The 144,179-nt window shown below is 32.2% G+C and overlaps 4 protein-coding genes and 1 long non-coding RNA gene across 5 annotated transcripts in view; 3 read left to right on the top strand and 2 right to left on the bottom strand.

Moving 5' to 3' along the window:
• The window catches only part of LOC143081586 (uncharacterized), a 22,848-nt gene extending 8,155 nt beyond the window's left edge, over nt 1-14,693 (bottom strand). Inside the window, exon 1 of the long non-coding RNA XR_012979974.1 lies at nt 14,389-14,693. This is a non-coding gene — a long non-coding RNA (uncharacterized LOC143081586). The remainder of the gene's footprint in view (nt 1-14,388) is intronic.
• Nucleotides 14,694-31,181: 16,488 nt separating this feature from the next.
• Nucleotides 31,182-47,548, top strand: LOC143082619 (3-oxoacyl-[acyl-carrier-protein] synthase, mitochondrial-like). The gene is made up of 4 exons (XM_076258399.1): nt 31,182-31,534; nt 35,960-36,160; nt 40,287-40,444; nt 46,737-47,548. The coding sequence occupies exons 1-4, from the start codon at nt 31,327-31,329 to the stop codon at nt 47,529-47,531; spliced, it is 1,362 nt and encodes a 453-aa protein (XP_076114514.1). The 5' UTR covers nt 31,182-31,326; the 3' UTR covers nt 47,532-47,548.
• An 8,817-nt stretch (nt 47,549-56,365) lies between these two features.
• LOC143082620 (metaxin-2-like) lies at nt 56,366-57,267 on the top strand. Its single transcript, XM_076258400.1, has one exon. It carries the CDS (start codon nt 56,415-56,417, stop codon nt 57,198-57,200), a length of 786 nt encoding a protein of 261 aa, XP_076114515.1. The 5' UTR covers nt 56,366-56,414; the 3' UTR covers nt 57,201-57,267.
• Nucleotides 57,268-82,825: 25,558 nt separating this feature from the next.
• Nucleotides 82,826-95,723, bottom strand: LOC143082621 (vesicle transport protein GOT1B-like). Its single transcript, XM_076258401.1, has 5 exons — nt 95,600-95,723; nt 87,119-87,210; nt 86,578-86,756; nt 84,337-84,418; nt 82,826-83,353 (listed from the first exon to the last, which is right to left on the bottom strand). The coding sequence occupies exons 1-5, from the start codon at nt 95,622-95,624 to the stop codon at nt 83,315-83,317; spliced, it is 417 nt and encodes a 138-aa protein (XP_076114516.1). The 5' UTR covers nt 95,625-95,723; the 3' UTR covers nt 82,826-83,314.
• Nucleotides 95,724-98,211: 2,488 nt separating this feature from the next.
• Nucleotides 98,212-139,017, top strand: LOC143084164 (uncharacterized). Its single transcript, XM_076260571.1, has 27 exons — nt 98,212-98,330; nt 103,837-103,947; nt 104,266-104,436; nt 104,893-105,009; nt 105,986-106,063; nt 106,513-106,629; nt 106,911-107,017; nt 108,137-108,218; nt 109,202-109,285; nt 109,914-109,996; nt 111,193-111,253; nt 114,446-114,538; nt 116,998-117,168; nt 117,929-118,045; nt 119,408-119,485; nt 120,297-120,413; nt 120,909-121,015; nt 121,415-121,496; nt 122,606-122,689; nt 123,287-123,369; nt 123,990-124,020; nt 132,647-132,736; nt 133,013-133,119; nt 133,451-133,532; nt 136,185-136,268; nt 137,036-137,118; nt 138,912-139,017. Exons 2-27 carry the CDS (start codon nt 103,855-103,857, stop codon nt 138,952-138,954), a joined length of 2,445 nt encoding a protein of 814 aa, XP_076116686.1. The 5' UTR covers nt 98,212-98,330; nt 103,837-103,854; the 3' UTR covers nt 138,955-139,017.
• The last annotated feature ends 5,162 nt before the right edge of the window (nt 139,018-144,179 follow it).

A 144,179-nucleotide genomic window follows, 5' to 3' on the forward strand; every position in this document is an offset into this window, starting at 1 on the left:
CCAAAATGCAGAGATTCACTGACCAGAGTCTGCTATAAACACATAATATGGAAATGCATTATTTTTGTTTGCCAATCTTGCAAAAGTAATACGGAATTGTTGCCGTTCTTTATGCCATCATTAGGTAAAACTAAGGATTTTCTTATTCCAGGCATAGATTACCTTAGCCGTATTTGGCACAACTTTTTGGAATTTTTGATCCTCAATGCTCTTCAACTTTGTACTTGTTTGGCTTTATAAATATTTTGATATGAGCGTCACTGACGAGTCTTATGTAGACGTAACGCGCGTCTGGCGTACTTAATTATAATCCTGGTACCTTTGATAACTAATTAATGACGACTTTCCGCTGTGGTTACACAGCTATTCTATTTCTTCAATAACATGCAAAATACTCATATTTTTGATACAAATCTTTTTTTTTTGGTAACTCAATTTTATATCTGAAGCGTTCGCACAGCTTTTATACTCTGGATATTAATGTGTGACGCCTAATGTGAACCTATGATGCCAAACTATTGAGATGCCGCATAGAATAAAGTCAAGTGGGATTTTCTAAAGAGAGTTTGAATAAAAACAAATTGGTTATACAACTTGAAATATAGCTTATAATCAATTCCAATAGCATAATTCGTGTTAACATCAAGCGATATACAATTCTCACTTATTCTGAAACCTATATACTTAATTTATGACATAAAATCACTACATGCACTAAATCTAGTTTTATATCAACGTATGTCTAGACGTTTAGCTAATCAAATTGAAAAAATCTAAATGAAGTATATATATATTGATGATTAATGAGACAATATAAATATATAGATAGAATAACCCTTTGACATCGACGTTTTTAGATTAAAGGAAGAAGGAAACCGACTATTTAGTGCGGGTCTGCTATCATTAGCCCAACCAAAGGCTAAAAACAAAAGTATGACTACTTCAACCCTACCATACAACACGCATGTATCTACCAAGAACTTTAGTATTGTCTTCATTTTAAAGTGTTTACCTATCATTCCAGGTGCGTTTATGTTTTTGGGTTGTATATTTCTACGTTTTAGGTTTTTATGTGCATATTTCATGTTTTGTGTTGGGGGTCTTTTTAAGTGATCTTTTCAAATAAATAACTTTTTATCATTATTGTGTTATGAATCAAAGTCGGCCTTCAGACTTACCGTGAAACATCGCATGCTAATGCAATCTAAGTCTTTACATCAATATGATCACATTTAACTTCTATTTCCTTGGGCCTCGGTGGCGGAGTGGTCTAGGTAGTAGAATTACTATATCACTAGCTAGCCTGTGAACAATCTTAATGGACAAGGATTGTCAGCTGTCTTACCGAAGGTCACAGGTTTTCTCCGGGCACACAAGCTTCATGTGCCAATAAAAACTGACCGCCACGAAAAACCACAATAGTGTCCATCTACATCTACATTGTACGTTGAACTGTCAAATTTGACAAATACTCAACGTTTCTGGTGAGAGCAAGAAAACAGGGTAATTTTGTAAGACAAACCAAAAATATACAATCAAGTATAAAGTAATACATTAACATAAAATAATAATAAGAGGGGGGGGGGGGCGAACCAATCTCGACTTCTGTGATGGTACCGGGGAAATAATCCTCGCAGGCACAGCTATAGTCAATCATTTGACTTACTTGGCAAATCAGGGACTGCACAAACTAGATAGAAAGAGTGATAAGCTCCTTCTTGGAGGATACCAAGGAGGGCGCCTCAGCTATAGTTGCTGGTAATGAGTTCCAAACGGTCACTGTTCTTGGGGGAAAAAGTTTTATAACATTAGTCTTGGTTGAATATTGCCGAAACTTTTTGGTATGTGATGATCTTGTTCTTGATAACATTGGTGTTAAGTAAGTGTCGTGTGGTATATTCACAAGATCATTAACCACTATGTAGAGTAATGTTAGCTGTATGTTTACCCAGTCAAGTTCTTCTAAGATGCTGTCCACACTACTGGTGTTCCTATAGCGACTGGTGGCATAACGAGTTGCACGACGCTGGACCATTTCAGCCTTTTTGACTTGCTCTTTTTGGTATGGGTTTCATGCTGTTGCACAGTAGTCTAAATTGGATCTGACCATTACAACATATGCATTTGTCTTGGTTTCGCTGTTAGATGTTCTAATGTTGCGTTTTAGGAATCCTAGCATGCTAGATGTTTGCTTGTTTGGTAACTCTATTGATGTGTTGTTCCAGGACAGGTCAGATTCAATGTCAACTCAAAGGTTTTTGTTACTTATGATCTTTCTAGCATTTGTCTCTTAAGTTATTATGAGTGTATAATTGGTGAACGTGATCTGGTGGTAGATTGTACACTGCACTTATGTAGTAAAAAGTCCATACTCCAGGTTTTGTCCCATTCTGCAAGTTTGTAGAGATCTTCTTGAAGGGATATAAGTATCAGCAGGAGAAGTTATTGTTCTGTATGATATACAGTCATGGGCAAATTGTCGTGTGTTGGATGTTAAATCAAACTGTTTTCATTAAACCGTTGACCATCATGAAGATATTGAAAAAGTGAAGCTGCAAATATCAATGGAAAAGTCATGTACCTGAACATTACCTTTACTAGAACCGAATTCACACTCTTTTAAAGCTTGATTCGGCAGTATTTCAGATGCGCAGTTCAAAAAACAAAATATGTAATTCAAATGTGTTACTTTTACTTTTATTATTTTTAAGGGAACGAACTGTTCGCCACTCCTTGCCAACTTCTTCTAATTTTCATATGACTCGGGGCTCTTTCAGACACTTGTAATAACCAGAAGGTCAAAGAATCCAGATCAATTAATTTCAAAATCATACAAAGACACTATTTATTATTAACGGACCCTGGCACACCCTTCGATCAACCCGAGTAATATATTTCTATGTTGTAACTGGAGAAATAAAATGCTAACAGATTTGACATTAAATTAAATAAATACATCTTAACTTATTTAGTTGAAAGTTTATAACACAAAGTGTATGCTATTTATTTAAATGGATAATGAATTCAGGGAACTTTTTAGAAATTTCAATTACAATTTTATGATTTAACGTTTTATGAATAGGTTGATCAAGGTATTTTTTTTTGTGGTCGTTTAAACGTGGGGTGACAAACACTACATAGTAACATATCTTTAGTTTGATTTTCGAAATCATACAAAGAAATAAAAAAGAAGATGTGGTATGATTGCAAATGAGACAACTATCCACAAAAGACCAAAATGACACAGACATTAACAACTATAGGTCACAGTACGGCCTTCAAAAATGAGCAAAGCCCATATCGCATAGTGAGCTATAAAAGTCCCCGATAAGACAATGTAAAAACATTCAAACGAGAAAACTAACGGCCTTATTTATGTAAAAAAAAAATGAACGAAAAACAAATATGTAACACATAAACAAACGACAACCACTGAATTACAGGCTCCTGACTTGGGATAGGCACATAAATAAATAATGTGGCGGGGTTAAACATGTTGGCGGGATCCCAACCCTCCCCCTAACCTGGGACAGTGTTATAACAGTACAACATAAGAACGAACTATAAAAATCAGTTGAAAAAGGCTTAACTCATCAGATGGACAAAAATACAAGTGGACGTGGCCCGGTCCTTATACATCCCGACACAAAAAGACACAAAGAACAGATCTGAGAGTACTCGTAGTTATTTGACAGCTAGTTCAAAGCCACTAACAACTAATAAAAAAATCATGCATCTAAGATCAATCCGTACACATCCAACATCCAATGGATTTAGTAAAAGACGTCATAAACAGCCAGAGAAAAGCACGACCTTGTGCAATGCCAAGTTACAGGTATCGACAGATTGTAGATTCATGAATATGTATAAGCATATAACATACTAGTAATATTTAGTTAGCTTTTAATTCACTGATAACAAAATCAATATTTATACCAAGACACTGTTTATTATGAACGGGCCCTGGCACACCCTTCGATCAACCTAAGTAATATATTTCTATGTTGTAACGGGAGCAAAAAAATGCTAACAGGATTTGACATTAAATTAAATAAAAGCATCTTAACTTATTTAGTTGAAAGTTTATAACACCAAGTGTATGCTATTTATCTAAATGGATAATGAATTCCGGGAACTTTTCAGAAACTTCAATTACAATTTTATGATTTAACGTTTTATGAATAGGTTGATCAAGGTATTTGTTTTGTGGTCGTTTAAAAATATGTTTCTATTTGTGACGTGGGGTGACAAACAATGCATAGTAACATATCTTTAGTTTGATTTTCGATGAGAATACAGGACCACTGACCAATTATTCGACCTCTATTAGATAAATGATTTATGACCTTGATCTATGATCTTTGTTAAGGTCATTTGCACCCGATGCCATTGCACTTAAACACATTGGTTCAGTACCATCGGCTGTGGGGTTATTGTTAACAATGATTTTTATATATGGGGTAATGCCCCTTAATGAAAGCTCAAATTCATGCCGTCTTACAAAGTTGTACCTTGATCACTCATTTATGTTGCGTTATTCATAACGTATGTAACTTTAGATATGTGGCTTCATAGACTATCCCATATTATGGTTTAGAAAAAGTATTCACTATCAGAAGTTTAAACGTTGATTCTAAATTTATGAATTAAATGAGCTTTACCCGCCATACATGTATCTTATCATGTAAAGATCTCAAAGAGAGAAAAAGAATTGGAATATTGCAAAGTGCTCCCGACCAATGAAATTGTAGAATTTGGTGTCTCTCAATTGTGAAGGATGAATGTAAATCATGTTCTAAGTAAGGGATTATCCTATTGTGCAGACATACTTTCAAATCAAAATGAAGAGTTTTTATAAATGAGTTACCATTGCCCTGAAGCACATTTACATTAAAAGTTGTATTGTGAAAAAAAAAATCAAAAATCAAAATAAGTCGAAGTTTACTACTGCAGGTAAATTTGTGCCAATAATGTTAAAAAAATAAATAACCTAAATTATTTTCCCTAAAAAATAAACAATAGAAAATAATCATTTGCAATATTCAGATTAAAAAAAACAGAAGAAAGTTTCCAACTTTAAAGGCACTTTATTACAACATTTCCCAGATTAAATAGAATAGTTTTAAAAAGCCAGACTGAAGTATTGGCTGAGGAATAAGATTTGTTGTACAAATGTTGTAATTGAAACTTATTTATTGATTGCAACTAATTAAAAAAGATAGTTCCTGGCTCACATATTATAAATTTACATTCATACTCACAGTCAAGAATCATATAATTTGTACTGCTGTGTCACCTTACATCTTGTCTATAACATAATTTTTAACATTTCCCAAATTAAAAGAAAGTCCTTACATCACTAAAACTAGCCCATACATCAATGCATCAATTATAAACATTAAATGTATACCAACAATGAAACAAGTTCTTGAATACAACCAATCAAGATATCATTTGCGCCTTGAGCACTTTACAATAATCTAAGTTTGTAAGAGGATGATAATCCCTTACTTTATGATAAGTGCTCGCTATCGCTCGTACTTAACCATGAAGAAAGGGATTATCATTATCTTACATATACAAAGAACTCATGTAGTACATTTTCAAAAGACAATAAGCAATACATGCATACATATTTATAGATAGGTGTTATAAGAAGAGATCAATGTATACTCCCGTGAGATTTATAAGAAAGAATTTTTTTTATATGTAGAATTACATATCTTATCTGTTTGACTAAAAATATGATCAATTATCAATTTACTTTCTTCATCGGTTGGACTACAACGTTGTATTCCCTTTTTATCTAAATTTCGTTATTGATTTGAGCGCGACTGATGCTTCTTACGTGGACAAAACGCGCGTTTTTGTTCCAGATTATAAGAGTTGCAAAATGACCAGTGGCGGATCCAGAACGTTTCCTAAGAGGGGCCCGCTGACTGACCTAAAAGGGGGGGGGGCCGCTCCAGTCATGCTTCAATGATTCCCTATATAATCAACCAAATTTTTCCTACGAAAGGGGGCGGGCCCCCCAGCCCCCCCCCCCCCCTGGATCCGCCTATGATGACGTGGGTGTAAGTATGCTTAATTTAAGATCAAATACAAGAAAAAAACTCACATACATATATGTGTTATTATTTTCTGAAGAAAAATAAACAAAATACCCTTTCGATCATCAGTTGAAGTTTAAAATTTAGTGTTTATGAAATGCTTAATCATTTTAAACACTAAAGATTCCAATCCGGAGACATAATTAGCATCAGTCGTTTTAGACAGACCTTTATATATTTATAGTTCCAATGATCTTAAATTATCTTTGATTTGACCTTCCGATATTTTATTTAAACGCGACTGTAGAGTCTTACGTAGACAAAACGCGCGTATTTTGTTTCAAATTACAGGAGTCGCAAAATGACGTGGGTGTAATCTGCTTAATTGCAGATCAAATGCAAGAAAACAAAAGCACAGACATATACGTGTTCTTATTTTTTAAAGAAAAAATAATTACAGTTAATCAGAGATGGTTATAAACATCTTATATGTTATTACAAATAAATGACAGATATTACAACAAGAGCCTAGGAATATTGTCAACAAATGTATTGCAATGAACAATTGACCTTTCCCCCAAGAAACTGATAAATATATGTTTATATGTATTTTAAATGAGTAAATGCGGCCTTCGTTTATTGTTTTCAAGACAATTTTGACATAGACTAATCAAGTTCACACGTAAGTACGTAGGTACTGAAAATACTCGTATCATTTGATACACAAAGCCGTGTTATACCATAGCAGGTAACCTTATTAACACTAAAAATAGAATAATGTATAGTTGTACTCTCTGCATGTTTATGAAGACTCGTCAATGATTGCAAATGCTTGAAAACTCAATATAAATACCAGGATTAAAATTGGCAAATGAGATGCGAGTTTTGTCTACAAAAGACTCATCAGTGACGATCGTTGCCCAATTAATGATACATTTTTCATCTTAAAAATCTTAAGACACTGACAAAATTCTAAGTGTGATATACCCCCTTTGCATTACAGAAATACCATACTAATTAAAATTCAACCTTTAGGATGTTTTTTTATCTTTTATTTTTATATTCAGTAGTGTGTAGTACAATCAATATGCACACGCCTACGAAAAGCACAGAGCACCATGTCCATAAATAAAACTGAATATCAATAATAAAAAAGGACATAACTAAGGAAACACAAACTCCATCACAAACCAGATGTTTAAATGACTGTGGATATTAATTCGTATAATCATCATATTCCTACAAGGTTCTTTTATAAAGAAAATTCCATTCATCGTTATTTGTGGTAATAATTGCTGTAACTATGAAGGAAACTATAATGTGAATCAAATGACTACGGAAGGGAAACCATATAAAACTAATATACAAAAACATATATATTTATAGAAGACAGATGTGGGAAAGTAGCGAAATTGTTGTTGATTTAATGTACCGTGTGAGTTTGATTATTTTGATAATTTTTATCTTTTTGGTGGTAATTCTTTAGTCAATAATTAAATATATCTTTTATATGTTTCTTTGAAATTCAAATTCTCTTGGCAGATTTTAATTTTCAATCGCTTAGGTATAAATTGGATATTGCGGGAAAACAAATAATACCTATAGAAATACAAAGTCAAGAAAATAACAGGATATAGATGTTTCAGAGATAATGATTTTTTTTCTAACTTCCCCTGCATAAGTACTTAGGGTTTAGACCCATTTTACAATTTTGATTGTATGTTTAACGATATCAAAGCAAAAGTTTTTATGTTTCATAAATTTCAATAATATAATTTGGAAAATGTAATTATCAAGATTGTGCTTAAACGAGTATTTTTTTTCTCTGGAAAAACAAATTTTTATTGATTTAATAAAATAAGAACGATATGAATTTGATGCAACAAATGCGTTAAAACAATGTAGCAATTTTTGAAAGTAACAATCATACATTCAAACGATGTAGTGTCATCTTAATATTGAAACAAGAAGCTTTAAAAAAATAAATATATATTGATATGTAAAATTTATTTTTTACAAAAGCAATACTTTGTATCACCTTGAACGAACATTGTTATTATGTATACCTCATCTATTTCGTTAGTTGTCTTAGGGAGGGATAAATCCTACTTTGTAAAGGATCACTCTGATTCAAACAAAAAATTCTCTGAAACTGATATTATCAAGATGCTTGATTTCTTGATTGACAACATCTTTGTTACGTTCGGAGGAAGTGTTTGTCAACAGACTGTCCAATGGGAACAAACTGTGCCCCTCTATTTGCCGACTTGTTTCTTTATTATTATGAGGCTGACTTCATGCAGGAACTTCTTAGGAAGAAAGATAAGAAGTTAGCAATATCTTTTATCTCTACTTTCCGCTATATAGATGATGTTCTTTCACTAAATAATTCAAAATTTGGTGACTATGTGGAACGCATCTACCCCATCGAGCTAGAGATAAAGGATACTACAGATACAGTTAAGTCGGCCTCATATCTTGACTTACATCTAGAAATTGACAATGAGGGTCGGTTGAAAACAAAACTTTACGACAAAAGAGATGATTTCAGCTTTTCAATTGTGATCTTTCCATTTCTAAGTAGCAACATTCCAGCAGCACCTGCATACGGGGTATATATCTCCCAATTGATACGATATTCCCGTGCTTGCATTTCCTTTCATGATTTTCTTGATAGAGGGTTGCTGCTCACAAGGAAGCTATTAAACCAAGAGTTCCAAATGGTGAAGTTGAAATCATCCCTTCGTAAATTTTACGGACGCCATCACGAGTTGGTTGACCGTTATAGAGTAACCGTTTCACAAATGATATCGGATATGTTCCTTACGTCGAAACTACAATCTCTTGTCTTTCATGAATGTGACCTACCGAATTAGACTATTTACCGGATTTGTTATCACATAAGCAACACGACGGGTGCCACATATGGAGCAGGATCTGCTTACCCTTCCGGAGCACCTACGGTTTTTTGGTGGGGTTCGTGTTGTTTATTCTTTAGTTTTCTATGTTGTGTCATGTGTGCTGTTGTTTGTTTGTCTTTTTAATTTTTAGCCATGGCGTTGTCAGTTTGTTTTCGATTTATGAGTTTGACTGTCCCGTTGGTATCTTTCGTCCCTCTTTTATAATGAACTTATTATTGTTTGATTTTTCTGGTTGACTAAATGAATGTTCAAGTATGATGTTGAGTGTCATTTGATGTCACGTGGGTGCGTCGTAATACGTTATTACGATATTTAGATAATTATAAGACCTTGATGTAAAAGTAAAATAACAAAATAATAGATCTCCAAAGGAAATTTGAAACAGAAATTATATATTTGTTTGTTTTTATAGTGATTAAGATTATAACACAATGTAAGACTGTTGTACTCCTATTTTTGACATTTTTACCTATTATGTCTGTTTGTTTTGTTCGCACATCGTTTTCAGTATGATGTTACCAGGGGCGTAGCTAGGTATTCAGCCAACTGTAGGCACCAATCGGCAGGGGGTCTGGTAGGTCCAGTAGGTCCAGGGCAGAAAACGATTTTCAGCATTTCAGCTGCATAATTTGATGTACAAATATATTAAATTTACTGGTTATTTATACATGATAATTTTAATATACATGATGAAAAGTTCGAAAAATTATGAATAATTCACCATTACATCTGATTAGTGAATTAGATAGCGCAATACAATCGGAAATATGAAAAATTACATCATGCACTGCCCAGCGTAGATCAGCGTCTCTCTTTCATTAAGCAGTACACCCTGTTTGGTGTGTTCATATCTATTCCATTCTGATTGATACGTAGAACTTAATAAAAAGTAAAATTTGTGACGATCCTTCATTGAAGTATAAATGTGCATTTCATCTCATATAAATAAATAAATTTAAACAAAAATTGTCACGCACGTAAAAACTGATATTACTATATAATAAAACTAGCCTTTTGGCTAGACAAAAATCATCAATCTTTATTTATTCTTAAACCTTCACCCTAGCCACATAAACACATACACACAGTTCTGTCCTGTTCATACTATCGTTATAAAATTCAAGAAATTCGTATTTCTCATGTTTTATCCTAGGAATTTGGACAAACAAAAAAACACAAATTTACAATAAATAAGACGGGGAGCTAGGTCCTGTAAAAGGCACCTGTTAAAAACGTCCAGGACGAAGGTCTGGAAAATTGAAAATGCCATGCATTGGAAAATGAGGAATTATTGGATAGGAGCAGAAATTTTGCCTTTCAGTAGACCAACTACGAACTCCCCAATGAGTGGCATTCGCTCTACAACTAGGCATCGGATTTAATGTCCCCATCCTCACCAGACGTGACTGCGTATATATTTATACATCCTGCACAGCCAAACGGACGACCAACATTGGCAAGTCGGGTGAAGGCAAAGTGGAGAGCTAGTCGAAAACTAACAACAAATTAAAGTCAAAACACTCATGTGTCTAAGTCACAGTGATGTTCATTCAAGTTTTTGTTGATAAAAGTGAAATGATCTGAACCAATAAAGTTCTAGATTATAGATTCTATATAAGGTAAAATCATAATAACATTCATTTCTATCCAATATTCCATTCACTAAAAAAGAGAAACTATTGTGCACATGTCATTTGATAATCAAAGAGTTTTGACAACTTCACTGGCGTTCATCATTTTTTTACTGATAAAAAAAAATATTTGTGAAAAATTATGTGTAGGCACGTGCCTATAGTGCCTAACGGCAGCTACGCCCCTGGTTACTGTCGTACAAGTGAGAGGTTAAGATGGCTATAAAACCATGTTTAAACCACCCTTTTCTACATAGGAAAATGCCTTTACCAAATGTATATATGATATTCACATATAATTGCATTTGATCGACAACAATATATGAGCAAAACAAGCAGACATAATACATGTGTGTATATATAAATAGTAACATTTGGGTAAATAAGTCAACGGGTAAATAAGCCAACATTGTACCATCATCGTAATCACTATAAAAACAAATTGCTATTTAAACAAAGTAAAACAAACAATTATGTTCGGAACTTTTAGTTGACCTTAGATAGATTTGGGCTATTAATTTGAGGTCTTTTTGAAGTAATACATAGCAATTCAACTTTTGAGGTTCTTATATATACCTAGCATTCAAATATACCGCCGTGAGAGTTCTTCATGAAGTTAAACCAAGAAAATGAATCAGGAGTAATGAAATTTATAAAAAATAATAAAATAACATAAATTTCAAGAACTCCCAGAAAATTCAAAATGGAGAGTCCTTTAACAAATGCGCAAACACACCAAACGAAATGTCATATGCCTGACTCGTTACAAGCTTAACGTTTGTCTTCATATTTGTAAAGTCATGGAAAATGCTTTGACGACAGAAAATTTCGAAATGTTCATATTGAAGCCTATGTACGAAGTATATCCTTCGTGTACGTCTCAACTAGGCAAACCCTTTTCAATCTGTCACGATGTCAAATTCATATTGCCAAATTAATCAAACACCCAATAGTGAATATTATTAATCCATATATTCCAGTCAATTAATAGGATCCTACTATTAAAGACAAGAATAATAAAAAACTCGTAATTATTTAATGATAATCATATCTTTGAAAGCTTAACCAGTAATTGATGCAATAGATGTGTAGACTCCCAGAGGTTTAAGCATTACAATACAGAATACAAAAATTGATATAAAATTGAGAATGGAAATGGGGAATGTGTCAAAGAGACAACAACCCGATCATAGAAAACCCAACAGCAGAAGGTCACCAACAGGTCTTCAATGTAGCGAGAAATTCCCGCACCCGGAGTCGTCCCTCAGCTGGCCCCTAAACAAATATATACTAGTTTAGGGATAATGAACGCCATACTAATTTCCAAATTGTACACGAGAAGCTAAAATCAAGATAATACAAGACTAACAGAGGCCAGAGGCTCCTGACTTGGGACAAGCGCAAAAATGCGGCGGGGTTAAACATGTTTATGAGATCTCAACCCTCCCCCTATACCTCTAGTCAATGTAGAAAAGTAAACGCATAACAATACTCACATTTAGAATTCAGTTCAAGACAAGTCCGAGTCTGATGTCAGAAGATGTAACCAAAGAAAATAAACAAAATGACAATAATACATAAATAACAACAGACTACTAGCAGTCAACTGACATGTCAGCTCCAGACTTCAATTAAACTGATTGAAAGATTATGATTTCATCATATGAATATCAGGCACAATCCTTCCCGTTAGGAGTTCAATATCATACCATCATAACATATATGAGAAGAACATAACCCGTGTCATGCCAATAACTGGTTTTTGAATAAATGTGTTTAGTTCCGATGCAAAGACCCTATAAGTGAATCAATATTAACGCCAAAATATGCAATCTTTAATGACCTGATAACAGTATCGTAACTATATCCCTTCTTAATAAGTCTATTTAAAGGTTTTGTTAGTTTCTGAGGTGAATAATGTATACTTATTAGATGCTTTTCAAAAATATTATCTCTTGCACGTTTTTCTCAAAACACAATCTAGGAATTATAACCCTAGAATTTCACAAATAAACTTGTTTGGTCATCTCGGAAATTTAGATATCAGTACAGAGACAGTATTATAAAATTAAATAAGGTCTATTTAGTGCATCAAAATGTAAAAATGCATCCCTGAAGACTAGATACAAAACTGGGGGCATCCTTAAACATTATATACTGGACTGAGAGCATCCTTGAAAACTAGAAACTGGACTGAGAGCATCCTTGAAAACTAGAAACTGGACTGCGGCATCCTTGAACACTATAATAATTCGTCTCTTGTAGACAAAACGGGCAGTATGCATACAAAATGATTAGTCTGGTAGCTTTGATTTTGATTTGAGAGTCAATAAAATAACTTGTCCTGGAAATGTAAAAAACGATAATAGAATAATCTTCATGTGTATGCCGTCCGTTTTTAATAACCGTAAACCGTTTCAAAGAACTAGCGCTACCTCAAATATTCGCAGTTGATTGAGCTCATCATATTATAATTGCACGCACTACCTATATGTTATATTCTTAAATAAAACTTCGTTTGCATCCTTATTTGTAACGTTCAAACATTGAATGGAACAGACAATGAAACTCTTTGAAGACCTCCAAGACACTTGACGTTCAATCCTTTCGAGTGTTTATGATTGCCATGCAACTACCTACATAACAGTTATTAAACAACTGAAAATGTTCTCCTTTATATAGAAGATCGCATATGGCATAACTGCGACGACCTAATTGCGGTTTTTGATAAATCAACTAGCATTGCGAAAATTTTTCTTAAAACGAGTAAACGCTCAACTTGATTCGTTGGGGTTTTCACTTCAGCCAGGAACGCTCAAAGTCAAATATTTGAAAATCGGTGATGTATAAGATCAAATCAGTGGGAGAGCGATCTGACTAAAAAGGATTTAATAAAATAGACAAATCAATATATGTCACCTTTTCCTGAGTTAAAAGTTCTATCATCAGATTCGAAAAAGTCATTGTCTGTTGTATGCAGCCATTTTTGAAACACAAAGTATTGCCTAAAACAAATCGGTAAATAAAAACAAAAATGCGAGTCAATCTGTCTATCGGTCGTTTTGAAATATTTTTCGTATTTACTTTACCGATAACATTGCAAAACCTAACATTTAATTTGTCGTATCTGTTTTACCGATCGCATCTTCCTTATCGATAGTTGGTCATTGATAGTTTAGAAAGTAGATGAATCTAACTCAATTGGATGGGAAAACATATAATTGTGAATGATTTACTTAAAACAGAGTTATATACAGTGATGTACGTCAGTGTTTGTTTAAATTAAGGGAACAGTAGAATACCGTTGTTCAAAGGTCAGAAATCAGAAAAAAATACAATACTTCAATGAGAAAAAATGCAAATCAAAATAATTTTAAACAACTCATGTAAAAACTTCTTGAATGAATTTGTAAATGACAATATGTAATATAGCACAACCTAGTGTTATAACATACTTAAAGACCTTTTGAAACATAGTTTAGAATCCATAAATAGGATGTTTACATGTGTAAAATTCACGCCATGAATGCAGGTGTTAGAAATCGAATTCCTAAAATAAGGTTTATCAACACACTTTTTGATAATATTGCAAAGTAAACATTGCCTTTATTTTTTTCCAGATGTAAAATAACTAAAAAAGATAAATAAAAATCTACTTAAATGCATATCTCATGATAATAATTTAACTTAATAAGCTTTATACTATAATATTCTACAGAAACAATGATAAAACTATAAGCAGTGATGAGAAATTCATAATTAGATAGTTAATATTACTTGACTTACCATTTTTGGTATACTTAATGTATATCTTTTATTTCTTTGGACTATTTCCTTCTTTAAGTGACCAAGTGATTGTCCATTCTTAATAATGCGGCAGTGGAAATTACTTTTGATTGTTAGTAGAAGTATTACAATAACAATTACATTAGATCCACATTTAGACAATAAATCTAGTTGCATACTGTTTACGTATCACAGGTTACAGGCACAGGTTTTTTTCTCTATAAAAGTCAAAACGATGTAGCCATTTCATAGTATGTAGTAGGTGTTGAGCAATAACGTATGCAAATGTCAATCAGCTGATTCGGAAGAATATACGGAAAAGGTATAGTATCAATAAGTAAAACAATTCAATGTATAATTGTCACTTTTTGGGGAGGGGTTAAGACTAAAATTTTAGCCTGAAAAACTGCAATTGGTTCAGATTATTACTACGTTTTTTCATACGTATGTTGTCAAATGACAGGTGAATGTCTCACTTCCGTCGCGCAGATAAAGGTAAATACAATCAATGTATACGATAAAAACAACTTATTATAAGATGAGAGGATTTATTAGATTCTAATGAAGTTAATTTAGATTCATACAAATATTAGAGTCAATCAAATGTAGGATTAAAACAACAATTATTGTGTGAATGACAAGCATGGAATATTGGGTGTCTTACGAAATCTTGTTATTCAACGTAGGCCTGATTTCTAGGGAAAGTGTTGTATTTTTCTTCTTACTTTTATTTTTTTTTAATTCTGGCTTATACCTTTCAGGACTTGAAATGGCTTTCATAAGTATTGTCTTGTCTTGATCGTAACTTTCTAGAACTGTTGTTAACATTCGTTTGACATGTTTCAGCTTTTGATTTATCCAGTTGTTCAGCATATTAAAAAATATTCCGTTATGAATTTTCCTTGGATTTATTTTATGGTGGTCATCAGATGTTTTTGTCCTGTTCTTTTGTACAGTTTTTTATTTGATATCTTTGTTGGCCAATTTATCTTACAAATAATCATGTAGAACAATGTTATTTTTTTCAAAGTTCCAAATTTTTATACTTTCATCTTATTCTTTTTATGAAAATAGTAGCAAGAAAAAAAAACATTTCAACTTTGCATTGTGATTCTGTTCAATTTGTATCACCTGAAAAGTAAACACCTCTCATTAACCTAACAAGTAACCAATAAAAATATTGCAATTTCGTAACTTAATAAATTATTGCAGAATAGACAAACAAATTTACGATTTTTTTCGTATCGCTTATAAATTCACCTGACCCACTTCTGTCGTTCGTCATCATCATTCCTTAGCTCTAGTTTATTAAATCTTTCCCCTCTGAAACTACTAGATCCTAGTCAATTTGATCAACACGTGGTCCCTATTATGTAAGCCACATTACCGACGAAACTAAATTAGTAACATTAGAAAACGCAAATGCTGTCTTATCTTTTGAAAACCGGTATAGATAGAGAAAATCTGACACGGACAGTTATGTCAAGAATTTTGAGATCTACCTACTACCGTATGCATGAACATCAAAACTGTGAGACGACTGAAAGAACGAATTTTACCATTTTGTTCTCATGTTTGCCTTTTATCTTGAAAACTTAATTTAGTCTTCTTCTTATTGGAATATTGCATTTTCATGATCGTGATCTTTGCTTTTTTAATGTTTGATTTTTACCTTCTGTCTGATAACAAACATACATAAATAGGAACTTTAAATCGCAAACATGATCAGATAGACAAGATCCACAAACAAGACAACACTACCGAAATTGTCAGTTGAATTACTGTCGTTAGGTGATACACGTTCTTTTTATCAATGTTTGCTTATTTGACATCTATTTTGAAAACTGTAAGAGGAACTACTGTGAGAAACTGTAGAAACAAAACTGATAAAAAAGACAAGATCTTGAAAAAATTCAGTCATATTGTCGAAATATGTATTTGACTATTCACATGATTTACTGCACTTTAATTACAGTTTTTGCGTTTTTGCCTTTTATTTTGAAAACTATAATTGATAAAGAGATCAGCAGGAAAAGATTAACAATTGTTTGTCAACTGTATTAATAAAATTGAGAATGGAAATGGGGAATGTGTCATAGAGACAACAACCCGACAATAGAAAAAAACAACAGCAGAAGGTCACCAACAGGTCTTTAATGTAGCGAGAAATTCCCGCACCCGGAGGCCAATTAATGGCAATGTTTATAATTCGACCTACGGATTTTTTTGCATCCCTATATCACCCTTTTTTAATTGATCAAAATCATGGAAAATCATGGAAAATTGTAAATGAAAAAAAAAAATGTCCCATCGTGTCATACATTTGCCTCATAATTCTGGTATCAGCAATAGGACCATTTCCTGCAATATGACACCTCGATTTAAAGTGGCTTTTGTCCAAACAAGTTCACGTCGGTGACATATAAAAGTTGTAATTATTCAAACTTCTCTTTAACTGGTATAGAATAATGCTATATCAATAAATACAGTTCCCGATCTTCAGACAATAAGTCATTCGTATCTTAAAACTAAGAATGTATCGTTATAGTATATTTTCTAATTTAAACGGAAGCAGTTGATATTACCGGAAGCAACTGATAACAAAAGTCGTATCACACGGCTAAGACAATTCTTCAAATTTAATGAATAAATACATATACAAATAAGTTTTATCATTGGTTACAATAATACCGTTATGTTCTGCAAGTATTATTTCTCAACAAACCAAATTACATTAGTATAGAGATACACACAATTCGGTAAGTTTTGGGCTAGCATTTTTTTCAGTGAGTTCTTTTCGTATAGATGGTGTTTGTCAGTTTCTGTGTTCTTCCTTTCTGGTGTATAATCGTACATGCGAATAGTGTGAGTAGAATGATGTGTCCTATTCGTGTTCATTTGGTTGTGTATTTACAAATAGATACTGCTTTTAAGTTCTTCTTGATTGGTTTTGTCAGCAAGAATTGACAACTAATAGTGTTTGGCGAAAGGTGCTTTATTATAATAATGCAATAATATACAATTATACCAAACATGGTATCAATAAGCAACAATGAACAAGTGTCAATATGAAGCACCTTAACCCAATCTGGGTAAGATTAAATAAAAATTATAAAGAAGAAAAAAATTAATCAAATACATAAAATGTGGCTGGAACATGCTCTTTGCTAAAACAACATGCTAACTAGTATCCGGATGACGCAACAAGGGGAGGCAAATCTAGTACATGGCGTTATCAATTAGGTACAATGAGAGTTGCCTCCCATTGTACGCAATTGACAACTAATAGTGTTTGGCGAAAGGTGCTTTATTATAATAATGCAATAATATACAATTATACCAAACATGGTATCAATAAGCAACAATGAACAAGTGTTAATATGAAGCACCTTAACCCAAACGAAGTCGCCAAACAGGAAAGAAAAAGAAAAAAAAAAAAAAAAAAAAAAAACCATGTGTGTAATCAAGATCCTGTTTAGTCTGACAATTCAAAAGAAGAAGGAAACCCTTCATACAGCTTGACATTGTACATGGTAATAATTTCCTAAATCAAGCAAATGACAAATTTATATGTAAAACTAAAATTAATCAAATACATAAAATGTGGCTGGAACATGCTCTTTGCTAAAACCACATGCTAACCAAGATCCGGATGACGCAACAAGGGGAGGCAAATCTAGTACATGGCGTTATCAATTAGGTACAATGAGAGTTGCCTCCCATTGTACGCTAACTTCTTATATTGTGATGTTTAAGTCGTATTTGCGTTGTGATAGATATGGGTTACGTTAATATAGACACACTTTTAACACAAGGTTACTCATAGTGTGCAAGAATATTTGTTATCCCAAATTTTTATTATTTTCTTTTTAATTTGTCTTCATAATATTTTATTATTTTCTTGTTGTTGTTGTACATGTTTATTTTACTTAATTACATTGTACAGTATCGATTCCAATAACGATCCGACGCCAACGTCAGAATGATTGTTGACTACTATCATAATCTGTACAATGACATACATGATTATAATACATAATACTTCAATAATTACTTTTTTTATCACAGACATCATATTGCTCCGTCTATAGGACAAACTTTTTAAAATTCTAATCTAGTTGGTACGCTAATTAAACTTATGGTTTTGATGTGATAAGAATTCATTGATTTATTCAAATTGGTATCAATATCACATTACTCATTAAGATGTTACTTAAAGTAAGTAAGTAAATTGTTTAAAACATGTAGTGACATGTGTAAATCAGCATAAATATATAAATTTGTACAAAATATATAATTACATATATAATACACCCGGCCCAATAGACCAAAGTATATAAACACTTTTCAAGTGTTTGCAAATTATTTTTATTGTTTTTCATCTAGCTAGACGTGAAATATGTTTGACTGCCAAACCAAACCCAATTTTTCGTCTTTTATGAGTTTTAAAATACTCTTTAATGTGTCGTTTAGCCAGTTGTGCCATAACATTGCTGTCGTAGAGGACAGGTATATTCGGTCCCTATTATGCGCTTTGTAAAGGGTAAAAGAACGTTTAACTTTATCGGTGAGACCTGTGACAGTCATGCAAACATTTACAAGGAAATACTACTTATTTTTTTGTGGTAGGACTTTTTAAGGTCAAATAGAGTTTTAAAAAACAATCTTTTATCATATAATGCGAATCATTTTTCGGTTTCGTATAGAGTAATGTATCTATGATTTTACAAAAAATAAGAGCACTAATATGACCATATTGCGTGTCACAAAGTAAAGTATTTCACTTGTCAACCTAAGAACCGATATGCCGTTGTACTTTCTTCAACTGGGAAGTAAGTTAATTATTTAAGGATAGCTAGTTTATCCGTGTTATCCTGTCCCTTTACTATTTAATTGATGAAACCACAGTATGTGTTTTGTACCAGCAAAACTAAGTACTACCGGACACGGAAAACAAAAGAATCCTCGATGAAATATTGGTCACATTCGTAAAGTTATATAAAGGTCGACCATGAAACGCAATTTGTAAACCTTCCCTTGTTGTTGTTATGATACTAAATTAGGTCGCAGAACATGATCATATCTTGTAAACAAATTGTAAAAAAAAATATCAATAAATTCCGTATTTATTAAACTAAAGTTGCCTTTTAATATTGAAAACATTTCAAACAATTTCCGTTTCTTAATCAGTTATAACTAAAAAAAAACTTCCAAACGAAAATCATTAAAAATGATTAAAAAAGAATATTCCGATTTTGTTTCTTTTTTACATCTAGTATTAAAAATATTGACCTATATTAATATGGATAATTAATCAAGAACAATAAAACAGGGGTTAAAACCAGGATTACAAAAGAGATAAATAAAAACATGTTGGCATTTCAGAAATGTATCAGATGTATAGAATGAAGCACACGGTGGTTTTAACTTTAATACATATATCAAACTTTTTGAAAGCTTAGTCTGGTCAGTTGCAGGTTATAGTGCAGCCATCTGTTGCACTATAGATTTTTTTCTTGCATTACATGTAAGGCTGTCCAGCACAAAGCTATCCGGTTTTTTAGGGGTCTTGGTAAATAAACACCTAGTGATGTCATTAATGGGAATATGGGTTGGAACCATGGAGCAGTGGAGTTGTGGTTTTAGACATTGGGCTAGATGTAATGCAATGTCAACAGATAGAGTGAATTATAAAGTAGTTCGATGGGGGTTTAAAAATGCTACTAATAAACAGAAAGAAAAAAAAATAAAACTCCATAAAAGTGTGTGCACTGTGTGTGTGTGTGTGTGCAATGGTGGGGGGGGGGGTTAGTTTTGCCAAAGGGAATGCTAATTAAAACCTGTTAAGGGCATACGATACAGTTTGATGAAAATTTGCATATAGGCTATTTTTTGCCTGATTAAATCAAATATGTAATAAAAGATATACCTTCATGTGCTACTTTTTGAGTTAAATGAGGTTGAAATTTTGTATATTTGATCAAAATTCGGATTTGTGGCCGTATTTTCTCTTTCGAAAGAAAGCCATAACTTTTTTGTTTTAAAAGATAAACACAAATTGTTTTTTTTGTTAAATAAATTGTAATTTCTGTATTTTATAAGTATCCTAAAAAAATTATGCATTTGTTATTCAGAATAACTCATATTTATCAAATGGTCATGAATTAAGAAAAAAAAACGTAATTTTTTGCTATATATTTATCAAAATTAAAAAAAAAAGCACTATTTACAGTTTTATAAAATTTGGTCCACATAATCGTCCTGCAAAATGAAACAACATGTCGTTTTTAAAAATAGGGGTCCATGCACTCGTTTTCAAATTAAATCAGTTTGAAAGATAAAAGGGGGTACCCAACACTATACCCCCCAAAAAAATCCTGTCGTTTAATTTTTCTTATTTTTTTTTCATTGATAAACTAGGCCAACCAAAACATCTTGTACAATTTTTAAAAGATTTGAACCATGATAGGTTTAAATGATTTGGCAACTCAAATATGGCATCTTTTACATACTAGTATCGTCCAAAATTGGAAGTTTCCGAAATATAGGTATAGGGTTAAATATGTTAACAAACAAGAATGTGTCCAAAGTACACGGATGCCCCACTCACACTCTCCTTTTCCATGTTCCATGGACGTGAAATTGGGTAATAATCTAATTTGGCATTAAAATTAGAAAGATTATACTATAGGGAACATATGTATTAAGTTTCAAGTTGATTGGACTTAAATTTCATCAAAAACTACCTTGACCAAAAACTTTAACCTGAAACTCCCACTTTCATTTTCTATGTTCAGTGGACCGTGAAATTGGGGTCAAAAGTCTAATTTGACTTTAAAATTAGAAAGATCATATCATAAGCAACAAGTGTACTGAGTTTCAACTTGATTGGACTTCAGCTTCATCAAAAACTACCTTGACCAAAAACTTTAACCTGAACGAAAGCACGGACGGACTCGTGAACGAACGGAACCACAGACCAGAAAACATAATGCCCCTCTACTATCGTACGTGGGGCATACAAATAAATTGTCAATAGCATAGCTAATAATGATAGCTGAGGTGAATATTAGGTCACCCATTTCTTTTAAGTATTTTATGCCGGATTTAAAATTTTGCCAGAACTATAATAGGGGGTATCAGAATCAGCCCCGAAAAATGAATGCTGTGCTTCTGGTTTTTGAAGAATATTTTTTTTGAAAAAAAAGTGTCGTTTAATTTTTTCAAAAAACTAAGCATTTTGAGTGCTATACTAGTCGGTTGTTCTCGCAAAATCTTTTTAAAATTTAACCGTTAGATTTTTCGGTATTTAAGTTTAAAATACGCCCCACCCTCAAATTGGTTTATCAAATAAAAGCAAAATCTATTAAAAATGTACATAATGGCCATATTTTTTTTCGTCGTTTGAACTAGGCCTTAGATATTTGGCATGTGGATGTATCAACACGGGGTTACGTGTCTTGCATCATGATGACTTTTTTGTGACCTTCAAATGTAACCTCAAGGTCAGCTTTATGTTGTCTATTTCGTGAAAAACACAACCATGTAGACCATAACTTCTTCGCCTTTTGACCTAGGCCTTACGTCTTTGGCATCTGGATGTATCATCATGAGGTGGTGTGCCTTATTAAAATTTTGACCTTCATGTGACCTTAAACTTTGACCTCGAGGACGATAATTGTGTTTTTTGGTAAGAAACACTTGTACGGGCCATGACTTTTATGTATTTATGAATTCATATTTATTTTAAATCAAAGTGATGGATATCACTCATGGAAAGATTAGAAGAGTAGTTTGAATTATTTCATATTAAGGTATGGTGGGGAAAAATGAACATTTATAAAGCACTATTGCTGAAAATTGCATTTACAGCAGGTCTTTAGAAGGAAACTTGCTTTTCCAGTATGAGGATAAAATGAGCTCAAATTAAATACTATGGGTCCCTTAATTTGCACTATTTTATTTAAACTGCAGTTTATATCTTATCGAATTTATGTTGCCGGTTCTGAAGATGTTTCAAAAAACAAAAAATGCAAAAATTCTTCTAGTAAATATTACCAACTATCCTTGTAAGACATAAATCTGGACCAACAGCTTAAAACTTTAAAGTGTCAACAAAACAAAATTGAGAAATGTTGTTTTGGGGTATTTTGTAAGTTGAAACAGAGGTTATATGGCATTGAAGATTAAAGGTTTTAGAGTGCCTATTGATCAATTTTTAAAGTATTTTTCAACACAGGGCATTGAAAAACTTATCTTATTGAAATGTGGATTCTTTCTTGATTGCAAAAATATATATTCACTTCTAAAATAGACTTAATGATTGATGGAAAATAAACTAATAAACAATGGTTTGTTATAATTAAAAGTTTTAAAATTTTTAAACTGTTTCAAGCCAATTCCTGATAAAAAAAATTTGTACTAATTTAATTGTTGATTAATTACAGGTGATTATTGGAAATTTATCAGTAAATTATAGGCCTTACTTAAATACCTTTCATTTACTCATATTTATATTCATATTTCATTTTTTTTTAAAGATCTTGTTAATCCATTTATCATTTATCTTTCAGATATAATTTACAGAATCACTTTATGTACTGTTGATCAAAAGTAATTGGCAATAAATAAATCTAGCATCCTTATAAATACCAAACATCTAATATACACATTTGTGTATTCAATTATGAGGTCAAATACTTGTGTATTAAGAATTATATGTATATTGAGTGTTCTATATAATTATGTAAGACTGAGGTTGATAGGTAATGTGGTCAATTTGATTGGCAGTTAAGAAGGTGGGGCATTGTAATTTAAGGTCCACCTTGTCTCTGATTGTTTACTGATAATGACTCTTAATAGGTCCGAGTACACAGTTATTTCGTAGTGCATTTCTTTTAGACAATAAATGAAAATTAAAAAAATCCCACCTGCGCTTTCTCAATAATATTTTTACAGTGTGTTGTACTACTTTTGGGACAAATTATATCAAAATTATAGAAAACTTCATCAGCTCTAACTCAAAATATGGACAATCTTATGTTAAGGGGGTCTTGAAATCTTTTGACAGCTTCCGAAGTGCTAATTTTTGACATTTTTCAGCTGGACCTAATCACTACTTTACATTAATATTTATGACCCAAATTTTTTTACAGTGTCATTTCACCCCCCAACTTGCTATACGAGGCATAAAACATGGAGAAATTAATTTGGAAGGGGTGTAACAAAAATTGGCAAGTAACACACTGTCCACACTAAGGACTATATTCGGACAACGAAAATCAAAGGACGATAACTGTGTACTCGGACCAGTTGTCAATCATACTACTAGTTGAATCAATACCCAGTTACCTAATCAAAATGTTTTTTAAAAAGCCTGCACATCAACACACCTTAATGACATACATTTTTGAATGAACTGCTCCAATAATATACCCAGTTTTTTGGACAACGAAAATCAAAGGACGATAACTGTGTACTCGGACCAGTTGTCAATCATACTACTAGTTGAATCAATACCCAGTTACCTAATCAAAATGTTTTTTAAAAAGCCTGCACATCAACACACCTTAATGACATACATTTTTGAATGAACTGCTCCAATAATATACCCAGTTTTTTGGACAACGAAAATCAAAGGACGATAACTGTGTACTCGGACCAGTTGTCAATCATACTACTAGTTGAATCAATACCCAGTTACCTAATCAAAATGTTTTTTAAAAAGCCTGCACATCAACACACCTTAATGACATACATTTTTGAATGAAGTGCTCCAATAATATACCCAGTTTTTTGGACAACGAAAATCAAAGGACGATAACTGTGTACTCGGACCAGTTGTCAATCATACTACTAGTTGAATCAATACCCAGTTACCTTATCAAAATGTTTTTTAAAAAGCCTGCACATCAACACACCTTAATGACATACATTTTTGAATGAACTGCTCCAATAATATACCCAGTTTTTTGGACAACGAAAATCAAAGGACGATAACTGTGTACTCGGACCAGTTGTCAATCATACTACTAGTTGAATCAATACCCAGTTACCTAATCAAAATGTTTTTTAAAAAGCCTGCACATCAACACACCTTAATGACATACATTTTTGAATGAACTGCTCCAATAATATACCCAGTTTTTTGGACAACGAAAATCAAAGGACGATAACTGTGTACTCGGACCAGTTGTCAATCATACTACTAGTTGAATCAATACCCAGTTACCTAATCAAAATGTTTTTTAAAAAGCCTGCACATCAACACACCTTAATGACATACATTTTTGAATGAACTGCTCCAATAATATACCCAGTTTTTTGGACAACGAAAATCAAAGGACGATAACTGTGTACTCGGACCAGTTGTCAATCATACTACTAGTTGAATCAATACCCAGTTACCTAATCAAAATGTTTTTTAAAAAGCCTGCACATCAACACACCTTAATGACATACATTTTTGAATGAACTGCTCCAATAATATACCCAGTTTTTTGGACAACGAAAATCAAAGGACGATAACTGTGTACTCGGACCAGTTGTCAATCATACTACTAGTTGAATCAATACCCAGTTACCTAATCAAAATGTTTTTTTAAAAAGCCTGCACATCAACACACCTTAATGACATACATTTTTGAATGAACTGCTCCAATAATATACCCAGTTTTTTGGACAACAAAAATCAAAGGACGATAACTGTGTACTCGGACCAGTTGTCAATCATACTACTAGTTGAATCAATTCCCAGTTACCTAATCAAAATGTTTTTTAAAAAGCCTGCACATCAACACACCTTAATGACATACATTTTTGAATGAACTGCTCCAATAATATACCCAGTTTTTTGGACAACGAAAATCAAAGGACGATAACTGTGTACTCGGACCAGTTGTCAATCATACTACTAGTTGAATCAATACCCAGTTACCTAATCAAAATGTTTTTTAAAAAGCCTGCACATCAACACACCTTAATGACATACATTTTTGAATGAACTGCTCCAATAATATACCCAGTTTTTTGGACAACAAAAATCAAAGGACGATAACTGTGTACTCGGACCAGTTGTCAATCATACTACTAGTTGAATCAATACCCAGTTACCTAATCAAAATGTTTTTTAAAAAGCCTGCACATCAACACACCTTAATGACATACATTTTTGAATGAACTGCTCCAATAATATACCCAGTTTTTTGGACAACGAAAATCAAAGGACGATAACTGTGTACTCGGACCAGTTGTCAATCATACTACTAGTTGAATCAATACCCAGTTACCTAATCAAAATGTTTTTTAAAAAGCCTGCACATCAACACACCTTAATGACATACATTTTTGAATGAACTGCTCCAATAATATACCCAGTTTTTTGGACAACGAAAATCAAAGGACGATAACTGTGTACTCGGACCAGTTGTCAATCATACTACTAGTTGAATCAATACCCAGTTACCTAATCAAAATGTTTTTTAAAAAGCCTGCACATCAACACACCTTAATGACATACATTTTTGAATGAATTGCTCCAATAATATACCCAGTTTTTTTTTCAGTTTATATGTGTATTATGTGCACATACATGAGAACCATAGTAGCTAACCTGTCCTGTTGTTAGGGAGGCCGGTGCCTAAGTAAAGATTTAGAACAAGTTCTAATATTTCCGGCCAAAAAATCATATTACAACACTAGCTTCAATCAACCATACAACAATATAGAAACATTTTATGACACGTCAACCCATTCCATCCACACGGAATACATAATGGACATGTAATCACATACAACAGTTTGAAAAAAGGAATAGTTTCTATTGAAGCGCAGTGTACATACTTAACTACTCAACAGACAGCAAAGTGAAAACTTCACAGGAATCAAACAATAGGAGGAGTTATGCCAAATAACTATATACCAATAATGGGACGGACAGAAGGAAAGACGGAAGGAGTAAAACAATACCCCCTCCCCCCTAAAAAAAGGATGTAACTGATTTTTGATTTTAGATACGAGCTGTTTAAATTAAAAGCGTGACACGCCGAAAATACATATGATACATAAGGAGAAGCTTTAAAGTTGGCAGTTGCTTTAATTGCATGATTAAGATTTTCACTTTATTGGTCCACAGATTCAAAAATATACAATTCAACATTTAAGAACAAAACTATTGTGCAAATAACCACGTCTCATGAGAGATGAAATAGCTGACTGTGCAAAATCCTTATACTGTGAAATCAAGTTCAATGCTCTTCGACTTTGTACTTTATTTGACTTTTTAAACTTTTTTGGATTCGAGCGTCACTAATGAGTCTTTTGTAGACGAAACGCGCGTCTGGCGTATATACAAAATTTAGTCCTGGTATCTATGATGAGTTTATTTTCGTTAAACATAGAACTTTTTTAGTATTTCTGCAGAGGTTATGAAAATTAGATAGAACTGGTTTTTATAGTTAAAAGCACTGCAGTTACAAGTTTCACATTATTTTTTGGGTATTATTATAGAGAATGATTACTATAATTCAGTAATAATCTTGAAGTGAGACTTGAGAAGAAACATTTTCACTTGTCACTTGCAATAACACCACACTTTCTTTTTTCTAATTGCGCAGCTACTTTAAAAAAATATGCCAGATATTCAAAATTATAAATTATTCATAACCTAAATGAACTGGAACAAATACTTTCTTGGGAATACTGTGGTTTTAAATCGATTTTAATGGTACCAAACCTCGACGTCAAAAAGTATAATCCACCAGACAATGACATCAGCCAAACTCTCTAGGTAATGCATAATGATGAATTTCAAATTAATCTAGTGCAAAAATGATTATATTCTGAGAGCTGAGTAAAAAGGGAAAAGAACACGGATTAAGAAAAAACACAAGAAATATAAGTAACTGTCATTCCTTTTTTAAGAAGTTTGCAAATTTACATCAGAGATGCCAAAAGGAATTATTTACCCGTAGACTTTTACCATAGAAATGTCTAGGATGATTTGGATATTAAAATCTTAATCGGTTTACTGTTAAATCCCTATGGATAAAAAAATATTTGAGCTTTAAATACTGCATTCAGACAGTTCTGATTTAGGACAATGACTTTGGTGAAAGATTTCTCTTAAATAAATATTCGTTCAGATTACTACAATCCGAAGTCTGGCATGAAGTATTTGTCCTTTCCTGTCTCCATAAAAATAATAATTTGGTATTTTATTTACATATTATATTTCAACATTAGTTAAAATGTTGGTCTTCATTTTTGGTCCCGGCAACTAACCAAATTGCAATGTTTCATTGACATTTCACTCAAGTCTTATACAAATTTAATAGAAAATAATTGGATGGTTTCCTAAAATAATTGGATGGTTTCCTAAAAAAATTGGATGGTTTCCTAAAATAATTGGATGGTTTCCTAAAATAATTGCATGTTTGATTATACGGGGCGCTTTATTAAAATAAGATTATGGTTGATTATACGGGGCGCCGAATGGGACTCTTGTGATTTTGTACTCGAAATTCAATTTTGTACGGACAAAAGTGAGTTTTGTTCAACAAAAATGAGTTCAGTTTAACAAAATTTGTAGCATACTACAAATTTAAAATTTTGTCATACAAAATTATCTTTCAGTGGGCAAAAGTTACTTTTGTCATGACAAAATTAATTTTTGTAACACAGACTTTACTTTTGTTACCTAATTTGAAAATTGGGCGATAAAAGTCAATTTTGTATGCAAATTTGTTTAGTTTGGATTCTGTGAACTAATTTACATACAAAATCAACTATTGTGAGACAAAATTGACTTTTGTGAGACAAAATTGACGAGTTTTGTCTCACAAAAGTCAATTTTGTCTCACAAAAGTCAATTTTGTCTCACAAATGTCAATTTTGTCATCACAAATTGTCAATTTTGTCATCACAAAAGTCAATTTTGTCTCACAAATGTCAAAATTTTGTGTCACAAAAGTCAATTTTGTCTCACAAATGTCAATTTTGTGTCACAAAAGTCGATTTTGTATGCAAATTAGTTCACAGAATCCAAACGATTTTTTCGACAATATTCTGGTCTGAAAGCAAAAACATAGACTCATTGTAATTTAAGACTTTACTTTAAGGTTTTATGGACAACATTAAAAGACCGATATGTAGGACAAAGCAAAATTCGTAATTCTCATGATCTTTAATACCGGATCTGTCTGTCTGTTTTAGTCTTGTATTGTGCTTAGTCTTTGGTGATATTTTTATGACTATGGGTCAATCAATTTTTCCCAAATTAAGTTAAGAGGGGGTGGGGGGGGGGGGGGGGGTCAGAGAAAAAACTATGTGAATTAAGTTTTTTATCCTTCATTGAACTTTTGATGTCCTCCCTAAGTCGACACTAGGGACCATATCTTGACCCTGTTTTACGGTATTAATGATTCTTTTATTGTTAAAGACCTTCCAGCAACTTTGACCAAATGAATGATCATTAGTATTTTTTTTTTATGCATTGACTTTGTGTGCGATTAAGTTTCGTGCTCATTTACTCCATATTCCTTATTTTCTGTAAAAGGGTCTGAACATGACTTAATGCAAGTTTAACCCATCAATGGAAATGGTCATATGGCAATACATTATTGCTTTTTTTTCAAATTATTTGATACCACAAAATTGGTGACCTTACTTTAATTTAAACCATGTCAGCTATCTAGTTTTATCAACCAAAAGAAGCAAGTTGTGAATTCTTTGATATCAAATTCAATTCTCCATGCAGAAACGACCATGTTTTTCTGTGTCTTGTATATTCTTAAAATATTTTCTCGCACAATATCTGGACATCGGTGGGCATGCAACATTGCAAAATCACACGTTTACAAATTAAAATCAACACTCAGACCATTGTCATAAAGTAGGACAATAAATGAGCAAAAGACAAACCCGGGACACAGAAGTTCAAACAGCAGACCATCAACTCTGAAAACTAAAAGTAAAAAAGAAACATGGATCACGAAAAACATGCAGGGACGACACCAGAGAGTGAAGAGAACTTGCTTCTTGTTAGACACTTTCCGTGAAAACAATTTGATATTAAGACAATCTTTTGTTTCATTTTTTTTTTTTTTTTGAAATTTCTAACATGAGGCATTTGACTCATTTGCCTCAATGTCGTTACGGCCCTGTAACAAATTTGAATTATTCATAGCTTGAGGCAGTGACAAAGCAAACACAGCTTTGACTTTCGTTAAAGGTCGTACGGTGAGTAACCTTTTGTTGCTTATAGTCCTTTCTTCTCTGGTGGATGGTTGTCGCATTGACAAGTATAAACCTTCTTTATTTTATTTATAATATGAACTTTCTTTCCAATATTGTTTAGACTTAATTTTCTCATAGATAAAACTTATGATTATTTTTGTTTTAATGAGATAATCGTCGCACGTCATGTGTATTATAGTAGTTTCAGTTTTGTTTTTTAAGTTCACTTTTTACAGCTTCAAGTATGACCTACAGAAATGTTTTATTAGTAATGAATTCAAAAATTATTGCTTACTAGTATTAAATATATTATATTTATATGTAAATTCTCATTTCTGTTTAACAAATTAGATCAATGTTATTGTGTATGCAGTTAAACTTGTATGAACATTGGCATATTTGATTCCCAAAGGTATTATATGATACCCGACCCCTCAGTCATGGTCTATTTACTTTGAAAATTTTGCTCGATTAAATTTGTGATTAGGTCATATTAAGGGGAACCATGTTATTTTTTTGTATGTTTTGTATGCAGTCACAGTGTATAAGCATCGGCATTGAATTATTTGAGCTTGCTCCTCACTTTGCTAAGAAAATAATATTCGGTATGCTTTGTAAAAAAATGTTGTACACGTTTAATTTTGGCATGCATATATGGATATTGTATGGTCCACTCCCTCGCCGTTGCTCATAGACTTTGAAACTTTTGCCTAGTTAATGCGTTAAAGTTGTGTTTATCATTTTATCAATGGATTTCAGTTAGGTCCCAATCTATATAAAAATGCAGCATTTATCATGTTTAGTTCTTGTAGTAAATTATAGAGTTACACTGAGACTTCTATTGTGTTATATTGGTTTTAGTATTACGTGAATTTGGTTCCATTGCCGGGTTTTTCGTTTTTTCATAAAATTTACTAATACAACAAAGTCACTGCGGTAAAAAATATAAAACTAAATCTTTCACCCTCTGTTATGGCAGGCCAGAACTCCAATTTAAACTTGGATGGAGAGTTGTCTCAACATCTTCTTGTATTCAAGAAGACATTTCTTAAAAAAATGAATATTGGTCATGGAATAATAATTCACTCAAAATCAATGTTCAAAATATCTGAAGAAATTAGTGTTATTCGATTTTTAAATATGTGAGTTTAAGCATGGATGCAATTTTGGTACTCCAAGAGACAAATATGTATCTCTGGTACTCCTCATTAATACAGAATCTTGGATCGTTTTAAAATTAAATTGGTGTTACCAGAGACATTGTATTATATGTCTCTGGTGTTACTATGTAGGATTTAATGATGTCCCTATGAAATGATGTCCACCGGACTTTTTCATTCCTGACCGGACATATTTTCATAGTTTTTTTTTCATTTGAATAATAATTATTTACTATGAAATATCTCAGTGGAATAATATATATGAAATAATTCTACCAAGGATTTGTATAGTACTATTTTTTTTTTCAATTCAATTCAATTCAAAGTTTTATTGCCATATAAACTATACAGTTTGTGACATATTATATTATAACAGTCGTGTCTTTCCCCGGTCCGAATGTGAACCATCTTTAAACTTCGAAATCGCTATTATCTACCCTACAAAATCATAGAAGAGACTCTCCAAAGATTTATAAAACATAGAAAGAACAATATATGGAAATAAGCCAGGACTTTAAAATGTATACGGCTTGATACAAAAATCATGCCCGTTTCTGTATCAAGAAAAACGTGTTGTCGTGTGTTTTTGAAGTGTAAAGCACCAACCAAATCTGCATATCGTCACAGACACGGAATCCGACGTGTTGTGGTAACAGGTCGTGGAGTTGTATCTTGTCTTGGTGTTGGGGCTGACATTGTATGGCAAAGACTTCTGAAAGGCCACTGTGGCATTACCTCTCTGGATGGGAAAGGTTAGTAAGTGTGTACATGTATCTAGTAGAGTATATATGGGGGTCTCATTTGGGGGTTCTGAACCCGGATCTAGCTTACTGTTTTGTCAGATTCTCGTATCCTGCTTACACTATATACATAAGCAATTCTCATTTTTTTTGTTATTTCCCAGTGTCCCGCTAGACTTCATTTTCATTTTCGAAAATCGACAATTATCCCGTGTCACTCTATTAAAGACCCCAATGAGACCCACTACATGTATCCTTCTGATACCCCTATTTTTAATTGGTAACCTTGCAGTAGGTGATAATCAAGACAAGGAATTCAAACTAGAACACTATCATGCTAGATGACATGTATTTTTAGGTGAAAATATATTTATAAATCAACACATTTGCTTACCTGACCTGTCATGCCTGTGTTAAAATGTAGGCATTTGCATAGAAAAATGTCACAGGTCTGAACATTGATTAACAATAACTATCTAGGAACTCTCTCTAATCTCAGTACTGCATGTACTGGTTGGGACTTGGGGAAAGGACAATTATTATTGCGTTTTTCTGTTAACTATGAACATACATATACATGTATACTATAAATAAAATGTATGAATTTGCTATTTACTATCAATTTCCAGTTTACTATATAGCTATCAGATATCCACAGAGGTCAATGATATATTTTAAAGACAATCTCTATAAATAAACAAAATGTAGCAGTGCAAATACACTTTATTTACAGTGTTTATTTATACATGTTATAGTACAATGTAGTAGTTAACAGAAAAAATAATAGATTTTAGAAAAAAAGGGTGAGGGCTAAAATAATTGTCCTGTCCCCAAGTACCTATGACTGATGCCTTTCCTGAAATTCTCAAGTCACAAAATCTTTTACAAAAATTCATTCTACAACAGTTTACCCACTTTCAACTATGCCCTCAAAATGCCTGCAATTTTGTGGGTGTACTCTATTCAATTATGTGTTCTATTGAGGCTTAAAAATTACTGGAGAAAGTTTCAACATTGTTCAATCAAGTCAATGGTGGAAAACTTGAGATATGAGAATTTGTTGGGACCATGTTATTATCATGATTGTATACAAGAAATCAATTTCAATCTGTTTCTTAATACAGGCATACAACTGTACATGTACATGATGTACATGTATATACACATTTGAACACATATAACACATATTAACTTAATATTTATCTCATAAACAATCACAAAAAGGAAATACAGCATTGTTTAGACACAACTGATGACATTGAAAAAACATACTTCAATGTATTTAGTCTTTATAGCTAAAGATTACCTAAATTTCATATATACTAAAACACCCCCGTGATTTTGCAGGTCCATGACTGAATTAAAGTATATAACTATGCGTAAGCCTTATTTTAGTATTGATATTGTCATCTGACAAAATCATGCCAAATATAAGATACATAGTTTTTATTGCTTTCAAATCTTTCTGTTTGAATCCGTCGACCTGGAACTTATCAATTATTGGTAATATTAATTATTTGGAAATCAAAAGGTCCTGGAATGGAGTATTTTTTAATCAACAGCATTGTCCTATATTAGTTATAAATAAAGTTGAATGCTTTGATTTGCTGTTTTACGTCATGCCCGCTAACAAATTGAAAATTTGACAATGATTGAATTTAGTAGTGTCAACTCTGTGATTAAGACCAGTGTATATAGCAAAATCCTAAATACACCGTTTGGTGGTGCGCCTGTCAGATGCGGAACGTACAGATAAGGTAATAGGTAACAGGTGAAAATACTCCCGGTATTGGATTCGACCTGGAACTTGTTAATTATTGGCAATATTAATTATGTGGAAAACAAAAGGATCTGGAAGTGTGTAATTTTTAATCTACACCATTGTCCTATAGATATAAGCTATATATATAGTTGAATTCTTTGATTTGTCGTTTTAAATTACCCGATGACGGCCGACAAATTGGACCTTGTTATTTTAGTATTATAGATATTTTCAATTGTCAAGATAAATAAAGTAAATGTGAACAATAGGACAATGCACAATATACATAAACATCAACCACACACAAACACAATGCCACCACCATAACTTATGTATACATTGAAAAAGAAGAGTGATTTATCATTACATGTATTATATATTATTGACATCTGAACATATTTTTATTTCAGAGTATGAATGAATTCCATGTAAAGTAGCAGGTTTAATACCTTTTTTTTAATTTCAGAGTATGATGGAATTCCATTTAGAGTAGCAGTTTTAATACTTTTTTTTATTTCAGAGTATGATGGAATTCCATGTAGAGTAGCAGGTTTAATACCTATTTTTATTTCAGAGTATGATGGAATTCCATGTAAAGGAGCAGGTTTAATACCTATTTTTATTTCAGAGTATGATGGAATTCCATGTAGAGGAGCAGGTTTAATTTTTTTTTATTTCAGAGTATGATGGAATTCCATTTAGAGTAGCAGGTTTAATACTTTTTTTTATTTCAGAGTATGATGGTATTCCATGTAGAGGAGCAGGTTTAATACTTTTTTTTATTTCAGAGTATGATGGAATTCCATTTAGAGTAGCAGGTTTAATACTTTTTAGCTCACCTGGCTGAAAGGCCAAGTGAGTTTTTCTCATCACTTGGCGTCCGGCGTCCGTCGTCGTCGTCGTCGTCCTGCGTTAACTTTTACAAAAATCTTCTCCTCTGAAACTACTGGGCCAAATTTAACCAAACTTGGCCACAATCATCATTGGGGTATGTAGTTGAAAAAATGTGTCCGGTGACCCGACCAACCAAACCAAGATGGCCGCCATGGCTAAAAATAGAACATAGGGGTAAAATGCAGTTTTTGGCTTATAACTCAAAAACCAAAGCATTTAGAGCAAATCTGACAGGGGTAATATTGTTCATCAGGTCAAGATCTATCTGCCCTGAAATTTTCAGATGAATCGGACATTTCGTTGTTGGGTTGCTGCCCCTAAAATGGTAATTTTAAGGAAATTTTGCTGTTTTTGGTTATTATCTTGAATATTATTATAGATAGAGATAAACTGTAAACAGCAATAATGTTCAGCAAAGTAAGATCTACAAATAAGTCAATATGACCAAAATGGTCAGTTGACCACTTTAGGAGTTATTGCCCTTTATAGTCAATTTTTAACCATTTTTCGTAAATCTTAGTAATCTTTTAGAAAAATCTTCTCCTCTGAAACTACTGGGCCAAATTTAACCAAACTTGGCCATAATCATCATCGGGGTATCTAGTTTAAAAAATGTGTCTGGTGCCCCGCCCAGCCAACCAAGATGGCCGCCATGGCTAAAAATAGAACATAGGGGTAAAATGCAGTTTTTGGCTTATTACTCAAAAACCAAAGCATTTAGAGCAAATCTGACCAGGTAAAATTGTTCATCAGGTCAACATCTAGCTGCCCTGAAATTTTCAGATGAATCGGACATTCCGTTGTTGGGTTGCTGCCCCTGAAATGGTAATTTTAAGGAAATTTTGCTGTTTTTGGTTATTATCTTGAATATTATTATAGATAGAGATAAACTGTAAACAGCAATAATGTTCAGCAAAGTAAGATCTACAAATAAGTTAACATGACCAAAATGGTCAGTTGACCACTTTAGGAGTTATTGCCCTTTATAGTCAATTTTTAACCATTTTTCGTAAATCTTAGTAATCTTTTAGAAAAATCTTCTCCTCTGAAACTACTGGGCCAAATTTAACCAAACTTAGCCATAATCATCATTGGGGTATTTAGTTTAAAAAATGTGTCCAGTGACTCGGCCAACCAACCAAGATGGCTGCCATGGCTAAAAATAGAACATCGGGGTAAAATACAGTTTTTGGCTTATAACTCGAAAACCAAAGCATTTAGAGCAAATTTGACAAGAGGTGAAATTGTTTATTAGGTGAAGATCTGTCTGCCCTAAAATTTTCAGATGAATCGGATAACCGATTGTTAGGTTGCTGCCCCTGAATTGGTAATTTTAAGGAAGTTTTGCCGTTTTTTTGTTATTATCTTGAATATTATTATAGTTAGAGATAAACTGTAAACAGCAATAATGTACAGCAAAGTAAGACCTAAAAATAAGTCAACTGACCAAAATGGTCAATTGACCCCCTAAGGAGTTATTGCCCTTTATAGTCAATTTTTAACAATTTTCATAAAATTTGTAAATTTTCACTAGCATTTTCACTGAAACTACTGGGCCAAGTTCATTAAAGATAGAATTGTAAGCAGCAAGAATGTTTAGTAAAGTAAGATCTACAAACACATCACCATCACCAAAACACAATTTTGTCATATGTCCTTTGTTTAATATTCACATACACCAAGGTGAGCGACACAGGCTCTTTAGAGCCTCTAGTTTTTAATTTCAGAGTATGATGGAATTCCATGTAGAGGAGCAGGTTTAATACTTTTTTTTATTTCAGAGTATGATGGAATTCCATGTAGAGTAGCAGGTTTAATACCAAGGAGAGATAAGTCAGGCCAGTTGAATATTGATAAGGTCATTGAACCATCCAAACAGAGGACAATGTCTGAAGGCAGTATGTATGTTCTAATAGCCGCTGAAGAGGCTTTAAATGATGCCAGATGGAAACCAGTGACAGAAGACGATAAGATAAGAACTGGTATAAAGCCCAAGTTATCAGCTAGTACACTTAATTTATCTGTAGTTAACTGAAAGTTATGGTGACTTATACATGTATTTATAGTAAAATTAATCCAACAATTACAAATGACTAAAAAAAATAAATATTCGGAGTAAATAAAAAAGGACCAAATAAAAAACACAGGAAACAAGAAGTTTATGATTTAATTCATGAACATGTATATTATCCTATAGCGCATTATTTTTTGCAGGTGTAAAATTGCACGATTTTCATTTAATAAGGTATATGAAATATTTGGCAGTTATTATTTTGGCGGATTCAAAACTTTTATCGATACCTTTGCATGTGCACCTTTTAATTGGCAGAATTTAATATAGCTTTTATGTTCTTTCCTCGAAAATAAGTGAAAATCACCCCATGAAAATATAAACCCGCTGTTAGGTATTACATTGTTCGTTGGTTATAATAAGAAGTTGAATGTCATTTGATTTCTTTGAGTATTAAATTCATTTTCATGGTATAAAATACATGGAACTAAATATATTTTTCTATGCATTCTAATTTTGTTTTGATGAAACTTTATTGGCGACATCATAACAACACTGATGACACTTATTGTAAGACGTCATAGCAGTGATTTAATATGTAGGAATTAATTCATGTGGAAGGGAACTATTGGTTTTTATTTGACTGGGAAATCACCATTTTTTTTTGGCAACCAATTTAATAAGAGACACTACCACTGTATGACATAAAAATATGACAAGACAGATGTACAGGCACTTCACTAATGGAGTATTAATTAAATGTTGCTCTCCTCAAGGTCATGTAATTAGAGAGCTCTTCTCAAAGTCATGTCATTTCCTGGTCTTTTTAGGTAGAAAACCACGCACATCAATATAAAAATGTTGTCAGGTAAAACATATGGCCTTAAACTCAATTGTTTCACTATTAATAATAAAACTAGAGGCTCTAAAGAGCCTGTGTCGCTCACCTTGGTCTATGTGAATATTAAACAATGGACACAGATGGATTCATGACAAAATTGTGTTTTGGTGATGGTGATGTGTTTGTAGATCTTACTTTACTAAACATTCTTGCTGCTTACAATTATCTCTATCTATAACAGTTCTTTCTGTGGAAAATGTTATTGAAAATCTTCAAATTTTAAGAAAATTGTTAAAAATTGACTATGAAGGGCAATAACTCCTTAAGGGGTCAATTGACTATTTTGGTCATAGAGACTTATTTTAAGTTCTTACTTTGCTGTACATTATTGCTGTTTACAGTTTATCTTTATCTATAATAATATTCAAGATAACAAAAAAAACCAGCAAAATTTCCTAAAAAATTACCAATTCAGGGGCAGCAACCTAACAACCTATTATCCGATTCATCTGAAAATTTCAGGGCAGATAGATCTTGACCTGATGAACAATTTTACACACGTCAGATTTGCTCTAAATGCTTTGGTTTTTGAGTTATAAGCCAAAAACTGCATTTTACCCCTATGTTCTGTTTTTAAGCACGGCGGCCATCTTGAATGGTTGGCCGGTCACCGGACACATTTTTTAAACTAGATACCCCAATGATGATTATGGCCAAGTTTGGTTAAATTTGGCCTAGTAGTTTTAGAGAAGAAGATTTTTCTAAAAGATTACGAAGATTTACGAAAAATGGTTAAAAATTGACTATAAAGGGCAATAACTCCTAAAGTGGTCAACTGACCATTTTGGTCATGTTGACTTATTTGTAGATCTTACTTTGCTGAACATTATTGCTGTTTACAGTTTATCTCTATCTATAATAATATTCAAGATAATAACCAAAAACAGCAAAATTTTTCAAAATTATCAATTCAGGGGCAGCAACCCAACAACGGGTTGTTCGATTCATCTGAAAATTTCAGGGCAGATAGATCTTGACCTGATGAACAATTTTATTACAGTCAGATTTGCTCTAAATGCTTTGGTTTTTGAGTTATAAGCCAAAAACTGCATTTTACCCCTATGTTCTATTTTTAGCCATAGCGGCCATCTTGGTTGGATGGCCGGGTCACCGGACACATTTTTAAAACTAAATACCCCAAAAATGATTGTGGCCAAGTTTGGATTAATTTAACCCAGTAGTTTCAGAGGAGAAGATTTTTTGTACAAGATTACTAAGATTTACGAAAAATGGTTAAAAATGGACTAAAAAGGGCAATAACTCCTTAGGGGGTCAATTGACCATTTCAGTCATGTTGACTTATTTGTAAATCTTACTTTTCTGGACATTATCGCTGTTTACAGGTTATCTCTATTTATAATAGTATTCAAGATAATAACCAAAAACAGCAAAATTTCTTCAAAATTATCAATTCAGGGGCAGCAACCCAACAACGGGTTGAAAATTTCAGGGCAGATAGATCTTGACCTGATGAACAATTTTATTACAGTCAGATTTGCTCTAAATGCTTTGGTTTTTGAGTTATAAGCCAAAAACTGCATTTTTCCCCTATGTTCTATTTTTAGCCATTGAGGCAATCTTGGTTGGTTGGACGGGTCAAGCCACACATTGTTTAAACTAGATATCCCAATGATGATTGTGGCCAAGTTTGGATTAATTTGTCCCAGTAGTTTCAGAGGAGAAGATTTTTGTAAAAGATAACTAAGATTTACGAAAAATGGTTAAAAATGGAATAAAAAGGGCAATAACTCCTAAAGGGGTCAACTGACCATTTCAGTCACGTTGACTTATTTGTAAATCTTACTTTGCTGAACATTATTGCTGTTTACAGTTTATCTCTATCTATAATAATATTCAAAATAATAACCAAAAACAGCAAAATTTCCTTAAAATTATCAATTCAGGGGCAGCAACCCAACAACGGGTTGTCCGATTCATCTGAAAATTTCAGGGCAGATAGATCTTGACTTGACCTGATAAACAATTTTACACCATGTCAGATTTGCTCTAAATGCTTTGGTTTTTGAGTTATAAGCCAAAAACTGCATTTTACCCCTATGTTCTATTTTTAGCCATGGCGGCCATCTTGGTTGGTTGGCCGGGTCACGTCACACATTTTTTAAACTAGATACCCCAATGATGATTGTGGCCAAGTTTGGTTTAATTTGGCCCAGTAGTTTCAGAGGAGAAGATTTTTGTAAAAGTTAACGACGACGGACGACGACGACGGACGACGACGGACGCCGGACTCAAAGTGATGGGAAAATCTCACTTGGCCCTTTGGGCCAGGTGAGCTAAAAACACCAAAACACAGTTAAAACAATTCAAAATAGGACATATTTTCTATCAAACTTATGTTTTGGGAAAAGTTAAATTGTTTACATTTGTAAATCGAATCCAAAAGATATATATAACAATAAAGACTTTGTGAAAATGACTTTTACAAAGTGTTTTTTTTTTATCTACAAAATGTATTAATCAGGTCAACTTCCAGTTAAAAGTCATTTATGGTCCAACAAAATAAATTGCTTTAAAATGGGCAATTGCTTTACGCATTGCTTTTCACATTGTATTTATGTTGTTTATTAGTTTTTTGTAAGATTTATTATTTTTTTATACATGACATTATCTACATGATCTAGTAGGAGTGCAGAGACTTGTACATTTTTTTACCTGTCCCACATCAGTCAGAAGTTTCTGTTGCCAGATACTTTTATTTTTTACTCAAATACTTTATGTAATTGCAACACAAACTGTTTTAAACTAATTGTCAGATATTAAAAGAGTTAAATCTCTACTGATTTTGAAGTGACTATGCATGTCAGTTTAGGTGGTAATTACTAAAGATAGACAGATAATTGTGTAGAAGAGTGGACTTCTGATGTGAATTCAAATACTAAATTAGGGATTGCTGAAAAGGGAAGTGAAGATCATTAGTAATTTTGAGGTCCAGGCCTCAAAGGTCAAAGTTACTAAAAATATTCCACAGTTAGTGCAGATACTTTGTTTCCAGATGCTAAATCAAATATTACATGTGTCTGACAATATTACTGTCTCAGAACATAACAGCAATGAATCACACCTTCGTAAATAGAAAAAAACTATGCCATCAGGTGGCACTATAAGTTTCCCTCCTTAATACTGGGGCCATGAGATGTGAATTTACTAACAGTTCCTTAACTTTTTCTAATTTCAGGAGTAGCCATTGGGATGGGATTGGTGGGAATGAAAGAGATTTACCAGACTAAAGAGATGATGAACCAGAAAGGCTACAAAGGAGTTCATCCACATTTTTTACCCAAGATACTTGTCAACATGGCTGCTGGCAATGTCAGTGTCAAATTCGGACTGAAGGTTAGCATAATGAAAAATAAGTAGTGATGTTTTTATAAGACCGCAAAAATTAAAAAAAAAATTTGATCGTATATTGGTATCACATCGGCGTCGTCAGCGTCAGTCCGAAGACGGATATTTCGGGATAATAACTTTTGAATAAGCAAAAAGAAATCAATAAAATGTCAACACAATGTTTATAACCACAAAAGGAAGCTTGGGATTGATTTTGGGGGTTATAGTCCCAAAGGTTTAGGCATTTATCTTGATTCAGGACAAAAAGTTGTGTATTAGTATTTCAATTGTTTTGAAATTGTACCACAATGTTTAATACCATAAGTAGAAGGTTGGGATTTATTTTAAGGAGTTATTGGGCAAACAGTCTAGGAATTGAGGGCCAAAAAGGGGTCAAAAACAAGCATTTTTTTTTGTTTCAAGACAATACCCCGGTAACTTGTGTGTAACTGTATGGATCTCTCTGACATTGTACCACAATTTTCCATTTAACACAGGGAAGACTGGGATTCAGTTTGGTGTTAATTTTTCAGAATATGTAGGAGTAAGGGCCAAAGAAGGGCCAAATTAAGAAGCACTTTTCTAGTTTACAGACAATAACTTGTGTTTAAGTGTATGGATCTCTATAAATTTTATATGAAGGTTCAATACCGCTAACTTATGTTTAAGTGTATGAATCTCTCTGAAATTAAACCACAATTTTCCATACCATGAAGGGATGGTTAGTATTGACTTTGGGGGGTTATGGCTCAAAATGTTTCGGAATTAGGGGCAAAAAAGTGGGAAAACTACGTATTTCTGGTCAATGGACAATTAAGACAATTTAAAAGCAGTGTAAGGGAGGTAATTCTAAAACATTTAACATACAATGTTGGGTATGTTCGGATTTACCTCCCTTACACTACTTGTATATTATGTATAAAGAAATGACAGGTTTTGGACTAATTACAAAATAAAGGGGGGGGGGGTAGTTGTTTTCAATTTTTTAGCTCTACTGGCCCAAAGGGCCAAGTGAGCTTTTCTCATCACTTGGCGTCCGGCGTCGTCGTCCTGCGTCCGTCGTCGTTAACTTTTACAAAAATCTTCTCCTCTGAAACTACTGGGCCAAATTTTACCAAACTTGGCCATAATTATCATTGGGGTATCTAGTTTAAAAAATGTGTCCGGTGACCCGGCCAACCAACCAAGATGGACGCCATGGCTAGAAATAGAACATAGGGGTAAAATCCAGTTTTTGGCTTATAACTCAAAACCAAAGCATTTAGAGCAAATCTGCCAGGGTAAAATTGTTTATCAGGTCAAGATCTATCTGCCCTGAAATTTTCAGATGAATCGGACAACCCGTTGTTGGGTTGCTGCCCCTGAATTGGTAATTTTAAGGAAATTTTGCTGTTTTTGGTTATTATCTTGAATATTATTATAGATAGAGATAAACTGTAAACAGCAATAATGTTCAGCAAAGTAAGATTTACAAATAAGTCTACATGACCGAAATGGTCAGTTGACCCCTTTAGGAGTTATGGCCCTTTATAGTCAATTTTTAACTATTTTCCGTAAATCTTAGTTATCTTTTACAAAAATCTTCTCCTCTGAAACTACTGGGCCAAATTTAACCAAACATGGCCAAAATCATTATTAGGGTATCTAGTTTAAAAATTTTGTCCGGTGACCCGGCTTACCAACCAAGATGGCCGCCATGGCTAAAAATAGAACATAGGGGTAAAATGCAGTTTTTAGCTTATAACTCAAAAACCAAAGCATTTAGAGCAAATCTGACATGGGGGTAAAATTGTTTATCAGGTCAAGATCTATCTGCCCTGAAATTTTCAGATGAATCGGACAACCCGTTGTTGGGTTGCCGCCCCTGAATTGGTAATTTTAAGGAAATTTTGCTGTTTTTGGTTATTATCTTGAATATTATTATAGATGTAGATAAACTGTAAACAGCAATAATGTAATGCTTGGGGTATACAATGTTTTTTTTATACTTTCATCAAAAATTATATTATGAACATGAGACAAACGAGACATTTCAGTATGTCCACTCTTGTTTTTGCTTTTGAAGAAGATATGACAGAATTGAAGAACCATTTATATAAATTGAAAACCCAAAATAATCATTGATGGAAGATTTAAGCAAAAAATTTAAGGTGAGCGATTCAGGCTCTTGAGAGCCTCTTATTGGTTATTATCTTGAATATTATTATAGATAAGAGATAAACTGTAAACAGCAATAATGTTCAGCAAAGTAAGATCTACAAATACGTCAACATGACGGAAATGGTCAGTTGACCCCTTTAGGAGTAATTGCCCTTTATAGTTAATTTTTAACCATTTTTCGTAAATCTTAGTAATCTTTTAGAAAAATCTTCTCCTCTGAAACTACTGGGCCAAATTTAACCAAACTTGGCCATAATCATCATTGGGGTATCTAGTTTAAAAATTTTGTCCGGTGACCCGGCTTACCAACCAAGATGGCCGCCATGGCTAAAAATAGAACATAGGGGTAAAATGCAGTTTTTAGCTTATAACTCAAAAACCAAAGCATTTAGAGCAAATCTGACATGGGGGTAAAATTGTTTATCAGGTCAAGATCTATCTGCCCTGAAATTTTCAGATGAATCGGACAACCCGTTGTTGGGTTGCCGCCCCTGAATTGGTAATTTTAAGGAAATTTTGCTGTTTTTGGTTATTATCTTGAATATTATTATAGATGTAGATAAACTGTAAACAGCAATAATGTAATGCTTGGGGTATACAATGTTTTTTTTATACTTTCATCAAAAATTATATTATGAACATGAGACAAACGAGACATTTCAGTATGTCCACTCTTGTTTTTGCTTTTGAAGAAGATATGACAGAATTGAAGAACCATTTATATAAATTGAAAACCCAAAATAATCATTGATGGAAGATTTAAGCAAAAAATTTAAGGTGAGCGATTCAGGCTCTTGAGAGCCTCTTATTGGTTATTATCTTGAATATTATTATAGATAAGAGATAAACTGTAAACAGCAATAATGTTCAGCAAAGTAAGATCTACAAATACGTCAACATGACGGAAATGGTCAGTTGACCCCTTTAGGAGTAATTGCCCTTTATAGTTAATTTTTAACCATTTTTCGTAAATCTTAGTAATCTTTTAGAAAAATCTTCTCCTCTGAAACTACTGGGCCAAATTTAACCAAACTTGGCCATAATCATCATTGGGGTATCTAGTTAAAAAAATGTGTCCGGTAACTTGGCCAACAAACCAAGATGGCCGCCATGGCTAAAAATAGAACATAGGGGTAAAATTCAGTTTTTGGCTTATAACTCAAAAACCAAAGCATTTAGAGCAAATCTGACAGAAGGAAAATTGTTCATCAGGTCAAGATCTATCTGCCCTGAAATTTTCAGATGAATCGTACAACCCGTTGTTTGGTTGCTGCCCCTGAAATGGTAATTTTAAGGAAATTTTGCTGTTTTTGGTTACTGTGGATTCATTTATTTTCGTGGGTATCAATTTTCGTGGATAGAGAAAAAAAGACGTTTCGTGGTATACGTAAATTCGTGGATCGCTGATTACAACAACAAAAAATAGATACGTAATTCATGGATTTCTTTTTCATTTAGGAGATCATATAACCTCCTTGGTTTGATTAATAATAAAACAAAACAAAAAAGAAGGAATTCATTGAAAAAGCTCGCTTGCTCATTCTAGGTTAAAGTGTTCATTGATAACTTCGATTACAATAATGGACAGAGACAACTGATTATTTGTTTGTTTTACAATTTATAAATTCTTGTCTGAATTCTATAAGGCATTCAAAACATTATGATTGAAAGCTCATTTCCCTAATCACGATATAATAAACAGTGATATAAGTATAAGGTGTGCAAATAAATGTTCCTGTCATAATCAATATTACCTAGGGGCAATATCCCCGTACTTAATCCTATTGATGTTTAATCACTGGTAAACCAAACTATGACACGGTAATTAACAACTTGCAGTTATTTTCCATGAACAGTTTTAATCAATTTTAAAAAGTAAATTATCACTGATATTAGATATATTTATTATAGATTTAATTAAAATACTTGTATCTTCTTTCAATAAAAAAACACGTGTTATGTTACAATGTTTATCGCTAGTCAAGACTATACTGGAACTGCATAACATAACCGGAAATAAACATCCGACTCAATACACATTTCTTGGGATTATTCTTCGTTGAATTCTTAAATTCGTGGTTCGCTGTTACCCACGAAATCCACGAAAATTGATATACCACGAATAAAAATGAATCCACAGTAGTATCTTGAATATTATTATAGATAGAGATAAACTGTAAACAGCAATAATGTTCAGCAAAGTAAGATCTACAAATAAGTCAACATGACGGAAATGGTCAGTTGACCCCTTTAGGAGTAATTGCCCTTTATAGTCAACTTTTAACCATTTTTCGTAAATCTTAGTTATCTTTTACAAAAATCTTCTCCTCTGAAACTACTGGGCTAAGTTCATTATAGATAGTGATAATTGTAAGCAGCAAGAATGTTCAGTAAAGTAAGATAGTAAGATGTACAAACACATCACCATCACCAAAACACAATTTTGTCATGAATCCATCTGCGTCCTTTGTTTAATATTCACATAGACCAAGGTGAGCGACACAGGCTCTTTAGAGCCTGTAGTTTTCTTTCAAATTTCTCAAGTTCCAAATTTTTGAAAAGTTAAAAGAAGAAATCTTTAATTACACAAAATTGCACAATAGATTTGTAAGATTTTGACATTTGTTTTGTGTCAAAAACTCATATTATGTCAAAAATTGGATCACAATCCAAAATTCAGAGCTGTATCAAGCTTGAATGTTGTGTCCATACTTGCCCCAACTGTTCAGGGTTCGAATTCTGCAGTCGTATAAAGCTGCACCCTGCGGAGCACCTGGTTAACATCTGCAGTTAAACAATATTGTGATAAGATACTATATATGATAAATAAGTAAGTTTTCTCATATTCAGTTTGGTTTAAACATATTTATTTGTCACCATACAAAAATACACTTCAATAATAAGATATTTTGACAGATGACATCAGTGAGCACATGAATAATAAGACCCATATATCAGACCACATTAATCATGCAGTATTTGAGACTTCTAAGAAAATGTAGCAGACCCCATGAGTTGTTGTTATGCCCCTGTTGCAAACGAAGGGGGCATTTATGTTTACTCTTGTCTGTCTGTGTGTATGTCCCAAAATAATATATAATAAGTTTCCTTTCTCTAATGCAAGTTTGCCGCAACCAATTAATATTAAACTTATTTCCAATGCTTATTACCATTAAATGCAGATCAAGTTCTAACTTGGGTAGGACAATTTTATGTTCTTTTACAATTTGGAATAATTCCTGAATTTGCTGTTTCCCAACATTAACTGTACTTTGCCTCAACCTTATGTTATGAAATTTAATTCCTATTTCTTATTTCCACTACCGGTAAACACAGATCAAGTTTGAGTTTGGGTGGTGTCTTTTTTGTTGATCTTGAGTTATATTCCTTTATTAGTGTAAAAATTGTTGAATTTGCCATTTCCACTCTCTAACTATCCTTTGCCTCAACCAAATTTTATGAAACTTGTACTCAATGGTAATTACCATGAAATATGGATCAAGTTCAAATTTGGGTGGTGTCATTCTCACAGTTCCCAAGTTATATTACCTTTTAAATGGAAAAAGTGATAAATTTGCTGTTTCCACACTCAAACTTTACTCTGCCTCAATCACATGTTATGAAAATTGATACCCATATTACCAGATCTTTTCCTGGTCTAAAGAAGGTTAAAAAATATCACCTCTTGAAACAACATATCCTGGGAATCTTATTCCATGTATTCTGAATATTAATATCTTTATTACAGATAAAGGATTAATAAAGAATATAGAAAATAACTATTGTTTATTGTCTGTAGTATTTAACTTAAGCAAGTGCTGTTCTTGGTTAAATTAAAAACTTGTTGTTTATTGTCTGTATTACTGTGGATTCATTTATTTTCATGGGTACCAATTTTCGTGGTAAAGGGAAACTCACATGTTTGTGGATATTTAATTTCATGGTTTTGCCAAAGTCTGCATAGAAGCCTCTAGAAAATTTGTTATTTGTTGAAAATTTAATTTCGTGGTTTACCTGTACCCACGAAAAATTGGTATACAACCAATAATAGTGATTCCACAGTATTTAATAAAGATGAGTGCTGTCCTTTGATGTACATGAATATATGTTTGTACATATATATCTCAATACTTTACAGGGACCAAACCATGCAGTATCAACAGCCTGTACCACAGGATTACATTCCATTGGTGATGCCTGTAGATTTATACAGCACGGAGATGCTGATGTGATGATAGCTGGTGGGACTGAAGAAAGCCCAAATCCACTATCTGTTGCAGGGTTCTCCAAGATGAGAGCACTAAGTACAAATTATAATGACAATCCTAAACAGGCATCCAGGCCATTTGATAGAAAACGTGATGGTTTTATTATGTCAGAGGGTGCAGCTGTATTAGTTGTAGAAGAATTATCTCATGCTTTAAATAGAGGAGCAACAATATATGCAGAAGTTTTAGGATACGGATTATCAGGGGACGGGCATCACATAACCGCACCTAGTGAAGATGGCAATGGGGCTTATCGATGTATGAACTCAGCATTAAATGATGCTCAAGTAGAAAGTAGTCAGATTGAATATGTTAATGCACATGCTACCTCAACCCCTTTAGGGGACATGGCTGAGAGTAAGGCAATAGTGAAATGTTTAGGAGGAAACACAAATTTAAGGGTTTCCTCTACAAAAGGTGCCACAGGACATTTACTAGGTGCTGCGGGTAGTATAGAAGCTTTGTTTACTGTGATGTCTTGTTACTCAGGGAAGATTCCAGCTACGTTAAATTTACATGAACCTGATACAGGCGTAGATTTAAATTATATTGCTAATGACTCAGTGGATTGGACATCAAAATCATCTAAACGCATTGCCTTAACTAACTCGTTTGGATTTGGAGGAACAAATGGATGTCTATGTATATCATCTTTTAATCAATAAAATAGAATGCTTTTTGATATACAATGTTATTCAAGTTATACAAGTTTATAAGTAGATTGTGGGGAAATGGAAATTAAACAGTATTTAAGGCAAATGTAATGAGAGGCATATCAAATTCAATTTTGCAGAATTCTAGCTTTGATTTGGAGAATTCTTAGAATCCTGCCTTCTTGATACACTCATGAATTTAATATCAAAATGACAGATGCTACATTAACAATCTTAGTGGGTTACCATTTTATGATGGGGGGGGGGGGTAAAATTAAAGAAAAGGGCAGGACAGGAGTTTTGAGTATACACAAAGGTATCTCTGATTAATCATTTTACAGGAGTTATGTGCCTTTGATAGTTATCTTACAAGGCTTTTAATTTGCTACACCAGAAGGGCATTTCATCTTCATGAGACTTATCAGTGATGCTCTGATCAAAATAGTTAGAAAGCAACAGGAAGAGCATTGAAATATAAATTCTATGGAAAATTGCATTTGTAATTTTAAACACTTTTTTTGAAATTTGTATCAAAGGTATATATGTATAGAACCACTAATTCATGCCCTGTCGGAAAGAACATACAAGAAAGTAGTACATATTTTTAACAAAATAGTTCCTATACATAGCTGTATCTTTGTCAATAGTGGGAATATTTGGGTAGTTTAAGTATCAAATAAAGCTTGGGGACTTGGGATCACTGTAGAACCCTTGTTGAAAGTTTAACTTGAATAATAAAGAAGCATATGAAATTTTAAAAGGAGGGCACATTTGGCCTGTTGTTCAGATCAGAAGTTCCTGTTTTTGTACTATCAAACTTCCAGAAACCAGTACGCTCTAATATGCAATTAAAGGTATGTTGATTTTTTCAGCACAAGTCAAAATAAGTTACAGTTTGGACATGAATTAACTGCCACTTTATTTGAACTTAAAACAAAGAAGCCATTAATGCTTGAAATTGCAGAATTTCACATAGAAAGCAATGGGGCTATGAATTGGTGGTTTTATACCTATAAGACCAAGCAATTGATCTGCACAAATAAACAAATTTAACAAGAGTTTTGTCCCTTGGAATAGAATCTATATGAAAAAAATTAATGACTAAATTGCATGCATCTTTTATTCGAAATGATTATATATAAAAAAAGAAGATGTGGTATGATTGCCAATGAGACAACTCTCCACAAGAGATAGAATGTTCATAGCCAGAAATCAGTTGTACTTTTTAAAATATACAAAGATGCAACAGGAATTTGTGAAATTATGGTCAACCATAACTCAAAAACCAACAACAGTAAACATGTTTTACGGAAAAAAAACGTATATTTGATATACCATATTTTTACTCTTAATATGCATGTTTACTATCAACGAAAAACTGACTATAGCTTCACTCTATAGTCTAGAGTAAAAATATGGTATATCAATATATATATATATATATGGTACAAATAAGTAATATATATTTAAAATTGTAAAATCTAAGAATTGTAATAATAAGGGAAAAGGGGGGGCTCATAACAGGATTCTGTCCTCAAGCACCTATATGAAAAATGATGTAGCAAATGCAGTTGTGGAAAGCCATATATATAGCAATATAAATCCACTAAGATCCATCAGAGATTAACTAGGGTAATCTTAACTACTTGCAGTACTCCTTCGGTGCTCCAGGATTAAGAGGTATCACAAAAAAAAAATGGAAAAGCAGGCCCGTAGCCAGGTATTTTTAAAAAGGGGGTTATTTGGAAACACGAACTCGACTTTGACAGTCACAATTCGAACAGAACTTTGACTTTAACAGTGCTTATTTGTTTTCAAGGGAGGGGGATTTCGGACGACCCCCCTGGCTACGGGTATGAAAAGAATCTGCAATAGTATCAAAACATTAAAGATAATGAATAAAAGAGATGGGTCATTTTGTACATATACCACAGGGAAACTTCGTGCTAAGCATTTTTATGTACTGTTTCATTGCATTTAATAGAAACAGGGGATTTTGTGGCAATTGAAATAAGATTTTTGTAGGAAATCCACAGACTTTAATCGCCAAAGATTTTTGTTATAGAATTTAAAACATTGATTACTCACTTGATTTTCTATGATGTGCTAGCTTTTATTATTTACAAAAAGTGTGAAACAACCTTTAAATTAGAAAAACTAGAGTCACTAAAGTCGAGCACACCCCACAAGAAGGGGCTCCTTCAAGGTGTACTCAGTGATTTGGTTCATATTTATATTTGTTTTAACCAATATCTAAATTTATAAACTTTTTTTTAAGGGAATTATTGCTAGCACTGCATGTAATGATCCTCTATCAAGCACCAAATTGCCCAAATTGAGAGTATGAGAGGAAAGGCTTAAGTAACTTTTCCAAATACTTGATAGAATTAAAAACCAATTGTTCAGAGAACAATTGAAGGTCTTTCCATCAAAACAATGTATTTTGATATGAAAAGTTGTGAAACTAAGTTTAAAATGTCATTTCAATCGTCAAATGATAGCTCCTAGTAAGCTGATTCCAAAAAATATATTGTTTCCATACATTTTTTTTAAATAAGGGAGATAATTTGTTACTTCCGGTTTGAAAAATGTTACTTCCGATTATATTTGAATATTTACTTGACACTGATTCCAAAAATATCTGGTTCTGTATACTTTTATATTAAAAAGTACAAAAAAATAGCTATTTCCGGTTTACAAAAGGTCACTTCCGGTTGTTTTTTACAAGGTTAAATGGTTTGATATCTTTTTCTAAAAGTTGTATATCTTTATCATGTATACATATAGAATAAAAGCAAAGGTCAAAATCTAGAACGTCAAATTAAGCTATGACCTTGAGATCAGTTTCAAGGTCATAAACCAAGGACCTCAAATCAAAAGACCATAGGTCTTTATTATATGTAGTTAATGAGTTATATCACCAAACGCGTATTTTTAAATACAAGAGGGGAGAAAACTCCCTTTTACATTCAACGTACGCTTGCAATCAAAATTTACATCTTACGACATGTCGCAACTAACAATTTAGTAAAAATAATTTGTTGATATCTTATACAGTCTTTGGATATAAGTGAAAATAAGCCAAATTCAAATATTAGAATATGACCTTGACCTTTGACCTTGACCTAATTTTCATTTTTTGGGACCAAGGACCTCAAATCAAAAGATCCTAGGTCTCTATCACTTATGATTTATAAGATAGAAATTCATATCACTTATATCAGATGCATAAGGGGAAATAACTCTCATATGGAGCGGTCATATCGCTTCGGTCAAAATAGGACAAATCATGCGAAGGATATAACGAGCAATTTTGTAAAATAAATTTGTCATAATCTTTTACGGTTGCGAAGGAGATGCGCTAACAAGGAAAACAGTGTTTGGGGAGATAACTCCTACAAAGAAAAGTATTCGTTTACGCAGGGTAAATTTCAAAAGTGCATAAACTGTTCGATATCATATACCAAATATCTAAGCGACATATTGCGAAACAAATGTTTATCGCAAGAACAAAATTAGGCGGAAGAAAAAAAAAAAAAAAATATAAATCAATTGCTTTAAAAAAGCAATTGTAGGGGGTCTTTCCACCTGTAAAATTAATTGAATTGGGGGGTGTTTGTTTGTTTGTTTGTTTGTTTGTTTCTGTATGGGGTCTATATTATTGTTACCGGAGAAGTTTCATGTTTAGTTTGGAAAGTTTTTCTTTTATTTTAGGTACAGCGCGCGCGCCACATCACGTGACACGGGTTTATAATAACGAAAAGATAGTCTTTTAATTTCTTTTTAGGTCGGGACGTTAAACAGACAACATGTGTAGAGATGGAATGTACACAATGTAATTTCTTTTGTCATTGTAGGAAATTGACATTTTGATCACAGGTCACGGGCAGTGCATGTTTTGGATTTAATCGATCCGGTGTAACTTTAAAACACATTTAATGATTATTTTCTGATAATGTACATTTTTCAGCACCTGTTTGTAACACAGATTAGTATTTCAATCTCGGAGCGGACATTTTATTGTAGGTTTTTACTGAGATTTACGGACCTAGCAAGCGATTTTTACAGCATTGCCATTTCTGTTCTCTAGGAAAAGCTTTGAGAGATATCTGCAACAAGTTTTTTTTATAAACCTTTAGTACATGTATGCCCTGCTGACTGCAAATTTTGAGGTCGATTGTACTTGTAGTTTCAGAGTACATGTGGATTTTTTTTTTCAGAAGTGACGTAAGAACAATATTAAATTTCAATTTTTCTTGAATAATTGAGAGTTTGTTCCTTCAATAAACTGTCATGATTAAACAGTCATACAGATTGATTGATTGATTGATTGATTGATTGATTGATTGATTGATAAGTTGGTTAGTTGGTTGGTTGGTTGGTTGATTGGTTGGTTGGTTAAACACGTTGGATAGGGTCAATTGAAACACGGAAAAAGAAACAAAGAAGATCTTGGACCCTATATTAAACACATGAGACGGAAACATGATTGATTGATCATGATCATGATTGATTGATTAGTTGATTGATTGATTAATTGATTAGTTGGTTGGTTGGTTGGTTAAACACGTTGGATAGGGTCAATTGAAACACGGAAAAAGAAACAAAGAAGATCTTGGACCCTATATTAAACACATGAGACGGAAACATGATTGATTGATCATGATCATGATTGATTGATTAGTTGATTGATTGATTAATTGATTAGTTGGTTGGTTGGTTGGTTAAACACGTTGGATAGGGTCAATTGAAACACGGAAAAAGAAACAAAGAAGATCTTGGACCCTATATTAAACACATGAGACGGAAACATGATTGATTGATCATGATCATGATTGATTGATTAGTTGATTGATTGATTAATTGATTAGTTGGTTGGTTGGTTGGTTGGTTAAACACGTTGGATAGGGTCAATTGAAACACGGAAAAAGAAACAAAGAAGATCTTGGACCCTATATTAAACACATGAGACGGAAACATGATTGATTGATCATGATCATGATTGATTGATTGGTTGATTGATTGGTTGATTAATTGATAAGTTGGTTGGTTGGTTGGTTGGTTGGTTGGTTGGTTGGTTGGTTAAACACGTTGGATAGGGTCAATTGAAACACGGAAAAAGAAACAAAGAAGATCTTGGACCCTATATTAAACACATGAGACGGAAACATGATTGATTGATCATGATCATGATTGATTGATTGATTGATTGATTGATTGATTGATTGATTGATTAGTTGGTTGGTTGGTTGGTTGGTTGGTTGGTTAAACACATTGGATAGGGTCAATTGAAACACGGAAAAAGACACAAAGAAGATCTTGGACCCTATATTAAACACATGAGACGGAAACATGATTGGTTGATCATGATCATGATTGATTGATTGATTGGTTGGTTGATTGATTGGTTGATTGGTTGGTTGAACCCTATAAGAAACACATGAGACGGAAACATGATTGATTGATTGATCATGATCATTATTGGTTGATTGATCATGATCATGATTGATTGATTGATTGATTGATTGATTGATTGATTGATTGGTTGGTTGGTTGGTATGTTGGTTGGTTGGTTGGTTGGTTGGTTGGTTGAAATTCAAACACACATAAAACTGTTTAAATAGTGCCAAAACCACATAATTTGATGACCTTGACCTTTGACCTTGTAACCTTCGTCAAGGTCATTGCTCCACAAGGTCATTGCAAAAGACCCTATGGGTCAAGGACCTTTTGTTTAAGAGTTTTGCCTAAAAATGGCCTTTTAAAAACCATCGATGGGAGTTATGTCCCTTACATGATGGTAAAATCAATATAGTCATAATGTAAAAAAAAGTTGCCTCTTGAAGTACCAAGCATTTTTCACTGCTTAATTTTTTTGTATCTATAACCGTTCAAGAGTTATAGGGAAATCAAAGACATATGAAAATCTAAAATATGACCTTGACCTTTGACCTTGACCTAATTTTCTAAGTTAGGAATCAGGGGACTCAAATAAAAAAATTCCAGGGTTATACGGTTAACGGTTTATGAGTTAAAAAAACATACCGACAAATTTATTCCGAAAAGATAGATAACTCCTATAAAATTTCTTCGAATCGCTTCGATCCAAATACGCCAAAAATTACTGAGGATGTAACGAACAATTTTGTAAAATAAATTTGTCATAATCTTTAACGGTTGCGAAGGAGATGCCATAACAAGGAAAACAGTGTTTGGGGAGATAACTCCTACAAAGAAAAGTATTCGTTTACGCAGGGTAAATTTCAAAAGCGCATAAACTGTTCGATATCATATACAAAATTTCTAAGCGACATATTGCGAAACGAATGTTTATCGCAAGAACAAAATTAGGCGGAAGAAAAAAAAAAAAATAATCAGAAGAAAAACAATAGGTCTTTCCACAGAAAAGTGGAAAGACCTAATAATCAGAAGAAAAACAATAGGTCTTTCCACAGAAAAGTGGAAAGACCTAATAAAACATATCATTCAGAAACCGTTTTAGGGAATTGTTCATCAGCTGAGGGGGTCGGTTCAAATTTTTCGCTTCAAAACGTTTTGTTGCCCCCCCCCCCCTATATTTTATTAACCACATAATGACCCCCCTTCAAACGATGTTTCATAAGAGTGACTCCCCCCCCCCCAAAAAAAAAAGAAGTAAATAAATAAATAATCCCTATTAATTAACAGTGGGCAAATAGCTATGATAAATATGTAGACATTGACCATGTTGACACTATCGGTTACATAGTATGGCAGAAAGAGATTTTCCTTGATTGCAGTCATTTTCTTTGATTTTGTACTGATTTTTTTTATAGTACATTCTACATTATAGTTCAATTATTTAATATAAGTAGCTTGGACTTAATAATTTGATAAAAAGGATTTACATTTGTAGTTTGTCTACATGTTAGCAGTCATTAATAAGTGATATTCTCTAAATATTTTCAAATATTTTTATTGGATAATTAGAGCACATGAACTATAAGGTAAATATTATATTGCCTTGGTGTTCATCATGACCTTCTATATTCTTTGTATTGAAGCTGATGGAACTGATTTTGGTTAACATTTTTTTTAGTTTTATTCTGCTTTGAGAAAACCCTGAATACATAAAATATATTGCATCGATTTTTCTTTTCTTCTGAAACATGAATAACTGACACATGCAAAAAGAAAAATGGACAAAATAAGCATGTAAATGAAAAAAAAATAAAGATCTAGCTTGAACCTTCGTGTACAGAATGGAAGAAAAATGTCTCAATTCATTTAATCCCTTTATCAAAATTTAAGTTTTATAAAATGTTTTGTGGATTTTATTTTTCTAATCATACAATTCTAGGCAGTGGCGTAGCCAGGGTTCAAATGATGTGGATGTTTCGCCGAGCGGAGCTATGCGAAAAAAATTTGCTTTTTATGCAGAAAATTATTTTTTATTTAAGCACATGTACTCCCCAAGAATCCGACACTGGTTAGATTTTTGTTTAAATTCAAAATACCACACCAATACATATATTTATATTTTCAACCAAATTTTATTGTTTCCTCGAAACTATCATCATTCAATTCATAAATTAGATAGAAACGGGAATTCATAAGCCTAGGACTTATCACGATCTATTACAAATTGATTTATATATATATATATATATATATATATATAGGTTTATAATTATAATAACATTCAATTTCATTTCAATGTGGAAATGTTTTACAAAATCCCCGAGTCGCGCGGTATTTTTTTGTTTGTGTGAATGCCATGCTGTCCAACAAAATAAAAGGCCCTAATAATTTAAACAATAAATATTCTTTTTCTTAATCGATAACTTTGTAACAATTTAATGTATTAATTATACCTATTTACAAATGATTTTAGAATGTACACACCTGTTTCAGTCCTACATCTATCCCAAGAAATATCATTAAAATGATTTTAACACTTCAGAAAGTTAAAATACACATGTTCCAATGCATGTTCAGAAACTTTTCATGTTTTAGACAGTTTTTAATTTTCACATCCTATGGATAATGAACCATAACAAATGAGTGATCAGATACACTACCCTCGAGAGATTGGACATCATTCTGGTGCTGTACACTATCAAAGATATAAAAATGACAGAAATTATCTACGAGATTGCACACTTTAATACTTCAATATCGTCAACAATCTATATACTTGACAGACATAAAAACTCTCAAAATACTCATTGTGTGACCCCCAGTAGATTAAAAATTTTGATGCCCCCCCTAAAATGCACCACCACCCTCAGCTGATAAATAATGACTGTTCCCTTACAATATTTCGTATACGTATGCTATCCCCCAATTTTTCGTAATTGAATTTTGTAATCTTTTACTGTGCAATCTTATACCCTAGATGTTATCCATGCTTTTATAAAATGTACCAGACACATATATACTAGCAGGGGCGGATGCAGGAATTTTCGAAAGGGGGGGTGCTAACCCAGGGCACCCAGGGCAAAAGGGGGGGGGGTGCAAAACATATGTCCCGATACAAATGCATTAATCGGCAAAAATAAAGGGGGTGCGCACCCCCGGAACCCCCCCCCCCCTGGATCCGCCACTGACTAGTAATACCGAAAATTACCTCTGCAAATCTTAGCTAACATGGCCAAACCGAAGAATCTGTCTAACTCTGTCTCCACATAGTCACTTGTCTTTAAAGATCAAATACCTATATATACTTTAATATTAAGATATTTAGGTGATTTTATTTTCATCGAATCGAGTGTCTGTGCACCGTCTGAACGTCCAAAGTAAAAAAAAGTTATAAGTTCCGATTCCGGAAATTTTACACACCAAACCGATTTCGAAATTCTTACACCACGACAACTTCCTGTATAAAAAAAATCTGAAGAAGTCTTTGAAACTATCATGGCATCATTAGTTGGAGATGTTATGCATTTAAAAATCGGAGCGACGGAAAAGTGGCCTACGGATGTAGCCTTTTTCCAGCCATATCAGGTCGAACAAGTTACTCTGCCCGACTATTCTAATTGTCTAGCAGTGCGAACATTTCTGAGCATGAGTGGCCTGAAGTTTGATCTTCAACTGAAAACAAATGCAGAGGAAATGTCCCCATCAGGAAGGGTTCCATTCTTAAAGATGGGGGCATTTCTGGTTGCAGAATTCGACCCAATAGTGGCAAATGTAAATATGAGAGGGTTGTCCATAAGTGCGCATTTGGATGAGACCGAACGATCAGAAATGACAGCATACATTACTATGGTCCATACAGTACTTTACAATGCAGAACTGTACTTGTCATGGATAGACAAAGATATATTTGCTTCAACTACAAGACCAAGATATGGATCCGTACACCCATGGCCTTTGAGTTGGATTTTACCATGGAAAAGACAAATGGAGGTGAAATCAAGATTGAATGCATGTGGTTGGATTGATAAGACAAAAGAAAATGTTCTTGATGAAATAAAGGCATGTCTTCAGGCTCTGTCTGATCGCTTAGCTAAGAACACTTATTTCTTTGGTGAAAAGCCTACAGAATTGGATGCTTTAGTGTTTGGACATTTGTATAATCTCATTACTGTTCGGTTGCCAGATTCAAAACTGACAGGAATCGTTCAAAAATACAGGAATTTAGTAGATTTATGTACTCGTATTGAGGGGGAATTTTACAGAGACATTCAAGAAAATTAATATCAGTTTGATATACATTGTTCTTGTGACAGGTCAATATTTGTCAAATAAAAATGTATTACCTAAATCATCATGATCATAGATTTTTACACGATTCAAATTAAATATTGTTGATTGTGTGTTACTTTATCCACAAATAGATTTGTTACACATGTAAATTGTATATATTTTTTATTATCGAACTCAGTTTTTTAACAAAATCAATATCTGACAGTTAATTTATCAAGTTTTCAATGTACTGTGGGAACTGTCTTAACATGTGTAATAAATTTTACATGAAATTGAGAATGGAAACAGGAAATACGTCAAAGAGACATCAATCTAACCAAAAAGCGAAAAACAGCATAAGGGTCTTCAACATAGCAAAATATCCAGCACCTGGAAGTGAGCTTCAGCTGGCCCATAAACCATTGTAAACAATGATGTGTACTAGATCAGCAGACGTGGACGTCACACTGAACTATAAAACATATAAATGAACTTAAATTATAAAAAAACATACAATACTAATAAAGGCCAGAGGCTGCTGACTTGGGACAGGCACATATATGTGGAGGGGTTAAACATGTTAAAAATGTGAGATCTCAATCCTCCCTCTATACATGCTTTACATTGTACCTCTACCAAATGTAGATAAAACAAACAAACAAAGTTTAAAAGAAATCTGACTCCAATGTCAGAATAGTTAACGGAAAAAAAACTAAGCAAAATGACAATGATACATAAATGAATAAGGAACTACTAGCAGTTAACTGACATGCCAGCTCCAGACCTCAATTAAAATGATTGATAGATTATGTCCAGGCGCGTATACGTACATGTAGCTACGTTTACGTCAAAACGCCCGGGCGTACACCTGAATTTTGATAAATTTTATTTAAAAGCACATCAGCCTTGTAAATCTTTCTTCAGACAATAACTTTTAATTGCGAATGACATTCACTTTTCATTCAAATGGTACCGTGTTTTATTTTTTTCATTTTCTGTCAAAGTCTGAATCTACTATGAATTCTACTAACTTTCCTTTGGTTTAATGCATTTCATTATCTGCTGAGATTTCATATGTGGTTTGCATTTTTATGGAGCCTAAACCATTTATGTCACGAAAGCGAGACATATTGATCATAGATTTTTTTGGCGTCGTTAGGCAGCAACCATTTGATTTTCTGGGGGGGGGGCTATGGTTTTTTTTTCTGTGCAAACTTTTTTTTTCGCCTGCGGCGAAAAACAATCTATTTTTTTCGCGACAAGTCGAAAACAATTTTTTTCTTTCAATTTTAGCATTACATATAGTGGCAGCTGAGGGTGAAACAAACAATTTTTTTTTCTCAGAATCAAAAACAAATTATTTTTTTCTCAAAAAACTAGAAACAAACTTTTTTTTCCAAAAAAAACCATAGCCCCCCCCCCCCAGAAAATCAAATGGTTGCTGCCTTACCATTTAGGTTTAGTATTTGGTTCAAGATTTTTTAAAATATCATTGACTTTGTCAAACCTTGATGAAATTTTACGAAAATTGGACAGTTTTTATACGACCGCAAAAATTTACATTTTTTTGGTCGTATATTGCTATCACGTTGGCGTCGTCGTCGTCGTCCGAATACTTTTAGTTTTCGCACTCTAACTTTAGTAAAAGAGAATAGAAATCAATGAAATTTTAACACAAGGTTTATGACCACAAAAGGAAGGTTGAGATTGATTTTGGGAGTTTTGGTCCCAACATTTTAGGAATTAGGGGCCAAAAAGGGCCCAAATAAGCATTTTCTTGGTTTTCGCACTATAACTTTAGTTTAAGTGTATAGAAATCTATGAAATTTTGACACAAGGTTTATGACCACAAAAGGAAGGTTAGGATTGATTTTGGGAGTTTTGGTTCCAACTGTTTAGGAATTAAGGGCCAAAAAAGGGCCCAAATAAGCATTATTTTTGGTTTTCACACAATAACTTTAGTATAAGTAAATAGAAATCAATGAAATTTTAACACAAGGTTTATGACCACAAAAGGAAGGTTGGGATTGATTTTTGGAGTTGAGGTCACAACAGTTTATGAATTAGGGGCCAAAAAGGGGCCCAAATAAGCATTATTTTTGGTTTTTGCACCATAACTTTAGTATAAGTAAATAGAAATCTATGAAATTTAAACACAAGGTTTATGACCATAAAAGGAAGGTTGGGTTTGATTTTGGGAGTTTTGGTCCTAACAGTATAGGAATAAGGGGCCCAAAGGGTCCAAAATTGAACTTTGTGTGATTTCATCAAAAATTGAATAATTGGGGTTCTTTGATATGCTGAATCTAACTATGTATGTAGATTCTTAATTTTTAGTCCCGTTTTCAAATTGGTCTACATTAAGGTCCAAAGTGTCCAAAATTAAACTTAGTTTGATTTTAACAAAAATTGAACCCTTGGGGTTCTTTGATATGCTGAATTTAAAAATGTACTTAGATTTTTAATTATTGGTCTAGTTTTCAAGTTGGTCCAAATGGGGGTCCAAAATTAAACTTTGTTTGATTTCATCAAAAATTGAATAAATGGGTTCTTTGATATGCCAAATCTAACTGTGTATGTAGATTCTTAATTTTTGGTCCAGTTTTCAAATTGGTCTACATTAAGGTCCAAAGGGTCCAAAATTAAACTAAGTTTGATTTTAACAAAAATTAAATTCTTGGGCTTATTTGATATGCTTTATCTAAATATGTACTTTGATTTTTGATTATGGGCCCAGTTTTCAAGTTGGTCCAAATCAGGATTCCATATCAAGTATTGTGCAATAGCAAGAAATTTTCAATTGCACAGTATTGCACAATAGCAAGAAATATCTAATTGCACAATATTGTGCAATAGCAATTAATTTTCAATTGGAGTTATCTTTCTTTGTATAGAATAGAAGTTGATAATATATGTTGGAAATTTGCCAGACATGACTATGATGTCATTTTCTATTTTTATTTGCCAATAACTTTATGTAAATAACTTCATTGGAAATTTGCCAATATAAAATGTTGCTGATGAAGCTTTATTTCCTTATCTTATCTAAAATGTTTTTAGATAATGTATGTTGGACATTTGCCAGACATGACTATGATGTCATTTTCTATTTTTATTTGCCAATAACTTTATGTAAATAACTTCATTGGAAATTTGCCAATATAAAATGTTGCTGATGAAGTTTTTTTTATTGTTTTATACAATAAACAATGTATATTCACTTTTACTACCAACCAATCTTTACCATTCAGTGATAACAAGCACTTTATTTTACATTTTAATATTTTATGATGTATTTAAAAGAGTAGTTATTGTTGCAAACTCCATTAGAAATTTTAATTGATATCAGTTTTGGAAAAAGGGAAACAGGGATGTGAAAAAAAGGGGGGGGGGTTAAATTTTTCTCATTTCAGATTTCATAAATAAAAAGAAAATTTCTTCAAACATTTTTTTAGAGGATTAATATTCAACAGCATAGTGAATTGCTCAAAGGCAAAAAAAAAAACTTTTAAGTTCATTAGACCACATTCATTCTGTGTCAGAAACCTATGCTGTGTCAACTATTTAATTTTAGATTTAAAAAGTTTGAAGAAGAAATCTTTAATTGATTTGTAAAATCTTGACCTTTGTTTTGTGTAAAAAAAACCTTAGTTTTTCTGCGAGGAAACATTACATTCACTCTGTGGTTAAAGTTTTTAAAATTTTAATAACTTTCATAAACGATCCTTGATTTGTACCAAACATGGACAGAAGCTTGTTTATGATCATAAGATAGTATCAAGAAGAAAATTTTGTAAAAATAAATTTCCACTTTTCCGTATTTTACTTATAAATGGACTTAGTTTTTCTGCGAGGAAACATTACATTCACTCTGTGGTTAAAGTTTTTAAAATTTTAATAACTTTCATAAACTATCCTTGATTTGTACCAAACATGGACAGAAGCTTGTTTATGATCATAAGATAGTATCAAGAAGAAAATTTTGTAAAAATAAATTTCCACTTTTCCGTATTTTACTTATAAATGGACTTAGTTTTTCTGCGATGAAACATTACATTCACTCTGTGGTTAAAGTTTTTAAAATTTTAATAACTTTCTTAAACTATCCTTGATTTCTACCAAACTTAGACAAAAGCTTGTTTCGGATCATAAGATATTATTCAGAAGTAAATTTTGTAAAAAAAAAATTCACTTTTTCCGTATTTTACTTATAAATGGACTTAGTTTTTCTTCCAGTTAACATTACATACAGTCTGCAGTTAAAGTTTATAAAACATTTATTAGATTCATAAACTATCCTGGATTTTTTTACCAAACTTGGAAGCTTCTTTCAATCAAAAGACAGTATCGAGAGGGAAATTTTTATTGATGTTTTTCCTCATTTTTGTTGAGTCTGCGATTAACAGCAAAAGTAGGCGAGACACTGGGTTCCGTGGAACCCTTACAAATTTTTTCAATAACTAGCTAATTAACAAATTAACACTTAAGATTAATCCTTTCATCGCACTAATTGGTTATGGATTACCTGGATACCTGGTGGTGTCACAATGATAGAATACGTTTCAACTGTAAACATGACTGTAATTACATTGTCAAAACAGCTCGTCAATATGAAGAAGTTGATTTCTTATTTTCATATTTGAATGGTAAATACAAATTATTCTTGTATTTTTAAGTGAAATTTCCATATATAATTGCATTGTCCAACTAACGGAGTCTCGGTTTTAAATTTCATTTATGTACAGTGAAAAAAACAATCATTATGAATGAATTAAATTAAATTTGTTTATCTATCTCTTTGAGCACCTTCCCCCTTTTCTCCTCCCTTTTCCTTCCTAAAAACTTTAAATGTTTAAGCACGACTGACTGACCTACTATTTATTATAGGTCGTCAAGCTGCCCTAGTCCCAAACGCAAGTTGGAGCACTGCCAAGATGACAATATTCAGCCTCGAAAATATAATGAATAAAAACAAACACGGAGTATAGAAATGAATCAAAAATCATTTTATTTGATATTTATTTTAAAAGTTTTTTTGCAAAAATAATTTGATTTAAAAAATTTTTTGTTGAAGTATGGTATATTTGTATATGTTGTTGCTTGTTGAAGTATGCTTCATAGTAAATACACAAAAATAATGAACAAAAACTATCATAAAAAATTGCACAAATGCATTAGCTTTTTAACTCTTTTTTCTCAAGTATTGTTATACTTAAGTGTTTAATTTTAGAAATTTAATCTATTTTTTATTATTAATTTAATATTTATTTCAACACAATTTTGCTAGTATCAAGGGTTTTGTTTTACAAAGTTTGTCTTTTTGGAAATTTTTAAATAATTCCATTTTTACTGCAACACAATTTTGCAAATACTTTATTTTTGTTTCTGAATTATGAAAGAGTAATATTTAATGCTTAAATATACTGACTGTATTTTACCTTTTATTAATTAACACTTGTTATGACAACACCTATTGTATTTTGTTTGTAGGCATAGGTTGAATATATTTTTATCAAATGTTGGCATAGGTTGAAGACACCAAAACGTCACAATTCAAATCTAGATGAAGTTGGGGGCCGTAACAGAACATTTCAGAGTTCTTGGATGGAAAGATATTTAGGCCTTGTTTATTAACCTTCTTTAAATGGCTGCTTTTGCATCTATTGCTTCTTATTTGGATCAGATGATTTACTAAATAGGTGTTTTATCATCCAAACCTCTTTTAGATATGGCCCATGCTCACGACAGGCTTACAAAACATTTTGGGAAAGACGGTAAAGAGGCCAAAAAATCACATGAATTTGCTAGGGAAAAGGCACTCAATTTTCTTGCTGTGATGGAAAATACCAAAGATGATATTAGAACTCAATTAAACACAAAAAATGCCGAAGTTGTAAGAAAAAATCGCGAAATCTTGTCCTCTGTTATCAAATGTGTGATTTTATGTGGGAGTCAAAATTTGCCCTTACGAGGACACAGAGATGACTCCCAGCATATTGGCGACAAAAAGACTAATAGTGGAAATTTTCAGGCCTTGCTGTACTTCCGCATTGACTCTGGGGACGAGAATTTAAAACGTTATCTCGAAAGTAATTTTTTAACCTTTTTCATACCATTCAATATTCATTTGGGACAACCCCCAAATTTTTTTCTGGATCCGCCACTGATTAGTATGTTGCTACAATGTATCGATGAGTTTTTAATGACAGAAGTTGTATCCCTTTTTTCATAACTCGTTTGCTTCATGTGGTATCGCCCCTCGAACCCACTACTAGTGGATGCCTTAACCTGGACCCGATTGGGGCCCTCAACCTTCGCCGAGGTTTGGGCGTACACTTGAAAATAGCCTAGCTACGCCACTGATGTCTTCATCATGATCATATGAAAATCACTCACATATGTCTCTGGAGAAACGGATCTTAATTCAGTATATGCATTGAATAATAAACCCTAACAGACTATATGTCAACCATGCAATCACTCCATACACCCAGGGCCGTAACTAGGGTTTGAATTCAGGGGAGGCAGGAGTTTGGGAGCCGCCGATTGAGGCTCCCAAAGAAAGGGGTTGGGGGCGCAGCCCCTCCGATTTTTTTCTCTCAGTCAATGGCTAAAAATTACCAGTTCTTTACTTGAAGAAACATCAGTAGTGTATTGCGTGAACCTGGAAGCAATTTTTATGCAAAAACAAGCTGGAATTGCTGTTCGGGGTGAGCCAAGGCTCCGTCTTTAAGGTCGTACTTTGACCTATAATCATTAAAGACAAAGTTATATTTATACTTAACCCACCAACGCCAACACAAGTGAATAAACTAGGATCTTTTATTAAAAAAGTCAATAGAACTGAGGACAGGGGATCCTTCAATATTTACCTAAATTTGTATATATATATATTGAGTAAGTTATTGACTTTATTTGTTTTTGTTGTTGTAATATGTCACAAACTGTAAAGTTTATATGGCAATAAAACTTTAAAATTGAATTAATATTAAATACATTGTGACCGCGGATTTTTTTCTCAATATGTCTAAACTTGTGACCCTTTTAAACTTTTCCTTCGATTTCCTTCCTGGACAACATCTGCTGGGTCCTGGAAGCAATTTTTATGCAAACAATTATTATCTGTATTTAAAGATATCTTTGCTAGAAATCAAACTGGTAAGTTAAAAAAAAAAAAAAAAACATATAAAGCAAGATCATAGAACGCAAGATATTTTTTTTTATCGAGGACCTTGACTGATTTCAATATTGTTGAAAGCTGAACAGACATACAGTATATAACTACAACCAGGGACTTTCTATACTAGTATATAGTTAGTATAGAAAGTCCCTGCTACAACGAATGGGAGTATTTAACTAATAAGGCATTGACCATAATGTTCTCGTACGATCGAGAGACGTTAAAAAAATTATCCAACAGCTGATTCAGCCGGTAACGAATTTCCGATATCATAAAAGATTCACAATACAAAAGGAACTTCCTCTGCTTAATTGAGCCCTGAATAAATGTGAATAGTTAAGATTTATTCAAAAATAATTGTAGAAATCAAAGTTTCATATGAGTTCTCGTACGAATACTGAATAACAGACGGACGGCCACACGAAAAAAAATAATAGAACCAAGTATTTGTATAGCAATACTATAGCGGCAAATCCTTGATAAAACAAATAACGAATCCGGAAAATGACAGAACATCACGTATCATGATTACACTGTTAAAAATGTGTGTTGTTTATAATATAAATTCAAGTTCTTCGTGTACATATTGTCAATATTTAATTTTATTACTTCCAAAAAAAAATTTGGTGTAGCTGAAAATTCAGGGGAGGCAGTTGCCTCCCCTGCCTCATAGGTAGTTACGGCCCTGACACCACATACAGATGACATATAGGGTATTGTACCTGAAAACAACAAATATAACATTGAAAACGTCACATTGACTGGTGAACCACAAAAATGAGGTCAAGGTCAGATGAACCCTACTAGACATGTTTATCTTGCAATCATTCCATACACAAAATATAGTTGACCAATTGCTTATAGCTATATGATTAGTATCTGATAAATGGACAAAACCTGTTACCATGAAAATGAGGTCAAAGCAAGATGGATCCTGCTAGACCTGAGACTACCATAACATGTGTTATAGTAGTCTCAGGCTAGACAGACACGTACACCATACTTAAATAAACCATGAAAATAAGGTCAAAGTCAAATCGGAGACCAGTTAGACAGACATATTCACGTAACAAGTATTCCATTTAACCTTGATTACTGATTAAGAAAAAGATGAAACCTGTCTGACGAACATTCAGATATTGCATAGATCCAAGTATTTATATTAATCATAATGAGTATTTCACATGACTAAGTAGAAAACGGCTGCTGAACCATGAAATTTAGTTCAATGACCATGGACATAGGACAGATGGAAACTTCTTTACAATATACGACATCTTCATACAAGATATGAAGCGCCCAGGTCTCCTACCTTCTGAAATATAAAGCTTTATACAGATATACATGTCACGTCCATTCTGTGTCTTATTTCTATTTGTATCTATCTAATGAATTAAGCTTTTTCCAACACATTTTTATTTTTCGCTCTTATTTTGTACTGTTACACCACTGTCCCAGGTTAGGGGAAGGTTGGGATCCTGCTAACATGTTTAACCCCGCCACATTCTGTATGCATTTGCCTGTTCCAAGTCAGGAGACTGTAATTCTGTGGTTGTCGTTTATTGATATATGTTACCATTTGTTTTTTTTTATAGTTTATAAGATATCTCGTATAGTTTATAAAATATCTCATACAATTTATCAGATATCTTATATAATTGTCTTAAACTATATAATACATCTTATAAACTATATGAGATATCTTATAAACTATATAAGATATCTTATAAATTATATAAGATATCTTATAAATTATATAAGATATCTTATAAATTATATAAGATATCTTATAAATTATATAAGATATCTTATATAAAAATTGTTTATAAGATATCTCATATACTTTATAAGATATCTTATAAACTTTAGAAGATATCTTATAAAGTATATAAGATATCATATAAACTTTATGAGATATCTTATATAACATTAAAGATATCTAATATATAATATATGAGATATCTTATAAAAATAAAATTATATAAGATATCTTATATATTAAAGGAGATATCTTATATATTATAGGAGATATCTTGAAATTCGAATAAATAGTGAAACGGCTTGCCATAGGTGGGGCTTCTACCTTTTTCTGGAATTATATCATCGGTTTTTATTGTAAATACAGATTGTAACTGATGATTAAAAATACTAGTTTTTTCCTCTGTGTGTATTTTTCTCGTTTTACAGTTAATACCATAAAAAAGAAGATGTGGTATGATTGCCAATGAGACAACTATCCACAAAAGACCAAAATGACACAGACATTAACAACTATAGGTCACCGTACGGCCTTCAACAATGAGCAAAGCCCATACTAATTCGATAAAATCAGATTTTATGATTTTCCACATAGGCTTAATTATTTATAATTTTACGAGATTGTTCCCGTACCATTTTGAACCATACATGTTTCAATTTCAATTGGTGGTTATTTTATTTACACTATATGGATTATACTAGTAAGTGAAAGAAAAATCTAAGGTTCAGTCTTTCCGTGTTAAATTGACAACCGATTGTTGTAAACTATGATCGGAAGTTGATGGTTTTTGTTTTGGTTCTGGTCTCACTGGAACAACTGATGGAAATCTACTGTATACGTAAATTTATCCTTTTGCTCCGACAATTTTTGTTGTATTTAAAAAAAAAACCTATATAAATACCCTAATGATGATTATTGGCAAGTTTGGTTAAATTTGTCTCAGTAGTTTCAGAGAAGATATTTATAAAAGATAAATGGTTAAAAAATGACTATAAAGGGCAATAACTCCTTAAGGGATCAACTGACCATTTCGGTCATGTTGACTTATTTGTAAATCTTACTTTGCTGAACATTATTGTTGTTTACAGTTTATCTCTATCTATAATAATATTCAAGATAATAGCCAAAAACTGCCAAATTTCCTTAAAATTACCAATTCAGGTCAGCAACCCAACAATGGGTTGTCGGATTTGTCTGAAAATTTGAGGGCGGATAGATCTTAATCCGATGAACATTTTTACCTTGTCAGATGCTTTAGTTTCAGAGATATAAGCCAATAAAAGAGCAGAAAGTTATTCATGTTAATTGTTGATGAAAGCAGGCTTTGTAGTCGTACTGAGTCATTCATTTGGACTTCGACTGATTGGACATTTGCCTCATTGCCATAAGGACCGCTTTCTGGTTCGTTTAATATTGTTGACTCTTGGTCCATATTATCTAACCCACCATTATATTGAACTGTTACGTCATTTTCTGTTTCAAAAAGATCACTTAATGTGTCCAAGTCTTCTATTCTCGTTTCTCTTCCCTGGTACTGGTTGTTAACAACATCAGTTTCAACTTGCATTTGCAAAGTCCTTTCAATGACCTCTTCGTGTAACATAACATTGTCATCATCATTATGAGATGCATTATGAGAGGAAATCTCTTCAATTGTAATATCATTTGAACATTTGTCTGAAACATTAGAGCTTTCGGTGTTCTTTTTTCCTGTTTTCCAACCATTTACAGGTGGTACTATCTTTGCCTCATCATTATTTTCAGATATTGCACTTATACATTGACCTACTTTTAGAAACATACATTTTGTGGTCAATTTGCAAAACAGTTGCACAATTTCTGTTTTTTGTAGTTTGCATACTTCCGTCCAAACTGCTTTGTTCAACTGATGAAGAGTTAGGGGTATTCCACTTTTCGAGCGAACCATTAATGGTAGAAATTCTCCATCTGATGACGAATCAACAACATCTAGACCTTTATCCCGAAATGACTGCTTACAATAGTCCATGACTTTTCTTGTAATGTCCATAGACAAACTATAGCCACGAAAAAAATACAGAATTGGCACTGCATGAGGTTCTTCCGGCTTCCACATTCTGTTTAAATCTGCCAACAAAAAAACGACAACTTGAGACGCATAGTTTCTCTGCAGTTCATACACTTCGACAAGACATTTCTTTGCTTTCATCATTGTTCTTACTACGTCGTCATATGTTAAGTTTGTATTTTCATCTGTCCTGTTTTGCTGATTAGCATCTGTATCAGAGCCTCTGACTGACGGAAATTCTCCTAGAAAAACACACTTGTTAACATAATTTTCAATGTCTTCTTTGATTGTCTTTGCTTCTTTTGAAATGGCAGTTGCGCGTTTTGGAACACGAACATTATACAGAGAGTCTATCACGTCTTCAACCTTTCTACAGATACCATCATCTTTAGGAACAATAAACACAGTAGTACTTTCTATTGACCATGATAAATACAGTGTTCCAGATTTTGCAGACATTGCTTTTTGTTCAAACAAAGTTTGTGTGATGTACCTAGTTGGGATTTTATAGTGAACAGGCGTCGCGAAGATATTGCCAATCGGGGCTTTCCCTTCAAAAGCCAACCCAATACCAGCTGCAGACCTTAGACTTCCGTCAGGAGATACGTCGCCCATATCATTATAAATGTAACAACCTTCTTCATGAAAAATCATGTCAGAAAAGAGAAACTGCATAATAACGCTAGAAAGAGTAGCAATTTCGTGTATTTCGGATTGGGTCCCGTGACGCATTGCATTTTGTTGTTCTTTGATAGGTTCGTCTGCTTCAACACCACTGATAACTTTGTCGAAATGCTTTTTTTTGGTTTTTTAAACTATCACATCCGATAGCAGCATATATTGTGCTCCTAGTTACGTTTGCTTTTCGTCGTGAATCTATCCATTCTTGTCTATGCTGCTTTGTCAAGTGAGTTGGAACGAAAGTAAGGTTTAAGCGTTCTTTTATTTCATCTGACGATTAAAGAAAGCGAACATTTCTTTGCAACTTTACATTAACAATGTTACCTTCTGCAAACACATGTTCAGCATTGTTTAAGACCGAACCAGTTTTGCAAATAATCCACTGAACCTCCAACAATGTTGACAAACAATTGTCGACCTTGTATAGAACTGTCCTGCAAAAAAACTGTGACATACACATATGATGACATTTTTGTAACATTTTTTGATGCAAGATCTTTCAATCGTCTAAGCATACCATCTTTGCGTTTCTTGAATTCTCTAAGTTCCCGGATATTGGAGGATATTATTTCAAAACATTTCTTGAGAAGGTCAAAAACATTCTGTCTTTCATGTAACTGTGTGTTCTTTACAAATGGGTCTATTCTATTTATGTTCCTGATTAATTCTACGAGCTTTGAAATCGCTTTTATTTCATTGGCATGGATTTCCTTTCTATCGTGTAATGACTGTCCATCCTCAAAGCCAAGAAGATTTACATCACCCCTTTCCTGACTTTTTTACCATCAAACATAAGTATGTAGGACGTTTGTTCTGCCTTTTTCAGCCTTTAGGTTAATCATTGAATTTATTAATCCAGGACTATACACTGACGGAAAGTCTGGCCCTAATGGATTGATTCCCCTTAAAATGTTTTCGTTTGGACATGCAAAATGTACTCTAGATTTTAACGGAGACAAAGATGATGAACTTCCTGATAAAATCACTTTCGTTTTTTGGACCACTCAACAATGTCCAAAAACAGGTCGAATGCAATGTTGTTTAAAGGAAAACGTCCACTCTGTACTAATGAAAAAAAAATCAAAAATCTTTCCCTTTTCCCTACGTCTGAGAGTTTAGCTAAAGCACTTTGAAAAACTTTATATTCTTCCTCAAGGTATTTCATATGGCCTTCCTCGTGGTCTTCTTCTATGTCTTCTTGTAAGTCTTCTTCGATGTCTTCTTCGTTGTCCAATACATGATCTTCCTTATGGTGTTTCTCGGGATTATCTTGGCTTTCATCGATGTTGGTGAATAATAAGCCTGTATATCTGCCTTTGTTGTTTCGAATATTTCGAAATTTGGGCGAACAGATTTCGTCTAATAGGTGTCGAAGTTTTCATCGGCGATACAATTTTCTTAGGTATATGTGGTGATCTCTGTGACGTATATTTGACGACAGGACTACTCCCACAAGGTTTAGTTAGCTTCGAGGGCGGGGATAACTTGTATCTCCATGACTTTTTGTAGAGAGTCAATTTCAGTCCTCTTTTCCTTTTTCCTTTGAACAATGGCATTTTCTGAAATTGAACAAACAATTAATAGTTTGAATTCATTGAATCAGTTATCGGTTTACATCTATTAAAGTATAAGGATAAATCTGTTCTTTTTAATCAGCATTGATTTGATCACATTTATTGAGTCGACAAAAGTCACAAAGCCAAAGATTAAAAAAAATGTGTGTACTTCCCCTCACGCATTCACGATGTCCTCAATCAGAACCGATCCCCTCACGCATGACTTCATGGAAAAATGTTGTTTTTGGAATTATTAAGACGTCTATCAACACCGGACAGCGCACAAGCCGCCAAAAACAACATTCATACCCATTGTTTGAAAAAAAAAAAACTAAATTTGAACTTGTAGGTCTATAAATGGAACTCTACGTACAACAGTAAATGATACATGTATCTCTTCGTTAAAGTATTTACCACATCATAGCATTCTCCGATTTTCAATGTTTTGATCAGTTAAATATGAAAATTGAGATTTAGAAATGTACATACCTTTTGAAGCGGTGACAATTACTCCATTCAAGCACAACCGGAAAATCCTCTCACGGTATTCATTGCAGAACCAAATGTTCTGCGTGTATAGATTACCAGCCGTGTTATAGATAAATATTATCTTTAAATAACACGCATTTTTGCATCATTATATTTTTATCCATTTTAAAATGTACCGGGTATAGTGTAAATACAAGTTCCTGTTTAAACTAATTTTTAGTTTTACCCTATTCTGACTCTGCTACTATTTTTTATTAAATTTTAACTAGTACATAAAATTTCAAATAACGCAATTTTAAAAATAGACAAAATTTTTAAATGCGGTGACCCTGCAGATAGGGTGGACTTCCTGAAGAAGAAGAAGGTACCTCTAAATCGAATTGTGGAATCCCAGGAATAACCATTACTTACGCCTCACCTTAACGTTAGTATGCAAATTGTTTTAAATTGGACAATTTGATGTCGATGGTGGATCTTTGGTCGTTTTTGTAGAATTTATCAACCCTCTTTTACACTGACGACCGACGCAAATACCTTGACAAATCGTATCCATATATAGCTATTGTTGAAGGCTGTGTGTCTTTTCCTAATTCGGTTGATTAGTTGCAATCTCATAAGTGTTTTCCCCAAATATCCTTTCTTTCTTGTGAAATAGAACAACACAATTACATAACGATAAGTGTTCGAAATAAATTGATCACGAAATCTATTATCCGTCTGATCTGCAGTGATTACTAACAGCAAAGACATATGGTATTATACATGTCTCAGCTAACAGACTATATGCACGTTTTGTTTTGTATACACCAGAGGGTTCATTCAACCTATGCCAACATTTTGAAATTTAGGTATAAAATTGTATGAAAAAATGTTGGCATAGGTTGATTAATTTATTATAGATTAAGTGTTATAAAAACATAAATTAATTAGGGTCTAATCAATTTACAACCAGTTTAAACCTAGCATTAAAGTTTACCCAATATACAATTTCTTTTACAAGTACTAGTGAAAATATAGGTAATTGTGTGTGTTGATGATCTCTATTTCATATAGGAATTAGTTTTAAATTAATTTAAAAAAAAAAGGATTTTGTGAATTGTTATTAAAGGAACAATCATTAAGTCATATTAAACATCTATCAGTGTCATTCTCAAGAATAATATAAAAATATATGACTGATGAGACAATTCTCCACAAGAGACCAATATGACACAGAAATTAACAACTATAAGTCACCGTACGGCCTTTAACAATGAGCAAAACCCATACCGCATAGTCAGCTATAAAAGCACAGAAATGACAGTGTGAAACAATTCAAACGAGAAAACTAACAGCCTAATTTATGTACAAAAAAATAAATATGTACTAATAAACAAACGACAACGACTCAATTACAGGCTTCTGACTAGGGACAGGCACACACATACATGTCAGAATGTGGAGGGGTTAAACATGTTAGCGGGATCCCAACCGTCCCCTAACCTGGAACAGTGGTATAACAGTAAAACACTTTTTAAATTTATTTTGCATTTTTTTCTTATTATTATCTAATTATCAATAAAAGCAACAGTAGTATACCGATGTTCAAACTCATAAATCCATGGACAAAAAACAAAATCGGGGTAACAAACTAAAACGGAGGGAAACGCATTAAATATAAGAGGAGAACAACGACATAACACTACAATGTAACACACACAGAAACGGACCAAGCAACAAACAAAATCCCACGAGAATAACAAATATAACATCAAGTCGGATGATGGAGTTACAAATTAGAGACACAAAATGTAACCATAAATCTCACATTTCAATATAATGAATAAAAACAAACACGGAGTATAGAAATGAATCAAAAATCATTTTCTTTGATATTTATTTTAAAAGTTTTTTTGCAAAAATAATTTGATTTAAAAAAAATTTTGTTGAAGTATGGTATATTTGTATATGTTGTTGCTTGTTGAAGTATGCTTCATAGTAAATACACAAAAATAATGAACAAAAACTATCATAAAAAATTGCACAAATGCATTAGCTTTTTAACTCTTTTTTCTCAAGTATTGTTATACTTAAGTGTTTAATTTTAGAAATTTAATCTATTTTTTATTATTAATTTAATATTTATTTCAACACAATTTTGCTAGTATCAAGGGTTCTGTTTTACAAAGTTTGTCTTTTTGGAAATTTTTAAATAATTCCATTTTTACTGCAACACAATTTTGCAAATACTTTATTTTTGTTTCAGAATTATGAAAGAGTAATATTTAATGCTTAAATATACTGACTGTATTTTACCTTTTATCAATTAACACTTGTTATGACAACACCTATTGTATTTTGTTTGTAGGCATAGGTTGAATATATTTTTATCAAATGTTGGCATAGGTTGAATGTCTCTATATACACCAACGCTGCATGAAAGTTTATCAACCAGTGTCCATGCATAGTAAGTAAAAGATTCAATGAAATTGTAAAGCAACCTTTCTTAAAACTGAGGAACCTTCAGTGGCGGATCCATAACTTTTTATGAGGGTGGGGTGGGAAATGACTGACATTAAAGGGGAGAGGGGTTTCCACTCCAGTCACGTTTCAGTGATTCTCAATGTAATCAACCAAATTTTCCCCACACAAAAAAAAGGGGGGGGCAGGGCCCTCCTGGATCCGCCTGTAACCTTTTCTACTCAGTTCGGATGCACCACACAACGGTCTTCATCTGACAGCTTGTATGGAAAGAGCCAATGGTTTTGCTCATTTACCAATATAAAAACAAGGACATGTGGTATAATTGAAAAGACCGAAAAAGACCAGAGGACAAGGACGCGAAAACTACAAATGTATATATGTTATGATGGTATGATACTAAACCCCTCACGGGGAGGATTGTGCCTGATTTTCATATGATGAAGACATAATTTTTCAATCAGTTTAATTGAAGTCTGGAGCTGGCATGTCAGTTAACTGCTAGTAGTCTGATGTTATTTATGTATTATTGTCATTTTGTTTATTTTCTTTGGTTACATCTTCTGACATCAGACTCGGAATTCTGTTGAACTGAATTTTAATGTGTGTATTGTTATGCGTTTACTTTTCTGAATTGGTAAGAGGTATAGGGGAGGGTTGAGATCTCACAAACATGTTTAACCCCGCCGCATTTTTGCGCCTGTCCCAAGTCAGGAGCCTCTGGCCTTTGTTAGTCTTGTATTATTTTAACTTTTAGTTTCTTGTGTACAATTTGGAGTTTTGTATGGTGTTAATTATCACTGAACTAGTATATATTTGTTTAGGGGCCAGCTGAAGGACGCCTCCAGAGGCGGATTTAGGGGGGGCAGGGGGCCCGGGCCCCCCTTTTTCGGAAAAAAATTGGTTGCTTATATAGGGAATCATTGAAGCGTGACTGGAGCGGGCCCCCTCTTAGGTCAGTCAGTGGGCCCCCACTTATGTAAATTTCTGGATCCGCAACTAGCCTTCAGGTGCGAGAATTTCTCGTTGCATTGAAGACCTGTTGGTGACCTTCTGCTGTTGTCTGTTCTATGGTCGGGTTGTTGTCTCTTTGACACATTCCCCATTTCCATTCTCAATTTTAGATACATTTACTCAGTCATTATAAAGACCGTATTAATATTAATTATAATTGAAATTTAAAGTGTTTGACAGATATACGTTTAAATATAAATAATTTAATATTGGATGTAACGCGTTTTCTGATTGGCTGACGTTTTTTGTTATGAGCCCATTGACATAATTTAGTCATGTGACCGTGACGTGATCAACGTTTTTTCATGGAATTTAGAATTAAATTATAAGAAATGACTGTAATATTTTTTCTGTCTATTCGAAATAATATAAAAAATGTGGTACACACTGTTTAATAACCCGCTACACGCGCAGGGCCGTAACTACCTATGAGGTAGGGGAGGCAACTGCCTCCCCTGAATTTTCAGCTACACCAAATTTTTTTTTGGAAGTAATAAAATTAAATATTGACAATATGTACACGAAGAACTTGAATTTATATTATAAACAACACACATTTTTAACAGTGTAATCATGATACGTGATGTTCTGTCATTTTCCGGATTTTTGATCGAAAGTGAACCGTTTCGGTATTTGTTTTATCAAGGATTTGCCGCTATAGTATTGCTATACAAATACTTGGTTCTATTATTTTTTTTCGTGTGGCCGTCCGTCTGTTATTCAGTATTCGTACGAGAACTCATATGAAACTTTGCTTTCTACAATTATTTTTGAAGAAATCTTAACTATTCACATTTATTTAGGGCTCAATTAAGCAGAGGAAGTTCCTTTTGTATTGTGAATCTTTTATGATAGCGGAAATTCGTTACCGGCTGAATCAGCTGTTGGATAATTTTTTTAACGTCTCCCGATCGTACGAGAACATTATGGTCAATGCCTTATTAGTTAAATACTCCCATTCGTTGTAGCAGGGACTTTCTATACTAACTATATACTAGTATAGAAAGTCCCTGGTTGTAGTTATATACTGTATGTCTGTTCAGCTTTCAACAATATTGAAATCAGTCAAGGTCCTCGATAAAAAAAAATATCTTGCGTTCTATGATCTTGCTTTATATGTTTTTTTTTTAACTTACCAGTTTGATTTCTAGCAAAGATATCTTTAAATACAGATAATAATTGTTTGCATAAAAATTGCTTCCAGGACCCAGCAGATGTTGTCCAGGAAGGAAATCGAAGGAAAAGTTTAAAAGGGTCACAAGTTTAGACATATTGAGAAAAAAATCCGCGGTCACAATGTATTTAATATTAATTCAATTTTAAAGTTTTATTGCCATATAAACTTTACAGTTTGTGACATATAACAACAACAAAAACAAATAAAGTCAATAACTTACTCAATATATATATATATACAAATTTAGGTAAATATTAAAGGATCCCCTGTCCTCAGTTCCATCCTAGTTTATTCACTTGTGTTGGTGTTGATGGGTTAAGTATAAATATAACTTTGTCTTTAATGATTATAGGTCAAAGTACGACCTTAAAGACGGAGCCTTGGCTCACCCCGAACAGCAATTCCAGCTTGTTTTTGCATAAAAATTGCCTTCAGGTTCACGCAATAGACTACTGATGTTTCTTCAAGTAAAGAAATCGAAGGAAAAATGGTAATTTTTAGCCATTGACTGAGAGAAAAAAAAAATCGGAGGGGGGCTGCGCCCAACCCCTTTCTTTGGGAGCCTCAATCGGCGGCTCCCAAACCCCTGCCTCCCCTGAATTCAAACCCTAGTTACGGCCCTGACGCGTTATTCAGTGTGCACCAAAGTTTTTATGTTATTTCTTCATAGACAGAAAAAATATTACAGTCATTCCTTAAATAACAAAGAACATAAATAATAAGATGTATGTTATTAAGTATAGAAAAAAGATGGTATTTTAAAAATGTATTTATTGCAAAAATTCCCGACAGGTTGAAAGCAACACATTGGTTAAGGTTCTGCATCCCTCTGAAAATACAGAAATATATTATAATTATCATCAATGATAGAAATATGGGCAAAATAATTATTCTTTAGGGTGAACCCCAGGGTATTCCATTATGTCGAAACTACTTTTGAAAATTCACAAATAACAATCAAGGAGACCTGCATCTTTACAACATTTATACTCTGATTTGTACAAAATGGGAACAATGATATAATTTTCTATCATAGCAACCATTATATACCATTTGACAAGATTGCAAAAAATGATTTTGCTACAATCAATGGTTGAAGAGAAGACTCTTGACATCATTGAGATGGGAGCCATCTCTGTGGCCATGCTGGTTACACAAATGTATCTTTTTCCACAGGACATGGGGTTGTCAACTGAAACCAAAGATTATGACCTTTCACCTTAGAAGTTGTACAAACATTAAGAAAATCCCTCGGGTGTTGGTTAATATACATGTCAAGTGTAAACTTTTTAATCATAACGTATCTAAAGATATAGACCGGACACATTTTTTCCATCAAACATTGGGTTGTCAACTGAACAGAAGTTTTTGACCTTGACCTTTGACCTAGGAATTTGTACAAACATTATGACACACCCTTTGGTGTTGGAAACTATACATGTCAAGTGTAAACTTTGAAATCAACGGTTCTAAAGATATAGAGCGGACACATTTTTTTCCCATAGGATATTGGGTTGTCAACTGAACCAAAGTTTTTGACCTTGAACTTTGACCTAGGAAGTTGTACAAACATTATGACACACCCTCTGGTGTTGGTTAATATACATGTCAAGTATAAAGTATGAAATTATATCTGTTTTCTAGATATTTCTTGTTTTTATACAGATGAATGGACTTTATCACAAACTTTCACATGTCAACTATGCAAAAATTTCTAAGTAAATAATGAGGGGAATGGTGAAATTATCTTTATTGAAATGAGATGTGCCAATACTAATACAACTACATGCAGTACTGCATACAAAATATTATAATCTTGTCAGAAGGATATCCTCTTCTTACCTAACCACAAACCTATTTATTATGCAAAAGCTTTACAATCAATGGACAAGACTTAGAGGAGGCAGGATCAAATACTGTAAATTCAGAAATTATTGTTTTTATTATTGCGAATAATGCAACAAGGATTTAATCGCAATAATTTTAACTCGCATTTTAAAATTCGTTCTATGAATTAAACAAGATTTTTCTCAATATCACAAAAATTAAAATTGCATTTTAGTCTAAAATGACAAAATTGCAATAATAAATGCAAGCAATAATTTCTGAATTTACAGTATTATAATCTACATGAAAATTACATGACACAGGGGGCAGGGTAAAGTAATCTCAAGAGATATGCTAAAATATAACACAACTGCATACTAAATATCATAGATTTGTCATTAGCCATTCCTCTAAAACTGACCTAATCACAAACTTTAACAAAGGTTGCTGCTGCCTATGCTTAAAAAGACATAGCTTTGTCTCAATGTTCAAGAAGAAGCATCAAGCAAGACAAAAAGGAATGAATATGAGTAATAGACTAAGAGAATAATAAATATTACTCCATATCTACTTATGAAAAGGCTTTGAAATTATCCATCCTATAAAAAGATTATAACAGGGCATCTTTTTTATTATTGAATTTTTGTATATTTATAAACATTTATTTGCACTGTGTTTTGACAATTAAATGATGCATGAATGAATAAATAAATAAATAATGACACATTTATTTACACAAAATAATGAAAGAAATGGATTAACAAGTATTGTGATGAAGTTTGAAAAATTTCCCATGATTCCACTTCAGAATAAAACGCCCAAAAAAAAGGCATAAATGACCTGTTAGCTTTAAATACATAATACATCTTATACTCTAGAATTCCTATACCAAAGCTATGTGCATATTTTCTTATATGCAAAGAAATAAGCAAATAAAAAGAAATATGTGAAAATGTCATTACATACATGTATTGTAGAAATGTTTGAAAGAAGAACAAATATGGACAGATATATCTCTTACCAGGATTATTCATAAATGCCTATACCTCAGCTATTGTGAAAAGAAATTATGTAAAAGTTTCTTGTCTCTCTCTCTTATTTAAAAAAAATCCCACCAGCTGGTGTGTTTTAGAGATAAATGCGTTGTCAAATTCCCTTAAGAATCTAAGAAAATTTTTAAAATGAAAAAAATAGTGGTCCAAGACTTGAAAACACCTATTCATGTTAAGTAGCTTTGTAACACAAAACCCAATCCCTACAATGTAATTTTCAAGATTATTTTCCTTTCTAAAAAAAAACCTTCATTACAAACCCAAGGAAAAAGAATCATGTTTATACTAAGGACAATATTTAAATGCTGCCAACACTAAGATTTGCTCTTAATTTCTATAATTATGAAGATGCTTTTAAAAACAATGGCATTAATTAACATGATTAAAAACATATTTTGCTAGTATAAATAACACTAATGCTCAACAAATTTAATGCCAACCCATGTTAAATTGAGCATGACATGATTGAATTATTTCATGAATAAGTAAATAATTAATTTTTAACAGAATTTATATACCATTGATTTGTCAAGTAAAACTATTTTGTTTTCTAGCTAAAGAATCTATTTTTTAACATGTTAAAACCAGATGCTCCGCAGGGCGCAGCGTTATACAACTGCAGAGGTCAAACTCTGAACAGTTGGGGCAAGTATGGACACAACATTCAAGCTTGAAACAGCTCTGAATTTGGATTGTGATTAAATAGTTGACACAGCAAAGGTTTCTGACACAGAATGAATGTGGTCTAATGAACTTAAAAATATTTTTTTTTATGCTTGTGAGCAATACACTATGCTGTTGAATATTAATCCCCTCAAAAAAAAAATAGAAGAAAAATTCTTTTTAATTTCTGAAATCAGAAATGAGAAAATTTTTACCCCCCCCCCCCCCCATTTTCAGCTACACATCTCAAGACAATCATCATTTCTTAATACATAATTTTCAATCAGTGTAAGGGAGGTAATCAAGTAACCAAACATATATATATATATATATATATATATATATATATAACAGTGTTCTATAAATTTTAATTGGATTACCTCCCCTTCACTGCTTTTAAATTGCCTATATTGTCCTTTAACCAGAAAAACCCTTGTTTCCCCCCTTTTTTTGGCCCCTAATTGCTTAATGATTTGAGCCATAACCCCCAATTACCATCCCTATGAAGTATGGAAACTTGTGGTATAATTTTAGAGAGAATTATACACTTTTAAAAACACAAGTTATCGACTGAAAACTACAAAAATGCTTATTTGGGCCCCTTTTTTGGCCCCTCCCTTATTGAAACCCCCCTTGGAGCAAGAAACCCAAAACTCAATTCCAGACTCTCCTTTCTAGTAAGAAGTCTTGTAGTATAATTTCAGAAAGATCCATACACTTATTGTTATTGTCTAGAAACTTAAAAAATGCTACTTTTTGGCCCTTTTTTGGTCCCTTATTTCTTAATTTTCAGGGATATTAACCCCAAACTGAATCCAAGCCTTCCTTTTGTTATATGGAACCTTGTGGTACATTGTCAGAGAGATCTATACAGTAATACATAAGTTATTGTCCAGAAACTACAAAAATGCTTGTTTTTGGCCCCTTTTTGGCCTTAATTCCTAGACTGTTTGCCCCTTAACCTTTAAAATAAATCCCAACCTTCTACTTAATGGTATTAAACATTGTGGTACAATTTCAGAGCAATTGAAATACTTATACACAACTTATTGTCCTGAAACTAGATAAATGTTTGTTTTGGGCCCTTTTTGGCCCCTAATTCCTAAACTGTTGGGACCATAACCATAACATTCAGTATGCTGTTGTATTTGAGTTGATTGTAATTTATTGGTCTATGCTCTGATTTCAGAATTCAATGGTCTTGTTAGCAGAATCATGAATCTCACCAAAGCAAATCAATCCCAACCTTCCTTTTGTGTTTATTAACATTGTGTTAAAAATTTATTGATTTCTATCCACTGATACTAAAGTTATTATCCGGAAACCATCCGTCTTTGGACGACGCTGACGATGACGACGAAGACAACGTGATACCAATAAACGACCAAATTTTTAAAAATTTTTGCGGTTGTATAAAAATTGTGCTCAAGTCCAACCAGATGCTCCGCAGGGCGCAGCTATATACAACCGCAGAGGTTGAACCCTGAACAGTTGGGGCAAGTATGGACACAACATTTAAGCTGGATTCAGCTCTAAATTTGGATTGTGATTAAATAGTTGACACAGCATAGGTTTCTGACACAGAATGAATGTGGTCTAATGAACTTAAAATATTTTTTTTGCCTTTGAGCAATTCACTATGCTGTTGAATATTAATCCTCTCAAAAAAATGTTTGAAGAAATTTTCTTTTTATTTATGAAATCTGAAATGAGAAAAATTTAACCCCCCCCCCCCATTTTTTTTTCACATCCCCCTTTCCCTTTTTCCAAAACTGATCTCAATTCAAATTCCTAATGGAGTTTGCAACAATAACTACTCATTTAAATACATCATAAAATATTAAAATGTAAAATAAAGTGCTTGTTATCACTGAATGGTAAAGATTGTTTTAATTTATCAGTTGGTAGTAAAAGTGAATATACATTGTATATTGTATAAAACAATGATTTAAGTTGATTCAACTACTATTCTGGACAAAGAAAGATAACTCCAATTGAAAATTTCTTGCTATTGCACAATATTGTGCAATTAGATATTTCTTGCTATTGCTGTGCAATTGAAAATATTTGCTATTGCACAATACTGTGCAATTGAAAATTTCTTGCTATTGTGCAATACTGTGCAATTGAAAATTGCTTGCTATTGCACTGTGCAATTGAAGATTTCTTGCTATTGCTGAATACTTAATATAATAATTTTGGATCCTGATTTGAACCAACTTGAAAACTGGGCCCATAATCAAAAATCTAAGTATATGTTTAGATTCAGCATATCAAAAAAGCCCAAGAATTCAATTTTTGTTAAAATCAAACTTAGTTTAATTTTGGACCCTTTGGACTTTAATGTAGACCAATTTGAAAACGGGACCAAAAATTAAGAATCTACATACACAGTTAGATTTGGCATATCAAAGAACCCCAATTATTCAATTTTTGATGAAATCAAACAAAGTTTAATTTTGGACCCCCATTTGGACCAACTTGAAAACTGGGCCAATAATCAAAAATCTAAGTACATTTTTAGATTCAGCATATCAAAGAACCCCAAGGATTCAATTTTTGTTAAAATCAAACTAAGTTTAATTTTAGACCCTTTGGACCTTAATGTAGACCAATTTGAAAACGGGACCAAAAATTAAGAATCTACATACACAGTTAGATTCGGTATATCAAAGAACCCCAATTATTCAATTTTTGATGAAATCAAACAAAGTTCAATTTTGGACCCTTTGGGCCCCTTATTCCTAAACTGTTGGGACCAAACCTCCCAAAATCAAGCCAACCTTCCTTTTATGGTCATAAACCTTGTGATTAAATTTCGTCGATTTCTATTTACTTATACTAAAGTTATTGTACGAAAACCAAGAATAATGCTTATTTGGGCCCTTTTTTGGCCCCTAACTCCTAAACTGTTGGAACCAAAACTCCCAAAATCAATCCCAACCTTTCTTTTGTGGTCATAAATCTTGTGTCAAAATTTCATAGATTTCAATTTACTTAAACTAAAGTTATAGTGCGAAAACCAAGAAAATGCTTATTTGGGCCCTTTTTGGCCCCTAACTCCCAAAATCAATCCCAACCTTCCTTTTGTGGTCATAAACCTTGTGTTAAAATTTCATAGATTTCTATTCACTTTTACTAAAGTTAGAGTGAGAAAACTAAAAGTATTCGGACGACGATGACGCAAGACGACGACGACGCCAACGTGATAGCAATATACGACGAAAAATTAAAATTTTTGCGGTCGTATAAAAATTTAATCATGTTAAAGCACACCATATACCCTGAAAACCAATTTCATGTGTTGAAGTATCTCAGCCTTAAAATAGTCAGTGGCAGATTCAGGGGTTGACCCCTGCCTCCCCTTTTTTTTTGACAATCAATGCATTTGAACGGGGATGTATAGTTGGAACCAATCTTTTTAAAATGGCTGGATCTGCTCCTGAGAGTGATCATGCATATATGTTTATGTGAACTGATAATTTGAAAAAGTATCTATAACTCCTTTACCTCACATTAATTTCATGCTTGATAATTATATATGAATTTTTAAAAGGTAAGATTTTATGGTGTGACCATTGATGTTTTTGGTACATGCAAACACAAAAAACACTCATGTACTTTTTCATCCAAGTCTTTTTTACAAGTAGCTAATTTTGCATTGAATTGTTAGTTTTCTGAGTACAAATTTTCCTTCTCATACAGTATCAAGTTAAGGAGTACAATCGGGAATAGTTTGCATCAACATTTTAATATACACATCCTTTCAATAATTTCAGAAACATTTTTAAAGCACAAAATTATAAAAAATAACTACTCTTTATGTCAAATATGATCAGGAATATAATTTTAAACTATATACATGATATAAACTGAGTTCAATCTCAGTGACTGTTCCAATGAAAGTAGTCTTTTTTGTCTAGTGTAATGGTCAACAATAGTTACTGATACACAATGCTACACCTTTAAACTGCAGGATGACAAATCTCTTGATCATGCATTCAAGTTTCAACATTTAATAAGCTGTCAACAAGGGGTGCATTTCTAGCTGTGGCGCAGAGTCTTGATGAATTCAAAATCAGTATTCTTTGGTAAAAATCACAATATCTTTTTCTACATAATTTGATCATTCTTGTTAATTTCTTCATTATTATGCTGAGCTTATTTGTTCTTGACAATGGCACTTTCTGATAATACTGTTAACTAAGTAACAAAAATTCACTATACCATTGAATTGGACTCTCCAAGTTTGTCTGCAACCTGCAATAAATAATTATCTGTCCAATAACTTCAAAGATTCATCAAAATATAAAAATAAATAAAGATTTCTTCTGTGTATTCTTTTGTTTTATAATTTCTTTTCACATAGAACGTTGTTTGTGAGAATTTGACATGGTCCTGAGTGCATTCTAAATTTTTTATTACATTATAAAATGATGTCTTCTTTTAGTTTTAGTTTTATTGTGATGTTAGGTTGCTGTTCCTTTGACATAATACTCTATATATTCCTTTAATTATTATGCAAATAGAAACAAGATTGTAAACCAAAATATATGTACTTAGTAAAAATCTTAGTTGCTATAAAATTGAAATTGGAGTATAAGTGAATCTGACATATCTTAGATTTATGAGTACATGTCTATTAAAAGCTCATAAGAGTTTAAGTTATGTTCTTATTAGTCTCTGCTTATTTATATACTATGCTGACTCTAAATAAAACTTATTTATTCATTTTTATTTATCTGACAGGAATTTAAGTCTTGTTCTTGCTGAACCAATTCTTTATGGAGCAGCACTTTCCGACTAAATATATTTTTTTTTATTAATTGTTATTGACTTTGAACTATATATAGCTAGCTGTCAGTAACTAATTCTCCTTGCCATCTTTTTTTATCAGGCTTTTGTCTATAGTGAGAATTTGCTTGTCTGTTTTGAATTATTTTCACAACTCGTTTCCCCATACATTTTGTACAAGACAAAGATAGATTTATAATTTGTTATAAACAGACATGAGTGTGGGTACTTGTTGGGTGATGAAGGCTGTATATTGACCTCTAAATGTTTATTGTCTATTCTGTGTTGTTGGAATGCTGTTTGACAATTAGTCCACTTACTCTATTATTAACAACAATTTTGTAAGGGTGCAAGGTAACATGATTTCTAGATTAAATAAACAGATATTTCATGGTTATCAATTTATCATTAAGATTCTAGGAGACAAGTCTGCAATAAATAAAACTTACCTGTCGAATATAAGGTAAATTTAAAATTGTTCCTATAACTGGTACTCTTCTTAAAAAGTTAATTACTACTGGGAAAAACCCACTGAAAGAAGAAAAGTTTACATATATCAATAAACAAGTTAAACAATTAACTATTGCTTACTATACATGCTATACATCTATAATACTAAAATAACGAGGTCCAATTTGTTAGCCGTCATGGGGTAAAAACGACAAATCAAAGAATTCTACTGTAAATATAGCTAATATAGGACAATAGTATTGATTAAAAATTACACCATTCCAGACCCTTTTGTTTTCCACATAATTAATATTGCTAATAATTAACAACTTCCGGGTCGAATCCGATACTGATACCAATATAGTACATGTATATTCATCCCTGTTAGGCTGTTACCTATACCTTATCTGTACGTCCAACATTTGACCGGCACACCACCAAACAGTGTGTTTAGGATTTGCTTTATACACGGGTCATACTCACATGGTTGACACTACTAAATTCAATCATTGTCACATTGTTTCCTATTGCATGTCATGCATGTATTGAAGTATTTTAATCAGCATAAATTTATAATATATGACAATACTAATACTAAAAATCCACGGGGGGGTCTCTTCCTATATAAAGGTATATACATATGTGCCGCTGGAATGGGTCCCTTTTTTGATCTGTCAAATATATCAATGGGGTGCAATTTTACCGAGGAAATATATCAATAGGTAGTAATTGACCGATATAGGTACTATTTGAGCTGATAAATATATGAATGGGTTATGATTTCGCTGTGAAATATATGTATAGGTAGGGATTTCACAATTATTCAATATATGAATGGGGGGTGTTTTTAAAATCCCAGCTGCACACCTGTACCCAAAATCCCATGTTGAGACCCCCCGTGTAAAAATCTAGACTTCAAAAAGGCGTACATAGGTACAGTTTTCAATTTGTTAGCCAGCATGATGTAAAATTTGTGTATTAAAGAATTCAACTTTATTTATAACTAATATAGTTCAAACAGAAAGATTTTGGAAGCAGAAAAAACTGTGCATCTTATAATCACCATGACTATATCAGATGACAATACCAATACAAAATTCCAGGCTAAAATAAGGCTTACACATAGTTATATACTTTAATTCAGTCACGGACCCGCGATATCACGGGCCTGTTCAAGTGCTATATATATGTAAATCAATACCCTGCAATTAGTATCCAGTAAACAGGAACTTGATGAGCATGATGAGTGATTGACGCAGACAACAACATCATACCATTATACAATCCCAATAAATTTTTTGCGGTTGTATAAAAATCATGATGAGTGATTGATGTAAAAAAGCATGCTTACATGAATGTCCATGCCAAATTTCATAAAACCTTGATTAGTAGTTTTATATACATGGCCATTATGCATGTTACGTTAAACATTGTTAAAGAAAACATAAGAATTCTGTAAATTAAATGCTTCATCTTTTGTTGTTAGTATGATTTACATAAAAAGTAAAATATCAAAAATACTGAGGAAAATTCAAAACGGAAAGTCCTCAATCAAATGGCAAAATACATTGTACATACATTTTGACATAAAAGATATTCATAATCAAGTGCATCAATGTGCATGTTGTAAACCTACTCCTTAGTAATTGAGAAAATCTGCTATATCAAAGTAATGTTAGAATGAATTGAAACTAGAATATGTCATTCCTAGCCTCAAGATAAACTTATACCTTTCATAATGAACTGACTAGCTCCTCTGGTTACAGTTTTTATTTTTACAGACATACATGTAACAGTTGTCCATGATAAACTGAAATCCCTAAACTTAATAATGCATCAGTGTCAATATACTTATTTCATCTCACAATGACTTTCTAAAATACAAGTTGAACTGTTCTTTTGCTTAAACATATTAAATATACAATGATGTACTTAGAACAGGATTAACATTTATAAGTCTTTAAAACTGTCCCATATTTTCAGTTTTTTTGTAGGACATATTGCATGATGTAAAATCTCTGAAATCTTGTTAGCAAAATTTCCTCAAAGCAAATTACTTGTCATGCTTGTGGGATTCTTAACCTGATTCACATTGTAGTCAAATATGTTTTTTGTCTGTTTAAATTGTAATCATGTTACATGTAATAGTACAACTTCGACCTCTGCACTAGATTACACAAACATATATGTGCACAATATATATTTCTTGTTATAATATGTATCATACTATATATACTTGCCTAAATAATAAGAAAAATCCATATAATTCTACACACATTCCTATGACTGGAAATCCTAATAATACAACAAATATTCCTCCAATAAAGAAACTTGTGGCTTTAATTTTATGTTTTTGAAAGAAAAATCTTACAGTTCTTTCCATTCCTATCACAAAAGAAAGTCCAACTATAAATAAAATCTGAAAAGAAAGAAAAATACAAATGAACATTAATCATAAATGTTATATGGTTATAACATCAAATTTATTTTACAAAGCCATGGCCAGATGGCTGTAATTTCTGATGCTCAGGTACTGTTCACTATCTTTTGGGTTTCTGTTTATATCCTTTTCTTGTATTTTTGTAAATTAAGATCGATTGAAATATTTTGTTTTAAATATACAGATCATCAGGATAAAGTTTCCTGTTCTCTTTCAGTCTTTTCATGTTAATTTGAACTTTTCTTATTCAAATCTTTGTCAAGGTAAACATAGACATGATAGATGGTTATCAGATATTTTTACAGGTACAAATGTACCATATTCTTTAAACAAAGACTTACATTTCCAATGGCTAGTAATCCTCTGTCAAAGAAAAACATAATTCCTAGAAACAGAAAGGCAATTCCAAATCCAGCTAGCCCAACACCAATCTCTGAAAAAAAGTTAATTTGGATTAAACATTTAAATAATTTACCAACAGGTATTTTTAAACATCTCGCACATATCTAATGCAGGCAGTATATATCACAATATTATTCCTTTACACTTATTTCTTAATTAAAAACTTACCACTATGTTCAGTCAGAGATATAACTCTATAGGCTAGGGTTATTACAGAAAATAACTTGCATGTGTTATAACAGATACTTTCATGAGTTGTCTACTCTTTATTTCTTAATTTTTCTAAATCTGTAATAACATTTGTCAGTCAGGGGTACTACTTGTACAAGTTATTTTCATTTACTTGAAGAAGTAAAAAGAAATATACACATATAAGTAAATAAATAATGTTTGAATAATCTGCCCTTAATTTTCACAAAAATTTACTTGTATAAGTAAATTTTTCTTACAATCCCACAAAAGTCCTCAAGTTTTGAGATGTTAATTCATGCCTTTAATGATTTTTCCCAGGTTTACTCAATTTTTTGTATTAGAGTTCAATGTTTCATTTTATTAATTCAACAAAGAAACTGATTGTGCAAAGATCTTAAGTATTTGCGCAAGGCCTTCAAAAATTGCTCCTTGGGGGCTTGTAAATGAGCAATGTTCTGAAGATAACAGACAAATGGGATTTTCATTGTCCATGAAATTACACTTAAATGATTAGTAGACATCTGTAAAGGGCAGATAATTTAAAATTCTATTAGAACAAAGAAATCATAAGAATTCAATAAAAGAAGATAGGATGACTTTTTTACTTCTACAAGAAAAAAAATTGAATGTCTAAGGGACATAACTCAGCCAATATTTTTTTTACCTATACAAGTAAATAAAATTCACTTGTATAAGTATCCTAAAAATTTACTTATATAAGTATATTAATATTACTTCTTCGAGTAATTAAAAATAACTTGTACAAGTAGTAACCCTGACTGTATGTTAGTTATTTGTAAAATTCTTTCATTTATAGTGGGCTCTAGGAAACTCTTGATACTTTAATTTGCGCAGAAACTAAATGCATAGCCTTGATAACTAATTTTTAAATTAAATTAATACATTTTTGATTAATCATGGTAAATCAATGAGACGGCAATTTAGGGATAAACTTCACTGTGTCTAAACCACACCGGCAAAATTTGCTCGGACTCAATGGTATCTAACATCCGGCACAATGACGGAACACCAATAGACCAAAGAAAGGTAGGTTTCTCCTTATTTTTTTATTTTTTTTAACAGACATATACAACTATTTTCTATTGTGAGATGCAATATTTTCTACAACCGTTCTATATATATATTAACGGAGAAATAAGTCAAAATGCATGTCAAAATGATGAATTGAGTGAACCTTGCCTCGAAATTGTTTAATTTCTCGTTAAATTGTTCACATTGTACGGAAAGAAAGGTACGGGAAGATAGATATTGACACGGAGATTGCAAATTTAGTAATTATGAGCATCTCCATAATTGTATCTCTGTGTATGGAACGAAAGAAATGGGTCATGTCAAAATGGAACTGGCCGGTTTCGTCAATGTATACAACCCATAGATTTTAAAATGCATAACCCGGTTTGGTCAAATAAAAAAAATCATAATCGCATTACATTATAATTGATTATTTAACTTCTGTGTTCAAAAGGAGTGTTGTGGGTCGTTGGAAAACAAGTTCGTTCACCGGACAACGGCTTATTATTTATATGAGTCTCAGATTCAAATAAATAATAAGCAAACACTTGAATTCCTACTCTTATAGAACACAAATATTTTAATTTACTTTGCATTCTGAAATTTATTAACAGCATATTGAGATTAAAGCTCTCTAAATATGCGTTTTCTATATGAGTTATGGGAAAATATGTTGAACATGTTTAAACTTGAAATTAAAGTTTACGGTCTTAAAAATCGAAACACACAATTGATATGTGATTTTCTCGCACAAAAGGATGGACACCTTTATAAGTAATCTAATCATTCTATGTATGTAATCTTTTCTACAATCGTTAAGGGATAATAGTTAATACAAGTTTTGGCACACATCGCGCATTTACTATACAGGCTCTGTCATCGGACGAGTTAAGGTTTTTTCATCCTTTTTTATTATTTGTACTTTTGTTGTACTGTTTGTGTCAGTGACAACACTTTGACTCAGTCCATTCCCGATTCACACGCTTATAATTCCATGGTTGTCTTTGGTTGCTTTATACCATATGCATTTTGAACATAAAATAGGCAGGTAGTTTTCTTGTTTGAATTGTTTTACATTTATAATTTAGGGCCCTGTTATAGCTTGCTTTCATGCAGTTTGTGTGTTTTTCTCATTGTTTAAGGCATACGCTGACCTAAACTTGATTAATTCAACATAATTTTTGTGTCTAAAAGAAAGTTGTCTCATTGTCAATGTTTATGGGATAAGTGGTTACCGTCACTTCTTCTTAATAAGACCTAGATATAAATGACGGTCATGTTTTGCAAACCAACTTTTATTCACATTGAAAATACAAAACTGTCAGATATTGTTTTCGAAAGTTATCTTGAAGTTTCAATTGAATTTGAACTGTACAAAAAATGAATTTGAACTGTAAAAATAATGTGAAAAACATGCCTATGAAAATAAATGTGCCTACCAGAAACGGGGAGAAAGTTACAAATCTCACTGCTATGTTATGGATGCTTAAGTGTGAAAACTCGCTTTAGTGCGCAAGTAACACATTATATATAGTACCAGAAAATCTGGCAGGACTGCATGCATGATTAATTTGTGCAGAACAGTATAGACTATAGTCGGTTTGGGACTGTTCGTCAATGATTGAATGCATAAATGTATTAATAATTGATAGTAAATATTGTAAACTAAGTGTATATAATATAGTATAGTAAATTAAAATTATGGCACAATCAAAACACATCCTTTTATTTTTCATCTTTACATACTACTATTATAAGGCCAACTAAAATTAATTAGTAGATTTTCATCCAAATTTTTGAAAATAATGGGGCGGGTGGGAGGATTTTATTTTTTAAATTTTATTTCATATGAAACCCTTTTGTGACGAGTTCTTCATGCAAGTGTAATAATAAGCTTACATCATGTATACACAAGTATGAGGAATCTTACATAATATTTCAAATCCTTAAATAAATATATCTATAAATTGCGGGTAACACGAATGACCGAATAACACTGTTATTATCCGAATAACACTTGTAATGACCGAGTAATACTTTGAATTTTCAAATAAGCACATATTGGTGACTTTTAAACATAGATATATTTTTTAGATATATTTGCTAATATTAAAATTTAAAGTGTTATTCGATCATTACAAGTGTTATTCGGATAGTAACAGTGTCATTCAGTCATTCGAGGTACCGTCTAATTGCGGCTTTGAAAACTTAACAACAAAAACGTGTGAGAAATTCTCTCTTCAGTTAGACTACATGTACCTACACAAAATGTATTTTGGTTTCTAAACAATGGTTTGTATTACCATAAAATAAAGCATTGATGCATTGGTATGCAACACAATTATTATGAGTACAGAATAAAATGAAAACTCAGAGAGTGTTGAAAATAATAGGGTTGGTACTTTATATGCAAGATGAAAATATAATTATCATGTTAAACTTGAACGTAATAATAAAAAAAAAAGTTGTTGTTTAATGAGTCTTTTTGGGAGTATTGGGACATTTGCTGTTATTTGCGGCTTTAAATCTTAACAACAAAAACGTGTGAGAAATACTCTCTTCAGTTAGACTACATATACCTACACAAATGTATTTTGGTTTCTAAACAGTTGTTTGTATTACCATAAAATGAAGCAAATGCATTGGTATGCAACACAATTAGTATGAGTACAGAATAAAACGAAAACTTAGAGAGTGTTGAAAATAATAGGGTTGGTACTTTATATGCAAGATGAACATATAATTATCATGTAAAACATGAACTTAATAATAAAAAAAAAGTTGTTGTTTAATGAGTCTGTTTGGGTGTATTGGGACATTTCCTGTTTGTCAACATAACATGGGTAAAATCAAAGTGCTTGCATAAATAAAATGCGTATGTTAGTCGACTTTTTAAATTCAATAAACGGTCATAAATTTGAAAAGTTCGTGCTTGTGTTTCAATATCTGTAATTCAGTCATGTTTTCTGTATCAATGGTTTCCACGAATCTTGTGCTTTGGGTATCATTTACAGTTTAAATTTCCTGAGACAAAGTCATTGCATAAATAAAAAAGTCCGCAGTTTTCTAATCACAGAAATTTGTGACATACCGCGATTTGCAGTCTTGGAAACAGCGTTTTTCTCGTAACACCAATATTTCATGTCATTCTCGTTATCAATCTTTACTCTCGGAAGATGATGTTGTCATCATAGAGCAGCGGAAAGGTCGACTTAATCATTTTGGTTAGATTTACTCGAGGTACAAAACCGAAATTTGAAACAGGAAGCACTGAATGAAACGAAATTTTAACGGTTACCGGTAACGGGAATGAACAAAATCCGGAAATCGTAAATTTTATAAAATAAAAAAATTCGGGGCGGGGCGATTTCAGAGGGGCGGGCGGGGATGAAAATCTATCAATTAATTTTAATTGGCCTAAACAAAGAAAATATAATAATGTTACAAAATAATTAGATACCAGTGTTTGCTATTCAGTATTTATATTCCATTTAAAATTAGTTTGAAGTTAAGTGAAATAAGGGATACGCCTTTCATTAGGAAAATGTGTATTATCATAATTAACTATGTCCAAAAGTGTTGTTTAAAATAGATTTTAACACGCCAAGTTTACTTTACAATAAATATATATTTAAATTCTCGAAAATCAATGGTCAGATCCGTGCCAAAGTTTCTTTTCATAAATTGTTTGTTAAAAAAATAACCAAAAAAAACGGGTGATATATATAGACGAAACCGGGTGATTGTGTAGTAACAACATTGACGAAACCGGTTTATTTTAATTTGACATGACCCTTTTCTTTCGTTCCATACACAGAAATACAATTATTGAGATGCTCATAATAACTAAATTTGCAATCTCCGTGTCAAATCTATCTTCCCGTACCTTTCTTTCTGTACAATGTGAACAACTTAACTAGAAATTAAACAATTTCGAGGCAAGGTTCACTCAATTCGTCATTTTGACATGCATTTTGACTTATTTCTCCGTTAATATAGAACGGTTGTAGAAAATATTGCATCTCACAATAGAAAATAGTTGTATATGTATATACATTCTTCGATATCATAAAAAAAATAAAAAAATAAGGAGAAACCTACCTTTCTTTTGTCTATTGGTGTTCCGTCATTGTGCCGGATGTTAGATACCATCGAGTCCGAGCAAATTTTGCCGGTGTGGTTTAGACACAGTGAACTTGGCTGTGATAACAAGGCTAGGTTATTAAAGGAATGTAACGTATTATATCAGACACTTGGGAATTACTGAGAAACTTGCACAGAACCTCATTTCATGCTCTGGTCATTATTTCTTATAATAAATTAAAACACATTGTAATTAAGCATGATGTATCTCTGAGCAAATGCTTTGAAGTGATATAGAGAAGATGTGATAACATCCTTTAGTTATTACATGCATATTTTTTTCTATAATAACATAAAGGTGTACTATTTAAAATTGGAAAACTATGAACTTTTATATCTTTCAATAGTTATGTCATGTATATGTATACATATAGACAAAAGTAATATCAATAGAACTTTTATACATTTTTAACTAAACTAATGATGTTTATTGTTCCTTTGAAACATGTAACACACATATATGTTATCACAGTTCTTTTATTTTTTTGTCCACAATAACAAATGTATGTTATTTTTCTGTAATAACCCTATAGAGTTATATCCCTGACTGATGTTGGTAATGCAAAAAAAGCCTGTTTTAAAGGAGTGTAAGAGATAAATTTGTCCTGGTACAATATGTCCGGGCGGACACATATTACTACTATAAAAAGTCCATGGTTACAGAATTTACTAGTATTTTTAGTCCGATGTTAGTAATTTATGTCCCCAGACTAATTTTCCTAGGAATTCAAGTCCATCTCCTTAATTAATATTCCAGTAAAATACATCGATAATATACTATTATTTAATAATTAATGTTTAAAAGTCATCAAGTTATTATTTTTAACAGGTTGTTAATTGATTTCACAATTATCCTCTATCTTTTTGAGTTCATTTAATCTCCCTTTGATCTTCAATATCTAATTTTGCTTAAAATTCAGTTTTCATTATACACCTTAAAGTATGGTTAACAATACAACTACAATACTGGTCTTGGTGCTCACTTGGGTTCTATTTACTGTGGAATACCCACTGTTGCCGACGATGTTACTCTGATTTCCAACAACCCGTATGAGATGCAAACAATGTTAAATGTCTTGTCTGATTATGCAAATAAACATCGCTACATAATTAGTAGCCAGAAGTCATGTACTCTACAATATGGAAGTAAAACTGAACATTTATTTACACTGAATGGTCAACCGCTTCAAAATTCTGTTAAAGCGACTCATCTTGGTATAGATCATGATGTCAATTCTAAATATGGTGTGAAAGATTGTGTACCTAATAGAATTCAGACAGCTAGGAAAACAGTGTATGCCCTCATGGGAGCTGGGCTCCATGGTTTGAATGGACTTAACCCTAAAGTCTCTATGCACCTGGTGAAAATTTATGTGCTACCCAGACTTTTGTATGGATTAGACTCCATAATACTTTCTGTCTCCGATATGAAATTACTCTCCGTATATTACACCAAGCTTTTAAAGCAGATCCAGCATTTGCCAGAGCGCACTTCCACTAGTGCTGTCTACTTACTTCTCGGTTAAATTCCAGTTGAGGCCGAATTGCATAAGCGTATGCTGAATTTTTTCGGTAATATCATCAGAAACCATGGTTCTGTCGAGCGTGATGTTGCTATAAGACAACTGGCTGTAATGCCAAGGGATTCAAATAGTTGGTTTGTCAAAATTATTGACTTAACAGAACAGTATGGCTTACCATCACCACATGATCTTATTAATGTGCCTCCGGGGAAAATCGAGTGGAAAAATATTGTAAGAAAATCTATCTCTTCGTATTGGATTGATCTTCTAAAATCTGATGTAAAATCAAAGTCATCTCTAAAGTTTTTAAATGTCAATAATATCACTCAAGGAAAAACCCACAATGTCTGGGATAGCTGTGGAACAGAGCCGTTTACTTCAACTATGGCCAGCATAAAAGCAAAAATCATGTGTGGAACTTATACCTTACAGCATGACAGAGCTAAGTTCGACAGATCTGGTGGAACTAATTCAGCATGTAAATTATGTGGCAAAGGAAGTGAGGACATTAAACATTTCCTTCTATATTGTGAAAAATTGAGAGACATACAGGAACATTTCCTAAATATTATACTAGTAAAGTTATATGACTGTGTTGATATGGAAGTGTATAATGAAATATTATCATCAGAAGACTTACAACTCAAAGTTATTATTGACTGTTCATCCTTTGAATTCCTAGACGAATCCAACATCTCTAATATTGAATGTGTATCTAGAGGTTATTGTTATAGACTACATCAAAGAAGAGCTTCGCTACTTCAAATAACCTAGTTATCATCATTATTCAATTGACAATAATCTTGAAACTGTGATTAATTCCATGTGAAGAACTATTTTGAACTGTGCAAGTAGAAGTATGAATAAGCCAGGAGTGGAGTCATGTACATATTTACCTTAAAGTTTATATATTAAATTTCCCATGATTTGAAGTAAATTTAAATTCCCATTAAAATATATATTAACTTCCCATTAAAGTATATATTAACTTCCCATTTATGGTTACTATTTGTATATACCTAGTTAACATATAATTCATGATGAAACCCATCATAAATCATGTAGTTAAGGTGTGATTGAGCCCCTGTATATAGCAACTCCCAAGTTACACCGTATGGTGGTGCGCCTGACAGAGGCGGAACTTACAGATTAGGTAACAGGTACCAGTATTGCTGTTTTTAAAAAAAAAGTTACAAAACTGGTACAAAATTTGTACAGCAGTATTGACTATTGTGGACAATACTGGTATACCAGTATTGCGATCACCAACTACAGGAGATCCGTCATCAATATGTGTTAATATTAAAATTTCAAGTGTTATTCGGTCATTACAAGTGTTATTCGGATAATAACAGTGTCGGTCATGGGAATGACCGAATGTGTTTTTGGAGCGGACTTAAATATCTGGTGAGAAAGTGAATATGCCGGGTGTTTTACATTAGTGATTCCGCTAGAATTTTTGACTTGAAATGAAAGTCTGATAATTGTTGAATTTCTTTGAGTATTAACGTTTTTCTTTTTGCTATTTACTTTGAAAATCTGTGATCTGATACATCTTAGTTGGTTTATTGTTGACGTTGCTCTGTTTTTCGCCACCGTGGCTTTGTATTTTTTTTCTTGCCTCCAAACAAAAGAACTTTGATCTAACTAAATACCACAAAAAAGAAACAAGACGTTTCGGCCATGGAGCTATTTCGGACTTGGTTGATACTTCTTTCGTGTAAATAAAAGTAGTTTCAGCTATACTTTTATTTTATATATATTCAAAGAGATTTCAGGAGGTGATTGCAGATAACAACAGACCGTCATATAAAACATTTAATTAATATATGTCTCAGTGATAACGTAGAGGCCTACCATACATATTTTTAATTTTTATAATCGGCGTGATAAGTAAGTACACACTGTTAATTAATTAAAACTTTAAAATTTCAGTAGGACACGTTTTTAAAAAAATGGTCGTAAAGAGTGCTTTTCTTGTGATACTGAGTTTTGAGAAGTTTTAGAAACACCATATGTCTCTGCAGGATAAAAAAAACTGAAGTGGATAACATGGTAGAACCTTTAAAAAAAATACCTCACAAAGCGTCTACAATAGACTGTAATGTGTGTAACCAAATTTAAGTGCATACAATAATTATATAATGGGTAGGCCAGTAAATACATTGCCGGAAAATATAAAATTAAAGAAGATGTACGAGCAGGAAAAACAGGAATGCGTGTCCAGATGACACCATGCAAGGCACGCGCTACTACGTTTCCATGTTCAGTGAACCGCGAAAGATGGGTCTAAAGTCAAATTAATTTTCTGCATCTTTAAAATTTTACATCTTAATGAAAATTTGGACTTAACTTCACTGAGGCCTAGGTTAATTAAACATCTTCAAGGTAAACTACTAGAATTGATCAAAATCCTTAACACAGTACCTTAATCCAAAACTTTAACCCAGTATACCTTTATCCAAAACTATAACCCAGTACCTTAAACCAAAATCCTTAACCCAGTATACCTTTATCCAAAACTATAACCCAGTACATTAAACCAAAATCCTTAACATGCTTAACACAGTACTGTAATCCAAAACTATAACCCAGTACCTTAAACCAAATCCTTAACCCAGTACCTTAATCAAAAACTTTAACCCAGTACCTTTATCCAAAACTATAACCCAGTACCTTAATCCAAAACTATAACCCAGTACATTAAACCAAAATCCTTAACCCAGTACCTTAATCAAAAACTTTAACCCAGTACCTTTATCCAAAACTATAACCCAGTACCTTAATCCAAAACTTTAACCCAGTACCTTAAACCAAAATCCTTAACCCAGTACCTTAATCCAAAACTTTAACCCAGTACCTTAAACCAAAATCCTTAACCCAGTACCTTAAACCAAATATTTAACCCAGTACCTAAAACCAAAATCCTTAACCCAGTACCTTAAACCAAAATCCTAAACCCAGTACCTTAATTCGCCAAAACTTTAACCCAGTACCTTAAAATGTGTTCTACGTTTCAAATGTACGTAACCAAAACTCCTAGGAAAACTATCGTAATTTTAAACACAGACGTAAACCCGAAAAGGAACAGACGGATGAACAGGCGCATGTATGTTAATCTAGAACTAAAAATATGCAAAAATGATGCGTTCATCTCTAAATAGGGAACGATTATATCAAAGGAGGGGGTATTGTTTTCGCTGTAATAAAATATTCTTAATCTGTACAAAATATTGACCTCGACCTTCAATATGGACACTCTAACTTTATATTTATTCTGACATACTCTTTGGTGATGGTTCAAAACCACCAAGAAACATTTATATCATTCAAAGTTATAAAAAGTTTTGAGTGGGACACACCTTTGTAAACTAAAGTATGGTGATGTATTGGTGAAGTAAGTTTGTGACCTTGAAAGGCAATCCAACTGAACTGTATACATTTGAACTATTTACTATAGCCGTTTCGGTCATGCAGATTAGAAGACCGCGCGCGGAGTCACTGGACATATTTTAAAACGAAATACTCCCTTTGTTAAAATTTGGCCAAAAGTAGTTTCATAGAGGAAGATTTTTAAAAAACTTGAAGATTTAAAAAAACCCTGCTCCTTTATTATTAAATTAGGTGACATCAAACCAAATATATTTGCTATGGACGTGTGTGTAGTTAATTACACTTACCAAAAATAAAAGACCTTTTCAAGTAAAATTTTTCAAATAAACAAAATGGTTATTTAGTCGATAACTGTTTTTGTAGATCTTGATATTTTTAACATTTGTCAATTTGGAGTGTCAACATGACGTTTAAATTTGACAATTTTGATAAAGGAAAAAATCCCATAAGAAGCCTACATTTTGGTAGAGTATTTTGTTGGCTGATGTTCACATTTGAACAGAGGCGGATTTAGAGGGGGCTAAGGGGACCCGGTCCCCCTTTTCTGAAAAAAATTTGTTGACTATGTAGGGAATCACTGAAGCATAACCGGAGCGGGCCACCTCTTAGGCAGTCAGTGGGCCCTCACTTATGAAAATTCTGGATCCGCCACTGTTTAATCATTTCTGTATCACAAAGTCCGGGGCGCCTATTATTGCAAAATCCAATCTTTCAATTGCACCAGCGGTTGCGCCAAAAATTAAATACTACGTTTGCGCCATTTTACAGGTAACATACTTGAAAAGTTTAAATACTGAGTGACCATCACAGGTTATACACACATAACGATTTGAGATGACAAATTAGGAGTCACTTTGAATCTGATAAGGTCAGTTGTGTTTGATAGCCAAATAGAATATTGCTTTTACAATATGCAAGTCAACAATTATTTTCCAAATCAAACATAGAATATAATACTTATATTATATTTTTGCAAATGTACACATAAGTACATTTTTTTAAATATAAATTAAAAAGAATTCTTTGGGCAAACAATTCAGTTTATAGTGCTTTCTTGTAGGTTCACCATGTTCACGTTGATTTATATAATAACAAAACTGTTTTGTTCGTCCATGTCTTCACTATGTCTCTTATCAGTGTATAGTGCTTGCATTGTGGTTTTATGATGCATGATTTTATATGATGAATATGTGTTATTAGTCAAACAAAAAAATGTGTTATCATCAAAAGTCGCTCGAATAAATCTATTTTTATACTGTTTACCTGTGTTTTTTATACCTATAAATGAAATGTTATTTATGTGGCGCAAGTGAAATATGGTTTGTTGCGCAAATGAAAGTTTATTTTTAGAGGCAATAAAATGCCAATTGGCGCAACAGCAAAGCACCGTATACTAGTTTGCGAGATTTATACCATCAGCCTGCGGTCCTGGCTAATCGTGACGCGTAGCTAGATATCGGGCCGGGATACCAGGGTCCGTGTAACACTTATCTATTCAAAGTTTTAAAAAGTTTTGAAACTTTAGATTTTTGGAATTTTGATCAAAGTTTTAAAATATCAAAATTTCAAATTGTGTAAAAGTTTTGAAATTTTGAAATTTTAACCAAATTATCAAAATATTAAAATTCTAAATATCGTTTATAAATTTGATAGTTTAGGAATTTGATCAAACTTTTAAAATACAAAACCCAACGTGCAATTTTGATTATTTCACTTTTTGAAAGTTTTATTTTTCAAATTTTTGATTAAAATATCAAAAATAGAAAAGGGGCGAAAAGAAGGGTGCCTGTAAACACTGATGTAAACACGGCTCTGATAACAATCATTCTTAGTTATAGATAAATAGCACGAAATATATCAAATCATTTTTAATTACAAAATAAATAATGAAAAGCCTTTTTTTATATATATAAAACATATTAGATATCACATGTGATAACAGTATCCTGAAATTTTAAGGTTGTGCATCTATAAAAAAAAAATTGTTAAACCTATTTAGAGGGGGGGGGCAAGGGGGTCCCAATAACAGCAAAACAGCAAATTGATTTGGCTCATAACAGATAACAAGGAATTAAAATGGACAAAAACAGATAACAGTAAATGAAATATTAAAATTATTCGGTCTTTGACAAATCAGTATTTCTTATTACGGATATAATCCTTTGTAATGCTTTCCATTTTTTATGACTATGTTTTTAGTATTAATTTATGTATATAGAATGTGTTTAAATTACCACTCAATATATTATAATATTTTTTATACGCTCGTTTACGGAACGTATTATGGTATATTGTTGTCCGTCTGTTGTCAACATGTCGGACATTAGCTCAAAAAACTCTTTAACCATTTGCATTAAACTTTGGGAAATTGTTTATATCTATTGACGTGAGCTTCCTTTTTTTTTTTTTTTTTTTTTTTTTTTTTTTTTTTTTTTATAAATTTTAGATTTTAAGTTTCTGGGTAATGGGTTTTTATTCAATAAAATTGGTGTTATTTTTCTCAATTTTCTGATAATATCTCAAAAATGCTTTCACAAAGCAAGGAATTTTGGTGAATTGTTTATATCTATTAACATGAGGTAACTTTCAATTTTTATAAATTTTAGATTTTACGTTTCCGAGTGAACGGGTTTTATTAATTAAAAAGGGGTGATTTTCCAGTTTTCAGACATTAACACAAAAATGTTTTCAGCAGTTCTCATGAAACGTTGGTGTATTGTTTATATATATTGACTGAAGCTCCCTTTGTTGCTAATCAAAAAAGTGACCTAAAAGAGTTTGAATATTCTGACTTTTTCTAAATGACCATTTAATGAGGTGTGTGAATTTTTCTTAATAAAACTATGAGGCAAAGTGGTATATTGGGTAGAAAAATCAAAAGCACCAATTATAAGCATGCAATTTATCAAGTACTTTTTGACACTCTAAAAGCAATTTATTCCACTATTTTCAAAGGCCTTATTTGAACAATTTTTTATCAGCTGAGGTTTTTGATTGTACCAAGTGTACTAGTAAGTAGAATACATAGTTTAGTAGGGAAACAATGGCTTGAAACGAAATAAATCTTTGTTTGTAATGAGTTATGTGCAGCTTCGGACCCAAGTACATGGTTGGAACTTTCATTGTACAATGCATTTGGTTCTGCTTTGAAAAGAATCACAGAGCTGAGTCTATGTACCATATTATATAAAAGGTTAAGTGGTTGTTATAACCTAGTCCTTAATTGAGATCCTTGTCAGATATTCCTGGCCATATGTTTTCCTTTTTGTCATATTAAGAATTGTTTTAATTTAATAAGTTCGTACGGAAAACAAGGAACATTATTCTCATACAAAAAATTAATATAATTCTAAATACACATTCATAAAAAAAATGGAATTTATTACAAAGGATAATCATAAGATATACTTGAATTGTCCTGGACCACACTTCTGTGATGGGTATATGTTAATGGAATCCTTCTCTGAATACGAGACAAACATATCAGTAGTGGTAGACCCCAATGGCCAATGATCTTCAATTTATACCGAATATTGACTGTCAAAAAAAATGCTAACATTCCAATTTTCAATAACAGTTAACAGCAAATACATTATCACAATAACAGATAACAAAAAAATTAAAAGCCCAATAACAGCTAACAAAGAATAAGACAATAACAGCTAACAGCAAATATATTTTCAAAATAACAGCTAACAAAGAATAAGACAATAACAGCTAACAGCAAATATATTTTCAAAATAACAGATAACAAAGAATTAAATTGCCCAATAACAGCATAACAGTTAAACCCCTTGCACCCCCTCGTGTATGGCCAAATATGGAAAAATTTAACATGCAGCTGACACTTTGGCTTCTCTTTAATCGCCCCATTCTGACTGAATGTACCTGTGTATTTTTAGGTTGCTAAAAGTCGATTGTCGTACGATAACTTTAAAAATATTCAAATAACAAAATGCAAATACGGAACAATAATATCCGTTAATACAAAAAAAATCCCTTTCCTTTCATTTACCATTTAAAAACAGTGGTTGATTTAGGACCCATATTGGAGCTACATGTACGTATATGATAACCAGTCCAAACGTTGTCTATAAAGGAGCAACCATCAGTGGCGGATCCAGAAATTTTCATAAGTGGGGCCCACTGACTGACCTAAGAGGGGGCCCGCTCCAGTCACGCTTCAGTGATTCCCTATATAAGCAACCAATTTTTTTCCCAAAAGGGGGGCCCGGGACCCCTGCCCCCCCTAAATCCGCCTCTGACCTTTTAACTTTAAAAGTGGGGTGTTGTTGTTTTGTCGAAGCGCTAACAATTTTATTAAATTATGTATATCGCTGATATAAACTTTAATTTGAAAAGAATTTTCAATTTTCAAAATGCCGACACCTACAAATAGATAGATGGGCGTTTAATGAGTACAGCGGCAACAATTACATACATATGAACGCTGAAAATAATGTTTATGGTATACGTTTATATATGATATGAATGGTAACATTGGTTTCAACTTTTACAAAACCATAGCTATAAGTTTGATATAAACGTTTAATTTATTTGGCCTTTTTAATTTTATTTGACTTTATTTGCCTTTTTAACTTGATTTGAATCGAGCGTCACTGATAAGTCGTTTGTAGACGAAACGCGCGTCTGGCTCAAAAACCGGCAAAATGTATATCCCGGTATCCATCTATGATGAGTTTATGTAGATACCTTGTAACAGTACCTTGGCTCCAATCTACTTATATTTGGTCTTATTACTCTTAATTTCAGCGTAAATAAAATATAAATATATCAAACACCTCCCACATTGTAGACTAACACAACCTTAATTGGGACACCATGCATTCAGTATTCCTACCGTACCAAAAAAAAAAAATATTAACTAAAATCATTGATACAAGGCAATATAATTATGATCGTCATAAAATCGATAAAAATGAAAACATAACGTTAAAAGTTACGACCGAAACTCTTTTCTGGATCGACCTTCTTAGGGAACGCTCAAAGCTGAATATTAAGGACCAACAACTTACAAAGAGCAGATTAAATGATATATTCTTTAGCCAACATGATAGCAGAAAGTAAGAAGTCGTAGAGCAAAACAGAAAAAATTGAAATCAAAAGAGATAATACACCGTGTATTGAGCCTTTCTATTGCTTAGAGTTCAGTAGAAAAAATATATACATGCTCAACCTAAACATACTATTTGACCTACTGCGAGTGTTCAGTTTTTACTGTTACTCCTGTTTCTTCTTAAATATGGGTGCTAGAAAAACCAGCAAGTAAAATGGCCAATATCAGATCCGTACGTCTTGTTTTGAAATGAATTCTCTTCTTTTGAGAAATATTTATTTTGTCATCCAATTTTTCACCGCTTACAACTGTCTGTCTGGGGTTTTATTTCATACATTAACTTTTAAGTATCAGTATGTTTTCAATTCATATTGTTTCGTTTCGTTCCGCTTTTATTTCGTTTCGCTTTTTACAGGCACCCCTCTTTTTGCCCCTTTTCTGTTTTTGATATTTTATCAAATATTTAAAAAATCAAACTTTCAAAAAGTGAAATAATCAAAATTGCACGTAAGGTTTAATATTTTAGAAGTTTGATCAAAATCCTAAACTATCAAATTTAAAAACGATATTTAGAATTTTAATATTTTAATAATTTGGTTAAAATTTCAAAATTTCAAAACTTTTACACAATTTGAAATTTTGATATTTTAAAACTTTGATCAAAATTCCAAAAATCCAAAATTTCAAAACTTTTTAAAACTTTAAATTGATAAGTGTTACACGGACCTACCAGGCTATTATACCATTAGTTGAATTTTACTCTATTTGCTGTTTTAGTCAGATAACACATTTTGGAATGTTTATATGATCATCGTATATTATACCCTGTTTGAAGTTTAAAAAGAAGATTAAACAAAGGGTTGAATTTAATATTATTCCCAATAAAATGCACAGAAATCATAATAACGACACCAGAAACTTGAACGTTTCATATGAAATTATGAGATGTAGTATACATGGTATAGTATTGCCAATGAGACAATTAACAAACTTACAGAGTTCAAATGGCGTACAAGAACCAATGGTGAACGTACGGATTTTAACAATGAGAAAGTCAATACCGTATAGTCGCCTATAAAAGCCCCGAAAATGTTAATTAAAGTTGAGGCATTCCGCAAAGTGTAGACATCGGTCACTTTTGTTTGATTGTCTAAAATTTCGAATTTTTTATTTCCCAAGAAGGAAACTTAATCGACATTTTAAAAGTTTGTATTTATCTCCCAGTGTAAACATATGGTAAACGAGGCATGATCTATTCTGATAAGAGAATTGATATACAAACTGTTATCTACTTTAGATTTAGCGTAGAGAAATCATGGCTGCGGAAATTCCTAAATACGTTACACTTCCTAGTGGCGCAAAATACCCTGTTATTGGGTTGGGAACATTTACAGTTTTTAATGCAACGGTAAGTTTATTTTTATCTTCAAAAATCAAAATCAAAAATCAAAATTTATAAGATCGATAACACGTGTATTATACATTGTATATAACATGATGATATCGATTAATCTCAATCATGTTTGTATTTTTAAGAAAGCCAGGAAAACACAGAAAGAAATTATATTCTAGAATGCAACTGTGGGAATACAAGATTATAAAGTTTTAGAACAGCATGAACAGGACGCACTCTTAATATTTACAGAAAAAGAAAATAAGATTTGCAAAGGGAAAATTACAAGCTCTTGTGTTATTTTACATTCTACAAATTCACATCTTATTACAGGGTGAACCAGGTGCTGTTTTTGAAGCAGTTAAATATGCAATTGATATAGGATACCGTCATGTAGACGCTGCCAGAGTTTATGGAAACGAAGGCGAAGTTGGAGATGCAATACAAGCAAAACTAGACGACGGAACAATAAAAAACAAGAAAGAAATATTCATCACTACAAAGGTTTGTGTATCTATTTGTTTCAGTTTATTTGAACTGATATTATCTTTATCATTTCTCACTATATTTTATATTGAATCAAATTCCGTATATGAATTTAGGCACCAACAATTCAACGAAGTATTGAAAATATACACCATGTTTAAGTTCCGAGAATTTTGTTTTAGAACATAATAAATTGAGTATTTGTACAGTATGTATAACACAGAGGAAGGGTCAAGTTATCATTGGTCATTTATCGATTGGTAGTTAATCAGTATGTAAATATTGAATAAATCTTCGGGGCAAAATTTAATAAGAGGGTTATATATAGCATACACTATCTTGATAATCTTAATTTAACGACCAAGAATAGATTCTGCGTTTAAATGTATACATAGCAAAAAACGTGATTTCATGATTTTCTGATCGCACTCGTTATCAAATGTTTAATACATTGTATACATTTCTAATTAACAGTTATGGGATACTCACCACAATCCAAAAGATATGAAAGAGAACACGATGAAATCTCTAAAACTTCTCAGAGTAGACTCTGTACAGTTGTTCCTAATGCACTGGCCATTTGGTTTTAAGGTAAGGTTCCTCATAGTAAACTCTGTTTGTAAAGTTGTTTCTGTTAATGCACCGGCCAGTTGGTTTTAAGGTAAGACTTCTATAAGTGAAGACTCTGTTGCAGTTGTTCCTAATGCACTAGCCATTTGGTTTTAAGGTAAGGCTTCTCATATTAGACCCTGTACAGTTGTTCCTAATGCGCTGGCCATTTGGTTTGAAGGTAAATATTCGTTAAATAAATTATCCATTCACATATACTATTCTGAAAAGTATTTGGGTTTCTTTTGGTTTTCGAGACAGTGTAATGGTTACATCGACAGTCTTAAAACTGATGCGCTGTCCTGGACTACTAGATGGTCAACACAGATGCAAATACTTAAAAATAGAGAAAATACAAGTCGTTTGATATATATTGATAGTTTTTACAAGAAGTGCAAGGAGATTCAGTATTATTTTTCGGGAGAAACAGTGAAGAAAATATGGCAGTTTATTTGATACAAAGAAATTGGATACTAGTAGAAATACTAAAGATGTTTCGCTAAATGTTTATATCGGATTACAAGTCAGAGAGTCTGGGTGGGGTTACAGAATAGGTATACGCTCATGTAGAGCAGGAGCTGCTAACTCTTCTGGAGCACCTCGAAATCTTACCAGTTTTTTGCGGGGTTCATGTCGCTTAGTCCTTAGTTTTCAATGTTGTGTCTTGCGTACTTTATTTGTCTGTCTGCCTTTTTATTGACCATAGCGTTATCAGTTTTTTATCTATGATTTCTTTTTACCCTCTTTTACAGAAGATAGGCGAATAAAAAATACAGAATAGGGAATATTGGGCTTGTATTCCTGAAGAATAGCTATAGAGAAAAAATGGCTAGACAAAATAAAGAAAACGGAATCAAAGTACCTCCATCCGGATCCTCATATTATATTTTGATCTCATTATTTACCTGATACATTTTCTATCAAACCAATGAAATACTAAAAGCAATTATTATTTTAGGATGGAGATGACATGTTTCCAAAAGACAAAGATGGAAATGTTATATTCTCTGACCACGACTACGTTGATACATGGAAGGTAAATACACACAGGTTAAGTAAACGTTAGTTTGTATTATAAATCATGATATTTTTTGAATTATAACAAGTGTGGACACAGATAAGTGTGGATAGTATGTTTTTATGTTTGAATTACAATTATCAGTATTTTACCGATTTTGAAATCTCTTAAATCAATTAAACATATACACAACGATATATTAATTAGATTAAAGAGAAAGATAAGAAGATGTATCATAATTGCCAATGAAACAACTGTCCACCAGATACCAAATTTACTTAGATGTCAAAGACTGAATACTTGCAGAGCTCTGACCCAGGACTGTTAAGGGCCTAGCATACGATTGTGTATTATTGAATGATGTAGCTACATTAGTTGACCTCCGGATGGTTTACTTACATGCTAGTTGCATATACACACTTTAGTAGAAATGTTTTAGTATTTCTAAATGTTGTGTTTATATTTAGGCAATGGAAGAATTAGTAGATGCAAAACTGGTTGAAAACATTGGAATATCAAATTTTAATAAAGCTCAGACTGAGAGACTGATGAAAAATGCGAGAATAAAACCATGTAATATGCAGGTATATGTTTTTTTAAATATATAGTAGTATCATTTGGTTCAACTGTTTTTTTTTATTTAGAATTTGAATTCAATTGAGAAAATTATACAAAAGTTTACATGAAATAAAAAATAGAATGAAATGTTCACATGGGTTCACATATTTGACAGGAAGTGCACACCAAGCTGTTATACATTTTTTTTTTAAATCAATTGACTTTTTTAGTCATAATATGATATTATATTATATTTGATTTGATTTGATTTGATTTATTTATTCATCCATTTTTCTTTCTCTGTTAGATCGAAATACATCCATATTTTTGCAATAAAAAATTAGTTGAGTTCTGTCAATCAATTGGAATGTCAGTGACAGCATATGCACCCCTTGGAAATGCAGGAAGAACTTGGTAAGCAATTTGTCAAGTGGATTAACTGAATACCGCCATCTTGGATTGTAAAATAGCAGTACATAATCGGTCTTGCTCTTTGCTTAAATCTGCAAATGTTAAGACAGATTGGCAATTACTGTGTAAGACTGTTGAACAAAGAAAATATTGTCATGTATTGCATTAATTGAAATGTTTAAATAGATGCAAAATATTGATTTTATTTGAATCAATTTTTCAAATTAGTCATTTAAGGGGAAATAATTCTTACAGTATTTTTTTTTAAAGCATTTCATAAAACCTTTTTCTCATATTTCATTTTTAAAAAATCACATAGATTTCTTTTTATTCATAAAAAAATGTCTTTCCATGAATAACCTATGCAAACTTGGTTAATTTTGTACTTTTAGCAGCATGAAAAATAGCACGAACACCCATACTTTTTATCATATTCTTGAAAAAACAATGGAAAATCTATAATTTAGCACAGTATTAGTTCTGTCTCAGGAAATATATACAGAACGTAATACCGCACTTAACCCAAGATGAAGCTTCTCCTGAAACGATTCTCTCTGGAACAAAATAGTATTAGTTGTGGCACATATATTCCGTATATATGCAATTCGCATGATCGGGTAATGGAAGTACATTTCTATTTACCACACATGTATATTATGTATATCATTTCAAAATTTAAATATTTTTAATAGGTAGCTTAAAATTGTTTACTCTTGTTTATATTTTTAACAGGTAGCTTAAAATTGTTTACTCTTGTTTATATCTAAAGAAGGAAGAAGTTACCAACTAGGCTATGACAATCGTCAATCTTAGGAATACTTTTTTGTGTGCTAAATGAACAATTCAAACAACAGAAAAACAAACTATAGAGAAAAGATTAAGCAATGTGAACTCTAACAAAACAAAAAGGGTGCATTCAGGTGATTTTGAGGAATAATCAGTTTCTGCTCCACTAAACTAGTGACAACTGTCAAGTTTCTCATGTTTACTAATGCCAAATTGATGACAAGTTGAGAGGTGAATATCTAGAAGAATATCCTAAATTTAAAATTTCAGGTGTCAGTTAATTGTAGCTCTTATCATACTTTCCTTTTTTTCTGTTCCACAAAAAATGTATTTCAGGAAAAGTGCAGATGAGCCAATCATATTTGATGAACCAGTTTTGAAAGAAATTTCAAAAGCAAAGGGAAAGTCTATTACACAAGTAAGCTTCCTGATACATCTAATATACTTTGTATTCATGTATGCATTTATTATTGCAAACCTTCGATCATGGCAAAAATGCATATCTTATTATTAATATTGCAATAATTTTATGAAGGAAAACTACAACGGAAACTTGTTAAAATGGCATTTTTTCAAATTGATAAAATGCAAAGCAATTAACTTTTCACGATAATTGGAATGAAGATATGTGGGATGCAGTCACCCACTGCATAAAACCCATAATGGTGCCTATTTCTGTATACCCAACAGTAGTTACCATAATATGTTTAAACAGCTAGGTCCGAGACCAACCATTGGGTAAACAAAAAGTATAAAAAGTTTGAAAATAGATCATCTTAATAGGCCAAAAACAGAACAGTCTAATTTGGCAAGAACAATTTTATAATATATTTTCATTAAGCTTATGGTCTAATGTACGAACACAACATTTTGCTTGTGTACTGTTAGTCCCGGGGGGTGGGGGGTATCATACAATCCGCAGTCTGTGTTTCGATAATGACATGAGTTTTAATATATTTTTCTTAAATTTTTCGTTGATAAAGTAAGAAAATGTTAAGAAAAAAGATTGACATTTGACGAATATGACTACTTTTATTCCCTTACTTGTGAATAACTGATGTACAATACAGTTCTTTCAATTGCGATTCTGAATTATGTTGTGTTTTTTTTCTATTTCAACACCGTCTTGGTGTTTTTTTTTTAGTAATTTGTATGCCTACGTTTCTTGTTTCTGTATGTGCATAGTTTTGACGAAACTGCACACGCATGTAAATATTATGAAGCGTGTTTCTCTCGTGGTTATGATTCAATGCGTGTTGATATTAAAAATTGATATTATTCTCCTACAAGTTACTGCAAATTGTAAACTGGAACATAATTAGCGATATACTAGGCTGTTCTATAAACCATTGCCTTACAACCTGTCCGATGGTATATTAATTATGTTCAATTTAATTTCAGGTCGTACTACGGTTTCATCTTCAAAGAAATTTGGTTGTTATACCAAAATCTGTCACACCAAGTAGAATTAAGGAAAATTTTGATGTAAGTATTACATTCACTATTATAAAATTCTGATCATTTTTTGTAGCATAAGCTTAACAGTAGTTGTTAGAAACATGTGTATTCACTTAGTAGAATTTTATCAAAGGTGACATTATATATAAAAAAAATATCGTCGAAAGCATAAAACAGATCATTCGACTTTCAAAAAATTGAAATTTAATAATCAAAATTCAAAATCTAAATTTGAAATTAAAAAAATGATTTTCGAAAGTCGCAAAACCTGATTTCCAACATTCAAAATTAATTATCAATTTAGAAAATCAGGAATAGCTTATAGACCTATGGCAAGTAGTCTGTTACATGTCTTGCAGATACATATGTGTTCGTTTTGTTGTTCTTTAACAAGTAGAGTATACATGGTATATAACTTTAGTTAAGGGAATAAATACCTTTTCGGGACTTCGGGAATGGGGGATTAACAACTGTCGAGACTAGGGAATGAATGATAAGTTTTTGTCAGGATGCGGAAGAGAATGGTTTATTTCTTGCATAATTCGGGATGACACTCCTCCTACCACCCCTCTTATGTGTATACAGAAATGAAGTCCAAATATCATTTAAGATATTCAAATGTTACAAAGAAAATAATATTTTACATATTTTGTAGGTTTTTAGTTTCAGTCTTACGGATGAAGAAATGGAGAAAATATGGTCATTGAACAAAAATCTACGTTTTTATAGTGAACCTATGTGAGTTTTATGTTACGTATACGTATGAGTTTATTTTCATTATAATGGATTATATTTCCTAATGGTGTACACGTATTACTGAAGGAATTCGTGTTTCTGAATCATGAATAGTCGTAGCAGGAGAGCCATGGTGTTGTCAGTTTATTTTTGACATGAGTTTGAATGTCCCTTGGGCAATTTACTAGAAACTGACTTTGAAGGTACATGGTAATGCCCCCCTAGTGCCCCACCTAGGGGCATTATGTTTTTCGGTCTGTGCGTCTTCGCTCGTTCTTTCGTCCATCCGTTCGTCCTGCGGTTCGTCTGTCTATTCGTTCGTCCGTCCGTACATCCCGGAATTGGTATCCGTTATCTAGCTTTAGTTTACCTCAACCAAATCTTATGAAAGTTTGAAGTTGGATGGTGGGACTTTTAATTTTCTAGAGTTATGCCCCGTTTAAATGTTTGAAAAAAAAGTTGAAAATGTCGTTTCCCTATTGTAACTTAAGTTTGTTTCAACCAAAATTTTATGTTGTTAATCTTATACACAATGTTTATTACCATAACACACAAAAAATAAAGTTGGATTTTGGTGGCGTCACTTTTACCGTTCTTCAGTAATATCCATTTATAAAGTTATATGCAAGAGGAGACATCGTATATTTTCTGTGAACACAATCTCAATTTATTTTATTTTTGATATAACAAGAAGTTCTAAAAAATGATTACCTCAGACGTGAAAAAGATTGTAAAATTTACAATAACAAATACTTAAAAGCTTTGAAGAGAAAGCAAGGAGGTACATGACAAAAATGATAATAAAAAAACACCAAATCATATCTTATTCAATATTTCCTCTGAATATAACATATGTGTGTATAGGTTGCCTTCCTTGGAGTGATGCAATATTATTTGATTTTTTTGAAATTGAAGATATTTAATAGAAATTACTGTGTGCACGACACACGATTCTGTAATGATAAACTTCATTGAGATCGCTTCGTATCTAAGGGTTTTAAAGACAGATTTATGCATACCAAAAGAACATTGTTTTTGTAGATTAACATGTATCGAAATTTGTTCATAATCAACTTAATTTAATTTACACATTGGCTAAAACAAATGTGTTCTCTAGGTGTATTTTGAACAAATTCATTAATTTAAGTCATGCATGTGATTTATTTAAAATGGTATTTTTGAAAAAGGGAATATTTTAGTCCAAATGAAGCAAATCTACCAAAACGTCTTACACAGGCAAATTTATCACGTGAACTTCATGTGAGACTGATATGAAACTTAAGTGAGCAAATTTGCCTCTTGATGTGTTACATTAGAATTGAGAATGGAAATGGCGAATGTGTCAAAGAGACAATAACCCGACAAAACAGCGGAACACAACCGAAGGCCAAAAACGGGTCTTTAATACAGCGAGAAAATCCCGTACCAAGATGCGTGCTTCAGCTGACCCCTAAACAAAAGTATGGACTAGTTAATTGATAATAGACGTCATACTAAACTCCGAAATATATATAGAGATATATAAAAGAAACTAAAATTAAAAATCATATAAAACTAAAATAGACCAGAGGCTCCTGACTTGTAACTATACTGCTTGCACATTTTAGGGTCACATTTTATTAAACAAGATTTACATGTTTTGTATATTTTAGTGCCAAAGATCACAAGTACTATGCATTCCACGACGAATATTGAAGATGCGATCACATTAAACTTAAGTTGTTTTAACTGGTTTGAGATGTTTTTTTGTAAAAATAAAATCATTTAGACTTATTATATTGTAATATTGTTTACTGTTTGTCGACTGATAGTGATTCCATTGATATTTTAGTATGTAAATAGATGGTGTATGTTTGACAATAAGACACAAAATCACTGAATACCAAAAAAAGGGTCAAGAAAGGGAAGACCTTAGACCAACAGACCTCTCAACATGGAATCGGCATTTCTAAGGGAACACACTGCACCATGATCCTTTTTGATAAACATTGGAACGCGGTTGAAAACTAATGCTTATGATTTTTGAACAGCGGTATGCTACTGTTGCCTTTATTTGAAACAAACAAAAATGCCTATGAAATTTCGCATTAAGTAATAGTAAAAGTTCAATTATAAGTTAATATTGAAATTAAAAGACCTTCGAACAAAAAGGGGTGTTAAGATCAGCGAGCCGATCACAAAAATACTGAACTTAGAGGAAAATCAATTTGGAAAGTCCACAATCACATGGCAAAATCAAATAGCAAAACGCATCAAAAACCGAATGGACAAGAACAGTCATATTCCTGACTTGGTACAGGCATTTTCAAATGTAGAAAATGGTGGATTAAACCTGGTTTTATAGCGTCAACCCTCTCACTTTGATAACAGTCTCATCAAATTCCGTTATATTTACATTGATGCGTAAACTAAACAGACACAATAAATAATACAGTCAAAATATGGGCACATCAGTCATCATCGTATAACAATTTTAAAAGGAACAATTTAACAGAACACAAAAACATCTACAAACACATTCATTGATTTGAGTGTCTGACGTCAGAAAGTTTTTAATACGTCACATAAATTTGTTGTTCAATGTCCATGCAAACAATTTTAAAATTTACATAGGCAATGTTAGCATATAGCCTAGGGTTAAAAAATCAGAAGTATGTAAGAATAAATATCAGAAATAAACCGAGATTGAAAATAGTCCAAAAGTTATATATAGAATTTATAAGAATCCACAAATAGTTAATTCCACTACCAGTCATCATCGTATAACAATTTTAAAAGGAACAATTCAACAGAAAACAAAAACATCTATCTACAAACACATTCATTGATATACAAAGCACGACACCAAAAATTGAAAGACACTACAAACACATTGACGAGATGTACAAGTGCCGAGCCACGTCAAACGGATATCATATAAAACCATTTAACAGTAAAAGTAATATTAATAATAGAACAAAGACAAAGGAAAGAACTATAAAACACGTTGTTAAGATGATAAACAACATCAGTACTCAGAATCTATACATCAAGACCATCGTGTATTATTTCTGAAGTTGATACGGAATATTTATCAACAAGGTCTTGGTACCTTCAGATGAACTTTTTTAGAAAAAGGACGAGACGTTCTTTGACATACCCCTGGTTCATTAACCTTCTATTCAGACACTGATGACGTTTAACAAAGTCTGAGTAGGAGCTGCAAGCTCTTGAATATCGAATAAGTTGGGAAAAAATATCCCATATGCAGGTGAAGTTGGTATATTGCTACTAAGGTGGGGGAAATTTATAATTTCAAAATAAAAATCGTCTCGTTTGTCATAGATTCTGGTACTGAGATGACTGTGTAAGTCAAATTCGAGATATAAGTCTAAAAATGAGGCGGAGGAAGCCGTGTCTGTTGTTTCTTTAATCTCTAAGAAATTTATCTGGGGGATATGTTAATGAAACCCAATCAGAAAAGTTCGGATTGTTTATGGAAAGAACATCATCAATATATCTGAAAGTGAAATTGAATAATCTGGCTTCTTTGATCCTCTTGTTTTTGACAAGTGTCTGGAGGAACTCCGATTCATAAGAAAAGTAAGAAGAGGTCGGCAAGAAGATGCGTACAGTTTGTTCCCATAGGAATGCCGACAATTTGTTGGAAAAGTCTACCTCCAAACTCAACAAATATGTTGTCGATAAGAAACTCCAGCATACTGACCACTTGTTCTTCTGTGTAGCATGTTTTACCTTTTTGTTTGAAATTCACATGAGTTTCACATGAGATTCACGTGAAACTCACAAAAACTGATTTCACGTGAGTTTCACGTATAAGCTCGTTTGAGGTGAAATTCACGTGAATTTCACGTGAGATTCACATGAATTTAAATTCACGTGAAATTGATGTGAGTGAAATTTGCCTGTGTAGAGACAATTTACATAAAAATATCTAATGTGATCAAATCTTTGTTTTAAACGATCTAAATATGCCTCAGCTATATTCAATATCATTGATTATAACTCACAATATTAATCATTTTGTACCATATGCGCATTTCGGAAATTAATATCTCTGCATGTGATGAGTGTGGCCAAAATATTTGAAAGTCTAACACCTGATACAAAAGTTTAAGGACTGGAAAAACCAAAATGGCAAAAATAAAGATAAATTCGGACAAACATCATTGGCGGATCAAGGGGGGGGGAGGGATCAGGGTTTGTTTTTGGCTGATCAATGCATTTGAATGGGGACATATAGTTGGAACCCCCCACCTTTGTCCTGGGTTGGGAACCCCCCTTTTTAAAATGGCTGGATCCGCCCCTGAACATGGCGCGTACAAAACTTTTTCAAATTGAAACATCACTATCTGTGATAAGTCGAAAGTTTAAAGTTGACAAATGTTTGTAATACCGACAGACACTCGTAGATAAAATTTGACATACATTGAAAGATTTGGATGCAAGTAGAACAAAAGAATGAGTTCTGGCATTGCACAGTTTGCTATTTTACCAAATGGAACAAAATATCCTGTAATTGGATTAGGAACCCATAATGTAACGGTACGTACATATGCATGTATGCATCAACAAATGTTTGTACAATAAACAGTACTAGCTACTTTTAATGTTAAGTTCAAGTATTCTATTTATAGATTTCTTTAATCATCAAGCTCTGATATAGATAGTTACGTAATACTGTCAGTATTTACATGATTTATGAGTGAATCTACGAAACAGATATAACAAGCATTTTATAGTTCACCGAATACTTTTTTGCAAATGAACATTTACATAGCTTATATTTTTTTTTTAAATATAATTGTTGTCGAGCCTTCGACTTTAGTCGAAAAAGCGAGACAAAGCGATCCTACATTCCGTCGTTAACAAACTTTGTGGTTCAAGATTTTTGAAATTTTAATAACTTTCTTAAAATATTCTGGATGTCTACCAAACTTGGACAGAAGCTTGTTTATGATCATAAGATAGTATCTAGAAGTAAATTAAAAAAAAATAATTTTGTCGTATTTTACTTATAAATAGACTTCGTTTTTTTTTGCCAGCAAACATTACTTCACTCTGTTGTTAAAGTTTTTAAATTTTAATAGCTTTCTTAAACGTTCCTGGCTTTGTTCCAAAAATGGACAGAAGCTTGTTTATGATCATAAGATAGCTGCCAGAAGTAAATTTTGTAAAAAAAAAACCCATTTAATTATAGTGATTTGTTTTTCTGCCAGGAAACATTACATTCACTCTGTGGTTAAAGATTTTATAACATTTATTAGATCCATAAAGTGTCCTTGATTTATACCAAACTTGAACAGAAGCGTCGTATATATTAAAAGATAGTATCGAGAGGAATATATATATTTTAACTTATTTTTTCCGTATTTTTGTTGAGCCTGCTATTAACAGCAAAAGAAGGCGAGACACTGGGTTCCCAGGAACCCTTACGAATTTTTCAGGTTCATCATAACAAATGAACAAATGCGGCTGTATTTTCACCTCAAAAAACTACTTTGTACAGAGTCTGACTTACCTGTTCAGTTATGAAATATTTAAGGCATGGCATTCACTAAATATATAAAAGTTCAATGCATTTTGTGTTTCAGAAAGAAAGAATCATTTCTGAATTTTGATGGTCATTTTTTTCTGTTTCTGCAGAAAATGTAAAAATAAACTAAGTTGGGTAAATCTTTATGATGCTCCCTGGCAAGTAACAACTGTATTGCATTGTATTGATTGTCCTTAATTGGGATGGACAATAGAAGGACAATAGATTGCTACACAACAATAGTTGAGTTAAAGTTTGGTCTGGTCTTTTAAGTACCAAACATGACCTACTTTCGAATATTACTGTTATGCTGAATGTGAAATTGCATTGCTGCAAGACGTGTCACGGTATTTGTTCATTCAACTTGCATATATTAAGTTATGATATTGTATTTATAATTCAGATCGAATATTGTTAAATGTCTTATCCATGTTATCGTTTGTAGTTGTAATTCTATTTTTTTTTTAATTTTCTATTCGTATGCAAATGTAAAGAAAATTAATCATCCAGTTCATTTATAATGCACAAGATTTCTTTGTTTTATGTTTTGATTTGGGAGAAATACCTACATAGCTAGATAATACAATTAATTGTTATAAAATTCATCAAATAACATAATTACAAACTTAATCTTGATTTATATCCAAATTTTATAAATTTACCTGTGACTTTTGTGACAATGATCCAGTCGTGTGACTGACAGCTCGTGGTTCTTTTGTGATTTTTTTGTGTGCTATACTAGTTTAATTTACGTGTTCGTTTTTATTCTGTGGTTAGCATGTCAAAATATCCTATTTAACTTGAGAATGGATATGTATTGTTTATTTGTGTATTTCTCTGTTCTGAATGTTCTTGCAGTTGTACTGTACTCCTGACATGTAATGTTGTCATTATAGTGTTATATTTAACATTGCCATAAAAGCGCGAGGTTTGGCTAGCCACAAATCTAGGTTCAACCCACCATTTTTCTTTAAATCTCCTGTACAAAGTCAGAAATGGGGAATTGTTATCTTATAGTTCGTGTTTGTGCGTGTTGCATTGTCAATATTTTTTTTGTTGCTATTCAGTGTTTCTGTTGTTTCGTTGTTTTCCTTTTATGGTTAATGTGTTTCCCTCTGTTTAAATTTGTAACCCGGATTTATTTTCTCTCAATCGATATATTACTTTTGAACAGCGGTATACTGTTGCCTTTATTTGTTTTAATTTTTACAACAATAGCAGGAACGAAAAAATATACCAATCAAAATCCAAAAAAGATTTAATCTTCATGAAACACAAAATGCTCTTAACTTATATATATCTAGTTGTTGTCAAGCCTTTAAACTTTTCAAACTGCAAAAGTTAGTGTTGAATAGTTTTTGAGGTGCAAGTACAGTAATATTAGTCTATTTGTTATGATGAACCTTAAGATACATGCTCACAAAAAACTGAAATATACCGTTAAATAATAGTTTTAACTTTCAATCAGGGTGGACCTGGTTCAGTTAGGGATGCAGTGAAGTATGCTATAGATATAGGATACAGAAGTGTTGATTGTGCCCATGTGTATTTAAACGAGAAGGAAGTAGGAGATGGTATACAGGCCAAGTTAGATGACAATACAATTAAAGATAAAAAAGAAATCTTTATCACGACAAAGGTAGGAAGCTTGACACAATTTTTAAAAAGAGTTTGCTACCCAGCCATGGCGTTGTCAATTTTCTAACGAGTGTTTCATGACGCCTTTTCATCTTCCGTCTCTTTCTATTTTTTACATTTTTGTTTTAGAATAGAAAACATGATGCATTGATGATCTCTGTGGACATGAATCCCAGCTGGAGAAAATCTAATTTGAATTAATTATGGATAGCCTCCACATTAACTCGGAATAATCTGCATTATGATAACATGTACTGCAAACGCTTACTTAGTGAGATAACAGATTGAAACCCGTTTTAATTCAATAGTTTGCATTAAAAAAATTATAAGGACACACTCATCTTAGAAAACAAGACAAGGAAATGATGCAATTAATTATCGACATAAATACTACAGTGTTATCTTTGTTAAGTTTTAAATAAGTCGAACATTGAGTTATTGATGTATCAAAGATACGTCATATGCAGTATAGATTATCTAAGTCATAAATGATACATTTCCCCAAAAAATCTACAAAATTCCCAATACCAAACTGTAAGGTACTTTGACTTTTAAAACGGACACGATTCATTTTAATATGGTATGGCGTTTCTGTGTTGAAATAATGAGTTTACTAACATTGTGAATTATTTGAATTTTGTAAATACTAACAATACCAAAATATTTAAATTTTTTGATTGGAACCGTTAACTTTAATTTCATAACTTTACACTGGACGTTAAACCATATATAAAGTCAATCAAATATCAACAACTTTTCAGCTATGGGATACACATCACAATCGACAACATATTAAAGAAAATTTCCAGAAATCATTGGATAATCTTAAAGTCGACTGTGTTCAGCTACTACTCGTTCATTGGCCAATTTCACTTAAGGTAAGTACTTAAAATTATGTTGAAATACTTTAATGTCAAAGTCGTTAAAAACTTTCATTGTTGTAACCCCTCCACATTCTGTTTGTATGCGCATATCCCAGGTCAAGAACCAGCTGGAATCGATTTCACCAAAAAAAAAAAAAAAAACAAAAAAAAAACATAGTGATCGTAAGTATACTGAACTGTTCATGACGCACGATCAATCTAAGTATTTTTGTGAAATCGACTACAATATTTCAGTGGCTGTCGATTGTTGCTATGTTATTGTAGTCGATTTCACAAAAATTTACTGTTACAAAATGATAGAAATTATTATAAATTAAGGAATGTATCTCCCTCATGCAAAGCTCTGATTCCTTTCACGGATTTGGCTATACTTTTTGGACCTTTTGGATTATAGCTCCTCATCTTTTATATAAGCTTTGGATTTCAAATATTTTGGCCACGAGCATCACTGAAGAGACATGTATTGTCGAAATGCGCATCTGGTGCAGGAAAATTGGTACCGTTAATTTTATTACATATTTGTTTTCGTTCATATGTTTGTGTACATAACTAAGACAGTTTAGTGTTTTCTTTGGAATTGTTTTACATTTGTCAATCTGGGCCTTTTTTGATGACTATTAGGTATGGGCTTTGCTCATTTTTAAAAGCCATTCGGGGACCTGTAGTTATTATTTTCTGTGTCATTTTGTCTTTGTGAAGAGTTGTCTCATTGGCAATCACATCACATCTTCTTTTTTTTTATATTTAAACACATTTTAGTTCTATACAAAGTTACTAGTTTTGATTTCATCGACTTTCATCACAACAATACCATGCGTGTGCATATATGTGTGTGTTTACATATTTGTTATGAGGTGACGTCTGATTTTCTTTGCCGTAGAACGGTCAGGTTATTCATTTATACTACGTTCGTATATCAGTACAAGGCTTTCGATTTCTTCATTTCTCTAGAAAGAAATATTTTATTACACCACACGGCACAAAGCTTATCTGTTCGTGGATTATTTTCAAATGAAAATATTTTTATATCTTCACTAAACATTTTAGCATCGGGGACAGCTGAAGCTGGCATACGGATGTGGGATTTTCTCGCTGTGTTGATGAGAAAATGGTGGCCTTGTGCTGCATTTACTCTTGTTGGGTTGTTGTCTCTTAGACAATAACCCATTTTCATTCTCATTTTTATTATCAAATCATTTTGCTATAAGGCTGGATATAATGAGAGGAAAATATTTGATTTGTATATTTGAATTCATTGAATTTTCTGATCATTTTTCATTGCTAAATCATAAAATGTTTGTCTTGTACGGCAGAAATTTATTCAAGTGATAAATCATTAGTTTTTCTTCATTTTAGGACGGAGATGATTTGCTTCCCAAAGATAAGAATGACCAGTTTATGTTTGAGAATCACGACATAGTGGATACATGGAAGGTATAGTTCACTGTGCTTGCATTTCTAAGACCACAGGACATAACGATGTTGATATATGAAAAAAACCTGATATTTTGGAATTATGAAATATAATGGGGTTCGTGTTGTTTATTCTTTAGTTTTCTATGTTGTGTCTTGTGTACTATTGTTTTTCTGTTTGTCTTTTTCATTTTTAGCCATGGCGTTGTCAGTTTGTTTTAGATTTATGAGTTTGACTGTCCCTTTGGTATCTTTCGTCCCTCTTTTATCATAGTCATAGAAATATCTCTTCTAAATCAAAGAACCAGCTGTCGTGTAACATGAAATAAACAAAATAATTTTAATCCGATATTATTGATTAAGAATGGTTTATAATAGAAATATCTCCATCCTCTTGAAACAAAGAACCTATTTCTTTTTACATAATTCTCATTGAAAAATTTAAAAAGTAGAAAAACTTTTTAAAGTCAATTTTCTCTTGTTTTTTTTAGATGCATATGTTGTTTATCTTTTCAATATTTTGCGATGAATCAATATACAGATTTCACTTAGTATTACTTTTAATTCTATCTTACGATTGTAGATATATTTCAATCATCTCTCCTCAAAATATTGGTATATATCAAATACATTTTAAGGCTTCTAAAACAATTCGAATATCGTGTTTTTTTTTTTGTGAACGGCTAAGTTTACATGTGAAATTCATTGATATTTACGACTTCATTTTCGAAATCGTTTTATAGTCGATACTTGCAACTTCGATCTTTTTTCATTTTTTTTTACAATTCCTAATTTCTATATCATCTTTCCCTTTAAACTTATGAACTTGCAGGGCATGGAAGAATTAGTTGATGCCGGCATGGCAGAGAATATAGGATTGTCTAACTTTAACAAGACACAGATAGAACGTATTCTACATAGTGCCCGGATAAAACCATGTAATCTACAGGTAAGGTTGGAATCTAATCCGGAAATGTTGGTCTTTTTTATTGATAACATACAATAAAATTGAGAATGGAATATGCAAAAGGACAAGAGCCCAACTAAAGAGCCCGGGGAACCCAAGGTCACCAACGGGTTTTCAACACAGCGAGAAAATCACGCAACCAGAGGCAGGTTTCAGCTGATTCCCAAAACAAAAAGTATGTACAAGTTTAGCGAAAATGAACGTACTGCTATACTAAGAAAATTATAAATGAACCAGAATTAAAAAAAACAACTATAAAACAAAGCATACAAGTCTAACAAAGGCAAGAGATTCATGACTTGGGACAGCCGCAAAATGCAGATGTAAAGTTATTACTTAAATGCCTTTAAATAAGAATTTTGATTATGTTAAAATATAGAAACATTAAAGCAGTAAAGGCATTTTTTGCCAAAAATGACAATTAACAGTACACCAAGATTTGTATGTCATATATTAATATAAGAATTTTGTTTGTAGGTGGAAATACATCCTTATTTCTCAAACCGAAAGCTTGTGGATTTCTGCTTGTCAAAAGGCATAACAGTTACGGCTTATGCACCTCTAGCGAACCCAGATAGTCCTTTGTAGGTAACATGGTCCATGCAAACTGTTTTCCATGATAACATAATATAACTACAATTAGAGATAGACCGGTGATATAGAAATAAATTATCTGATTGATAGAACATTTTTTTGTTAAAAGAAATTAGATATTGACATTGAACTTTTATTAAATCGTTTAAGAACTTATAAAATCAATGTGTTGTTACGTGAAATATAAACAACACAAACGCGCGCATTTTAATTTTGTGCTGGTCATACTTAGATAAATAACATTATGACCTTTTAATAGTGAGGGTCATGCATGAAAAGTAACTATAATAACCCCGAATTAGTGATTACTTGTATGTCAATATATATCTCATTTGAAATTAAAAAATATGCAGAACTTAAATAGTTGAAAGTTTATATTCATAATATAGGCGAACGGGGAAAGAACCCAGTATATTTGACGAACCTGTTCTTAAGGATATTGCTCAGAAGAAAGGCAAAACCATAGCCCAGGTAAAATGAATTATGATTCAGGGCGAGGAGAATTAATTACCAAAAAAAATGCAATATAAGCTATCAAATTAAGACAGCTATAGCAATATTATAAAATATTATTTTTAGTACTGCCATTTATAAAGGCTGATTCCTGAGGAAAAACACAGCAATGGTATCACAGTTTAGGAGTTTTATATGTACAAACTAATATCTAGTATAATATTTGGAATTTGAACGTTATTTTAGAGTAAATTACAAAAAAAATCTATAGAAAATTTAAGAACCAAAAACGTATTATGAAATTCCTATTTTCAGCTGATATATTATATGCCAAACAAATCGGACGATTTTAAATATAATACGTTTCAGAAAATCTTACGTGAATAAACTCATCATTATCATTGATACCGTGACATTAGTTGTGCATGCCATCCGCGAGTTTCTTCGACAACAGACTCAGTGATGTTTGAATACAAAAAATTAAAAAGAGGCTAAAATAACATGCATATCATGTTTGTGCGATATGAATATGAGTCCTTCTTTGTACAAGCAATAATGGGCTGGCTCACAAAGTGATAATAATTTAAATGAAGACATGACACCCATACTCAGACACATTATCCTAGCGGAACCCACTGTATATATAAGAAGATGTGGTATGAGTGTCAATGAGACAACTCTCCATTCAAGTAAAAATGTGTAAAAAATAAAACAAGTACAGGTCAAAGTACGCCTTTCAACATGGAACATTGGCTCACACCTAACAGAAAGCTATAAAGGGTCCCATAATGACTAGTGTGAAAGTATGCAAACAGGAAAACCACATAACAAACGACAAGCACTGAACAACAAGCTCCGGACTTAGGACAGGTGCATACAAATGTAGCGGGTTTAGACGTTTAATATGTTACCTCCACCCGAGACAGTATTGTAACATTAACAGTATGCGTTAGTCTGAAATATCAAGGTTACGGGCTTAGTGGAGAGATACGATCCCTTGACATTCCTCACTCGAGCTTCCACGTGTGATTTTAATTGTTAAAGTGGACGAGTATGTTAGATATAAAAATAATGATCTAAAAAATACAGAATAAGCAGATCCAATATCAATTGTATATTTTTTGCAGGTTGTTTTGAGATTCATATTACAGCGCAATATCATTGTGATTCCAAAATCAGTTACTCCGTCTAGAATCAAGGAGAATTTTGATGTGAGTAGATCATGTAAGATCAAAATGTTTAAGATTGAAGATATGGGAGTGCCAGTGACACAACGGATGTGTTGAATTGTCATGAAACAATTTTTGTGTCTAAATCCTTCGTATGAAAAGCATGGACAATTACTCACACATTTATATTGCATTTAAAAATTAAGTTCTGTAATCGTATAACCATTTTTATAGGTAATAAAATCAAAGTAAATTACAGTTTAGCTCACAAATCGAATTTCAAATACGTGTTTTCTACCAAAATGTTTTATATACTGTCAGTTTTTTTTTTTTTTTTTTTTTTTAGATCAAAGCATCTTTGTAGTAATTTGTTTTTCTTAAATCAGTTAAGATTTTTTTTTATAGAAAATGTCTATTACTGATTTCACAGTTTCTTGTATTCATTTATCGAGCTCACTTATCACAGGAATCAGAACATATATTGTACAAATATATTTCCTTTTTAAAATGCACTTCAATGATCAATTCGCAATTCAAAATAATTTTATCCTCATGAACAAGACAGTAGAAACCTATCGACATTTATTTTACTTCTTATCATACTTTCAGAAAAAAAAATATTAGAGTTATCTTCTTCAGGTGTTCCCTTTTTCGTTGTCACCAGACGAGATGGAACAAATATGGACATTAGATAAACATCCCCGTTTATTTACAGAGAAGTGGTAAGGTTCAATATGTATTTTCATCATAAAAAAGTGTATTTCTTTTTCTTTGCTACATTACCCTTCCAAATTCAAAAACTTAATAATATCGTTTGATGACAAAATCATATGCAGCAATTATTGATTCTTCTTTTTTGTAATCATACAATCGTTCTTTCTGTTAATTTAATAAGCAATCACACAACATTACTAACAAAGTCGCAAAAGATAGCATTCCAATACAACTAGAGGTCATCAGATGGTCAAGTTTCTCTTATCTTGTGACAGGTTCCCCATTGTCTATTGTACTTTGTCTTTGTTTCGATGAAGCAAACTATTCTTTCTTATTTTGCAATTGACGATTTCTTCTTTTGTAGAGTACACAAATACATCTATCATATAAATCAATATACTATTTTTTATCATCTGATCATTTGTCCCCTGTATTCAATTAGTTGTATAAAGTCATCGACAAACTTTTTACCAAGTCCTCTTTACTATCAGAATAAGGGTTTTAAGCATTCTTTCAAAATTTCAAAAAAACTCCGTTTGAAGTGATCCTTTTAAGCAAAATAAGTCATGTGTTTCTTTTATTCTTATTTGCATATACTATAACACTAACTGATCATATTCTATTGCAGGGCAAGTGGGCATCAAGAGTATCCATTCCATGCAAAATTCTAAGGGACTTTTTCTTTTACCACTTATTCTAACCGGATGACAATACAGTTGTATTTTCATTTTATTATTTTATTCCTCTCTATATCTGTATCAATAATAAAAATAAATGAAGTTGGACGTCGACAATTTAAAAGCAAACAATTTACACTCTGGAAATACAATTGAGAATGGAAATGGGGAATGTGTTAAAGAGACAACAACCCGACCATAGAACAGACAACAGCAGAAGGTCACCAATAGGTCTTCAATGCAGCAAGAAACTACCGCACCTGGAGGAGTCCTTCAGCTGGCCCATAAACAAATATATATACTAGTTCAGTGAGAATGGACGTCATACATGCTTATTTTACATTTCGAAACATACGAAATGATGTGTTCTCGATATTTCCTATTTTTATATAAAAACGGGACCCTGTCCCTGATGAATTTGTATTTGTATCAATCTTTTGTAAGCGACTATGTAATCACATGAAAACAAAGACACAACATTTCTTTGTCCTGCACTTTCGCAGGCAATCACTTAGTTACATCGATGTTTTGGAACAACTGAAAAGTGTTTACATATTTTAGAGAATGAAAGGGAGAACAAATTAAGAACAGAGAAAAATGTCGAAAGATGAGAAAATAATGAGCAAACGAAAATTGGATGAAGAACATGTGCTGAACATTAAAAAAGAGAATTGAATAATTGGCAAACAAAAGTAGAATTAAGTCTTATTAATTTTATTATAAAAAATGAGATCCTAAACCCCCACCAAGACTCTCATTTTGTCAATGCCAAAGGTGGTGCCATTTATAAATTAGCAAATGATACCAATTGCAATGTGAATGACACGTGTTTCTGAAATATTCATTTAACTTTAATTAGAGACAGTCAAGCTTAAATGTTCCGAAAGCAAAATATATAAACCGTTTATCGCTTAAACATGTGTACTTTGAAATCAACATTTGTGGGGGCATTTTTTGGCATTTGGTGTTAAGATTGTTCAGACTTGCACTATTTAAAATTTATTTCATACTTCTAATTAGCTATTGCACGATGTCAGAGAAAGCTTAATATAAATACCTGTCCGTTTCTGATAAAACCTGAAAGTCTATTTATCACGATTTCACATTAATATCTTTAAATTTTCTTCTTAAGTTATTTCATCAAAGCGAACTTACTAAGGATTCTCAACAAATAATTCACAGCTCATGCGTTTGTCCTTTTTACACTAGTTACATTTCTTATTCATAGATATTGCATGGGATATTCAGATCAAATAAGATATATAACTTATTTACAATATTCTTGATATTTTTCATATTTGTTCCATCAAAATTGTTAATCCATCTTAAATGATGTATTCTCGTCAGTACTAATTTTCCGAAGATTTGACCTGTTTTGTCTTTAGTCAATTATATGATAGACATCAACACGCATATGAAGGATCTATTAATTTATAAACTGTTAAAAGATTTTATATGGACATCCTTTAAGACAAACATTGTCAAATGTATCTCATAGAATATATGAATAATGGAAGACAAAACAGTTAGCTGTTTCGAGGAATACTAATTGCACACATATTTATCAACACAAGTCAGCTTTAAGTTGAAACTGATGGAGAAAGGTGTTTTAAGCGAAGTCCGAGGGTATCACCATTCTTGGACAAGAATCATTGACTGTTATGTAATTCCTATAGCTGCTATAATAGTGATTATAACAAGCGTTTTTGTTATTGTTATTTATTGCAAGGAATACAGGACGTCGAAAAACAAAATTAGAAAAGTTGCCAGTCTTATTTATTCTGCTATCGGACTATCTAACATAACGGCTATTTTACCCAAAGCGATCATCCATACATATGCATTCACATATGGAAACATTAAAATGTTCGTTCCACTTAATCTCTGTAGATCTTGGTATTTCGTGCAGGAATTCACAAAAGTGCCTCATTGTGCTTCCATTTTGTTTGTTACACTTTTATCGTTACAACGATACCAGATTATAAAGCATCCTTTTGTTGGATCTCAAAAATGGACCGTGAGTAAAACAATAAGCAAAATAATCCTTGTGTTGATAGTTTCAACGTTAGTATCGATTATTTCTTTCGTTGGATCTGAACTAGTACCATATCATGTTGAATTTAAAGAGAATACAACGGCTAGCAATAGTAGTTTCATTACGTGTCATGCACATTTTGCTAGTTGGTTAGGCAGTTATGGGATGGAAGTTGCCATTTTTATTATGATTTTGAAAATTGCTACCATTATTTTGCCCTCTTGTTTAATTATACTTTACTGTGATATTTCTCTTATCATATATCTGAAAATGATTACAAGAGTTCACCATGTCATGACACATGCTTCTAAAACAGTGATCCACCATGTTGTGAAAGACAGCTTCAAATCTGTTCCAAATAAACACGACCAACAGGAAGATCATCCTCAAATTCTACTCATACTTATTTTGTCGTTAGTAGTGTTTATTGTGGAGATTCCTTACACCGTATTTATGTGTTTCCAGATTTATTATTGGACTCTACCATCGCATGAGTCTTTTACGTTTTTTAGAATCGGTCCGGTAAGAAATGCAATTGATTTATCAGTAGTACTTAGTTACCCAGCACTTTTCCTTGCATCTTGTATTACAAGTCAAAGATTTCGATTTATGTTTCGAAATTTGTTTAAATGTAAAAAATGTTGTTTGAGAAATGTTCAAAATTAAAAATTACCCTTTAATAGATAGTCATGTAGATATACATATTATAAATGTCTGTCATAGTGATAGTAAATGATATTGGAACAAATAAAGGCAATAGTTGTATACCGCTGGTCGAAATTCATAAATCAATTGGAGAAAAAAGAATCCGGGTTACTAACTAAAACAGATGGAAACACATCAAATATAAGAGAAGAACATCGACACAACAGAAACAATAAAATGCAACACACAAAGAAACGAACTATATGATAACAACTGCCATTTTCCAAAATAGATATACTTTATATTTGATAATTTTAAAATCAAATCTGATATTTCTGTGAAACAAAAGTGGTCCTACACACCCATAATTTTATGGTATATCAATAATAATAGAGCTATTCATTTATAACCACCTTATGTAAACGGGTTATAGTTATTATGTTGTGCAGTCGTTGTATGTGACATTTGGTTTTTTTAAAGAACATTGGATCGCTAAATTATAATTTGCCGCAGGACAAGGGTATATAAAACAGAAGATGTGGTATGATTGCCCATGAGACAACTATCCACAAAAGACCAAAATGACACAGACATCAACAACTATAGGTCACCGTACGGCCTTCAACAATGAGCAAAGCCCATACCGCATAGTCAGCTATAAAAGGCCCCGATAAGACAATGTAAAACAATTCAAACGGGAAAACTAACGGCCTTATTTATGTAAAATAAAATGAACGAAAAACAAATATGTAACACATAAACAAACGACAACCACTTAATTACTCTATTTCTTGGATTTCCTTCATGTAAATCGTGGTCAGTTTGCTCTAGATATTGCGCAATATCAATTATCTCATACTCTTAATATGTGGATGCATTTTTTCATGACAGTGTCACATATATTAGTGTAGTATGGTCCGATTTATATGTAAGCAGGTTTATTAATTTGATCTTGCAACGCGCACATATTGGATACGATCTAGTTTTCTATTTGTTTGCACTTGTGATTTTGTTATCTATAACTATGTAACATTTATATGTAATAAAAAAACAGCTTTTCAAAAATACCAAGTTTATTTGTTTTTTACGTTAGACACGAATCATGTCTACAATAGACTCGCAGTGACGCTAGATATAAAAGTTGAAGTAAAAATAGAGAAAAATTGAGTTTTTAAATGTTAAGATTTTATAAAGATAACACTGTTCACGTACCGATTATTATGCCATGTCATTTTATATATTTGTTGATGGAGAATATGAGTATAGACCTAGTTGGAAGTTGGGAATGTTATCAAACATAAATAGAATATATGCAACCGTACAACATTTAGATTACAGTTAATTAGAATTGAAACATACTAAACTATAATATTTAAGGAATCTAAAATTAACCTCATTACTCTTCTAATACTGTATTGCAAGTCACTATTATTGTATTATGAATCAAAACAAGAAATTACAACCACATATTTATCAGTTATAATGATGGTCATAAATTTGTCATTGCATAGTTTGATCGTTCTTCAATGAAATACAGAATTATACAAGTCAATTTTTTCTTTAATAGGTTCAAAAGTGTTCGATTCGCTAATCAGTGATATAAAACATGCAATCGAAGTATTTATACTCTTAGCCTAGTATTACTATGTGTTATATTTGTAACTTAAATCACAATGCATATCATAGTTGTTTATTATTGTGTATTGATGAATTGACTTGCGTGAAAATACGGATGTTTGATTAAAATTTGCTGATATAAAATGTTAGAAATTATTTTAGAAGGAATATACCTTTCTTATGCAAACCTCTAAATCCGCGTCAGACTATGGCTATACTTAGGTTTGATTCGTTCTACAACCTTTGTATTTAGATGTTAATTTTTTTTTATTGTATCATTGAAGAGACATTCGTAGTCGAAATGTGCGCATCTTCATAATACATATGTTCATCATAATTATAATTTAACTGTTAACAAAACTTTGAATTTTTGAAAAAAAACACTAAAGCTTTTCTACCACAGGAAAAACTTACCTTAGATGTATTCGGCAAAACTTTAATGAATTTTGGATCCTCAATGCTCTTCAACTTTGTACTCTATTTGGCCTTATAAACATTTTTTGATTCGAACGTCATTGATGAGTCTTTTTTTAGAAACGCGCGTCTGGCGTAAATATAAAATTTCGATCCTTGTTTCTATGATGAATTTACTTGTACAATATTAAAATTGTTTCCGTTTACTAGAATGGAATTTATAGTCCACACCACTATTAGTTGATTGTAAATCGCAGATGATAGAACCAAAACCAGTAGCCAATAATTTGGAACTGTCGTAAAAATACGAATATTTTATGATTACAAATTGCTTTAATTAATTTTGCGGAAATTATTTTAAATTAAATAATGTACCTCCCTCATGCATACCTCAGATTCTGCGTTAGAATGTGACTATACTTAATGTCCTATTTCGTTTTATACGTTTTACAACCTTTGTATTATGCTTTGGATATCAAAATATGTTTGCCTCAAGCATTAATGAAGAGACATTAGTTGTCGAAAAAATACGCAACTGGTTCATTAAAATTGGTACCGTTTATATTATTTATTTTAATCATGTGATTAATATTGTTTTGAGAAAACTGTATTGAACCTTTGCTTAATCCAAATGAGTTAAATTATTTAAATAAAATAGTTATCAAAGGTACCAGGATTATAATTTAGTACGCCAGACGCGCGTTTCGTCTACATAAGACTTATCAATATCACTATTCTTATTAAACATGTTCATGTGCCCGTAAATTGTTTTCTCGTGTCATATATATTTAATGTTTGTTATTTGTAAAATTTGCCATTGACAGTTTTTGTTATATCTATCCACAAACTCCTGTAATCATCATGCCTTTATCGTACATTTACAGAGACATTCACGCAACATTGGTTTTAGATACTATTTATCGCTATTTTGTGCATTGTTCCTCTGATCGTTTTTTTGTGATAATTTTTCATATCATGCTATTCGCTTGAGATGGAAAATCATCGCTAGAAACTAAGAAGGCACGTGGCGTTGCTAAAGAATATGACATGAAATTGACACGTCGTCATAGGTAAAATAGCGATAAACAGATTATCATTGGTCATCTCAACTCGATTGCATTTCATTTGAGATGATCAACGATAATCTATAAATATATGCCAGATATGATTAGATTGATTAATAAACGTATGAACGAGTTCATAGTGCAGAACAAATTTACTTGAGATAACAATATAGAAGGGTCTCGATGGTTGGGGTCATTTCTAAACAGTTCTAATTTTTTCAGGCCATTGATCTCTTTTCTCTCCAGTATTCCTCATTCTTTATATTTAAGCATAAAGTGATAATTGGCTATTAATTTTTTTGGCTATTTGTCTGTATTTTTTTTTTGTCGTTTATTTTATTTACTTGTGTCAATTAAATTGCATATTTTTCTCTATTCTGTAAACCCCATCAAGACCCCATTAAGACCCCCTTATACAATTCATTAAGTACAGTGGAGTCTTAAATGTTTGTAAACCAAATACATAAAACTGTTCATAGCTTTCAAGAGAAGCTTGGACTCTTGATGAAATTTGTAACAAGCAAGATTTAATGAATAAGGATAATTATGTTGATAAAAAAAAACGCTGTTCATATCTTTAAAACACAAGTGACCTTAGAATGTTTTCCGGTTATAATTATCTAAACCTCGCACAATTTACTTTAATTAGTTGATGCCATTCTTATTTCATTTAGACGGCTTCTTTCAAGCTATTATATGATTTCAGAGTAAGCTTATTAACAAACCACGTATTGTTTTAATTACAAATCTATTTTACACGCATTGATATATTTGTTTTTTCTATAATATTCTTTCATCGAGGTGCATTTACTTCAGATTCATAACATATCGTTCCCAATTTGTGCAACTATTATTTTTTGGGGGATAATATTACATATATTTTTGATAGATATTGGAAGATTTGATAAAATCAAATGAGCTATGAATCATTTCCGATGTCCGTGATGTATTTCATAAATAGTGGATCACAATAGTTAATCATTCTTAGATGGTATGTTCTCATTCAATACTAATTTTCTACGGATTCGACCTATTTTGTCTTTAGTCCATAATATGATAGACATCAACACGCAACATTCATTAATTAGAAGGTTTCATAGAAATCCTTTAGGACATTGGCAAATGCATCTGCAAGAATATATGAATACAGAAGCACAAACCATTAACAAATATTTAGAAGAATACGGTTTACTTATATACACTTGAAATTATTAGTTGGAAAAGATGGGGAAAGGGATTCTAAGCGAAGTACGAGAATATCACTGTTCGTGGACACGAATAATTGACTGTTTTGTAATTCCTATAGTTGCCGTTATAGTGGTTATAACAAGTGCATTTGTTATTGTTATTTACTGCAAGGAATATAGGACATCAAAAAACAGAATCAGAAAAGTTGCCAGTCTTATTTATTCTGTAATTGGACTATCTAACATTGCGGCTATTTTACCTACAGCAATACTCCACACATATGCATTCACATATGGAAACGTTAAAACATTTGTTCCATTTAATCTTTGTTGGACGTGGTTTATCGTACATGAATTTACAAAAGTGCCTCATTGTGCTTCCATTTTGTTTGTCACACTTTTATCGTTACATCGATACCAGATCATAAAACATCCTTTTGTTGGATCTCAGAAATGAACTGTGAATAAAACAAAAATCAAAATAATCATTGCATTAATAGTTTCAACATTAATATCGATTATTCCGTTTATTGGATCTGAACTAGTACCACTACAAGTGGAATGTGACGAAAATTTAACGGCCATCAATTGTAGCTTTACGACATGTCATTCCAATTTTGCAATTATGGGATGGAAGCTGCCATTTTTATCATGATTCTGAAATTTACTACCATTATCATGCCGTCTTGTTTAATTATACTTTACTGTGATATTTCTCTAATAATATATCTAAAGATGATTACAAAAGTTCATCATGTCATGACGCATGCTTCCAAAAAGGTAATCCACCATGTAGTGAAAGATAGATACCAATTGGTATCGAATAAATACGATTAACACGAAGGACATCCTCAAATTCTACTCATACTCATTTTGTCGTCGGTAGTTTTTATTGTGGAGATTCCATACGCCGTCTTTATGTTTTTTCAGATCTATTATTGGACTTTGCCATCGCATGATTCTTTTACGTTTTATAGAATCGGTCCGGTAAGGAATGCAATTGATTTAACAGTAGTACTTAGTTACCCAGCTCTTTTTCTTGCATCTTGATACAGGATACATGATACATTTTCTATCAAACCAATGAAATACTAAAAGCAATTATTATTTTAGGATGGAGATGACATGTTTCCAAAAGACAAAGATGGAAATGTTATATTCTCTGACCACGACTACGTTGATACATGGAAGGTAAATACACACAGATGTAGTAAATGTTAGTTAGTATTATTTATCATGATATTTTTGAATTATAACAAGTGTGGACACAGATAAGTGTGTATAGTATGTTTTTATATTTGAATTACAATTATCAGTAGTTTACCGATGTTGAAATCTTTTAAATCAATTAAACACATCGATATATAAATTAGATTAAAGACAAAGATAAGAAGATGTATCATAATTGCCAATTTGGTGCACCAGATCCCAAATTAACTTAGATGCCAAAGACTAAATACTTGCAGAGCTCTGACTTAGGACTATTAAGGGCCTAGCATGTGATTGTGTATTATTGAATGACGTAGCTATATTAATTGACCTCCGGATGGTTTACTAACGTGCTAGTTGCATATACACATTTTAGTAGAATTTTTTTAGTATTTCTAAATGTTGTGTTTATATTTAGGCAATGGAAGAATTAGTAGAAGCAAAACTGGTTGAAAACATTGGAATATCAAATTTTAATAAAGCTCAGACTGATGAAAAATGCGAGAATAAAACCATGTAATATGCAGGTATATGTTTGTTTTAAATATATAGTAGTATCATTTGGTTCAACTGTTTTTTTTTTTCATTTAGAATTTGAATTCAATTGAGAAAATTATACAAATGTTCACATGAAATAAGAAATATAATGACATTGTTCACATGGGTACACATAGTTGACAGGTTTGCCAAGCTGTTATACAATTTTCTTTTTAAATCATTTGACTTTTTTAGTCATTATATTATATTATATTTGATTTGATTTGATTTTTTTATTTATTCATCCATTTTTTTCTCTCTGTTAGATCGAAATACATCCATATTTTTGCAATAAAAAATTAGTTGAGTTCTGCCAATCAACTGGAATGTCAGTGACAGCATATGCACCCATGGGAAATGCAGGAAGAACTTGGTAAGCAATATGTCAAGTGAATTAACTGAATACCGAAAAAGGAAAAATACAAACAACAGAAACACAAACCATAGGGAAAATATTAAGCAATATGAACTCTAACCAAAACAAAAAGGGTGCATTCAGGTGATTCGTAAGGATAATCAGTTTCTACTCCACTGAACTAGTGACAACCGTCCTGTTTCTCATGTTTACTCATGCCAAATTTGTGACAAACAGTTGCAAGTGAAATTCTAGAAGAATATTCTAAATTTAAAATTTCAGGTTTCAGTTAATTGTAGCTCTTATCATACTTTCCCTTTTTTCTGTTCCACAAAAAATTGTATTTCAGGAAAAGTGCAGATGAGCCAATCATATTTGATGAACCAGTTTTGAAAGAAATTTCAAAAGCAAAGGGAAAATCTATTACACAAGTAAGCTTCCTGATACAACTTATATACTGTGAATTCAGAAATGTATGCATGCATTTATTATTGCGAACCTTCGTTTACTGGCAAAATGGGAAATCTTACTTATAAGATTGCAATAATGTTATGAAAGAAAACCTCAACGGAAACTGGAAACTGTGACATTTTTTCGAATTATTAAAATACATAGCAATGAGTTTTTCTCAATAAGTGAAATGAGGAGATGTTGAATATGAGTCATCCATTGCATAAAAAAAATCTCAACTGTTACAGTGCCTATATTTTTGTATACACAACATTGGTTACTAGAATATGTTTAAACAGCTGCGTCCGAGACGAACCATTGGGTAATCCAAAAGTATTAACAGTTTGAAAATAGAGAATGTAACAAGTAAAAAAGAAAACCACAAAAAACCACAACAGAACAGTCAAACCCGTTTAGAACAATTTTATAATAATTTTACATGAAGTTTATGGTCGTCTAATAAAAAAATCAACATTTTGCTGGTGTACTGTAAGTCCCCGAGGGTATCATAAACTCAACATTCTGTGCTTCGATAATGACATGATTTTTTTTTTTATATACATGTATTTTCTTAAATGTTCCTTGAATTGTTAAGAAAAAAGATTCTAACTATCTGATTAAAAGTTGACATTAATTTTGACGAATTTGACTACGTGTATGGCCCTTTTTGTCTTATAGCTCTTAACATGTGATTAGGTCATATGCATCACTGGTTTTCAAAATGTTTGGGCTTGAACATTTCTGGTGAGGGTAAATGCAGAATAGTTTTGTACTCGCGATATTAATCAAAGTACTGAAATACTGAACATCGGATGACCACAAGTTCTTGTGGATGGTCAAAATCACTTGTCTCAGAAAATAATCACATATCTCTTTACCTTAAACTGAGATTAATGTACAGAGAATTATTTTTTTCTGAGACAAGTTTGTGTGTGGATGACGAATAAATGACTGGAAATTCAACTTCACCGTAATAACTATTATGTTGTAGTGATACAAATCGGTATGTATACACTGATTTGTTTTTATCTATTATATTGAAATAACAGTTGCATGTATATATGATTTCCATCCATTTGTATATCATTCTATTGTACTATTCTACTTATGATAGTGCAATGCAAGTGCAAATTATATTTATTCGAACCGGAAGTCCGCTTACGATATTGAGAATATTGTGTCAGGTTCCCAGACTATCGGTATGTGTGCATTGATATAATCAATGATTTTTTACTTACATATATATATAATTATTGCATAAAGAAATCGTTAGTACCCTTACATAAAGGATAAGGATATTTTGACTTCATTCCTGTATATATCTTACAATAGTTTTCAATTTAGACTCGTGTATATATATACGTCATAGAAGTTATTATAACGTAATGTATCCAAGCAATGTAATTGTTGTTTCAATGTTGTAATTTATTCCAATGAAGAAGGAACGAGGAAAGGTAACACACGGCCACTGAAAGCTTTATTTTTGTAGAGCCCAGATGGTCGTGTGGTCTAGCGGGACGGCTGCAGTGCAGGCGATTTGGTGTCACGATATCACAGTAGCATGGGTTCGAATCCCGGCGAGGGAAGAACAAAAAAATTGCGAAAGCAAATTTACAGTTCTAACATTGTTGGGTTGATGTTTAGACGAGTTGTGTATATATATATATATATATATATACTACAAACCATTTTCATATATTAATTAACAATAATATTTTAATCAGTATTCATTCAAGAGATTTATTTATATCAAACGATAACGAATGTTATTTTGCACTAGTTTATGTGCGCGTATTTTTCATGTTTATAGATCGGTTAAAATCCCAAAAATAATTTGCATAATTTATGCATTAATGGCAAATTTAGGCAAGGTCAACTCGATGTAAAAAAGTTATTTTCATTAAGAACTGGAAAATAAATGACTTAGTGAATAACAGATTTACAATTTACAGTTCTTTCAATTGCAATTCTGAATTATGTTGTGTTTTCTAGTTCAACACCGCTTGGTGTTTTTTTAGTAATCTTTATGCATAGGCTAAGTTGTGAAGTAATATAAACATACTTGTACCTGCTCCTCCGCGATAAGCAAATGCAACTTTTAAATTTGTTTTGTCATAGTACAAAGCATGGTAGCAATTGCCATTACGTTTGTTCTATATGTGTATGCAATATTATGCATCTTATTAACATATAAGCGTGTTTCTCTCGTGGTTCAGATTCAAACCTTGTTAATATTTAGACGGATGCACTGGTATTTAGTAACATTATTGCAGTTCTCGTTTCGTCTTTGTAAGCCATACAAGTGAACAGTTTCAATATGCATTATGAAACACAGTAGCTATTGTTGCACGAATAGCCCCGACCTCCTCCTAAACAAGTTTGCAATTTCTTCGATGCACAACGTCGATATTAATCACCTACAAGCAGGAACATATATATTGATATAGTAATGTTCCCAGCTACAAGTAAATACAAACTGTAAACTGGACCAGTACTAGCGATATACTTGGCTCTTCTATTAAGCATTGCCTTACAAAAGAGGACGAAAGATACCAGAGGGACAGTCAAACTCATAAATCGAAAAATATACAACATGTCCGGTGTTATATTGATTATTTTCAATTTAATTTCAGGTCGTATTAAGGTTTCATCTTCAAAGAAATTTGGTGGTAATACCAAAATCTGTCACACCAAGTAGAATTAAGGAAAATTTTGATGTAAGTATGACATTCACTATAATAGAATTCTGATCATATGTTGTAGCTGAACAGTAGTTGTTTGAAAAAAGTGTATTCACATAATTTTATTGATATCAGAAACATCGTCGAAAGCATAAACATGATAAAACAGATCATTCGAGATTAAAAAATTGATAAAAAATTGATATTCGACCTCAAAATCTAAATTAAAACTAAAAAAAAATTGAGTCGATAAGTATCAAATTTTTCCAACATTCAAAATCAATGATTAATATAGAAAATCAGGAAAAGCTTTAAGACCAATGAAAGTATTCTGTTATATATCTTGCAGATACATATATGTGTATGTTCTTGTTGTTCAATAACAAGTAGAGTATATGACTTTAGTTGAGGGACAGAAAGACCTTTTCGGGATATAAGGAATTAGGAATTAACACATGTCGAGACTATTGAATTAATGATTAGTTTTTTTCGAGATACTGGAGAGAATGTTGCCTGTTTAATGTGTTTGAGCTTTTGATTTCAGTGCCATTGGATTGGAACTTTCCTTTTTTAATTTTCCTCGGAGTTCAGTATTTTTGTGATTTTACTTTTTTAATTTCTTGCATAATTCAGGATGGCATTCCACTTACCACCCCTCTAAGATGTATACAGGAATGAATTCAAAATATCCTTATCCTTTGTGTAAGGGTACTAACGGTTTTATGAAAAATTGGGGTCGGTAAAGATATTTAAATGTTACAAAAAATAAAATGAATTGACATTTTATTTTACGTATTTTGTAGGTTTTTAGTTTCAGTCTTACGGATGAAGAAATGGAGAAAATTTGGTCATTGAACAAAAATCTACGTTTTTATAGTGAACCTATGTGAGTTTTATGTTATGTTTGAGTTTATTATCATTAGAAGGGATTACATTTCCTATGAGTGTACACGTATAACTTAAAGAGTTCATCATTCTGAATCGTGATTATTAAAAGCAGGAGAGCGATGGCGTTGTCAGTTTATTTATGACTTATTAGTTTAAATTTCCCTTCGGCATCTTCCGCCTCTCTAATATAAAAGTTCACAATACTAGTAACTGACTTTGAAGGTAAAATTCTAAGCCCTAGCTAGAGGCATTATATTTTTCCATCTGTGCGTTCGCCCGTTCGTCCATACGTGCATCTGTACGTCTGTTCGTCTCGGAATTGGTGTCCGTTATTTTACTTCAGTTTGTCTCAACCAAAAAATATGAGACTAATACACAATGCTGATTATCACAAAAGTTTGAATTTGGGGCTGGCCGTTTCACTTTTCTAGAGTTATGCCCTTTTCAAATGTAAAAAAAAATCCTGATACTTTCCTTTTCCCTCTGTAACTTAAGTTTGCCTCAACCAAATGTTTTGAATCTTATACACAATGCTTATTATCATACGACACAAAAATCAACAAAAAAAGTTGAATTGTGGTGGCGTCACTTATACCATTCTTTATTAATATCCCTTTATAAAGGTATATGCAAGAGGGGGCATCATCTGTGTCCCATGAACGTATTCCACATTTATTTTTTATTTGAAATAAAAATAAGTTCTAAATAAAACTATTACCTCATACGTGAAACAGATTATAAAATTTACAATAAAAAATACTTGAATGAAAGCTTAAAAGAGAAGACCAGGAGGTACCGAAAATCTTAAAAGTTTCAACAAAAACACTAAGTTATCAATCTAAGCAATCGCTTGCGTTCACACAACCTCAATATCGGACTTCGGTTATGCGCTCTGGGTAATGTAATACACAGTAACAGGGTCAATCATCTTTTTTGCTCCAAAATACCAGAAAGTTGTAGTAACTAGTTGATATGTACATATTGTATGCGTTAGTATTTCCATGTTTATGTAGTTATATCCTATTCAATAATCTCTCTCTGAATATAATACATGTGTAAATAGGTTGACTTCCCTTGAGTGATGCAATATTATTTGATTTGTTTAAATATATCTTATATGGGGTTCGTGTTGTTTATTCTTTAGTATTCTATGTTGTGTCATGTGTACTATTGTTTGTCTGTTTGTCTTTTTAATTTTTAGCCATGGCGTTGTCAGTTTATTTTCGATTAGTAAAAATGAGTTTGACTGTCCTTTTGGTATCTTTCGTCCCTCTTTTACAGAAATTACTGTGCGAACGACACATGATTCGGGAATAATAACCTTCATTGAGTACGCTTCATATCTAAAGTTTGTAAAGACAGATACATACAACTTTCGAGTAGGCAATTAACTTTCAATTATAATGGAGTCAAAGCTTAGTTGTATTAAAAGAACATTGTTTTGATAGAATTACATGTTTCGAAATTTGTCTAACTTAATTTACACATGGGCTAAAATAACGTGTTCTTTTGATGTATTTCGAACAAATGTATAAATTTGAATTTTCACGTGAGTTAATAAGATTCATATGAATCTCACGTGAAAGTAACATGTAAATTTTTACGTGAGTGTTATGTATAAGCTCGTTTGATGTGAACCCCACGTGAGTTTTAGGTGAGATTCATGTGAAATTTACGTGAGCAAATTTTCCTCTTGATGTGTTTCAAGTGAGAGCATATAGTTTGCATTACAACAACACTGCTTATCACAATTTTATTAAACAAGATTTACATGTTATTTTTATATTTTAGTGCCAAATATCACAAGTACTATGCATTCCACGACGAATATTGAAGATGTGATCACACTAAACTGGAGTGGTATTTACTGGTTTGAGATGTTTTTTTTTTGTAAAAAATAAAATCATTTAGGCTTATTATATTGTATTATTGTTTACTGTTTGTCGACTGATAGTGATTCTATTGATATTTTAGTATGTAAATAGATGTAGAATGTCTGACAATGAGACAAATATCCACTTATTCCCAAATAAAAAGGGTCACGAAAGGGGAGACCTTCCACCTAAAGACTATCGACATTTCTAAGGGAACATGTTGCATCATGATCTTTTTGATAAACATTAGAACGCGGCTGAAAGCTAATGCGTAAAACAAACAAAATGCATTTGAAATCTCACTTTAATGACCGATAGTTTATGAATTTTCATGAATGATTAGGAAAGAGATATTGACACTTCAGCTGTTGTGTGTCGACATTTTACCATATAAATTACTGAATGAAGTATTTTAGGGGAGTTCGCCTCTCAGTTTGAAAATAATTAACTTTTCAAAACACTAGTTTGTATTGATAAGGGATATATAAAGGAATCTAAGGAGAAAAAAAAAAGATATATAGGTCAATGTGCTTGTTTTCGAGATGTTAGCCATTGAAATTTTGGCGACAAAATATTCTCTCTTGATTTTTCATAGCTTTATCATTGATAAGTTTAGGTTCTCAAAAACTATTGACTTTTAAAAATGGCTCATCATTATAGATGTAAAAGACTCAAAAAAAAAGAAAAATGGGGTCAATTGGCATTTTTTTTTAAGGAATTCAAATGGATAAAACCAGAGGATTCCGATAATCTGACAAAAATCCCAAAACATGACAAACGAACTTCCTTAACAGGATGTCACCAGTGTAGAGACATTTTGAAACAACAATACATTATCTGTATCATAAATTCTACACCTAACATCTCTTTAGAATAAATGATAGTAATCATTTTTAGATAATTGACAAACTTGGTAAAATATTCCCGCGGAGGTTTCACTTTTATAAATTTCAAACACAACTCCAACATATCATTCGCATATACGATATCTTTAAAGCATACCACTCGCATATATGCTATCTTTAATGGGGATATGTAGTAAAATAATTAACTGAAACTTTCACTGGTTCATTAAAATATGTATACATACACTGAAACCAGGCTTTATATCAAATGCAAGTAGCTGTTTGCTAACGTGGGGTTATTTTCTTGAATTTCTAGAACTTTTGTTGAGCTTTCCTATCATCTATAAGAAGACAAAACTGAAAACTGTAAAAGTGACACTACCCAAATTTGTGCTTGATCCGAGTAGTATTGTAAAAAGCATTGTGTAAAATTTTCATAACATTTGGTTAAGGCAAACTTAACGAAACGAAAAATTTAGCATTTATTTCATTTGTTTAAGGACACAACTCTAGAACGGTAAAAGTGACACCATAAAAAATCAAATTTGAACTGTGTTTTGTGGTAATAAGCATTGTGTATAAGTTTCTTAACATTGAGTCGAGACAAACTAAAGTTAGAAAATGGAAACTAAAAATGTGACATTTTTTCCAATTGTGAAGGGGTATAATTCTAGAACGATAACAGTGACATCACCATAATTCAAACTTGATCTGGGTTTTGTAGTTATAAGCATTGTGTAAAAAAAATCATAACATTTTTGGTCGGCAAACTTAGGTAGAGAACAGAACCGAAAACTAAGCAATTGTTCATTTGAAAAGAAATATAACTGTTTAAAGATTTACGTGACACCACCCAAATTCAAATTTAATGTGTATTTATGGTAATCAGCAATGTGTATTAGATTTACAACATTTGGTTGAAACAAACGTAAGTTAGAGAACGGAAAGCAATTTGGGACAAACAGAGATAAGGACAAAGGTAACATTTCATGCCTCCTCCACTAAGGTGGTGTAGAAGAATATTTTGTATATTATCATTTTTGTTATCTAATAAAAACAGTGTAAAATATTGTCACTACAAACCCCTTCCTAAGTACAAAACTAATGTATACAGATCTAAGTGTCGGTTAGTGTATAGAAATGTATATACTATGAACTTTAGAGCGAGGGGCTTGCCCGAGCTCTTAAGTTCATAGTATAAACCTTTCTATACACTCCAATGAAACACATATTTACAACTTGAGTAATCCTGTAATTAGTCTATTGATATGTTTTAGCTAACTAGGTTTAGCTCATTTACGTAGTTTTGTAAATCTGCTCACTATTATCATTGTAAAATATGTGGTTTCAAAAGGCCATTGACACCAGAATGAAAAGATGGTACCTGCTGGTGTAAGTATATTTCTTGATATAAAGCGGTGCTTTACTATAGATGTACTTCTTTACATTGTAAGATGACAAAATAGATTGCAGTGGCAGCTTTCCATTCTTGCAAACATTTTTCAATTTTATATAAAAAAGTATGATAAATGTTAAAACAAATAGATAGTTTGCAGTGGCAGATCTAAAATGGGGTGGTGGAAAACGCTCTTTTTGGGATGATCAATGTTTTTGAATGAGGACATACAGTTGGACCCCTCCCCCTTTATTTTGGTTTCTAACCCCTTTTTAAAATGGATGGATCCCCCCTGGTATGTACCAATAGGTAATTTAGTGGATTATTTACATGCATGAAATATTTGTCACTGGACATTACTCAACCAATAATCAATCAATTTATGACGAAATCGATCAAATTGTTTTAATTTCCCTTCACAAGTTTTCATAGATTCACTCATTTGTGGGTACAAAGTAATTGCATGGAAGATAAATGATTACAATTTTAGATGGCATTGTACTCTAATCAAGGTATAAAGAACCATATTTATTTTAATGAAAGAAACTTTTAATCATCAAAAACATTTTTAGATCCAAAGATTAAATAGTGGGATGTTTAAAAATTAATTTGAAAACTAATTACAAACTATTTAGTTTAATTTGGAACACATTTTTTTCAAAATAGCCAGTAGCAATTTTTATTTCAATATCTTGAATACGATACAATGAAATCTTACCTTATGGTCATTCATGCGTAGCTACTTAGAACACGGAAAAGTATGTACTTTGAAAATTAGAAGGCAATTTTAAGCAATTTGATTGGACGATAAGTTGTAAGTAAGTGTTTATCTCATCAAATCAACGATTGAAAAACTTCTTGAGTATTTAAACAAAGATTGAAATATAATTCAACTCTTTAAATCTAAATCTTTATAACATTACCAAATGTATTTGAAATTATTCAATTCCTTAAAGTCATAAGAAACTTCAAATTAAAAAAAAATCATGCATATGTTTTTTTTTAACTAAATAGTTAGTTTTCATTATACAACTTATGAATTTGTCCACATTTAGAAAAAAGTTTATTTGTTTTTAATTGTTTGCTTCCAGGAAGCAATTCGCCGACATATTTTCCGTATGCATAGTGACCTGAGCGTAACCCTCCTCGTAAAAATCCTGCGATCACAATACGCATGGATCTGTCATTAAAATGAACAATTATCTGATTGTACATGTTAAACACGTGCTCAATACCCATGCTTTTTGTTATTTATTTACTATAAGGTGACAAACTTCGGCTTTAAAACACGGCATTTAATGAGCAGCCATATTTGTTAAATCATAACAGACAGAGAGAAAAAAAAATGACGATTATACGATATATTTGCGTAAAAAATGACAAAATCGTGCACAGAATTCTAAATTTATGATATATATGTTACAGTAAATAGGTGAAATTAGGAATTACATGTAATTACTAAAATTTAGGAATTACAGGAAATTCCCGATGCACTTAGTAAATAGAAGTAATTCATAAAACAGCCCAGTTATTACCAGTAATTACTAATTTTAAAATGAATTGTTACACCTATTTACTAACTGGTAAAACAATGTTGTAACATGGTCGGCTGATCAAAAGTTATGGTAATACAACAAATGTAAATACTAGAAGATCAGTGAATACTCAAGATTAGAAATTTATCAACCTAAAATGTTTCTTTTTATTATTGGTGCATTAGCTACGAGATATAAAGCAAATAAGATATGATTTTTGTGTTGATTAATGGAAATGATAGAGTGAAATTAGAATTCACTTTTAGCAGGAAATCTCACTGATTCTATTCTGTTAAATAAGCTTAGAAATAAAAATTGATAATGGAAATGGGGAATGTGTTGTGCACTTGCAAGTTATTAATTGGACCTCTTTGAGTGTAAATTTATAAATGTTAACATGAAAAAAAAACGTGAGTTCAGCTATAAGTAATATACGATAAAAGTATTATTTTAAAAATTTTACTTCAAGATATTATATTATGACCATAAACAAGCTTCTGTCCAAGTTTGGTAGAAATCCAGGCATAGTGCGAATTTAATTTTAAATGGCATAAAAATATATACAAGTCCATTTATTAACAAGAGTGCACACACTGAAATGTCTCGCCTTCTTTACTAATCATTGACATTATGTTGATAGTCCTAAGTATAAAGCTTTATTACAACTGCCACATACACTTAACATTAACCAAGATAGCTAAACAAAGACCAATGAACCGAGCCATGAAAATGAGGTCAAGGTCAGATGAACCTAGCCAGGCAGACATGTACCGCTAACAATGCTTCCGTACAACAAATATAGTTGACCTATTACTTATAGTTTAAGAAAAACAGACCAAAACACAAAAACTTAACACTGTGTAATGAACCATGAAATTGAGGTCATGGTCAAATAAAATCTGCGGGACTTACATATAGATTATAAAATATTTCCATACACCAAATATAGTTGACCTTTGGCATATAATATTAGATAAAAAGACCAAAACTCAAAAACTTAACTTTGATCACTGAACCATGAAAATGAGGGTAAGGTCAGATGACATCTGCCAGTTAGACATGTACACCTTACAATCATTCCATACAACAAATATAGTAGACTTATTGCATAAAGTATGAGAAAAACAGACCAAAACACCAAAACTTAACTATAACCACTGAACCATGAAAATGAGGTCAAGGTCAGATGACACCTGCCAGTTAGACATGTACACCTTACAGTCCTTCCATACACCGAATATACTAGCCCTATTGCTTATAGTATCTGAGATATGGACTTGACCACCAAAACTTAACCTTGTCCACTGATCCATGAAATGAGGTCGAGGTCAAGCGAAAACTGTCTGACGGGCATGAGGACCTTGCAAGGTACGCACATACCAAATATAGTTATCCTATTACTTATAATA

The sequence above is a fragment of the Mytilus galloprovincialis genome, chromosome 7 (genome assembly GCF_965363235.1).
Source record: "Mytilus galloprovincialis chromosome 7, xbMytGall1.hap1.1, whole genome shotgun sequence".
Taxonomy (NCBI): domain Eukaryota; kingdom Metazoa; phylum Mollusca; class Bivalvia; order Mytilida; family Mytilidae; genus Mytilus; species Mytilus galloprovincialis.

Bases quoted from the DNA above. Each gene is read 5' to 3' on its own strand.
- LOC143082620 (XM_076258400.1), top strand. From the start codon at position 56,415: ATGGCATCATTAGTTGGAGATGTTATGCATTTAAAAATCGGAGCGACG.
- LOC143082621 (XM_076258401.1), bottom strand. From the start codon at position 95,624: ATGTATCAGATCACAGATTTTCAAA. The intron at 87,211-95,599 runs GTAAATAGCAAA...ACTTTTTTTCAG, and splicing joins TCAGATCACAGATTTTCAAA to AGATTGGTGTTGGGCTAGCT. The intron at 84,419-86,577 runs GCAAGTATATAT...TTCTTCTTTCAG, and splicing joins GGATTTTTCTTATTATTTAG to TGGGTTTTTCCCAGTAGTAA.
- LOC143084164 (XM_076260571.1), top strand. From the start codon at position 103,855: ATGGCTGCGGAAATTCCTAAATACGTTACACTTCCTAGTGGCGCAAAA. The intron at 105,010-105,985 runs GTAAGGTTCCTC...TTATTATTTTAG, and splicing joins ACTGGCCATTTGGTTTTAAG to GATGGAGATGACATGTTTCC. The intron at 108,219-109,201 runs GTAAGCTTCCTG...ATTTAATTTCAG, and splicing joins AGGGAAAGTCTATTACACAA to GTCGTACTACGGTTTCATCT.
- LOC143082619 (XM_076258399.1), top strand. From the start codon at position 31,327: ATGCCCGTTTCTGTATCAAGAAAAACGTGTTGTCGTGTGTTTTTGAAG. The intron at 31,535-35,959 runs GTTAGTAAGTGT...TTTTTATTTCAG, and splicing joins TACCTCTCTGGATGGGAAAG to AGTATGATGGAATTCCATGT. The intron at 36,161-40,286 runs GTATAAAGCCCA...TTCTAATTTCAG, and splicing joins AGACGATAAGATAAGAACTG to GAGTAGCCATTGGGATGGGA.